This window comes from Pristiophorus japonicus, chromosome 23 (assembly GCF_044704955.1).
Source record: "Pristiophorus japonicus isolate sPriJap1 chromosome 23, sPriJap1.hap1, whole genome shotgun sequence".
In the NCBI taxonomy this organism is placed as follows: Eukaryota; Metazoa; Chordata; class Chondrichthyes; family Pristiophoridae; genus Pristiophorus; species Pristiophorus japonicus.
Window position 1 is genome coordinate 35,421,466 of NC_091999.1, and position 141,986 is coordinate 35,563,451.

Here is a 141,986-nt window from a genome sequence, read left to right on the forward strand (position 1 = left end):
ACTTCAGTTATGTGGAGAAGCTGCGGTAATTCTCTTTGGAACAGAAGAGGTTAAGAGGAGATTTGATAGAGTGTTCAAAATCATGAACGGTTTTAATAGACTAAATAAGGAGAAACACTTTCCAGTGGCAGAAGGGTCGGTAACCAGAGGACACAGAGTTCAGGTGATTGGTAAAAGAAGCAGAGGCGACATGAGGAACCATTGTATAAGCAGCGAGTTGTTGCAATCTGGAATGCACTGCCTGATAGGGCGGTGGAAGCAGATTCAATAGTGGCTTTCAAAAGTGAATTGGATAATTACTAAAGGGACAATATTTGCAGAGCTATGGGGAAAGAGCAGGGGAGTGGAACTAACTGGATAGCTCTACCATAGAGCCAGCACAGGCACGATGGGCCGAATGGCCTCCTGCGCTTTCATTCTATGAAAATGGCGGATGATCTTATCCAGAATGCTGCGACCACATATCCCCAGAAAACCAAGACCGCCTATTTCCATCTGTGTAATATCGGCCGTCTCCATCCCTGCCTCAGCTCACCCTCTGCTGAAACCCTCATCCATTCCTTGGTTACCTCTAGACTTGTCTATTCCAACACACTTCTGATTGGCCTTCCACATTCTACCCCACGTAATCTTCACCTCATCTAAAACTCGGCTTACCATGTCCTAAATCGCACCAAGTCTCGTTCACCCATCACCCCCTGTGCTCACTGACCTACATTGGCTCCCGGTTAAGCAACACTTCGATTTCAAAATTCTCATCCTTGTTTACAAATACCTCCATGGCCTCGCCCCTCCCTATCTCTGTAATCTCCTCCAGCCCCACAACCGGCAGAGATGTCTGTGCTCCTCTAATTCTGCCTCCTGAGCATCCCTGATTATAATCGCCCAACCATTGGTGGCTGTGCCTTCTGTTGCTGAGGCCCCAAGCTCTGGAACTCCCTCCCAAAAACTCTGTGTCTCATCCCTGAAGGTACTGACTCTGGCTGGGTTCAGTTCTACACTCACTGGTTCCCCTCCCCTGAAGGTACTGACTCTGGCTGGGTTCAGTTCTACACTCACTGGTTCCCCTCCCCTGAAGGTACTGACTCTGGCTGGGTTCAGTTCTACACTCACTGGTTCCCCTCCCCTGAAGGTACTGACTCTGGCTGGGTTCAGTTCTACACTCACTGGTTCCCCTCCCCTGAAGGTACTGACTCTGGCTGGGTTCAGTTCTACACTCACTGGTTCCCCTCCCCTGAAGGTACTGACTCTGGCTGGGTTCAGTACTACACTCACTGGTTCCCCTCCCCTGAAGGTACTGACTCTGGCTGGGTTCAGTTCTACACTCACTGGTTCCCCTCCCCTGAAGGTACTGACTCTGGCTGGGTTCAGTTCTACACTCACTGGTTCCCCTCCCCTGAAGGTACTGACTCTGGCTGGGTTCAGTTCTACACTCACATCATCCGGGCTCCACCAACTGTCGCCGCCGCCCGCACATGATCAGTGCAGGAGATCCGGGCTCAGCCCCGCCCCTCGCACACTCCGATTGGTTGGAGAACTCACCTCCAGCTCGGTCTTCCAGCTCCGCCAACTGTGTGACCGCAAGCCCCGCCTCTTGCATACTCTGATTGGTTGGATGACCCACCGCCCGCTCATCAATCACTCGGGCAGCGTGAATCGAGCATGCGCGGTGGGGCGGCTGTGTCTGAGGCAGCGGCTGAGAGATGGGCGGAGGGAGGGAGTGGGTTAATAAACCCCGGGGGGCCGCGGGCTTCACACACACCGAGTGCGGGCCCAGGCCCCGCCCGCCCGAGAGACAACACTCCGCATTATCCGCTTCACACACCCGCTGTGGGCCTCAGGCCCCGAACAACAACCTGCGGCTCCGGCCTTTCCCCGAGCGGAGCCCCCGGGGAGGTGGGCTCTGGGCTCGTTGCCCCCGGGGAGGTGGGCTCTGGGCCCGTGCGGGGCCCCCGGGGAGGTGGGCTCTGGGCCCGTGCGGGGCCCCCGGGGAGGTGGGCTCTGGGCCCGTGCGGGGCCCCCGGGGAGGTGGGCTCTGGGCCCGTGCTGGGCCCCCGGGGAGGTGGGTTCTGGGCTCTGGACCCGTGCGGGGCCCCCGGGGAGGTGGGCTCTGGGCCCGTGCGGGGCTCCCGGGGAGGTGGGCTCTGGGCTCGGGGCACCCGGGGAGGTGGGCTCTGGGCCCTGCAGGGCCCCCGGGGAGGTGGGCTCTGGGCCCGTGCGGGGCCCCCGGGGAGGTGGGTTCTGGGCTCTGGACCCGTGCGGGGCCCCCGGGGAGGTGGGCTCTGGGCCCGTGCGGGGCTCCCGGGGAGGTGGGCTCTGGGCTCGGGGCACCCGGGGAGGTGGGCTCTGGGCCCGTGCGGGGCCCCCGGGGAGGTGGGTTCTGGGCTCTGGGCCCGTGCGGGGCTGTCCGGTGTTGTAATTTCCTCGACCCCGAGTTGGACTCAGACTATTAAGAACATAAGAATTAGGAACAGGAGTAGGCCATCGAGCCCCTCGAGCCTGCTCCGCCATTCAATAAGATCATGGCTGATCTGGCCGTGGACTCAGCTCCACTTACCCACCCGCTCCCCATAACCCTTAATTCCCTTATTGGTTAAAAATCTATCTATCTGTGATTTGAATACATTCAATGAGCTAGCCTCAACTGCTTCCTTGGGCAGAGAATTCCACAGATTCACAACTCTGTGGGAGAAGAAATTCCTTCTCAACTCGGTTTTAAATTGGCTCCCCCGTATTTTGAGGCTGTGCCCCCTAGTTCTAGTCTCCCCGACCAGTGGAAACAACCTCTCTGCCTCTATCTTGTCTATCCCTTTCATTATTTTAAATGTTTCTATAAGATCACCCCTCATCCTTCTGAACTCCAACGGGTAAAGACCCAGTCTACTCAATCTATCATCATAAGGTAACCCCCTCATCTCCGGAATTAGCCGAGTGAATCGTCTCTGTACCCCCTCCAAAGCTAGTATATCCTTCCTTAAGTAAGGTGACCAAAACTGCACGCAGTGCTCCAGGTGACGCCTCACCAATACCCTATACATTTGCAGAAGGACCTCCCTGCTTTTGTACTCCATCCCTCTCACAATGAAAGCCAACATTCCATTCACCTTCCTCTCGCACTTTCTTCGCTTGTCGCACTTTCTTTATTTACTTGCGAAAGGGGTAGCAGCTGTTCAATCACCAGATGATCTGGTCATTCCCCCAACACAAGATATCGCACATATTTATACACACAAGTAAACAGGCTCCGTGTATTAAGTGTAATGAAATTAATGTCATCAGTTAGTTGCAGGAATAAGTCACATTGTTACAAAGTCTCACAGGATCTCAGGTTAGTTGATTAAGTTAAAAACAATAAATTCTTTACATATCGCAAGGCCATAGGTTTTAGATCTGCGCTTATCTGTGTCAGCCATAGTTGTCTGATTGCAGTTTCCCGTATTTTAGGTCATCCTGAGTCTGCCTTACAAACTGTCGTCCTTTATCTTCCCCTTTCTGACCTTTGTGTAACGATGTCACAGGATAACGATAACACAGCATGTGGTTTCAACTGCTGATGCCTTGATTTAATTCTAGTTGCTGACAAAAGTTTTGGGTTTTTTTAAATTCTAAGTTGGCCAAGTCATATCCCAATCGAACCTTGTAACTATATTTTCACAAGGTGTAACTTTCCTGTTTTCCTCTTATATCCTCACTCATTTCCTCTCATTACATTTTATACAGTGTTCACCATTTCATTCATGAGCCCGGAGGAACTTTACTGTCGAATACAATATTATCATTAAAGCAGGAATGGGGTACTGAAGTTGCATGTTCAGCCATGAACTCATTGAATGGCGGTGCAGGCTAGAAGGGCCGAAAGGCCGAATGGCCTACTCCTGCACCTATTTTCGATGTTTATGTTTCTATGTATCATACTGTCTTTAAAACATCGATCAAACATTCCCACCAAGTTTTGACCCAGTTTCTTTGTTTAATTTTATTTAACCAAACCTCTTCTTGGACCTTTTATTCTCCAAAATATGCCAGAGAGCAATTCAGACTACAAGAGGAAGGATGTTAGTTACCTTTAGCATAATAGTCGCCCCCAAAAACTTATTTCTGAATACATAGTTTGGACAGAACCACAGAGACGGGGCTTTTTCAAAAATAAAACTTAATTATCACAATTTTCAGCTAAATTTTCCTTCCCAGGTGTTTGACCAGCAACGCTTAGCATATTGAGAAAATGTTTTAATTTCACAAACTAATTATGCCCAGACTTTGTCATTTTACAAAGAAGACAAAAGTAACAATTGCGTTTGGATGCAAGTCATTTATCTTCCCCTTCGAGCAGTGTGACTTGGGACAATAGGATAACATCGGATATCCGACACAGAAACAGGCCATTCGGCCCAACCAGTCCATGCCGGTGTTTATGCTCCACTCGAGCCTCCTCCCTTCTTTCCTCATCTAACTATATCCACATAACCCTCGATTCCCTTCTCCCTCATATACTTGTCTAGCCTCCCCTTAAATGCATCGATACTATTCGCTTCAACCACTCCCTCTGGCAGCGAGTTCCACATTCTCACCACTCTCTGGGTCGAGGTTTCTTCTGAATTCCCCATTTGATTTCTTGGTGACCTGTAATTATGCTGGTCCCCACAAGTGGAAACACTGTGTCTACTCTATCAAAACCTTTCATAATTTTAAAGACATTAGCTCACCCCTCAGCCTTCTTTTTTCAAGAGAGAGAAACCCGGCCTGTCCATCCTTTCCCGATAGGTATCCGCTCGCCTATTCTGGTATCATCCTTGTAAATCTTCTCTGCACCCTCTCCAGTGCCTCCGTATCCTTTTTATAATATGGTGACCAGAATTGCACACACAAAGTCTAACCAAGGTTCGATACAAGTTTAGCATAACTTCACCACTTTTCCATTCTATAACAATTCAATTCTATAACAATGGATCCCAATAATTTAACTCAATACTTTAAATTCTTAAGTCCAACTTTGTCAGCATGCTGCGACATTCGATGTCTGCAGATAACTGGAGATAATTTTGTTTTAACTGCTGGATCTTTTGCTATGCCATCAACCTCTTATCCAACTGGAACTGGCATTGCCTAATATGGTCGTCTTTGGCTACGGCATAGTCCAGAGACACAAGTCTGCATTTTCTTCAACATACATCAACAATGTTAGAAGCACTGGTCTTCCTGTGGCAAGCACAAACCACTAGTCTCTGAACTTTTCTTATTCTAACACAATATTTCTAATCTAAACATTCTATGATGAAAATATCCACGGCCAGTTGGTTGGACACACCAACTGTTGCTCAGTGAAATTTCTCTCTAATGATAACAACCACATTTTCCCCGATATGGAACGAACTAAACATGAACACCTTTCAGAAGCTGAATTAACCGAGTTCCCTATGCCAACACCCCTCACATCTTCCATTCACTTCAACTGAAAGGAAAACTAGATTGCATCAGTTGGGATTTGAAAGATATTTACAACAGATGCTAGATATTCTTAGAGTTAGCATTGTTCTCTATTCTGTCTACTCGAGGAGTTTGATAACAGACTTTCTCCTGTGAATGTAGAGCTAGAATATTGGGCCGGGATGTATTTACTTGTTCATCTTGATGACTCGAAACCGTTGCAAATTATTTGATGTGATCTGTATTTTCTTAAATACATTTCCTGAGTGGATTCAAATTTAAATTGAACCCAGGTTTGCAGGCGTGATGCTCCATTCACACATCGAAGGTGAGAGAGATGCTGTGGGGCACACGCTAAGTCCAGTATCTGAAAGTGATTAACAGACTGGGTTTTGTGTTCAGTGATCCCAGGCATGTTATCGACATGTTCCCTCAATACCAAGGCTCGGAGAGGCACTCTGGAAGGTAAGGGGAACTGGCACTTTTCCACGAGAGTAACCAAAGGTATGAGAACTGAAATAATCCAGAGTTAGAAAGGAGGAAAGGCCCCAAAATGGTGCAGTCAATAACAGGACATCAATTAGTCTCCTCTTATCTTGGAACATTAACTATCGACACACTCTTTTATTGAAACATCAAAATATTATATTCCAGCCCAGTTATAGGGTTATTATCATCAGAAACAAACTTCAACTGTCGGAATGGACACGATTCAGTCGGGATGTGATTAACAGCAGCAATGATAGCAGAATCCAACCCCTGCAGTCACTTGTGAACTCGCTGGTGTTCCAGCAGGTTTGATGACCGAGCGAATCCCTTCCCACACTCAGAACAGGTGAACGGCCTCTCCCCAGTGTGAACTCGCTGGTGACTCAGCAGGCTGGATGACACAGTGAATCCCTTCCCGCACTCAGAACAGGTGAACGGCCTCTCCCCAGTGTGAACTCGCTGGTGTGCCAGCAGGTCGGATGACTGAGTGAATCCTTTCCCACAATCAGAGCAGGGGAACGGCCTCTCCCCAGTGTGAACTCGCTGGTGTTTCACCAGGCTGGATGACTGAGTGAATCGCTTCCCACACTCTGAGCAGGTGAATGGCCTCTCCCTCGTGTGAACTCGGTCGTGTTGCAGCAGGTGAGATGACTGAGTGAATCCCTTCCCACACTTTGAGCAGGTGAACGGCCTCTCCCCAGTGTGAACTCGCTGGTGTTTGAGCAGGTTGGATGACCCAGTGAATCGCTTCCCACACACGGGGCAGGTGAACGAGCTCTCCCCTGTGTGAACTCGCTGGTGTTTCACCAGGCTGGATGACTGAGTGAATCCTTTCCCACACTCTGAGCAGGTAAATGGCCTCTCCCCAGTGTGAACAAGCTGGTGTTTCAGCAGTTCGGATGACTGAATGAATGGCTTCCCACACACAGAGCAGGTGAACGGCCTCTCCCCAGTGTGACTGTGTTGATGAATTTTCAGCGCAGACTGGTAGCTGAATCCCTTCCCACAGTCCCCACATTTCCACGGTTTCTCCGTGGTGCGGGTGTGCTTCCGTCTCTCCAGGTTGGATGATCAGTTGAAGCCTCCTCCACACACAACACGTTTACAGTTTCTCCCCGCTGTGAATGATGCGATGGTTTTTCAGGCTGTGTAACTGGTTAAAGCTCTTTCCACAATCAGTGCACTGAAACACTCTCACTCGGGTGTGTGGGTCTCTGCTTTTTCAGTCACATTGATGTTTGTAATCTTTCCCCACAGACAGAATAAACCAACATTTCTCCTTCCACATTCAAAGGCCGATGATATTCAAGTCCTGATGAATCGAGTGACTCTATCAGATCTTGACGTGAGGTTTAGTTTGAGTTTCCCTTCTTCAAATCCTCCCCTTCTAACACCCTGCAAAAGGAGTTTACAAAAGTCGTCACTGTAAGTACAGGATCGAAATTCAGAAAAGACAATTCTAGTTTCTATGGAACATTCTTTCCTTCTGCTGTGTGGTTTTAAGTATTGACTTAATAAAAATAATAAAGAGGGAGAAGATAGATTGAGAGTAAACTGACAATAAATATAAATACAGTCACAGCTTCTACAGATATATAAAAAGGAAGAGATAGCTAAAATAAACATCTGTCCCTTAGAGGATGAGACAGGGAATTAATAATGGGAAACAGGGAAATGGCAGAGACTTTAAACAAATATTTTGTGTGGTCTTCACGGTGGAAGACACTAAAAGCATCCCAATAATAATAGATAATCAAGGGGTCACAGGGAGCGAGGAACTTAAAACAATCACTATCACTAGAGAAAAAGTACGAGACAAACTATTGGGTCTAAAGGTGGACGTCCCCTGGACCTGATGGCCTGCATCCTGGGGTCTTAAAAGAAGTGGCTGCAGAGAAAGTGGATGGATTGGTTGTAATCGACCAAAATTCCCTGGATTCTGGCAAGGTCCCAGTGGATTGGAAAACCTCAAATGTAACACCCCGATTCAACAAGGGAGGGAGGGAGAGAGAAAGCAGGAAACTATAGAGCAGTTAGCCGAACATTTATCATTTGGAAAATGCTGGAGTCCATTATTAAGGAAATAGCAGGACATTTAGAAAATCATAATCGTCAAGCAGAGACAGCATGGTTTTATGAAAAGGAAATCACGTTTGACAAATTTTCTCGAATTCTTTGAGGATGTAACGAGCAGGGTGGATGAAGAGGAACCAGTAGCAGTTGTGTATTTACATTTCCAGAAGGTATTCGATAAGGTGCCAGATAAAAGGTTACTGCACAATATAAGAGCTCACAGGGTTGGTGGTAATATATTAGCATCGATGTAGGATTGGCTAACTAACAGAAAACACAGAGTCAGGATAAATGGGTCATTTTCAGGTTGGCAAACTGTAACTAGTGGGGTGCCACAGGGATCAGTGCTGGGGCCTCAACTATTTACAATCTATATTAATGACTTGGATGAAGGGACGGAGTGCACTGCAGCCAAATATGCTGCTGATACAAAGATAGGTGGGAAAGCAAGTTGTGAGGAGGACACAAAGAATCTGCAAAGGGTTATGGACAGGCTCAGTGAGTGGGCAAAAATTTGGCAGATGGAGTATAATGTGAGAAAATGTGAGGTTATGCACTTTGGTTGGAAGAATAAAAAAGCAAATTATTATTTAAATGGAGACTATAAAATGCTGCGGTACAGAGGGATCTGGGGGTCCTTGTGCATGAAACACAAAAAGTTAGCATGCAGGTACAGCAAGTAATCAGGAAGGTAAATGGAATGTTGGCCTTTATTGAAGGGGAATGGAATATAAAAGTAGAGAAGTCTTGCTGCAACTGTACAGGGTGTTCGTGAGACCACACCTGGAGTACTGCGTACAGTTTTGGTCTCCTTATTTAAGGAGGGCTATACTTGCATTGGAGGCAGTTCAGAGAAGGCTCACGAGGTTGATTCCTGAGATGAAGGGGTTGTCTTGTGAAGTAAGCTTGAGCAGGTTAGGCCTGTACTCATTGGAGTTTCGAAGAATGAAAGGTGATCTTATTGAAACGTGTAAGATTCTGAGGGGGCTTGACAGGGTAGATGTAGAGAGGATGTTTCCCCTCGTGTGGGGAATCTAGAACTAGGGTGCATAGTTTCAGAATAAGGGATCGCCCATTTAAAACGGAGATGCGGAGGAATTTCTTCTCTGAGGGTCGTGAATCTTTGGAATTCTCCACCCCAGAGAGCTGTGGAGGCTGAGTTAGTCAATATATTTAAAGGGGAGATAGACAGATTTTTGAAATATAGGGGAGTGAAGAGTTATGGGGAGCAGGCAGGAAAGTGGAGTTGAGGTCAAGATCAGATCAGCCATGATTTTATTGAATGTCAGAGCAGGCTCGAGGGATCCAATGGCCTACTCCTGCTCCTATTTCTTATTGTTAATCTGTGAACCTTGACCTGAACGTTCCAAAATGTTACTGATTTTGAGGAATCGACAAAATATCTAAGCATTGATAAATGCATCATCTAACATCTCCAACTGAGCTAACCTGCTCTAACTATGTCAGTATTTGTGTCAGCTGTGACTCAGTAGGTAACACACTTGCCTCTGGGTCACAAGGTTGTGGGTTGATGTCGCACTCCAGAGACATGAACACAAAAATCTCGGCTGATGCTCCAGTGCAGTGCTGAGGGACTGCTGTACTGTCGGAGGTGCTGTCTTTTGGATAAGATGTTAAACCGAGGCCCCGTCTGCTCCCTCAGGTGAACGTAAAAGGTCCCATTGCACTATTTCAAGCAGTACAGGGGAGTTATCCCCGATGTCCTGGCCAATATTTTCCCTTAACATCAGTAAAGCAGATTATCTGGTCATTATCACATTGTAAATTGGTTGCTGCGTTTCCTACATTACGATAGTGACTACACTTCAAAAATAACTTAATTTGCTGTAAAGGGCTTTGGGGCATCTGGTGGTGGTGAAAGGTGCAAAATAAATGCAAGTCTTTTTATTTTCTATGTGTCTTTTATTACTCTCCCTTCTCCCATTGTGCCTCCTTTTGTCTGCTGTCACTTCCCCACCTCCTCTTCCCCACCCAACTTTACAGTTCATTTCTTGTGTACATGGTCTCTCTCTCTCTCCTTTCCCTCACTCTATCGCTCACTATAAGCTGTCCATCTGCCATATCTCCCAGTCCTGATCAAATGCTCTCCCTGACCCATCACTATTTCTCCTTCCTTTATAGACAACAACAACTTTCATTTATATAGCGCCTTTAAGAACATAAGAGTTATGAGCAGGAGTAGGCCATACGGCCCCTCGAGCCTGCTCCACCATTCAATAACATCATGACTGATCATCAACCTCAACTCCACTTTCCCGCCCGATCTCCGTATCCCTCGATTCCCCAAACACCAAAAATGTATCTATCTCAGCCTTGAAATAACTCTGTAAAATGGCCCCTGGTGCTTCACAGGAGCATTATCAGATAGAATTTGACTCCGAGGGTCAAAGAGGCACATTTCAAAGAGTGTTAAAAAGGAAAAGAGTGGCTCAAGTAAATGTTGGTCCCCTGGAGGATGAGACTGGGGAATTAATAATGGAGAACAGGGAAATGGCAGAGACGTTGAACAAATATTTTGTAATGGTCTTCACGGTAGAAGAAACTAAAAACATCCCAATAGTGAATAATCAAGGGGCTATAGGTAGGGAGGAACTTAATACAATCACTATCAGTAATGAAGTGGTACTAGGTAAAATAATGGGACTAAAGGCGGACAAGTCCCCGGACCTGATGCCTTACATCCTAGGGTCTGAAGAGAAATGGCTGCAGAGATAGTTGAAGCATTGGTTGTAATCTACCAAAATTCCCTGGATTCTGGGGCGGTCCCAGCAGATTTGAAAACCACAAATGTAACGCCCCTATTTAAAAAAGGAGGCAGACCAAAAGCAGGAAACTATAGACCAGTTACCCTAACATCTGTCGTTGGGAAAATGTTGGAGTCCATTATTAAGGAAGCAGTAATGGGACATTTGGAAAAGCATGATTCAATCAAGCAGAGTCAGCATGGTTTTATGAAAGGGAAATCAGGTTTGACAAATTTGCTGGAGTTCTTTGAGGATGTAATGAGCAGGATGGATGAGGGGGAACCAGTGGATGTGGTGTATTTGGATTTCCAGAAGGCATTCGATAAGGTGCCACATAAGAGGTTACTGCACAAGATAAAAGCTCACTGGGTTGGGGGTAATATATTAGCATGGATAGAGAATTGGCTAACTAACAGAAAACACAGAGTCAGGGTAAATGGGTCATTTTCCAGTTGACAAACAGTGACTAGTGGGGTGCCGCAGGGATCGGTGCTGGGTCCTCAACTATTTACAATCCATATTAATGCCTTGGATGAAGGGACAGTGTGTAATGTAGCCAAGTTTGCTGATGATACAAAGATGGGTGGGAAAGCAAATTGTGAGGAGGACACAAAAAATATGCAAAGGCTCAGTGAATGGGCAAATATTTGGCAGATGGAGTATAATGTGGGAAACTGTGAGATTATCCACTTTTGGCTGCAATAATAGAAAAGCAAATTATAATTTAAATGAAGAAAAATTGCAAAGTGCTGCAGTACAGATAGACCTGGGGGTCCTTGTGCATCGAACACAAAAAGTTAGTATGCAGGTACAGCAAGTAATCAGGAAGGCAAATGGAATGTTGGCCTTTATTGCAAGGGGAATGGAGTATAAAAGCAGAGAAGTCCTGCTACAACTGTACAGGGTATTGGTGAGGCCATACCTGGAGTACTGCGTACAGTTTTAGTCTCCTTATTTAAGGAGGGATATACTTGCATTGGAGGCTGTCAGAGAAGGTTCGCTCGGTTGATTCCGGATATGAGGTGGTTGTCTTATGAAGATAGGATGAATAGTTTGGGCCTATACTCATTGGAGTTCAGAAGAATGAGAGGTGATTTTATTGAAACATACAAGATAATGAGGGGGCTCGATAAGGTGGATTCAGAGAGGATATTTGCACTCATAGGGGAAACTAAAAGTAAAGGACATAGTCTTAGAATAAGGGGCCGCCCATTTAGCACTGAGATGAGGAGAAATTTCTTCTCTCAGAGGTTTGTAAATCTGTGAAATTCTCTGCCCCAGAGAGCTTTGGAGGCTGGGTCATTGAATATATTTAAGGTGGAGATAGACAGATTTTTGAACGACAAGGGAGTAAAGGGTTATGGGGAGCGGTCAGGGAAGTGGAGCTGAGTCCATGATCAGATCAGCCATAATCTTATGGAATGGCGGAGCAGGCTCGAGGGGCCAAATGTCCTACTCCTGCTCCTATTTCTTACGTTCTTAGGGTGTTCAAGGAGGAGGGAGGGAATTTTGGAGCTTAGGGCCTCGGCAGCTGAAGGCATGGCCAGCAATGGTGGTGTGATTAACACCAGGAATGTGCTGGAGGCCAGAAATCCTCGAGGGTTATAGGGCTGGAGGAGGTTTCAGAGATAGGGAGGGGCGAGGCCACAGAGGGATTTGAAAACAAGGATGAGAATTTTAAAATTGAAGCTTCATGCCCAGTCACCATTTCTCCTTCCTTTACAGACGCTCCCTGACCACTCTCCATTTCTCCTTCCTTTACAGACGCTCCCTGACCACTCTCCATTTCTCCTTCCTTTACAGACGCTCCCTGACCACTCTCCATCCTTTACAGACGCTCCCTGACCACTCTCCATTTCTGTTACATTTTTTGAAAAATTTAAAGAGTTTAATAAATGTTTGAAGGTCACAGGACAGGTTAACAAAGCTGTTAATAAAGCGTAAAGGATCCTGGGCTTTATAAATCGAGGCACAGAGTACTAAAGCCGGGAAGTTATGCTAAAGCGATATAAAACACTAGCTCGACCCCAGCTGGAGGGTTGGGTCCAATTCTGGGCACACTTCAGGAAGGACACAAAGGCTTTGGAGAGGGGACAGAAGAGATTTACTGGAATGGTGCCAGGGATGAGGAACTTCATTTATGTGGAGACTGGAGAAGCTGGGATTGTTCTCCTTGGGGCAGAGAAGGCTAAGACGAGATTTGATAGAGGTGTTAAAAATCATGAAGATGAGATAGAATAAATAGAGAAACTGTTTCTATCGGCTGATAACCAGAGGGCACAGATTTGAGGCGACTGGCAAAAACAGAGGTCACATGAGGAAAACCATTTTCCCACAAGGAGTGGTTAGGGTTTGGAATGCACTGCCTGACGGAGCGGTGGAGACAGAGTCAATAGTAGCCTTCAAAAGTGAATTGGACAAACACTTGAAGCAGAATGATATTGCAGGGATTTGGGGAAAGAGCGGGGGAAGTGGGATAACCGGATTGCTCCCCGAAAGTATCGGCGCAGACTCGATGGGCCGAATGGCCCCCTTCTGTGCTGCAATATTATGTGATTCTAGAATTCTTTACAGACGCTCCCTGCTCAGTCACCATTGAACCTTCATTTACAGACGCTCCCTGGTCCATTACTATTTCTCGTTGATTTGCAGACGCTCCCTGAGAGTTTGAGGCAGACACAGCGCATGCACTGACCGCTCCTTCGGGCTGGAGCGGACCCAGGACCCGGCAGGCAGGGGGAGAATGTTCCCCGGTTTATATCCCCCCACTCCCGGTGTGGGGAGAATGTTCCCCGGTTTATATCCCCCTCCCCCCGCCCCGGTGTGGGGAGAATGTTCCCCGGTTTATATCCCCCCCGCCCCCCGGTGTGGGGAGAATGTTCCCCAGTTGAAATCCTCCCTTCCCCCCCCCCAGTGTGGGGAGAATGTTCCCCGGTTTATATCACCCCCTCCGGTGTGGGGAGAATGTTCCCCGGTTTATATCACCCCCTCCAGTGTGCGGAGAATGTTCCCCGGTTTATATCCCTCCCCCCGGTGTGGGGAGAATGTTCCCCGGTTTATATCCCTCCCCCCGGTGTGGGGAGAATGTTACCCGGTTTATATCCCTCCCCCCGGTGTGGGGAGAATGTTACCCGGTTTATATCCCTCCCCCGGTATGGGGAGAATGTTCCCCGGTTTATATCCCCCCCCGGTGTGGGGAGAATGTTCCCCGGTTTATATCCCCCCCCCGGTGTGGGGAGAATGTTCCCCGGTTTATATCCCCCCCCGGTGTGGGGAGAATGTTCCCCGGTTTATATCCCCCCCCCCCGGTGTGGGGAGAATGTTCCCCGGTTTATATCCCCCCCCCGGTGTGGGGAGAATGTTCCCTGGTTTATATCCCCCCCCGGTGTGGGGAGAATGTTCCCCGGTTTATATCCCCCCCCGGTGTGGGGAGAATGTTTCCCGGTTTATATCCCCCCTCGGTGTGGGGAGAATGTTCCCCGGTTTATATCCCCCCCCCCCGGTGTGGGGAGAATGTTCCCCGGTTTATATCCCCCCCCCCGGTGTGGGGACAATGTTCCCCGGTTTATATCCCCCCCCCTCCCCCCGGTGTGGGGAGAATGGAGAATGTTCCCCGGTTTATATCCGGGCCCGGGCCTGCACTCGGTGTTGTTGTCCCCAGTGTTTCTTTAACCCGCTCCCTGGATCTCGCTCAACTCCTGCGTCAGCGTCTGCCACCGCCGCCTGCACATGCTCAGCTCACACTGCCCGGGTGATTGACGGCAGCTCCCCACCAATAGGAAGAGTGAGGCGGGGCTGGAGGACCAAATGGGCGGTTGGTCCTCCAACCAATTGGAGTGTGTGAGGGGCGGGGCTTCCGGCAGGCTGTAACTTGTGGGGTGCAGCAAGGATCAGTGCTGGGGCCTCAGCTATTTACAATCTATATTAATGATCTAGATAAAGGGACCGAGTGTAATATTTGCTGATGATACAAAGCTCGGTGAGACAGTAAGCTGTGAGCAGAACACAAGAGTGCAAAGATACATAGATAGACGATGTGAATGGGCAGTAAGGTGGCAGATTGAGTATAATGTCGGGAAATGTGAGGTTATTCACTTTGGTCGGAAGAATAGAAAAACAAAATATATTTTAAATGGTGAGAAACTTTAAATGTTGGTGTTGAGAGAGATTTGGGTGTCCTTGTGCAAGAAACACAGAAAGCGAGCATGCAGGTACAGCAAGCAGTAAGGGGGTGGAGTATAAGAGTAAGGATCTATTGCTACAATTGTACAGGGCCTTGGTGAGACCACACCTGGAGTACTGGGCAGTTTCGGTCTCCTTATATAATGAAAGATATACTTGCCTTGGAGATGGTGCAATGGAGGTTCACAAGATTGATTCCTGGGATGAGAGAGCTGTCTTACGATGAGAGATTGTGTAGAATGGACCGATACTCTCTGGAGTTTGGAAGAATGAGAAGTGATCTCATTGAAACATACCAGATTCTGAAGGGTATTGACAGGGGAGATGCTGAGAGCTCGATTCCCCCGGGCTGGAGTGACTAGAACTCGGGGGCTCAAGATAAGGGGGAGGTCATTTAAGACAGAGATGAGAAATTTCTTCACTCAGAGGGTTGTGAATCTTTGTAATTCTCTGCCCCAGAGGGCTGTGGATGCTCAGTCTATTCAAGGCTGAGATAGTTAGATTTTTGGACTCTCGGGGAATCGAGGGATATGGAGATCAGGTGGGAAAGTGGAGTTGAGGGCGATGATGTTATTGAATGGTGGAGCAGGCTCGAGGGGCCGTATGATCTACTCCTTCTCCTATCTCTGATATTCCAATATTGACATCTAAGGGGCTCTAGATTTATTAGTCCCACCCTTTATCTTCAGGGAACACACTTGCTCTGAACCCTCGCTATCTCCTCCTTGAATGTCTCCCACTGCTCTGACACGAATTTACCTTCAAGTAGCTGTTTCCAGTCCACTTTGATTAAATCACATCTCTGCTTAGTAACATTAGCTTTACCCCAATTGAGAACTTTTATTCCTGGTCCATCTTTGTCCTTTTCCATAACTACCCTAAATCTAACTGAATTATGATCACCAGCACCAAAATACTAACCACTGATACCCCTTCCACCTGCCCTAACTTCATTCATTAAACCTAAGTCCAAAATCACCCCCTCTCTTGTTGAGCTTGCTACGTAATGGCTAAAAAAGTTCTCCTGAATGCATTTTAAGAATTCTGCTCCTTCTATATCTTTCATACTAATTCTATCCCAGTTAATATTTGGGTCGTTGAAATCCCCGACTATTACTGCCCTATTATTTTTCCACGTAGCAGAAATGTGCCGACATATTTGCTCTTCTGTCTCCCTCTGACTGTTTGGGTGTCTATAGTACATCCCCAGCAGTGTGATCGCCCTTTTTTGTTCTTCACTTCTCCCATGTGGCCTCATTTGACGATCCTTCGAACATATCATCCCTCCTCACAGCTGGAATTGTTTCTTTAATCAACACTGCGACGCGCTCTCCTTTTTATATCCCCGTCTTTATCTCGTCTTAAAACCCTGTAACCAGGAATGTTGAGCTGCCATTCCTGCAGTTCTTTTAGCCGTGTTTCACTAATAGTTACAATATCATACCCCCACATGTCTGTCTGTGCCCTCAGCTTATCTGCCTTAATCCCCAGAGTCCTTGCATTGGCATTGAAGTATTTCTAGATTGATTCCTGTGATGAGAGGGCTGTCTTATGATGAGAGTTTGTGTAGAATGGGCCGATACTCTCTGGAGTTTAGACGAATGAGAGGTGATCTCATTGAAACACACTGGCACTGGCATTTAGTGCTGCCAAACTCCCCTATTGTCTATTTTCTAGCCTTTGTTTCCTCTGCCTTCCAAACACGATACCTGCAGTCCCCTCTCTCTGTCCACGCAGTCCCCTCTCTCTGTCCAGTGAGGATATTGTCCGGTCCTGTTGAGGTGCAACCTGTCCGGCTTGTATTGGTCCCCCCTCCCCCAGAAACGCTCCCAATGCCTCAGGAATCCAAAGCCCTCCCTCCTGCACCAAACTCCAGCCATGCATTCATCTGCTCTATCTTCTTATTTCTGTACTCACCAGCACGTGGCACCTGGAGTAATCCGGACATTACTACCTTTGAGGTCCTGTTTTTTAATCTCTTTCCTAGCTCCCTAAAATCTGCCTGCAGGATCTCATTCCTCTTTCTACCGATGTCATTGGTCCCGATATGGACCACAACCTCTGGATGTTCATCCTCCCCCCTCAACAATGTCCTGCAGCCGCTTAGTGACATCCTTGACCCTGGCACCAGGGAGGCAACATACCATCCTGGAATCATGTCTGTGCCTGCAGAAGCGCTTGTTTGTTCCCCTAACTATCAAATCCACCACCACTATTGCTCTTCCACTCTTCTTCCTCCCTGCCCTGTGCAGCTGAGCCACCCACGGTGTCGTGGACATGGCTCTGGCTGCACTCCCCAGAGAAACCATCAGTATCCAGAACTGAAAACCGGTTAGTGAGCGAGATGCACTCAGGGGACTCCTGTCGTACACTTGCCCCATAACGCTGAAAATTTTTAAAACTCATGTTTATCTCTTTCGAAAGTTACGTGAATCTGCTTCCACCACCTGAACAGGCAGTGCGTTCCAGGCCAGAACATCTCGCTGCTTCATTAGTCCCTCATGTAGCATCAGGTTCATTTGCCAATCACATTAAATCTGTGCCTCTGGTTACTGAACTTTCTGACACTGAAAATTGTTTCTCCTTATTAAGAGGATTGGCGGGCTGGAGGAGGTTCCAGAGATAGGGAGGGGCGAGGCCTTGGAGGGATTTGAACTAGAGGATGAGAATTTTAAAGCCTGAAGCCACCAGCCGTCTCCCCCAGTGCAGAATGTGACTCACTGCGAACAGAAAGGATTTTTGTTTACTTACAAAAGATGCGTAATGGAGGGAAATCAATCTCTGTATCTTTAACTAACAGCGACATGAGGGAAATGAATGATCTTTAAACACCTGGTCCACTTGGCAATGAAGTGTCTGAAACTCATAATAGGAACTCCAGGGAAATAAAATATTGACAAATGTTAAACTGTTTTGCTGACAAAAGAAATCTCGATTTAACTTTAAAAAATAAATTGTTTAACAGGGGTTCACATAGACTCACCTGATAGGCTGACTCAGGATCCACCCCTCAAGCACCGCGATTGGTTGCAGAACACGCTGCTCCCTGGGCCCTCCGGCCTCTGACCTCTCTTCCTGTTGGTTCCCAGGGCAATCACCACTCGCCAACATTGCGCTGCCAGATTAAGTTGAGGGGCTCAGAGGAAGAAATAAAATGGGTCCGTGAATCTGAGTTCAGAAATAAAATTAAAGAAGCATAATTAAATTTAGAAACAAAACTATTTAAAATAAAATCAAATGAATTGTTGCATTTAACACATCCTTCTGGGCCAAGTGGGAAACAAGTGATGTGTGGGCTGTGCAGAGTGTCTGTGCCCGATTACACAGCGTGTCCCTGGCTCCCCGCTCCAAATGCACATGTTTCAGCTCAGATCCAACTGACTGGATAAACCTCGCCCGTCTAAACCCCATCACACAAATAGCAGCATTTGATGTTTAGTTATGCTCAACCTTTATAAACACTGGTTAGGCCTCAGCTGACACATTGTGCTCAACTCTGGGCACCACACTTTCAGAAGGGTATCTGCACCTTCGAGAGGGACCAGAAGAGATTTACTAGAATAGTACGAAGGAGGAGGGACTTCAGTTATGTGGAGATAGTGGAGAAGCTGCGGTAATTCTCCTTGGAACAGAAAAGGTTAAGAGGAGATTTGATAGAGTGTTCAAAATCATGAACGGTTTTAAAAGACTAAATAAGGAGAAACACTTTCCAGTGGCAGAAGGGTCGGTAACCAGAGGACACAGAGTTCAGATGATTAGCAAAAGAAGCAGAGGCGACATGAGGAACCATTGTATAAGCAGCGAGTTGTTGCAATCTGGAATGCACTGCCTGATAGGGCGGTGGAAGCAGATTCAATAGTGGCTTTCAAAAGTGAATTGGATAAATACTAAAGGGGCAATATTTGCAGAGCTATGGGGAAAGAGCAGGGGAGTGGAACTAACTGGATAGCTCGACCATAGAGCCAGCACAGGCACGATGGGCCGAATGGCCTCCTGTGCTTTCATTCTATGAAAATGGCGGATGATCTCATCCAGAATGCTGCGACCACATATCCCCAGAAAACCAAGACCGCCTATTTCCACCTGTGTAATATCGGCCGTCTCCACCCCTGCCTCAGCTCACCCTCTGCTGAAACCCTCATCCATTCCTCGGTTACCTCTAGACTTGACTATTCCAACACACTCCTGGCTGGCCTCCCACATTCTACCCCACGTAATCTTCACCTCATCCAAAACTCGGCTGCCCGTGTCCTAACTCGCATCAAGTCTCGTTCACCCATCACCCCCTGTGCTCACTGACCTACATTGGCTCCCGGTTAAGCAATGCTTCGATTTCAAAATTATCATCCTGGTTTACAAATCCCTCCATGGTCTCGCCCCTCCCTATCTCTGTAATATCCTCCAGCTCCACAACCGCCAGAGATGTCTGCGCTCCTCCAATTCTGCCCTCCTGAGCATCCCTGATTATAATCGCCCAACCGTTGGTGGCCTTGTCTTCTGTTGCCGAGGCCCCAAGCTCTGGAACTGCCTCCCGAAACCTCTGTACCTCCTCCCTGAAAGCACTGACTCTGGCTTTGTTCAGTTCGACACTCACTGGTTCCCCTCCCCTGAAGGTACTGACTCTGGCTGGGTTCAGTTCTACACTCACTGGTTCCCCTCCCCTGAAGGTACTGACTCTGGCTGGGTTCAGTTCTACACTCACTGGTTCCCCTCCCCTGAAGGTACTGACTCTGGCTGGGTTCAGTTCTACACTCACTGGTTCCCCTCCCCTGAAGGTACTGACTCTGGTTGGGTTCAGTTCTACACTCACTGGTTCCCCTCCCCTGAAGGTACTGACTCTGGCTGGGTTCAGTTCTACACTCACTGGTTCCCCTCCCCTGAAGGTACTGACTCTGGCTGGGTTCAGTTCTACACTCACTGGTTCCCCTCCCCTGAAGGTACTGACTCTGGCTGAGTTCAGTTCTACACTCACTGGTTCCCCTCTCTCTCCTGAAAAATTGACTCTCTCTGGTTTCAGTTCTACACTCACTGGTTCCCCTCCCCTGAAAGCACTGACTCTGGCTTTGTTCAGTTCTACACTCACTGGTTCCCCTCCCCTGAAGGTACTGACTCTGGCTGGGTTCAGTTCTACACTCACTGGTTCCCCTCCCCTGAAGGTACTGACTCTGGCTGGGTTCAGTTCTACATTCACTGGTTCCCCTCTCCTGAAAGCACTGACTCTGGCTGGGTTCAGTTCTGCACTCACTGGTTCCCCTCCCCTGAAAGCACTGTCTCTGGCTTTGTTCAGTTCTATAATCACTGGTTCCCCTCTCTCTCCTGAAAAATTGACTCTGTCTGGTTTCAGTTCTACACTCACTGGTTAACATACGATATAGGAGCAGCAGTCGGCCATGCGGCCCCTCGAACCTGCTCCACCATTTAATACGATCGTGGCTGATCCAATCATGGACTCAGTCGCCATTCCCTGCCCGCTCCCCATAACCCCTTATCGTTTGAGAAAGTGTCTATTTCTGTCTTAAATTTATACAATGTCTCAGCTTCCACAGCTCTCTGAGGCAGTGAATTCCACACATCCACAACCCTCAGGAGAAATTTCTCCTCATCTCAGTTTTAAATGGGGGCTCCTTAATCTAAGATTATGCCCTCTAGTTCTAGTCTCCCCCATCAGTGAAACATCCTCTCTGCATCCACCTTGTCACGCCCCCTCATAATCTTATATATTTCGATAAGATCACTTTTCTATCTTCTGAATTCCAATGAGTAGAGGCCCAACATATTCAACCCCCTCATCTCCAGAATCAACTTTGTGAACCTTTTCTGAACTGCTTCCAAAGCAAGCATATCCTTTCGTAAATACAGAAACCAAAACTGTTCGCAGTATTCCAAGTGTGGCCTCACCAATACCCTGTACAACTGTAGCAAGAATTCCCAGCTTTTATACTCCATCCCCTTTGTAATAAAGGCCAAGATTCCATTGGCCTTCCTGATCACTTGCTGTACCTGCATACTGATCTTTTGTGTTTCATGCACAAGTCCCCCCAGGTCCCGCTTTACAGTAGCACTTGGCAATCTTTCTCCATTTTAATAATAACTTCTTCTGTGATTTTTTTCCTGCCAAATTGCATGACCTCATACTTTCCAACATTATACTCCATCTGCCAAATTTTTGCCAACTCACGTAGCCTGTCAATGTCGTTTTGCAGATTTTGTGTGTCCTCCTCACACATTGCATTTCCTCCCATCTTTGTATCATCAGCAAACTTGGCTACACTACACTCGGTCCCTTCTTCCAAGTCGTTAATATAGATTGTAAATAGTTGGGGTCCCAGCACTGAACCCTGCGGCAACCCACTAGTTACTGATTGCCAAACTGAGAATGAACCATTTATCACGACTCAATATTTCCTTAAAAGTCAACCCTCTCATTTCCGGAATCAACCTCATGAACCTTCTCTCAACTGCCTCTCCTTTCCTCCCCTGAAGATGCTTAATCTGTCTGGTTTCAGTTCTGCACTCACTGGTTCCCCTCCCTCCCCGCCCCTGAAGGTGCTGTCTCGGGCTGGAATCAGTTCTACACTCACTGGTTTCCCTCTCATCCCTTGAAGATGCCGACACTGGCTGGGTCCAGTTCTACACTCACTGGTTCCCCTCCATCTCCTCCCCTGATGGTGCTGATTCTGGCTGGGTTCAGTTCTACACTCACTGGTTCCCCTCCCCTGAAGATGCTGACTCTGGCTGGGTTCAGTTCTACACTCACTGGTTCCCCTCCATCTCCTCATCTGATGGTGCTGACTCTGCCTGGGTTCAGTTGTCTACTCAGTGGTTCCCCTCCCTCCCATCTGCCCCGTCCCTTAAGGCGCTAACTCTGGCTGTGTTCAATTCCACGCTCACGGTTTCCCCTCCCTCCCCTCTCCAGCAGGCAGTGTTCAGGGAGTGAGGAGAGAGATTAAAAAGCAGGACCTCAAAAGGTAGTAATCTCCAGATTCCTCCCAATGTCACGAGCTAGTGACTACAGAAACAGGAGGATAGAGCAGATGAATGCCTGGCTGGAGAGATGGTGCAGGCGGGAGGGAGTTAGTTTCCTGAGGCATTGGGACCACTTCTGGGGGAGGTGGGACATGGACAATCTGGATGGGTTGCACCTCAACAGAGCCGGGACCAATATCCTCGTGGCGGGGGGGTTTGCTAGTGCTATTGGGGAGAGTTTAAACTAGCTTGGCAGGGGGATGGGAACCTGAAAATAGAGTCAGTAGGGAGGGGATTAAAGCTGGAATTAGGAAGCAAAAAGAAAGAAAGTGAGTTTGAAGGAGAGAGGAAACAAGCAGGAAAAAAGTGTAAAAAAACAAGGCACTTTGTCTAAATGCACGTAGCATTTGTAACAAAATAGATGAGTTGACGGCACAAAGATACAAATGGGTATGATCTGATCGGCATTACAGAGATGTGGTTGCAAGGTGAGCAATTGGGGAATTAAATATTCAGCGGTACTGGACAATCCGGAAGGACAGTCAGAAAGGAAAAGAAGGTGAAGTAGCTCTATTGATAAAGGATGGAATCACTGCAATAGTAGTAAACGATATTGGCTCAAATGATCAGGATGTTGAAACAGTTTGGGTGGAGATAAGGAACAATAAGCGGAAAAAGTCACTGGTGGGTGTAGTCGATAGGCCCCCTAACAATAGCTACTCTGTTGGTCAGCGATTAAACCAGGAAATAGTGGGGGCTTGTAAAAAGGAAACAGCAATAATCATGGGTGATTTTAACCTCCATATTGATTGGACAAATCAAATTGGTCAGGGTAGCCTTGAGGAGGAGTTCATAGAGTGCATAAGGGATGGGTTCCTTCAGCAGTATGTAACGGAACCAACCAGGGGGCAGGCTATCTTAGATCTGGTCCTGTGTAATAAGACAGGATTAATAAACAATCTCCTAGTAAAGGATTCCCTTGGAATGAGTGATCACAGCATGATCTGAATTTGAAATTCAGATGGTGGGTGAGAAAGTTGGATCTCTAACCAGCGTACTGATCTTAAAGAAAGGAGACTATGTAGGTATGAGGGCAGAGTTGGGTAAAGTGGACTGGGAAAATAGATTAAAGTGCAGGACGGTTGATGAACAGTGGTGTACATTTAAGGAGATATTGCACAACTCTCAAGAAAAATATATTCCAGTGAGGAGGAAAGGGTGTAAAAGAAAAGATAGCCAGCCGTGGCTAACTAAAGAAATAAAGGACGGTATCCAATTAAAAACAAGGGCATACAAAGTGGCCAAAACTAGTGGGAGGACAGAAGACTGGGAAGCTTTTAAAAGCCAGCAAAGAATGACTAAAAAAAATGATTAAGGGAAGATAGACTATGAAAGTAAACTAGCACAAAATATAAAAACAGATAGCAAGAGTTTCTATAGGTATATAAAAAGGAAAAGAGTGGCTAAAGTAAATGTTGGTCCCTTAGAGGACGAGACCGGGGAATTAGTAATGGGGAACATGGAGATGGCAGATACTCTGAACAAATATATTCTATCAGTCTTTACGGTCGAGGACACCAACAATATCCCAACAGTGGATAGTCAAGGGGCTACAGGGGGGAGGAACTTAACACAATCACTAAGAAGGTGGTACTCAGTAAGATAACGGGACTAAAGGCGGATAAATCCCCTGGAGCTGATGGCTTGCATCCTAGGGTCTTACGAGAAGTCGCAGCAGGGACAGTGGATGCATTGGTTATAATTTACCAAAATTCCGTGGATTCTGGGGAGGTCCCAGCGATTGGAAAACTGCAAATGTAACGTCCTTATTTAACAAAGGAGGCAGAGAAAAAGCAGGAATTTCGACTTCCAGAAGGCATTTGACAAGGTGCCACGTAAAAGGTTACTGCACATGATAAAAGTTCACAGGGTTGGGGGTAATATATTAGCAAGGATAGAGAATTGGCGAACTAACAGAAAACAGAGAGTCGGATAAATGGTTCATTCTCTGGTTGGCAACCAGTAACTAGTGGGTTACTGCAGGGATCAGTGCTGGGACCCCAACTATTCACATTCTATATTGAAGGACTTGGAAGAAGGGACTGAGTGTAACATTGCCAAGTTTGCTGGCGATAAAAAGATGGGAGGAAAAGCAATATGTGAGGACACATAAATTCTACAAAAGGACATAGACAGGCGAAGTGAATGGGAAAAAATTTGGCAGATGAAGTATAATATTAGAAAGTGTGAGGTCATGCACTTTGACAGAAAAAAAATCAAAGAGCAAGTTATTATTTAAATGGAGAAAGATTGCAAAGTGCTGCAGTACAGCGGGACCTGGGGGTACTTGTGCATGAAACACAAAAGTAGAGTATGCAGGTACAGCAAGTGATCAGGAAGGCGAACGGAATCTTGGCCTTCCTGATCCATGTTTATGAAAGGATATACTTGCTTTGGAGGCAGTTCAGAGAAGGTTTCGTAGATGAGGGGGATGACTTATGAGGAAAGGTTGAGTAGTTTGGGCCTCTTCACATTGGAATTCAGAAGAATGAGAGGTGATCTTATCGAAACATATAAGATTATGAGGGGGCGGGACAAGGTGGATGCAGAGAGGATGTTTCCACTGATGGGGGAGACTCGAACTAGAATCTTAGAATAAGGGGTCACCCATTTAAAACTGAGATGAGGAGGAATGTCTTCTCTCAAAGGGTTGTAAATCTGTGGAATTTGCTGCCTCAGAGAGTTGTGGAATTTGGGTCATAGAAACATAGAAAATAGTTGCAGGAGTGGGCCATTCGGTGTTTTTTGTGACTGGAAGGCTGTTTCCAGTGGGGTTCTGCAGGGCTCAGTGCTGGGTCCCTTGTTTTTTGTGGTATATATCAATGACTTGGACTTCAATGTTGGGGGCATGATTAAGAAGTTTGAAGGTGACACTAAAATAGGCTGTGTGGTTGAGAATTAAGAAGAAAGCTGCGGACTGTAGGAAGATATAAATGTACTGGTCAGGTGGGCAGTAAAGTGGTAAATGGAATTTAATCCGGATAAGTGTGAGGTAATACATTTGGGGACGTCTAACAAGGCAAGGGAATATACATTAAATGCTACAACACTGAAAATTGTAGAGGAACAAAGGGACCTTGGAGTGTAGGTCCACAGATCCCTGAAGGTGGCAGGCCAGGTAGATAAGGTGGTTAAGAAGGCAAATGGAATACTTGCCTTTATTAGTCGAGGCATGGAATACAAGAGCTAGGAGGTATGCTTGAACTGGTTAGGCCGCAGTTGGAATACTGTGTGCAGTTCTGGTTGCCACATTACAGGAAAGATGTGATTGTACTGGAAAGGGTACAGAGGAGATTTACATGAATGTTGCCTGGTCAGGAGAATTTTGGCTATGAGGAAAGATTGGAGATGCAGAGTCCAGTTTCTTTGGATCAGAGGACACTGAGGGGAGACCTGATGAAAGTGTATTAAATTATGAGGGGCCTGGATAGAGTGGATAGGAAGAACTTTCACTTTCCTGCACTATTCCATATCCCTTGTTTCCCTTAATATACAAAAATCTATCGATCTCTGTCTTAAATATGCTCAAAGACAGAGCCTCCACAGCCCTCTGGGGTAGAGAATTACAAAGATTAATGAGTGAATATGTTTCTGCTCATCTCAGTCCTAAATGGCCAACCCCTTATTTTGAGACTGTGACCCCTGGTTCTAGATTCCTCAGCCAGAGGAAACATCCTCCCTGCATCTATCCTGTCACGCCTTGTAAGAATTTTGTCTGTTTCAATGAGATCATCTCTCATTCTTCTAAACTCTAGAAAATACATGCCTAGTCTACTCAATCTCTCCTCATAGGACAGTCCTCCCACCCCAGGAATTCAGTTTGGTGAACCTTCGTTGCCATCCTCAATGGCAAGTACATCCTTCCTTAGGTAAGCAGCCAAAACTGTACACAATACTCCAGCTGCAGTCTCACCAGGGCCCTATATAATTGCAGTAAGACGTCTTTACTCCTGTACTCAAATCCTCTTGTAATAAAGTCCAACATACCATTTGCTTTCTTCGTTGCTTGCTGTACCTGCATATTAACTTTCAGTGATTCGTGTACAAGGACACCAAGGTCCCTCTGAACACCAGCATTTCCCAATCTCTCACCATTTCAAATAGCTGTTTCCAGTCCACTTTGGCTAAATCACATCTCAGCTTAGTAAAATTGGCTTTTCCCCAATTGAGAATTTTATTCCTGGTCTATCTTTGTCCTTTTCCATAACTATCCTAAATCAAACTGAATTATGATCACTAGCACCAAAATGCTGTCCCATCGATACCCCTTCCACTTACCCAGCTTCAGTCCCTAATACTAAGTCCAGAACTTCTCCCTCTCTTTTTGGGCTTGCTACGGACTGGCTAAAAACGTCTGCTGGTTGCTGACCCCTCTGTGAAGGGAAATAGGTCCTTCCTCTCCACTCTATCTAGGCCGCTCATAATTTTATACACCTCATTAAGATCTCCCCTCAGCCTCCTTTGTTTCAAAGAGGGTTGGTGGGCTGGAGGAGGTTACAGAGATAGCGAAGGGTGAGACCCTGGAGAGAGTTGAACAAGAGAATGCATATTTTAAAGGCTGATGCCACCAGCCATCTCGCCCAGCACAGAATGTAACTCACTACCAACAGGAAGGATGTTACTTTAAATACTACGAATGCATAATGCGGGGAAATCAATCTCTGTCCCTTTAACTAACAGCGTCATGGAAAGAGGGAAATCAATGACATTTAAACACCTGATTAACTTGGCACTGAAGTGTCTGAAACTCATAATAGGAGCTCCAGGAAAACAAAAAACTGAGCAATGTTACTTTGTTTTGTTAACAAAAGAAATCACGATTTAACTTTTAAAAGATGAATTGTTCAACAGGGGTTCACAAAGACTCACCCGACAGGCCGACTCAGGATCCACCCCTCAAGCACCGCGATTGGTTGCAGAACTCGCTGCTCCCTGGGCACTCCGGCCTCTGACCTCTGACCTCTCTTCCTGTTGGTTCCCAAGGCAATCAATCACTAATCGCCAACATTACACTGCCAGATTAAGTTGAGGGGCTTGGAGGAAGAAAAAAAACAAGACCGTGAACCTGAGTGAAGAAATAACATTAGAGAAGCATGATGAAATAAAAAAGGATAGACAATATAAACTGAAGGGTACAATCCGAAAGGGGGTGCATGAACAGTGAGACCTGCGAGTATATGTGCACAAATCACTGAAGGTGACAGGACAGGTTGGGAAAGCAGTTAAAAAAGCTTACAGGTTGCTGGGCACCACAGAGTACAAAAGCAAGGAGGTTATGATGAACCTTTGTAAAACACTGGTTCGGCCTCAACTGGAGCATTGTGTCCAATTCTGGACATCGCACATTGGGATGTGAAGGCCTGAGAGAGGGTGCAGAAAAGATTGACAAGAATGATTCACGAGATGAGGGACTTCAGTTCCGTGGATTGACTGGAGAAGCTGGGGTTGTTCTCCTTGGAGCAGAGAAGGTTGAGAGGAGAATTGATAGAAGTGTTCAAAATCATGAGGGGTGTGGACAGAGTAGATAGAGAGATACTGTTCCCACTGGCAGAAGGGTAGAGAATCAGAGGAGATGGATTTAAGGTGAATGGCAAAAGAACCAAAGGTGACATCAGAAAATCTATTTTACGCAGCGAGGGGTTAGGATCCGGAAAGCACGGCCTGAAAGGGTGCTGGAGGCAGACTCAATCACAGCTTTCAAAAAAAAAAAGTTGGATAAGTATCTGAAAGAAAACATTTGCAGGGCTGGTGGAAGGGCGGGCAGTGGGACTAGCTGGGAGCAGGCAAGGGTTCGATGGGCCGAACGGCCTTCCGTGCTGTAACCATTCTCTGATTGTGTGAGCAGAACCACTCTGTTCCCTGACTCAATCTAAAGCCTTCCTGATTGTGAGCACCTGTTAAACCTGCCCTGCACCTTCACTGCTCCAAGGGTGTGCGCTTTCGGGTGCGGGACGCATTTCGTCGCCCGGATCCGACTTTTGTACGCCGCCGCGGAGTGTCTGATTAAGGTTAACGGGTCCTTGACGGCGCCCCTTCGCTTTAGGAGAGGGGTGCGCCAGGGATGCCCCATGTCCGGCCAGTTATACGCTGTTTGTGTGGAGCCTTTCCTGCGCCTCTTGCGGACAAGGTTGACGGGACTGGCTCTGCAAGGGCCGGGCGTGGAGGTCTTCCTCTCGGCTTACGCCGATGACGTGCTCCTCGCGGTAGAGGATCCCGCTGACCTACGGAGGATGCGTGAGTGCCAGGAGATTTACTCGGCCCGTCCTCCGCCAGGATCAACTGGGAGAAATGTTCCGGACTCCTGGTGGGTCAGTGTCGGGTGGACTCCCTGCCGGGGGAGCTCAGGCCTTTTGCCTGGAGCACGACCCATCTCCTCTATCTGGGAGTCTACCTTAGCCCCGACGAGGGTGCCTGGCCGGCGAACTGGCAGGAGTTGGAGGCCAAGGTCGCCGCTCGCCTAGGGCGCTGGACAGGACTGCTCCGAGTGCTGTCCTACAGGGGTCGAGCGCTAGTCATAAACCAGCTGGTGGCCGCAATGTTGTGGTACTGGCTGGTCACTTTGACCCCTCCCCCTGCGTTTGTCGCCAAGATACAGAAGAAGTTGGTGGACTTCTTCTGGAACAACAGGAAGCACTGGGTCTCTGCTGCGGTCTTGAGTCTCCCGCTTGAGGAGGGCGGTCAGTCGTTGGTGTGCGTCAGCGCCCAGCTCGCACCTTTCCGTCTTCAGACCCTGCAGAGATACCTTTACGTCGAGCCCCCTCCTAGGTGGTGTGCTCTGGCGAGGTATTTTTTCCGCCAGCAGCGCGACCTCAATTATGACACGCAGCTCCTGTTTGTGAACTTGGGGGGTGCCAGGACCGCCCTCCGGGAGCTGCCTGTCTTTTACAGGGAACTCATCAGGGTCTGGAACAAAGTCTCCACCAAGCGCAGCTCTCCGCCGGCTGGAGTGGCGGCCGTCCTGCAGGAGCCGCTGCTCGGGAATCCGTACCTCCATGACCGAGGTTTTATGTGGCGGTCGGAAGAGAGGGCTGTGGCTGGTGAGGTGACCAGGGTCAGGGACCTGCTCGATGGCGGAGGAGCGGGCTGCATGGCGCCAGACACGCTGGCGCGGCGCCGAAACTCTGCCAACGTCCGCCACGCGGCCGATGCCATCGAGTCACTAAAAACAGCTCTGGGCCCTGACTCCGTTAGGTGCATCGAGGAGGCTCAAGCACGTGGGGAGATCCCGTCCGAACTAACCCCCGTCCGGACGGAATTCCTCATCGGCGCCAAGCCCCGGAACCTCCCTCGGGGGCCGGCGCCTCACAACTTGAGCCGCCTCGGGGAAATCCCCTCCGTGCCTTTCAGTTCCGCGCGGAGGGGTTTCCTGTACGGGCTGCTCCTGCACACCCTCAACTTTGCCATCCTCGCCGGCCGTCTGGACACGCCATGGCATACCATCTTGCCGTCCGGAGGAGGCGGGGGTCCCCGATGGAGGGCACTCTACGCAGGGGTCCTCCCACTATTCATCGGGGACTTGGCCTGGAGGGTGGTGCACGGAGCAGTGCCGTGCAACAAATTTTTAAGCCGGTTCACGGACTCCCAGGCCGCCTGCAATTTCTGCGGTCTGGAGGAGTCCGTGTTCCATGTTTTTATTGAGTGCACGAGGTTGCAGCCCCTGTTCCATTATTTGAAGGGGCTGCTCCTGAAATTCTGGCTGCACTTCAGTCCCACACTCCTGATCTTTGGGCACCTTGGGCGGAGGGGAGCGGGTAGGTCCGAAGGCCTCCTCGTAGGACTGCTCCTGGGCACGGCCAAGGGTGCCATCAGCCGGTCCAGGCAGCGGGCGGTCGAGGGGGTCGTTCAACCTGACTGCCTGCCTCTCTTCCGCTCTTACATCCGGTCCAGGATGTCCTTGGAGATGGAGCACGCGGTGTCCACCGGTACGCTCACGGCCTTCCGCGAGAGGTGGGCACCGGAGGGACTGGAGTGCATCATCACGCCCGGCAACCAAATTTTAATTTGATTTTACGTTTTTTAAGTTTAATTTGTTTTAATTGCCGGTGCTTTTAGTGTCCCCCTTCCCTTTTATAGGGGGCACTGGGGAAAATTGTGATTTTAGTACCCAAAAAAAAAACCAAAAAAAGAAAAATACAAAAAAAAACAAATAAAAGGGGGAAAAAAAAAGGGCCTTGTAAATGTCTGGAGTGTCACCCAGGTCGGGTGGCACCGGTTAATGTTTTTTTGTTTTGCAGATGAACTCCAAAAAGAGTTTCACTGCTCCAAGGAAAACCACCCCAGATGCTGCAGCCATCATCTTATTGAATGGCGGCAGGCTCGAGGGGCAAAAGGGCCGACTCATCTCATATTTCTGATGTTCTCATGTGTTCATGTCGCTGGTCCCCATCCTGCACCTGCTCCCTGCAGTAAGATGGCCGCCGCGCATGCTCCCTGCCCTGTAGCGGGACAATGGAAAGTATTGTGATTTTGAGGAAGCCCCGCCCCCCATGGCGGGCGGCCCCGTGCTGCCCAAAGATGGCGGCCGAACTCCCGGCAACCTCCGACGGTAACCAAGGCCCGTCCCCATCCGAAGGTGCCCCACAGCCGCCACATGCCGACTCGGCGGCCAAATCTCACCGCCCGCGCGTCTCCGTGAGAAGGTGAGTCCTCAGGGAGGCTGAGCGCGCTGCCCGGGCTGCTCATCCATCCTCCGCGTGGGGCAAAACATCGTCCGTCCGCAGCTAACCTCCCACAATAGGCTGGCCCCGCGCCTGCGCACAACTCCGCCTCGCCTCACCTGGGCCCTGAGCTCAAACGCTGCGAGCGGAGCCCACCAACAAACCACCCAACCGCCCGCCCGCAACACTCAGCCCGCAGCCAATGGCGAGGCGGCGCGGGGCACCAGCTCACCCAGCGCGCTGCTCCGCGCCAATCAGTGGCGGGGGGGCGGGGCCGCGGCACCAATCAATCACTGGTCCCTGAAGGTACTGACTCTGGCTGGGTTCAGTTCTACACTCGCTGGTTCCCCTCCCCTGAAGGTACTGACTCTGGCTGGGTTCAGTTCTGCACTCACTGGTTCCCCTCCCCTGAAGGTACTGACTCTGGCTGGGTTCAGTTCTACACTCACTGGTTCCCCTCCCCTGAAGGTGCTGACTCTGGCTGGGTTCAGTTCTACACTCACTGGTTCCCCTCCCCTAAAGGTACTGACTCTGGCTGGGTTCAGTTCTACACTCACTGGTTCCCCTCCCCTGAAGGTACTGACTCTGGCTGGGTTCAGTTCTACACTCACTGGTTCCCCTCCCCTGAAGGTACTGACTCTGGCTGGGTTCAGTTCTGCACTCACTGGTTCCCCTCCCCTGAAGGTGCTGACTCTGGCTGGGTTCAGTTCTACACTCACTGGTTCTCCTCCCCTGAAGGTACTGACTCTGGCTGGGTTCAGTTCTACACTCACTGGTTCTCCTCCCCTGAAGGTACTGACTCTGGCTGGGTTCAGTTCTACACTCACTGGTTCTCCTCCCCTGAAGGTACTGACTCTGGCTGGGTTCAGTTCTACACTCACTGGTTCCCCTCCCCTGAAGGTACTGACTCTGGCTGGGTTCAGTTCTACACTCACTGGTTCCCCTCCCCTGAAGGTACTGACTCTGGCTGCGTTCAGTTCTACACTCACTGGTTCCCCTCCCCTGAAGGTACTGACTCTGGCTGGGTTCAGTTCTACACTCACTGGTTCCCCTCCCCTGAAGGTGCTGACTCTGGCTGGGTTCAGTTCTACACTCACTGGTTCCCCTCCCCTGAAGGTACTGACTCTGGCTGGGTTCAGTTCTACACTCAGTGGTTCTCCTCCCCTGAAGGTACTGACTCTGGCTGGGTTCAGTTCTACACTCACTGGTTCTCCTCCCCTGAAGGAACTGACTCTGGCTGGGTTCAGTTCTACACTCACTGGTTCCCCTCCCCTGAAGGTACTGACTCTGGCTGGGTTCAGTTCTACACTCACTGGTTCTCCTCCCCTGAAGGTACTGACTCAGGCTGGGTTCAGTTCTACACTCACTGTTTCCCCTCCCCTGAAGGTACTGACTCTGGCTGGGTTCAGTTCTACACTCACTGGTTCCCCTCCCCTGAAGGTACTGACTCTGGCTGGGTTCAGAACCAGACACTGACATCATTCACTTTGTTCCTGCAGCAAGATGGCCGCGCATGCTCGGTGCTACTCACTGAATCAAAATGGCGGAGCGCTGAACCTGTCTTCCTGCACGAAGATGGCCGCCGTCAGCCTGGGACTGTGACCGGGAGAAAGCCCCGAAGTTGCAACCGCCGATATTTCCGTTATTATTGCGGATTGCGGCGGGCACCGGTTGTTTATGAAACCTCTGCGACTCCCTGCTTGTCGATTACTCCCCTCCGCCACGCCGAAATGGACACTTCTCAGGAACCTCTGAAAAACATGTCCCTCCGCCATTAACTGCAACGCGCATGCTCCAAACACTGTCTGGGCCCGCGCCTGCGCACTGAAATCCTGTAGTCTGAGTGCGGCACATTCTCCCCCGCGGGGCATGCTGGGTACATAGGACTATGAGAAACGGAGCAGGATTGGGCCAGATTCTGCACGGTTATATACAGAGTAAAGCTCCCTCTATGCTGTCCTAAAGAATCCCAGGGCAGGTACAGCACGGGTTAGTTACAATTTAAATCTTGCTGTACGCTGATTCATCAAACACTCCCTGGGCAGGTACAGCACATATTAAATACTCAGCAAGGATCCATCTGCACTGTCCCACCAGGTATTCCCAGGGTATGCACAGCACAGGTTAGATACAGAATAAAGCTCCCTCTGCACTGTCCCAAGAAACAATCCCAGGGCAGGTACATCACAACTATTTTGTTGTTGACCTGTAAATCAAAAGAATCCTGATTAAAGGAGGGAGGGGAACTATAACCGACAAAATAAATCAATTAAATTTTGGACGATAAACTTAAATCAAATAAAAATTTTGCTTGCTGGAGGTGATGATGCACTCCAGTCCCTCCGGTGCCGACCTCTTACAGAAGGCGGCAAGCGTACTGGTGGCAGGTACAGCACGGGTTAGATACAGAGTAAAGCTCCCTCTACACTGTCCCATCAAACACTGCCAGGGTATGTACAGCACATCTTCGATACAGAGTAAAGCTCCATCTACAGTGACGAATCAAACACCCCCAGGTCAGGTATAGCACCGGTTAGATATGGAGTAAAGCTCCCTCTACACTGTCCCATCAAACACTCCCAGGGCAAGTATAGTATAATTTAGATGCGGGGTAAATCTCTCTCTAAACAGCCAATCCAAAAATGCACAGGACAGGCACAACACAGCTTAGGTACGCATCATTTACATCACAGGCAGTCCGTCAAAATCGAGGAAGACTTGCTTGCACTCTAAAGGTGAGTTCTTACGTGACTAAACCATCCAGTACGGGAATTACAGTCTCTGTCACAGGTGGGACAGCCAGTCGTTGAAGGAAAGGGTGGGTGGGACTGGTTTGCCGCATGCTCCTATGTTTTGTTTCTGCATGTTCTCGGCAATGAGACTCGAGGTGCTCAGAGCCCTCCCGGATGCACTTCCTCAACTTAGGGCGGACGTTTGTCAGGGACTCCCAGGTATCGGGGGGTTGTTGAATTTTATCAAGGAGGCTTTGAGGGTGTCGTTGAAAGGTTTCCTCTGCCCACTGTAGGATCGCTTGCCATGTAGGAGTTCCGAGTAGAGCCTTGCTTTGGGAGTCTTGTGTCAGGCAGCTGAACAATGTGTCGAGCCAGGGTATCCCTGGAGACTGAGCATGCAGTGTCCACCGGTAGACTCGTGGCCTTCCATGAGAGGTGAGCACCAGAGAGACTGGAGTGCATGATTCCAGAGGGAACCGAATTGTAATTTTAATTCATTTGATTTGATTTGACAAAACTTATCTTTATGTTGAATTGTTAATTTGTGTTTTTGATTCCCCCCAAAAAAACAAGGGGGCACTTTAATGAAAGTCTCTGGAGTGTGACCCCCCTCCACCCTTTAATCAGGTGGAACCTGATTATTGTTCTACTTAAAATAGTTGTGAACAATGTGGCCCACCGAATGCAGCTGGTCGAGTATGGTCAGTGCTTCGATGCTGGGGATGTTAGCCTGATCGAGGAAACACCAGGACTGGTTTGATGAGAATGACCAGGAGATGCAAGAGCTAATTAATCACAAGCACAGGGTATTTCTGAACCTAAAACAACAACCCAACTCGGGAGCAGCAAAGCAGCATTACAGACGGCTTAAGGCTGAGGTCCAAGAAAAAAACCTGTGACCGTAAGCATAGATGGTGGGTGGAGAAAACACAGGAGTTTCAGCAGCTGGCCGACAGCCATGATGTGCGAGGATTCTTCATCGCAGTCAAGGCCACCTATGGTCCAAGCACCCAAGGCACCGCCCCACTGCTGGCCAAGAATGGGGAAACACTCATCAAGGACACTGAGGCAGTCAGGACCCGCTGGAAGGAGCACTTCGAAGATGTCCTTATCCGAGACTCTGCCTTTGACTCGAGTGTCCTCGACTCCATCCTGCAGCATGCTACCCGCCAACATCTCAGCAAAACCTCAGCCCTGCACGAGGTAGAAAAGGCCATCCGCCAGCTCAAGAACAACAAGACAATGGGAGCGGATGCAATCCCCGCTGAGGCACTAAAGTATGGTGGAGAGGCAATATTGGCATGAATGCATGACCTCATCTCTCTCATCTGGAAGGATGAGAGCAGGCCTGGAGATCTCACAGATGCAGTAATTGTGACCATCTTTAACAAAGGGGACAAGTCCGACTGTGGCAATTACGGATGAGTCTCCCTGTTACCAGCCACTGGGAAAGACATCGCTAGAATCCTCCTCAACCGTCTTCCTCTGTGGCTGAGGAGCTCCTCCTGGAGTCACAATGTGGATTTCGTCCTCTACGGAGTACAATGGACATGGAGTAGATACAGATTAAAACTCCCTCTACACGGTCCCATCAGACATTCCCAGGGCAAGTACAACAGGGGTTATGTTATGTATGCAACCCTATGTAACCAGCAATCTACCGCCATCAGAGGGCATATCTGTTGGAGTCCCAAGGGATCCCAGCATCCCTTGGGAGCACTGTATATAAGCAGGTCTCCCATGCTGTATGTGCAAACTGGAGTTCGAAAAACGAGGACAAGATCACACTTACTCATGTCTACAGTACTCAATCACGTTACTTTATTCTGGACATAACAATTGGCGACGAGATAATGAACCATCATGTGAAAAAGCAGAGAACTGTTGGTATCCTGGAGACATTCTCAGAAGGGGACGATTGGGAGGTCTTCATGCAGCGACTCGACTAATACTTCATGGCCAACGAGCTGGCAGGGAATGTGAATGTTGCCAAACAAAGGGCGATCCTCCTCACTCTCTGCGGGGCAACAACCTATGGCCTCATGAATAATTTTCTTGCTCCGGTGAAACCAACAACCAAATCGTATGAAGAACTGTGTACACTGGTCCAGGAGCACCTACATCCGAAGGAGAGCATTCTGATGGCAAGGTATCGATTTTACACATGTCAACAGTCTGAAGGCCAGGAAGTGGCGAGCTACGTCGACGAAATAAGGCACCTTGCAGGATATTGCGAATTTGATGGATGCCTGGAGTAAATGCTGAGAGATTTTTTGTGCTTGGCATTGGCCATGAGGATATCCTTCGCAAACTATTGACTGTTGAAACACTGCCCCTGACCAAAGCCATAACGATAGCCTAGGCATTTATGTCCACCAGCGATAACATCAAACAGATTTCTCAGCGTACAGATGTTTCGGCAAGAACTGTACACAAAGTAACATCGTTTTCAGGCAGGAATGCATATGGCAGAATGTGCACGCCTGCAGCTGCATGATCTCAGATGACTCAGAGTCTGCCATCAAACATTAATGCGAGGCAGTTAACAGCTTGTTGGCACTGCGGAGCTGATCATCGAGCCCATCAATGCAGCCTCAAACACTACGGATGCAAAGGCTGTGGAACAATGGGACACCTCCAGCGAATGTGCAGATGATCTGCAAACACTGCAAAGCACCACATTGCAGTGGAAGACCGATCCATGGTGGATCAAACTGAATTAGAGACTCAAACCGAGGAGGCAGAAGTGTACGGGGTACACACCTTCATCAAGAAATGTCCACCGATCATGTTAAATGTTGAACTGATTGGAATTCCAGTATCCATGGAATTGGACGTGGGTGCGAGTCAGTCCATCATGGGAAAAGGGCCTTCGACAGGCCCAAGCTGAGCCCCATTCACACCAAACTGAAAACTTACACTAAAGAGCTGATCCCTGTAATTGTCAGCACAGTATTAAAAGTCTCTTATGATGGAACCGTGCACGAACTACCACTAAGGATAGATTCAGTAGATGGCCCCACACTATTCGGCAGAAGCTGGCTGAGAAAAATACGCTGGAACTGGGAGGTCATCTGAACGCTTTCATCCATCGATGATGCCTCATGTGCCCAACATCTGAGCAAGTTACCTTCGTTGTTTGAGCCAGAGATCGGAAGTTTCTTGAGGGCGAAGGTGCAGATCCACTTGATTCCCGGTACATGACCCATCCATCACAAGGCAAGGACAGTGACATCTATGATGCGAGAGAAAGCAGAGATCGAGTTCGACAGGCTGCAAAGAGAGGGCATCATCGCACTGGTGGAGTTCAACGAGTGGGCCAGTCAGATTGTTCTGGTTCTCAAGGGCGATGTCATGGTCAGAATTCGCGGGGACTATAAAGTAATGATGAACCATTTTTCGCTGCAGGACCAGTACCCTCAACCAAAGGCAGACGAACTATTTTTGACACTGGCAGGAGAAAAGACATTCACCAAGTTGGACCTGACCTCGGCCCACATGACGCAGGAGCTGGCGGAATCTTAAAAAGGCCACACCTGCATCAACACGCAAAGGTCTGTTCATCGACATTAGATGCACGTTTGGAATTCGATCGACCGTGGCTATTTTTAAAAGGGACATGGAGAGTCTGCTAAAGTCGGTTCTGCACATCGTGGTTTTCCAGGATGATATACTGGTCACAGGTCGGGACACCATCGAGCACGTGCAGAACGTGGAAGAGGTTCTAAGTCGGCTAGATCATGTGAGACTCAGGTTGAAACGTTCGAAGTGTGTTTTCCTGTCGCCAAAGGTCGAGTTTTTAGGGAGAAGAATCGTGGCAAATAGCATCAGACGCACTGACACCAAGATGGAGGCCATCAAGAACGCGCCGAGACCAAAGGACGTGACGGATCTGCGGTCGTTCCTGGGTCTCCTCAATTATTTTGGTAATCTCCTACCCGGTTTAAGCACCTTGCTAGAACCTCTACATATATGGCTGCGCAAGTGAGATTATTAGGCATGGGGGAGATCAAAAGAGACTGCTTTTGAGAAAGCCCAAAACCTGTTATGTTCCAACAAACTGCTTGTCCTTTATGATTCATGAAAATGTTCAGTGCTAGCTTGTGATGCATCTTTGTACGAGCTCGGGTGTGTGTTACAATATGCAAACGAATTGGGAACATTGCAACCGGTCGCCTATGCATCCAGGAGATCGTCCAAGGCCGAAAGCACCTACAGCATGATTGAAAAAGAAGCTCTGGCATGCGTTACGGGGAGAAAAAATGCACCAGTATCATTTTGGGCTTTAGTTCGAGTTAGAAACTCATCATAAGCCGCTCATATCGCTATTCACAGAGAGCAAAGGTATTAATACAAATGATTCTGCTCGCATCCAAAGATGGGCGCTCACGCTGTATGCATATAAGTATGTAATTCACCACTGGCCAGGCACAGAGAACTGCGCTGATGCCCTCAGTCGTCTACTTTTCCCACCACCGGGGTGGAAATAGCACAGCCTGCAGACTTGCTCTTGGTGATGGATGCATTTGAAAATGAAAATTCACCCGTTACGGCCGCCAGATGAGGATCTGGACCAGCCAGGATCCTTTACTGTCCCTTGTAAAAACTGTGTACTCCATGGGAGTTGGTCCAGTGTCCCAGCGGAGATGCATGAAGAGATCAAGCTGTTCCAGCAGTGTAAAGACGAAATGTCCATACAGAGGGACTGTCTTTTCTGGGGTAATCATATAGTTTTGCCCACGAAAGGCAGAGAAATGTTCAAACGCGACCTACACTGTGCCCACCCAGGCATAGTAATGATGAAAGCTATAGCCAGACACATGTGCGGTGGCCCGATATCGACTCAGATTTGAAGTCTTGTGTGCGCCAAAAACCACTTGCTTGTTACTGAGCAATGCACCCAGGGCACCCAAGTTTGTGGTCATGGCCCTCCAAACCGTGGTCTAGGATCCACGTTGACTTTGCTGGCCCATTTCTAGGCAAAATGTTCTTCGTTCTTGTGGATGCTTATGCTAACTGGATTGAGTGTGTAATAATGTCTGTAAGCACGTCCACTGCCACCCTCGAAAACCTACGAGCCACGCACGGCCTGCCTGATATCCTTGTCAGCGACAATGGGCCATGGTTCACCAGCGCTGAATTCAAGGAATTATTGACACGTAATGGGATCAAGCACCTCACATCTGCACCGTTCAAGCCCGCATCCAATGGCCAGAGAGAACGTGCAGTCCAAACCATCAAGCAAAGCTTGAAACACATGTCAAAAGGCTCCCTGCAGACCCACCTGTCCCGAGTCCTGCTCAGCCACTGCACCAGACACCATTCTCTCACCGGGGTTCCCCAGCTGAGCTGCTCCAGAAAAGGGTGCTCAAAACAAGGCTTTTTCTCGTTCACCCTGATCTCCATGATCAAGTCGAGGGCAGGCGGCATCAACAAAGCATGTACCGTGATCGCACAAATTTGTCACACAATATTGAAGTCAATGACCCTGTATTTGTACTTAACTATGGACCTGGTCCCAAATAGGTGGCTGGCACTGTCGTAGCCAAAGAAGGGAAGAGGATGTTTCAGGTCAAACTCGCAAATGGAATAACTTGCAGAAAGCATTTGGACCAAACCAAACTGCGATTCACAGACAGCCACAAGCAACCAACTTCGACCATCCGACACACACACAAGTCGCAACCAACATCATGGTTGACCACGAAGCTGAACTCATCATCCCCAGCAGCCCAGCAAGGTCAGCTGCGCAGCAGACCAGCGAAGAACCAACCAACTCACCTGCACCTGCATTTGTATCGAGACGATCGACTCGGGAGCGAAAAGCCCCAGATTGCCTCAACTTTCAAATAAGTGTACTATTGACTTTGGGAGGGAGTGATGTTATGTATACAACCCTATGTAACCAGAATTCTATCACCACCACAGGGCGTATCTGTTGGAGTCCCAAGGGATCCCAGCGTCCCCTGGGAGCACTGCATATAAGCAGACATTCCATGTTGTACGTGCATTCTGAAGTTAGAATAAAGAGACAGGTCACACTTACTCACGTCTACAGTACTCAATCACATTACGTTTTCTGGACTTAACTGGTTAAATATAGAATAAAGCTCCCTCTATACTGTTCCATCAAACGTTTCCAGTGCAAGTACAGCACAGGTTAGACACAGACTACATCTCCCTCTAACTTGTCCCAGCCATTCCAGGGCAGATACAGCATCTGTTAGATGTCGAGAAAATCTTCCTCTATACTTTTCCAGCGGATATTCGTGGGGCAGGTGCAGCACGGGTGAGATACAGAGTAAATCTCCCTCTACACGGTCCCATCAAACACTCCCAGGACAGACACAGCATGGGTTAGAGACAGAGTAAAGTTTCCTCTACACCGTCTCAGTAACCATTCCCTGGGCAGGTACTACCAAGCTCATGGTCTACAGGGCTGTAGTAATACCCGCCCTCCTGTATGGCTCAGAGGCATGGACACTGTGCAGTAGACAATTTTTCTCGCTGGAGAAATATCACCAATGATGTCTCCGCAAAATCCGACAAATCACCTGGCAGTACAGGCACACCAACATCAGCGTCCTCGTCCAGGCTAACGTCCTCAGCATTGAAGCACTGACCACACTCGATTAGCTCCGCTACGCAGACCACATAGTTCGCATGCCAGACACGAGACTCCCAAAGCAAGTGCTCTATCTGGAGCTTCTTCACGGAAAATGAGCCAAATGTGGGCAGCGGAAACGTTACAAGGACACCCTCAAAGCCTCCCTGATAAGGTGCGATATCCCCACTGACATCTGGGATTCCCTGGCCAAAGACCACCCGAAGTGGAGGAAATGCATCCGGGAGTCTCATCGCCAAGAGCATGCAGAAAACAAGTGCAGGCAGTGGAAAGAGCGTGCTGCAAAGCAGTCCCAGCCACCCCTTCCTTCAACGACTATCTGTCCCTCCTGTGACAGAGTCTGTGGCTTTCGTATTAGACTGTTCAGCCACAAAATAATTCACTTCAGGTGTGGAAGCAAGTCTTCCTCGATTCCGAGGGACTGCCTATGATGATGATGATGAAAACACAGATTAGATGTAGAGTAAAGCTCCCTCTACAATGTCTCACCAGACATTCCCAGGCAGAGACAGCTTTGGTTTTTGAAGGTTAAATCTCCCTCTATCCTGTCCCAAACACTCCCAGGGTTGGTACAGCATTGGTTAGATACAGAGTTAATCTCCCTCTACACTGTCCCATCAAACACTCGCACAATAGGCACAGCATGGGTTAGTCAGAGAGGCAGTCAGTCGAGGAGGCGGGTGCTCGGAGCAGCGCGAGTCCGGGGTCGGCGAGAGGCCTATAAAGGCCAGCGGGAGTCAGGCAGTTCGAGCAGTCAGTCGAGGAGGCGGGAGCTCGGAGCAGCGCGAGTCCGGGGTCGGCGAGAGGCCTATAAAGGCCAGCGGGAGTCGAGCAGTTCGAGCAGTCAGTCGAGGAGGTGGGTGCTCGGAGCAGCGCGAGTCCGGGGTCGGCGAGAGGCCTATAAAGACCAGCGGGAGTCGAGCAGTTCGAGCAGTCAGTCGAGGAGGCGGGTGCTCGGAGCAGCGCGAGTCCGGGGTCGGCGAGAGGCCTATAAAGACCAGCGGGAGTCGAGCAGTTCGAGCAGTCAGTCGAGGAGGCGGGTGCTCGGAGCAGCGCGAGTCCGGGGTCGGCGAGAGGCCTATAAAGGCCAGCGGGAGTCGAGCAGTTCGAGCAGTCAGTCGAGGAGGCGGGAGCTCGGAGCAGCGCGAGTCCGGGGTCGGCGAGAGGCGTACCGGTGCAGCTACAGGGAGAAGGCAAAAAAACAAAGGTGACGTCACAGCCTAGGGGTAAGTGATTGGCTGGTGATTGGTGAGTAGTTTTTCTTTTTCTTCTTGTATTGGTCAGTAACTTTTAACATTGTTATTACCAGTTTAAGTGTATCTAAGGGTTAAGACATGGCAGGAGAGCTCGGTCGGGTGTTATGCTCCTCCTGTACCATGTGGGAACTCAGGGACACTTCCGGTGTCCCTGACGACTACGTGTGCGGGAAGTGTATCCGCCTCCAGCTCCTGACGGTCCGCGTTACGGAATTGGAGCTGAGGGTGGATTTACTCTGGAGCATCCACGATGCTGAGAATGACGTGAGTATCACGTGTAGTGAGTTGGTCTTACCGCAGGGAAAGGGTCCACAGTCAGATAGGGAATGGAAGACCAGCAGGAAGAGTAGAGCAAGGAAGGTAGTGCAGGGGTCCCCTGCGGTCATCCCCCTGCAAAACAGATACACCGCTTTGGGTACTGTTGAGGGGGATGACTCATCAGGGGAGGGCAGCAGCAGCCAAGTTCATGGCACCGTGGCTGGCTCTGCTGCACAGGAGGGCAAGAAAAAGAGTGGGAGAGCGATAGTGATAGGGGATTCAATTGTGAGGGGAATAGATAGGCGTTTCTGCGGCCGCAACCGAGACTCCAGGATGGTATGTTGCCTCCCTGGTGCAAGGGTCAAGGATGTCTCGGAGCGGGTGCAGGACATTCTGAAATGGGAGGGAGAACAGCCAGTTGTCGTGGTGCACATTGGTACCAACGACATAGGCAAAAAAAGGGATGAGGTCCTACGAAACGAATTTAAGGAGCTCGGAGCTAAATTAAAAAGTAGGACCTCAAAAGTAGTAATCTCGGGATTGCTACCAGTGCCACGTGATAGTCAGAGTAGGAATCGCAGGATAGCGCAGATGAATAGGTGGCTTGAGCAGTGGTGCAGCAGGGAGGGATTCAAATTCCTGGGGCATTGGGACCGGTTCTGGGGGAGGTGGGACCAGTACAAACCGGACGGTCTGCACCTGGGCAGGACTGGAACCAATGTCCTAGGGGGAGTGTTTGCTAGTGCTTTTGGGGAGGATTTAAACTAATATGGCAGGGGGATGGGAACCAATGCAGGGAGACAGAGGGAAACAAAAAGGAGCCAAAAGCAAAAGACAGAAAGGAGATGAGGAAAAGTGGAGGGCAGAGAAACCCAAGGCAAAGAACAAAAAGGGCCACTGTACAGCAAAATTCTAAAAGGACAAAGGGTGTTAATAAAACAAGCCTGAAGGCTTTGTGTCTTAATGCAAGGAGTATCCGCAATAAGGTGGATGAATTAATTGTGCAAATAGATGTTAACAAATATGATGTGATTGGGATTACGGAGACGTGGCTCCAAGATGAGCAGGGCTGGGATCTCAACATTCAGGGGTATTCAACATTCAGGAAGGATAGAATAAAAGGAAAAGGAGGTGGGGTAGCATTGCTGGTTAAAGAGGAGATTAATGCAATAGTTAGGAAAGACATTAGCTTGGATGATGTGGAATCTATATGGGTAGAGCTGCAGAACACCAAAGGGCAAAAAACGTTAGTAGGAGTTGTGTACAGACCTCCAAACAGTAATAGGGATGTTGGGGAGGGCATCAAACAGGAAATTAGGGGTGCATGCAATAAAGGTGCAGCAGTTATAATGGGTGACTTTAATATGCACATAGATTGGGCTAGCCAAACTGGAAGCAATACGGTGGAGGAGGATTTCCTGGAGTGCATAAGGGATGGTTTTCTAGACCAATATGTTGAGGAACCAACTAGGGGGGAGGCCATCTTAGACTGGGTGTTGTGTAATGAGAGAGGATTAATTAGCAATCTCATTGTGCGAGGCCCCTTGGGGAAGAGTGACCATAATATGGTGGAATTCTGCATTAGGATGGAGAATGAAACAGTAATTTCAGAGACCATGGTCCAGAACTTAAAGAAGGGTAACTTTGAAGGTATGAGGCGTGAATTGGCTAGGATAGATTGGCGAATGATACATGGGGGTTGACTGTGGATGGGCAATGGCAGACATTTAGAGACCGCATGGATGAAGTACAACAATTGTACATTCCTGTCTGGCGTAAAAATAAAAAGGGGAAGGTGGCTCAACCGTGGCTATCTAGGGAAATCAGGGATAGTATTAAAGCCAAGGAAGTGGCATACAAATTGGCCAGAAATAGCAGCGAACCTGGGGACTGGGAGAAATTTAGAACTCAGCAGAGGAGGACAAAGGGTTTGATTAGGACAGGGAAAATGGAGTACGAGAAGAAGCTTGCAGGGAACATTAAGGCGGATTGCAAAAGTTTCTATAGGTATGTAAAGAGAAAAAGGTTGGTGAAGACAAACGTAGGTCCCCTGCAGTCAGAATCAGGGGAAGTCATAACGGGGAACAAAGAAATGGCGGATCAATTGAACAAGTACTTTGGTTCGGTATTCACTAAGGAGGATACAAACAACCTTCCGGATATAAAAGGGGTCAGAGGGTCTAGTAAGGAAGAGGAACTGAGGGAAATCTTTATTAGTCGGGAAATTGTGTTGGGGAAATTGATGGGATTGAAGGCCGATAAATCCCCAGGGCCTGATGGACTGCATCCTAGAGTACTTAAGGAGGTGGCCTTGGAAATAGCGGATGCATTGACAGTCATTTTCCAACATTCCATTGACTCTGGATCAGTTCCTATGGAGTGGAGGGTAGCCAATGTAACCCCACTTTTTAAAAAAGGAGGGAGAGAGAAAACAGGGAATTATAGACCGGTTAGCCTGACCTCAGTAGTGGGTAAAGTGATGGAATCAATTATTAAGGATGTCATAGCAGTGCATCTGGAAAATGGTGACATGTTAGGTCCAAGTCAGCATGGATTTGTGAAAGGGAAATCATGCTTGACAAATCTTCTGGAATTTTTTGAGGATGTTTCCAGTAAAGTGGACAAGGGAGAACCAGTTGATGTGGTATATTTGGACTTTCAGAAGGCTTTCGACAAGGTCCCACACAAGAGATTAATGTGCAAAGTTAAAGCACATGGGATTGGGGGTAGTGTGCTGACGTGGATTGAGAACTGGTTGTCAGACAGGAAGCAAAGAGTAGGAGTAAACGGGTACTTTTCAGAATGGCAGGCAGTGACTAGTGGAGTGCCGCAAGGTTCTGTGCTGGGGCCCCAGCTGTTTACATTGTACATTAATGATTTAGACGAGGGGATTAAATGCAGTATCTCCAAATTTGCGGATGATACTAAGTTGGGTGGCAGTGTGAGCTGCGAGGAGGATGCTATTAGGCTGCAGAGTGATTTGGATAGGTTAGGTGAGTGGGCAAATGCATGGCAGATGAAGTATAATGTGGATAAATGTGAGGTTATCCACTTTGGTGGTAAAAACAGAGAGACAGACTATTATCTGAATGGTGACAGATTAGGAAAAGGGAAGGTGCAACGAGACCTGGGTGTCATGGTACATCAGTCATTGAAGGTTGGCATGCAGGTACAGCAGGCGGTTAAGAAAGCAAATGGCATGTTGGCCTTCATAGCGAGGGGATTTGAATACAGGGGCAGGGAGGTGTTGCTACAGTTGTACAGGGCCTTGGTGAGGCCATACCTGGAGTATTGTGTACAGTTTTGGTCTCCTAACTTGAGGAAGGACATTCTTGCTATTGAGGGAGTGCAGCGAAGGTTCACCAGACTGATTCCCGGGATGGCGGGACTGACCTATCAAGAAAGATTGGATCAATTGGGATTGTATTCACTGGAGTTCAGAAGAATGAGAGGGGACCTCATAGAAACGTTTAAAATTCTGACGGGTTTAGACAGGTTAGATGCAGAAAGAATGTTCCCAATGTTGGGGAAGTCCAGAACCAGGGGTCACAGTCTGAGGATAAGGGGTAAGCCATTTAGGACCGAGATGAGGAGAAACTTCTTCACCCAGAGAGTGGTGAACCTGTGGAATTCTCTACCACAGAAAGTAGTTGAGGCCAATTCACTAAATATATTCAAAAGGGAGTTAGATGAAGTCCTTACTACTCGGGGGATCAAGGGTTATGGCGAGAAAGCAGGAAGGGGGTACTGAAGTTTCATGTTCAGCCATGAACTCATTGAATGGCGGTGCAGGCTAGAAGGGCTGAATGGCCTGCTCCTGCACCTATTTTCTATGTTTCTATGTTTCTATGTAAAGCTCTCCATAGACTTATCCATCAAACACTCCCATCGCAGTTACGGCATCGGTTAGATATAGAGTACAACTCCTGCGAAATTGTCCCATCAAACACTCCCAGCGCAGGTACAGCACAGCTTACATACACTGTAAAGCTCCCCCGACACTGTCCATCAAACACTTCCAGGACAGGTAAAGCACGGGTTAGATACAGAGTAAATCTCCCTCTACACCGTCCCATCAAACACACCCAGGGGAGGAACAACACTGGTTAGATACTGAATAAAGCTCACCCTACACTCTCCTATCAAACACTCCATGGAAAGATACAGCACGGATTAGATAAGAGAGAAAAGCTTGCTTTCCACTATCGCATCAAGAACTGCCAGAGCAGATACAGCATGGATGAGACAGAAAGGTTTAGGCTGGGTTTTCCAGACCTTGGAGCCTGGGCAACAGAAGGCACAGCCACCAATTATAATCAGGGATGCTCAGGAAGACAGATATTTCATAGGCGGTTTGGTGGGTGGGGGGGGTGGTGGCTGGTGGCGGTGTGGTGCTGGTTGGGGCTGGAGGAGTTTACACAGCCAGGGAGGGGCGAGGCCATAGAGAGTTTTGAAAATAAATATTAGAATTTTGAAATCAAAGCGTTGCTGAACCAGAAGCCAATGTAGTTCAGCGAGCACAGGGCTGATGGGTGAGCTGGACTTGGTGAGAGTTAGGGCACGGGCAACCGAATTTTGGATCAACTCCAGTTTATGCACGTGAGAATGTGTCAGGACTGCGTTGGAATAGTCAAGTCCATAAGTAACAAAGGCAGGGATGAGGGGTCAGCAGCGGATGAGCTGAGGCAAGGGCGATGTTACACAGGTGCAAATATGCATTCTTAATTATGGTGTGGATATGTGGTCAAAAACATACTTCAGGTTTAAGTATGGCACCATTGTTGCAAACAGTCCGGTTCAGGCACAGACATAAGTTGGGGAGAGGGATTGAGTCGGTGGCCAGGGAACTCAGTTTGTGGCAATGAAAATTACAAATTCAGAATATTTCACAGTCTATCACGTGCAAAATGTGTGGATGCATTTTAAAATTCAATCGGTTCCAAAACCAGGTTACAGAAAGTAACGGATTTCAAATCTTATGCAAGGCATTTCAATAAAGGGGCGGTCGAAAGGTTTTCAGCTGAGTTTAAAGTAAGACACTGCAGTTAAGTCTACTACAACTACAACTCGTGTACTCAAACGGAACAAGTTTGGGGTTTGATATAATAGAAGGTGAACGAGGTGAGAAGTGATGTAAGTGAGATTAAGAAAAAGCCCTAAAATGGAACAGTCGGTAACAGAACATCAATTGGTCTCCTCTGATCATGGAGGAATCAAATATTCGACACACTGTGTTTGAAACGAAGACAATTTGTTCAACATTTATACAAGATATTAATCTCCAGCCCATATATAGGGGTTATAAAGATAATCAGAAATAAACAAGAGCTGCCACAATGAACATGGTTCAGCGCCCAAAGCAATCCCAGTAAATCCTGTTCTAGTTACAAATGCAGCTTTTCTCCTCACACCATTTAAAACTGAGATGAGGAGGAATTTCTTCTCTCAGAGGGTTGTAATCTGTGGAATTCTCTGCCCCAGAGAGCTGTGGAGGCTTGGTCATTGAATATATTTAAAGCTGAGGTAGACAGGTTTAACAGAGGTGCTCACACTTAGGAAGGCTTTAGATTGAGTCAGGGAACAGAGTGGTTATGCTCACAAAATCAGAGGATGGTTACAGCACGGAAGGGCATTCGGCCCGTCGAGCCCTTGCCGGCTCCCAGCTAGTCCCATTGCCCCGCCCTTTCCCCCCGGTCCTGCAAATGTTTTCTTTCGGATACTTATCCAATTCCCTTTTGAAAGCTGTGATTGAGTCTGCCTCCACCAACCTTTCAGGCCGTGCATTCCAGATCCGAACGACTCACTGCATAAAATAGATTTTTCTTACACTGTCTTTGGTTCTTCTGCTCATCCACCTTAAATCCGTCTCCTCCGGTTCTCGACCCTCCACCAATGCGAACAGTATCTCTCTAGCTACTCTCTCCGGACCCCTCATGATTTTGAACACCTCTATCAATTCTCCTCTCAACCTTCTCTGCTTCAAGGAGAACAACCCCAGCTTCTCTCGTCAATGCACGTAACTGAAGTCCCTCATCTCGTGAATCATTCTTGTCAATATTTTCTGCACCCTTTCTCAGGCCATCACATCCTAATCTGCGGTGCCCAGAATTGGACACAACGCTCCAGTTGAGACCGAACCAGTGTTTTATAAAGGTTCATCATAACCTCCTTGCCTTTGTACTCTGTGATGCCCAGGATCCTGTAAGCTTTTTTAACTGCTTTCCCAACCTGTCCTGCCACTTTCAGCGATTTGTCCACATATACCCGCAGATCTCACTGTTCATGCATCCCCTTTAGGATTGTACCCTTTAGTTTATATTGTCTCTCCTCGTTCATTTAATCATGCTTTTCTAATTGTATTTTTCAACTCAGATTCACGGCCTCATTTTATTTCTTTCTCTGATCCGCTCAACTTAATCTGGCAGTGTAATGTTGGCGAGTGGTGATTGATTGCCCTGGGAACCAACAGGAAGAGAGGTCAGAGGCCGGAGGGCCAAGGGAGCAACGTGTTCTGCAACCAATCGCGGTGCTTGAGGGGTGGATCCTGAGACGGCCGGTCAGGTGAATCTGTGTGAATCGCTGTTAAACTATTCATCTTTTAAAGTTAAATCGAGATTTATTTTGTCAACAAAACAGTTTAACATCTGTCAGTATTTTATTTCCATTTATGAGTTCCTATTATGAGTTTGAGACACTTCAGTGCCAAGTGGACCAGGTATTTAAAGGTCATTCATTTCCCTCTTTCCATGTCACTGTTAGTTAAAGGGACAGAGATTGATTTCCTCTCATTATGCATGCGTAGTAGTAAACATAACATCCTTCCGCTTGGTATTGAGTTACATTCTGTGCTGGGCGAGATGGCTGCTGGCATCAGCCTTTAAAATACACATTCTCTTGTTCAAATCTCTCCAGGGTCTCACCCTTCCCTATCTCTGTAACCTCCTCCAGCTCACCAACCCTCTAAATAGTTTGTTTTCTTTGGAACAGAGGAGGCTGAGGGCAGACGTTAATGAGGTGTATAAAATTATGAGAGGCCTAGATAGAGTGGAGAGGAAGGACCTATTTCCCTTCGCAGAGGGGTCAGCAACCAGCTGAACCTTTTAGCCAGTACTTAGCAAGCCCAACAAGAGAGGGGTAAGTTCTGGACTTAGTATTAGAGACTGAAGCTGGGCAGGTGGAATGGGTATCATTGGGAGAGCATTGGTGCTAGTGATCGTAATTCAGTTAGATTTATGGTAGTTATGGAAAAGGACAAAGATAGACCAGGAATAAAAGTTCTCAATTGGGGAAAAGCCAATTTAACTAAACTGAGATGTGGTTTAGCCAAAGTGGACTAGAAACAGCTACTTGAAATGGTGAGAGATTGGGAAATGTTGGTTTTCAGAGGGACCTTTGTGTCGTTGTACACAAATCACTGAAAGTTAAAATGCAGGCACAGCAAACCATTAAGAAAACAAATGGTATGTCGGCCTTTATTACAAGAGGAGTTGAGGATAATAGTAAACATAAGAAAAGGAACATGAGAAATAGCAACTGGGGTCGGCCATACCCCTCGAGCCTGCTCCACCATTCAATCAGATCATGGCTGATCTGATCATAGACTCAGCTCCACTTACCCGCCCGCTCTCCATAAACCCTCATCCCCTCATCATTTAAGAAACTATTTCTGTCTTAAATTTATTCAATGTACCAGCTTCCACATCTCTCTGAGGCAGCGAGTTCGACAGATTTACAACCCTCTGAGAGAAGAAATTCCTCCTCAACTGTTTTAAATGGGCGGCCCCTACTTCGAAGATCATGCCCTCTAGTTCGAGTCTCCCCCCATCAGTGGAAACATCAGCTCTGCATCCACCTTGTTTTGATAAGATCACCTCTCATTCTTCTTAATTCCAATGAGTCGAGGCCCAAACTATTCAAGCTTTCCTCATAAGTCAACCTGCTCATCCCTTATATCAACCTATTGAACCTTATCTGAACTGCCTTCAAAGCAATCGTAAATATGGAAAACAAAACTGCATGCGGTATTCCAGGTGTGGCCTCACCAAAACCTTATATAGCTGTAACAAGACTTCCCTACTTTTATACTCCATCCCCTTTGCAAAAAAGGTCAAGATACCATTGGCCTTCCTGATCAATTGCTGTACCTGCATACTATCCTTTTGTGTTTCATGCACAAGTAACCCCAGGGCCTGCTCTACTGCGGCACTTTGCAATCTTTCTCAATTTAAATAATAGCTTGCTCCTAGACATCTTACTGCAATTATATAGGACCCTGGTGAGAATACACCTGGAGTATTGTGTACAGTTTTGATTGCTTACCTAAGGAAGGATGTACTTACTATTGAGGATGGCAACGAAGGTTCACCAAACTGATTCCTGGGATGGGGCATTATCCATTGAGGAGAGATTGAGTAGACGAAGCCTATATTCTGTACAGGATAGAAGAATGAGAGGTGATCTCATTTTAAAATGTACAAAATTCTTACGGGGCTTGACAGTGTAGATCAGAGGTGTCAAACATACGGCCCACGGGCCGGACACGGTCCCGCAAGTCCCTTCCTCCGGCCGCCACGTGTTTTAATTTATGTGACCCCCGCCCCCAGCCCCGACATTTTGCTTGCTGACTTATACACAACCTGAATTTGTCGGCCGTCACGGAGCAGGAGGAGGGTGGCGGAGGCACGGGGAAGGTCAGTCAGTGTCCACGGGGAGCAATTCTAGGACAACGAGGGCACTCACATGGATTGTCAATGGGAGATAAGCTTTGAGTGAGGCAGTGAGTAGATAAATACCGAGAGAGAGGGGGAGGAGTGTCGCTGGAACTCCAGGTGATGTAACAGATGATGGGGGTTAGTGCAGGGTAGGTAGTGTGGGGGTTGTGTTCCTGCAATTCTCCGCCATCCTTGGCCCCAGTGAGGCACTGATTTTGAAATTCTCAGCATCCTGTTCACACCCCTCGATGGCCCCGCCCCTCACTATCTCTGTAACCTCCTCCAGCCCCTACACCCCTTCCTCTCTCTGTAACCTTCTCCAGCCACTACACCCCTCCGTTTCTCTGTAACCTCCTCCAGTCCCTACACCCCTCCCTATCTCTGTAAACTCCTCCAGTCCCTACACCCCTCCCTATCTCCGTAACCTCCTCCAGCCCTACACTCCTCCCTATCTCTCTAACCTCTTCGAGCCCCGACAGCTCTCCCTGTCTCTCTAACCTTGTTAGGGTTAACTTAAAACCACCACTAGGATTCTGTTAGCCTTAAAGTAAATGCAGGTTTTATTAATACAAGCCGGCAGGGGAGCTATCCTTGAAGGAATGCTCGAAGTTACTGCCAGAGACATCTTACTTTATACAGTTTCAGATTATAGCATTAAGTAATTACGCAAGTTACAATTATTTCATGCTGATTGATTAATACATGATTGATTGGTACAGCGCTTCCTCCAATCTGGCATCTACATGCCTTAATTGGCAATTCCAAATACATGTTGTTATGATTATTTTATTTAACTCTTATTTTGTTATACAATTCCAATTCTACGTTATCTGTGTCCATGCCCAGCTCCCAAGGCCTTTAGTCTATGAATTGGAGCATCTGCTCCTCTGTGGAAGGCATCCCTCACATGCTTCCCACAAAAAACAGGCTGTGGGTTCCATTTTAAAAACCTGTTAACTCAATTTTAAAACATCACAATTATTATTATTCATTGTAATTACAATTTGTAATCTGCCCTTTCAGTCCCTCCTGTTGGTCCCTGATTATTTCTAAATAATCAGCTGACCACATATATGTTCTGAGCCATCTGCTGGAAATGGTGATATCAAGTCCATATCCCTGGGATCACTTGTAGTTCCATCTTTTGCGGAGTCTTTACATACTACCCCTGACCATTTCCCTGGGATATTGGCACATCACTTATATTTCTTTTTGTTCATACAGTGCATAAGCTCGGGGTCTTGGTTGTTTCCCTAACGCGTTCCAAAGTCACTCACCTCCCTATCATGCCTACATTACTTAATTAACAGGGCTGTTTGCTGTTCGGCTAGAACCACGTGGTTGTATATCTCTCTGATCTTACACATCAGATATAGTTGGATCACGATACATATCCCTTCCACTACCATTATTACCACAATTGAACGCCACATCAATTTGAGGACTGCCTAGGCTTTAGGTGATCAGCCCTTAAAAAAACCACCATGAACAACAATTTTCCATTCCCTGCCTTATCCTTACCTGATTCCTATTTCTCCCGCCTCCGTTTCGTTGGTCAGGCGACAGGATTGGGACACTCATGACTCAGATCAGGTATTCATGCCGTCTTTTTGTTTGATTAACCTTCTTTGGATCTAGCAAAGGCTTTCTGCGTTCTTGGTTACGGGTCTTGGCCAATCTCTTCTTTCTGCGCCTCTTGTATCTGCCTGTACAGTCTCCCAGGAGCGTCAACACCACTATCAGCTGCACTAGGACTAACACATGGGATATAATTCTAATCCCTATCTTGTAACTTTGCTCGGGTAAGCCTCGCCTGTCTTTGCACTTGTTACATAACATCACCAACCAACTCAAGGCTATTACTATCTGTATTGCCACTAGGGTATGTGAAAGGATCCTTATCCAGGAATGTATAATCTCAAGTACCAAGGCGGGTTTTTCAGGTTATCCTTTATTTCACTGTCCAGTTCTTCAGCTTTCTCCTTCAGCTCTTAATATCTTTTAATGTTATTTCTTGAGCTAGTTAAATCTTCAAGTAACAGGGGAATTGATTGTGCTTGCTCTTCCATGTAAACATCAATATCTTGCTTAATCTCATCGCTTACATTGTCTTCCTGGCATGTCATGCGTGCTCTTCCCCCTGCCACCAACAGTCTTGGAGTAACGTAAGTTCCCAGGCTAGTTACCACACAATATTGTCCTCGCCCTTGATACGTGTAATGTAGGTTCGGGCAGGTTTCATTCCAATGACGCACCCTTCCGTAGTATTGTCAAACCCGCATCTATCCGTGCTCCCGTCTCCCACTAGATGAGGACCTATAGTTAGGGTTCCTCCTCTCCGGAACATGGATAAAGATATTCCCCTTATATTTCCATTCTTTTTGATCTAATACTGATCCATCGCGGATGTACTCTTCCCCTCGTATTTTGTTTGTTTCCCCTCACATCCTCCTGTAACCGCATACACCCTTGTCATTCCTTTCAAAAAGGGCCACATTACAGCAAAGTCTAAAGGGACAAAGCGTGTTAAAAAGACAAGCCTGAAGGCTCTGTGCCTCAATGCGAGGAGTATTCGTAATAAGGTGGATGAATTAACTGCACAGGTAGCAATTAATGAATATGATATAATTGGCACCACGGAGACATGGCTGTCCTGAGGCTGTGTCCCCTGGTTCTGGACTTCCCCAACATCGGGAACAAGCTACCTGCATCTAACCTGTCCCGTCCCGCCAGAATCTTTATGTTTCTACGAAATCCCCTCTCATCCGTCTAAACTCCAATGTATAAAAACCAAGTTGATCCAGTCTCTCCTCATATGACAGTCCAGCCATCCCGAGAATCAATCTGGTGAACTTTCGCTTCACTTGCTCAATAGCAAGAACGTCCTTCCTCAGATTAGGAGACCAAAACTAAACACAATATTCCAGGTGAGGCCTCACCAAGGCCCTGTACAACTGCAGTAAGAATCTGTTAAATCTGCATTTTACTGCAATTCTATGACATTCTGAACCGATAAAGAAATGGAATCGTGTCTCTCAGTCTCTGCCTCACTCTCTACCTCTGTCTCTTTAGAGATCTGTGCATGTGTTTGCGTGTTTGAGTCTTTGTCTCCCTCACTCTGCCTCTCTCTGACTCACTCTATCTCTCCCTGTTTCACTGTTTGTCTCGGTCTCTCAATCTGCCCGTGTCTTTCTCACAGTGTCCAGTTCTGTTGCAATGGGATTCTCTCAGTCTCTCTGTCTGACTGTCTCTCTCTTTCCCATCATTACTGTCTGTCGATGTCTCTGCCTGCCTGTCGCTCTTTGCCTGTCTCTGTTCGATCCTGTCCCTAACCTGTTGAGTATTTCCATCATTTTTTGTTTTTATCTCTGTCTCTCTCTCTCTATCTTCTCTCTCACTATCTCTCTCTCTCTTTGTCGCTTTCTTTGTCCATGTCTTTTTCTTTGTCTCTGGTTTTCCATTACTATTTGCCTCTCTCTCATTATGGAGCACACACACACACACACACATCTCTGTGTATGTGTGTGTTTGAGTCTTTGTCTCACTCAGTCTCCCTATCCCTCTCAGTCTCACAATTGATCTCTCTCTATTTCTCTAGCTCGCTGTCTGTCTCTCCCTGTTTCTCTGTTTGTGTCTGTCTCTCAAAGTGTCTGTCTCTTTCTCATGATGTCCACTTCTTTTCACAGCTCGATTCCTGCTGTCTCAAAATCTGCACCCGTCAGTCCATCATTGGTATAGTCGTGCGTATCCCCGCCTGTCACGCGGGAGGAATCATTTTCGAAATGTAGAATTGTACCTCTGTTATTCGGTATAGATTCATATTAACAGTTCCAGAGCAACATAGAAGAGTAAAAATACAGCAAGAGGAGATTGGCTCTTCCAGAATTTTAGGAAACGGAGACTTTTTCAGGACTCTGCGGCGTTCTGATGCAGAGAGATGGATGATTGAGTTTTATGTGAGTAACATTTAAAGAGGGAGAAACCCAGTAGTCGTGCCTGGGTGATTAAGGCGATGGACCAAAAAACCCACTGGGGTTTCACCGTGCAGGTTCGATACTGTCGACTACCGATTTCAGCGTTTTGCATTCCATTTCACAATTTAACCACATCCCTGCAAAACGGATCCTGAGTTCGGTGGAATAACGTCCCACACCTTGCAACACTGACATTTTTTTCTCATGTTCATTAATTTGCAATATTCACGATACATACGGATAGAAAAACGCAAAAATCAGCCAAATTAGCGACAGTGATTCAGCCTGTCGATCCTTCTTTATACTAAGGCACTCTGTGTATGTCCATTGGTGCGTGTATATTTTTGGTTGTGTGTGTGTGTGTCTCTGTGTCTGTCTATTTGTATGCATGTCACTGTGTATGTGCAACTGTCTGTGGATATCATCACCATGCATTTGGTATGTCCTGGAACTTTTTAAAAAGACTTGGGGAAAATAATATAGTTGTGACATTTGATATCGGCTTTGGTTCAGCGGCAGCATTTTCGACTTCAAGTCCCACTCCTGAGACTTGAGCATATAATCTTGGCTGACACTCAAGTGCAGTACTTGCGGAATTTTGCATTGTTGAAGTTGTTGACTTTTGGATGAAATGTCAAATTGAAGCTCCGTCTGCTCTCTCCGGTGAATGCGAAAGTTCCCACAGCATTATTAGATAAAGAGTAGTGAGTGGTCCCCGTGTCACGTTTATATAAATATTCTGAAATGCTCACTGAAAACCTGTGTGTATGCGTGTGTCTGTGAGGGTGGAGCTCAAGCCCAGATTCTAATCGAGACAGAATGTGAAGGTTCGCAAGTCCAGAATGGCTGAGTGTATAAGTCGTTGCATTTAGGATCTAATGGGTTTATACCCGCGTGGGTTCGAACCCCACTCCTCGTAGCTCTTGAATTTTGCACCGATTTTCTCCCATCCTGCTCAGTGTTACCCGAATACCTTCTGTTGAATCTGTAACTCTGTCACACTCTCAACTGACAAAGAAATGGGATTGTGAAATGTATCTGTGCCTCTCACTCTCTGTCTTTAGAGAGCCCTGTATATCTTTATGTGTTTGAGTCTCTGTCACTCTCTGACTCACTCTGTCTGAGGACCGACAAGCTGAATTCAGGGAGCTCGGAGTTAAATTAAAAAGTAGGACCTCAAAGGTCGCAAACTCAGGATTGCTACCAGTGCCACCTGCTAGTCGGAGCAGGAATCGCAGGATAGCTCAGATGAATACGTGGCTTGAAATGTGGTGCAGATGGGAGGTATTCAAGTTCCTGGGACTTTGGAACCGGTTCTGGGGGAGGTGGGACCAGAACTAAACCGGAAGGTCTGCACCTGGGCAGGACCCGAAACAATGTCCAAGGGGGAGTGTTTGCTAGTGTTATTGGGGAGGGTTTAAAGTAATATGGCAGGGCGACGGGAGACAGAGGGAAGTCGAATGGGCACAGAACGAAAGATTAAAAGTAAAGGTGGAGGGCAGAGAATCCCACTGCAAAAATCAAATAGGGCCACTTTACAGCCAAATTCTAAAGGGTCAAAATGTGCTACAATAACAAGCCTGAAGGCTCTGTGCCTCATTGTGAGGTGTATTCGTAATAAGGCGGATGAATTAACTGCACAAGCAGCAATTACTGAATATGATATAATTGGCATGACGGAGACATAGCTCCAGGGTGACCAAGGCTGGGAATTCAACATTCAGGAAGCGTAGACAGAAATGAAAAGGTGTTGGGGTAGCGTTGCTGGTTAAAGAGGAAATTAAGGCAATAGTAAGGAACGACATTAGCTTGGAAGATGTGGAATATGTATGGGTGGTGCTGCGGAATACCAAAGGGAAGAAAACGCGAGAGTAGTTGTGTACAGATCAGCAAACAGTAGTAGTGAGGTTGGGGACAGCATCAAACAAGAAATTTAGGGATGCGTGCCATAAAGATACAGCAGTTATCAAGGACGACCTTGCTCTAAATGTAGATTGGGCTAATAAAACAGGAAGCAATACGGTGGAGGAGGATTTCCTCGAGCGTATTAGGGATGGTTTTCTCGACCAATATGTCGAGGGACCATCTAGAGGGCTGGCCATCCTAGACTGGGTGGTGTGTAATGAGAAAGGACAAATTAGCAATCTTGTTGTGCGAGGCCCCTTGGGATGAGTGGCCATAATAAGGTAGAATTCTTTATTAAGGTGGCGAGTGCCACAGTTAATTCAGAGACTTGGATCCTGAACTTAAGGAAAGGTAACTTCGATTATATGAGACGTGAATTGGCTAGAATAGACTGGCGAATGATACTGAAAGGGTTGACGGTGGATAGGAAATGGCAAACATTTAAAGATCACATAGACGAACTTCAACAATTGTATTTCCCTGTCTGGAGTAAAAATAAAACTGGGAAGGTGGCTCAACCGTAGCTAACAAGGGAAATTAAGGATAGTGCAAGGAAGAGGCATATAAATTGGCCAGAAAAAGACGCAACCTGAGGACTGGGAGACATTTAGAATTCAGCAGAGGAGGACAAAGGGTTTAATTAGGAGGGGGAAATTGGATTATGAGAGGAAGCTTGTTGGAAACATAATAAAGTTCTATAGATATGTGAAGACAAAAAGATTAGAGAAGACAAACGTAGGTCCCTTGCAGTCAGATTCAGGTGAATTTATAATGGGGAACAAAGAAATGGTAGACCAGTTGAACAATTACTTTGGTTCTGTCTTCACGAAGGAAGACACGCATAACCTTCCAAAAATACTAGGGCACCAAGGATCTAGCGAGAAGGAGGAACTGAAGGAAATCCTTATCAGTCAGGTAATTGTGTTAGGGAAATTGATGGGATTGAAGACCGATAAATTCCCGGGGCCTGATAGTCTGCATTGGAAAGTACTTGAGGAAGTGGCCCTAGAAATAGCGGATTCATTGGTGATCATTTTCCAACAGTCCATGGACTCTAAATCAGTTCGTATGGACTGGAGATTAGCTAATGTAACACCACATTTTAAAAAAGGAGGGAGATAGAAAATGGATAATTATAGACCGGTTAGCCTGACATCAGTAGTGGGGAAAATGTAGGAATCAATTATTAAAGATGAAATAGCAGTGCATTTGGAAAGCAGTGACAGGATCGGTCCAAGCTGCATGAATTTATGAAAGGGAAATCAAGCTTGACAAATCTTCTGGAATTTATTGAGGATGTAACTAGTATAGTGGACAAGGGGAACCAGTGCATGTGGTGTAATTACTTTCAAAAGGCTTTCAACAAATTCCCACTCACGTATTGGTGTGCATAGTATTGGGAGTAATGTACTGACGTGGATAGAGAACTGGTTGGCAGACAGCAAGCAGAGAGTCGGGATAAACGGGTCCTTTTCAGAAAAGCAGGCACTGACTAGTGGGGTGCCGCAGGGCTCAGTGCTCGGACCCCAGCTATTTACAATATACATTAATGATGTAGATGAAGGAATTGAGTGTAATATCTTCAAGTTTGCAGATGATACTAATCGGGTGGCGGCATGAGCTGTGAGGAGGACGCTAAGAGGCTGCAGGGTGACTTGGACAGGTTAGGTTAGTGGGCAAATGCATGGCAGATGCAGTAAAATGTGGATAAATGAGAGGTTATCCACTTTGGTGGCAAAAACACGAAGGCAGAATATTATCTGTATGGCGGCAGATTAGGAAAAGGGGAGGTGCAATGGGAGCTGCGTGTCGTGGTACACCAGTCATTGAAAGTTGACATGCAGTTGCAGCAGGCGGTGAAGAAGGCAAATGGTATGTTGACCTTTATAGCTAGGGGTTTTGGGTATAGGAGTACTGAGGTCTTACTGCTGTTGTACAGGGCCTTTGTGAGACCTCACCTGGAATATTGTGTTCAGTTTTGGTCTCGTAATCTGAGGAAGGACTTTCTTGCTATTGAGGGAGTGCAGCGAAGTTTCACCATACTGATTCCCGGGATGACAGGACTGACATATGAGGAGAGACTGGATCGACTGGGCTTGTAGTCACTGGAGTTTAGAAGTAAGAGAGGGGATCTCATAGAAACATAAAAAATTCTGACGGGACTTTACAGGTTAGATGCAGCAAGAACGTTCCCGATGTTGGGGAAGTCCAGAATTAGGGGACACAGTCTAAGGATAAGGGACAGGCCATTTAGGATCGAAGTGAGGAGAAACATCTTCACTCAGAGAGTTGTTAACCTGTGGAATTCCCAATCGCAGAGAGTTGTTGATGCCAGTTAATTGGCTATATTCAAGAGGGCGTTAGATATGGCCATGAAGGCTAAAGGCATCAAGAGGTATGGAGAGAAAGCAAGAAAGGGGTACTGAGCTGAATGATCAGCCATGATCTTATTGAATGGTGGTGCAGACTCGAAAGCCCGAATGGCCTACTCCTGCACATATTTTCTATGTTTCTCTGTTTGTCCCTATCTCTCAATCTGTCCCTTACTTTCTCACGGTGTCAAAGTTCTGCTCCAATGGGATTATCTCAGTCTCCCTGTCTATTTGGCTCTCTCTTTCCCATCATCCCTCTCTGTCTGACTGTCTCTCTCTATCTGTCTATGTCTCTGCCTGCTGTCTTTCTTTGCTCTGTCTCTAACCTGCTGAGTATTTCCATCATTTTCTCTTTTAGTCTCTATCTCTCTTTCTCGATCAGTCTCTCTCCTTGTCACTGTCTTTATCATTGTCTTTCTCTCAATCTTTCCCTCTCTCTCTGAATAGATCACACACACACATCTCTGTATATGTATGTATTTGAGTCTTTTTCACACTCAGTCTGCCACTCCTTCATTGTCTCACACTTTCTGTCTCTCGTTGTCTCTATCTCGGTGTCTGTCTCTCCCTGTTTGTCGGTTTGTCTCTGTCTCTCAATGTGTCTGTTGACTTCTCATTGTGTCCAGTTCTGTTCACAGCTCGATTCCTTCTCCAACATAACAGTTACCCGTCAGTTCCTCGTTAGTATAGTGGTGAATATCCTCGCCTGTCACGCGGGAGACTTGGGTTCAATTCACCGTGCGGGAAGGCAGTTGTTTCAAAATGTAGAATTTTACTTTTGTTTCTTGGTAGAGATACATATTAAAAATTACAGAGCGCTATCGAACTGCAAACATATAGGGAGAGGAGTTTGCCTCTTCCAGATTTTTAGCAAACGGAGACATTTTCAAGATTCTTTGGCCGTCTGCTGCACAGAGATGGATGACTGAGTTTTTTCTGAGTAAAGTTTAAAAAGGCAGCGACACAGTAGTCGTGGCCGAGTGGTTAAGGCGATGAACTAGAAATCCATTGGGATGTTCCCGCGCAGGTTCGAATCCTGCCGACTACGATTCTCAACATTTTTCATTCCATTTCACAATTTAACCAGTTCACTGCCAAACTGATCATGAGATAAATGGAATAACGTCCCACACCTTTCAACACTGACATTTGTTTCTCATTTTTATTAATCTGCAATATTCACGATACATCCGTTTAAAAAATCGCAAAAATCAGTCAAAGTTGCGACAGTGATTCAGCTTGTCTATCCCTCGAGATGTCTAAGGCATCTGTGCATGCCCGTTGGTGCGTGTAAATTTTTTGTTATGTGTGTGTGTGTCTCTGTGTCTGTCTATCGCTATTTTTATCTCTGTATATATGCAACTGTCTGTGGAAATCATCACCATGAATTTGGTATGTCCTGGAACTTATAAAAAAGACTTGGGGAAAATAATACGGTTGTGAACTTTTGTATCGGCTTTGGTTCAGTGGCAGCATTCTCGACTGAATCAGGAGTTTGCGTGTTCAAGTCTCACTCCTTGGACTTGAGCATATCATCTTGGCAAACACTCAAGTGCAGCACTTGGGGAATTTTGCAATGTTGAAGCTGTTGACTTTCGGATGAAATGTTAAATTGAAGCTCCGTCTGCACCCTCGGGTGGATATGAAAGGTCCCAGTGCATTACTCGAAACAGAGTAGGAGAGTTGCCCCCGTGTCAATATTCCTAAAAATGTTCCTAAATGCTCACTCAAAGACTATGTGCATGTGTTTGTATGTGGGGTCGGGGTTGAAGCCTAGTTTATCACAGAGACAGAATCCAAGCTCTCACAGGGCCAGGATAGCTGAGTGGTTAAGGCATTGGCCTGAAACTTCAAAGGGTTTTTCCAGCGTGGGTTCTTCCCCACTCCTTGTTTCTATTTAATTTAACACGGATTTCCTCCCATTCTGATCAGTGATGCCCGATTTTCATCGTTTCAATCAACAATTTTCTGTAACTATGTGACACTCTGAACCGATAATGAAATGAAATAGTGAAATGTATCTGCGTCGCTCGGTCTCTGCCTCTCTCTTCACAGAGCTGTGTATGTGTTTGTATGTTGAGTCTTTGTCTCTCTCAGTCTGACTCACTCTGTCTGTCCCTGTTTCTCCGTTTGTCTCAGTCTCTCAATCTGTCTCTTTCTCACGGTGCCCAAGTCTGTTCCAATGGGATTCTCTCAGATTCTTTGTCTGACTGGCTCTCTCTTTCCCATCATTTCGGTCTGTCCATGTCTTTGCCTGTCTCTGTTAGTCCCTGCCTCTAACCTGAGAAGTATTTCCATCATTTTCTGTTTTAGTCTCTATCGCTCTCTCTCTGTCTGTCTCTCTCCTTGTCACTGTCTTTATCATTGTCTTTCTCTCACTCTTTCCCTTTCTCTCTTAATAGATCAAACACACAAATCTCTGTCTCTGTATGTGTTTGAGTCTTTTTCTCTCCCAATCTGCCTCTCCTTCTCAGTCTCACACTTTCTGTCTCTCGTTGTCTCTATCTCGGTGTCTGTCTCTCCCTGTTTGTCGGTTTGTCTCTGTCTCTCAATGTGTCTGTCGAATTCTCATGGTGTCCAGTTCTGTTCACAGCTCGATTCCTGCTCCGACAGAGCATCCATCCGTCAGTTCCTCGTTAGTGTAGTGGTGAGTATCCCCGCCTGTCACGCGGGAGACCGGGGTGCAATTCCCCGACAAGGAGGCAGATGTTTCAAAATGTTGATTTTTACTTCTGTTTCTTGGTAGATACATATTAAAAATTCCAGAGCGAAATCGAACTGTGAAAATACAGGTAGAGGAGTTTGCCTCTTCCAGATTTTTCGCAAACGGAGACTTTTTCAGGATTCTTTGGCCGTCTGCTGCACAGAGATGGATGACTGAGTTTTTTCTGAGTAACGTTTAAAAAGCCAGCGACATAGTAGTCGTGGCCGAGTGGTTAAGGCGATGGACTAGAAATCCATTGGGATTTTCCCGCGCAGGTTCGAATCCTGCCGACTACGATTCTCAGCATTTTTCATTCCATTTCACAATTTAACCAGTTCTCTACCAAACTGATCATGTGATAATTGGAATAACGTCCCACACCTTTCAACACTGACATTTGTTCTCATTTTTATTAATCTGCAATATTCACGATACATCCGATTAAAAAATCGCAACAATCAGTCAAAGTTGCGACAGTGATTCAGCCTGTCTATCCCTCGAGATGTCTAAGGCATCTGTGCATGCCCGTTGGTGCATGTAAATTTTTGGTTATGTGTGTCTCTGTGTCTGTCTATCTCTATTTTTGTCTCTGTGTATGTGCAACTGTCTGTGGAAATCATCACCATGAATTTGGTATGTCCTGGAACATATAAAAAAGACTTGGGGAAAATAATACGGTTGTGAACTTTTGTATCGGCTTTGGTTCAGTGGCAGCATTCTCGACTGAATCAGGAGTTTGTGTGTTCAAGTCGCACTCCTTGGACTTGAGCATATCATCTTGGCTAACACTCAAGTGCAGCACTTGGGGAATTTTGCAATGTTGAAGCTGTTGACTTTCGGATGAAATGTTAAATTGAAGCTCCGTCTGCACCCTCGGGTGGATATGAAAGGTCCCAGAGCATTACTCGAAACAGAGTAGGAGAGTTGCCCCCGTGTAAATATTACTAAAAATGTTCGTAAATGCTCACTAAAAGACTATGTGCATGTGTTTGTATGTGGGGTTGGGGTTGAAGCCCAGTTTGTCACAGAGACAGAATCCAAGCTCTCACAGGGCCAGGATAACCGAGTGGTTATGTCGTTGGCCTTAAACTTCAAAGGGTTTTCCACCGTGGGTTCTTCCCCACTCCTGGTTTCTATTTATTTTAACACAGATTTCCTCCCATTCTGATCAGTGATGTCCGATTTTCATCGGTTGAATCAACAAGTTTCTGTAACTATGTGTCACTCTGAACCGACAATGAAATGAAATTGTGAAATGTATCTGTGTCGCTCGGTCTCTGCCTCTCTCTCTCTCTCCACAGAGCTGTGTATGTGTTTGTATGTCTGAGTCTTTGTCTCTCTCAGTCTGACTCACTCTGTCTGTCCCTGTTTCTCCGTTTGTCTCAGTCTCTCAATCTGTCTCTTTCTCACGGTGCCCACGTCTGTTCCAATGGGATTCTCTCAGATTCTTTGTCTGACTGGCTCTCTCTTTCCCATCATTTCGGTCTGTCCATTTCTTTGCCTGTCTCTGTTAGTCCCTGCCTCTAACCTGAGAATCATTTCCATCATTTTCTGTTTAGTCTCTATCTCTTTCTCTCTATCTGTCTCTCTCCTTGTCACTGTCTTTATCTTTGTCTTTCTCTCACTCTTTCCCTTTCTCTCTTAATAGATCAAACACACAAATCTCTTTCTTGTATGTGTTTGAGTCTTTTTCTCACCGAATCTGCCTCTCCTTCTCAGTCTCACACTTTCTGTCTCTCGTTGTCTCTGTCTCGGTGTCTGCCTCTCCCTGTTTGTCGGTTTGTCTCTGTCTCTCAATGTGTCTGTCGACTTCACATGGTGTCCAGCTCTGTTCACAGCTCGATTCCTGCTCCGACAGAGCAGTTATCCGTCAGTTCCTCGTTAGTATAGTGGTGAGTATCCCCGCCTGTCACGCGGGAGACCGGGGTTCAATTCCCCGACGGGGAGGCAGATGTTTCAAAATGTTGATTTTTACTTCTGTTTCTTGGTAGATACATATTAAAAATTCCAGAGCGAAATCGAACTGTGAAAATACAGGTAGAGGAGTTTGCCTCTTCCAGATTTTTAGCAAACGGAGACTTTTTCAGGATTCTTTGGCCGTCTGCTGCACAGAGATGGATGACTGAGTTTTTTCTGAGTAACGTTTAAAAAGCCAGCGACACAGTAGTCGTGGCCGAGTGGTTAAGGCGATGGACTAGAAATCCATTGGGATTTTCCCGCGCAGGTTCGAATCCTGCCGACTACGATTCTCAGCATTTTTCATTCCATTTCACAATTTAACCAGTTCTCTCCCCAACTGATCATGTGATAATTGGAATAACGTCCCACACCTTTCAACACTGACATTTGTTCTCATTTTTATTAATCTGCAATATTCACGATACATCCGATTAAAAAATCGCAACAATCAGTCAAAGTTGCAACAGTGATTCAGCCTGTCTATCCCTCGAGATGTCTAAGGCATCTGTGCATGCCCGTTGGTGCGTGTAAATTTTTGGTTATGTGTGTCTCTGTGTCTGTCTATCTCTATTTTTGTCTCTGTGTATGTGCAACTGTCTGTGGAAATCATCACCATGAATTTGGTATGTCCTGGAACTTATAAAAAAGACTTGGGGAAAATAATACGGTTGTGAGCTTTTGTATCGGCTTTGGTTCAGTGGCAGCATTCTCGACTGAATCAGGAGTTTGTGTGTTCAAGTCGCACTCCTTGGACTTGAGCATATCATCTTGGCTAACACTCAAGTGCAGAACTTGGGGAATTTTGCAATGTTGAAGCTGTTGACTTTCGGATGAAATGTTAAATTGAAGCTCCGTCTGCACCCTCGGGTGGATATGAAAGGTCCCAGAGCATTACTCGAAACAGAGTAGGAGAGTTGACCCCGTGTAAATATTACTAAAAATGTTCGTAACTGCTCACTAAAAGACTATGTGCATGTGTTTGTATGTGGGGTTGAGGTTGAAGCCCAGTTTGTCACAGAGACAGAATCCAAGCTCTCACAGGGCCAGGATAACCGAGTGGTTATGTCGTTGGCCTTAAACTTCAAAGGGTTTTCAACCGTGGGTTCTTCCCCACTCCTGGTTTCTATTTATTTTAAAACAGATTTCCTCCCATTCTGATCAGTGATGTCCGATTTTCATCGGTTGAATCAACAATTTTCTGTAACTATGTGTCACTCTGAACCGATAATGAAATGAAATTGTGAAATGTGTCTGTGTCGCTCGGTCTCTGCCTCTCTCTCTCTCTCCACAGAGTTGTGTATGTGTTTGTATGTCTGAGTCTTTGTCTCTCTCAGTCTGACTCACTCTGTCTGTCCCTGTTTCTCCATTTGTCTCAGTCTCTCAATCTGTCTCTTTCTCACGGTGCCCACGTCTGTTCCAATGGGATTCTCTCAGATTCTTTGTCTGACTGGCTCTCTCTTTCCCATCATTTCGGTCTGTCCATTTCTTTGCCTGTCTCTGTTAGTCCCTGCCTCTAACCTGAGAATCATTTCCATCATTTTCTGTTTTAGTCTCTATCTCTTTCTCTCTATCTGTCTCTCTCCTTGTCACTGTCTTTATCATTGTCTTTCTCTCACTCTTTCCCTTTCTCTCTTAATAGATCAAACACACAAATCTCTGTGTCTGTATGTGTTTGAGTCTTTTTCTCACCCAATCTGCCTCTCCTTCTCAGTCTCACACTTTCTGTCTCTCGTTGTTTCTGTCTCGGTGTCTGTCTCTCCCTGTTTGTCGGTTTGTCTCTGTCTCTCAATGTGTCTGTCGACTTCTCATGGTGTCCAGTTCTGTTCACAGCTCGATTCCTGCTCCGACAGAGCAGCTATCCGTCAGTTCCTCGTTAGTATAGTGGTGAGTGTCCCCGCCTGTCACGCGGGGGACCGGGGTTCAATTCCCCGACTGGGAGGCAGATATTTCAAAATGTTGATTTTTACTTCTGTTTCTTGGTAGATACATATTAAAAATTCCAGAGCGAAATCGAACTGTGAAAATACAGGTAGAGGAGTTTGCCTCTTCCAGATTTTTAGCAAACGGAGACTTTTTCAGGATTCATTGGCCGTCTGCTGCACAGAGATGGATGACTGAGTTTTTTTCTGAGTAACGTTGAAAAAGCCAGCGACGCAGTATTCGTGGCCGAGTGGTTAAGGCGATGGACTTGAAATCCATTGGGTATTTCCCGCGCAGGTTCGAATCCTGCCGACTACGATTCTCAGCATTTTTCATTCCATTTCACAATTTAACCAGTTCTCTTCCAAACTGAACATGTGATAATTGGAATAACGTCCCACACCTTTCAACACTGACATTTGTTCTCATTTTTATTAATCTGCAATATTCACGATACATCCGTTCAAAAAATCGCAACAATCAGTCAAAGTTGCGACAGTGATTCAGCCTGTCTATACCTCGAGATGTCTAAGGCATCTGTGCATGCCCGTTGGTGCGTGTAAATTTTTGATTATGTGTATCTCTGTGTCTGTCTATCTCTATTTTTGTCTCTGTTTATGTGCAACTGTCTGTGGAAATCATCACCATGAATTTGGTATGTCCTGGAACTTATAAAAAAGACTTGGGGAAAATAATACGGTTGTGAGCTTTTGTATCGGCTTTGGTTCAGTGGCAGCATTCTCGACTGAATCAGGAGTTTGTGTGTTCAAGTCGCACTCCTTGGACTTGAGCATATCATCTTGGCTAACACTCAAGTGCAGAACTTGGGGAATTTTGCAATGTTGATGCTGTTGACTTTTGGATGAAATTTTAAATTGAAGCTCCGTCTGCACCCTCGGGTGGATATGAAAGGTCCCAGAGCATTACTCGAAACAGAGTAGGAGAGTTGCCCCTGTGTAAATATTACTAAAAATGTTCGTAAATGCTCACTAAAAGACTATGTGCATGTGTTTGCATGTGGGGTTGGGGTTGAAGCCCAGTTTGTCACAGAGACAGAATCCAAGCTCTCACAGGGCCAGGATAACCGAGTGGTTATGTCGCTGGCCTTAAACTTCAAAGGGTTTTCCACCGTGGGTTCTTCCCCAGTCCTGGTTTCTATTTATTTTAACACAGATTTCCTCCCATTCTGATCAGTGATGTCCGATTTTCATCGGTTGAATCAACAATTTTCTGTAACTATGTGTCACTCTGAACCGACAATGAAATGAAATTGTGAAATGTATCTGTGTCGCTCGGTCTCTGCCTCTCTCTCTCTCTCCACAGAGCTGTTTATGTGTTTGTATGTCTGAGTCTTTGTCTCTCTCAGTCTGACTCACTCTGTCTGTTCCTGTTTCTCCGTTTGTCTCAGTCTCTCAATCTGTCTCTTTCTCACGGTGCCCACGTCTGTTCCAATGGGATTCTCTCAGATTCTTTGTCTGACTGGCTCTCTCTTTCCCATCATTTCGGTCTGTCCATTTCTTTGCCTGTCTCTGTTAGTCACTGCCTCTAACCTGAGAATCATTTCCATCATTTTCTGTTTTAGTCTCTATCTCTTTCTCTCTATCTGTCTCTCTCCTTGTCACTGTCTTTATCATTGTCTTTCTCTCATACTTTCCCTTTCTCTCTTAATAGATCAAACACACAAATATCTGTCTCTGTATGTGTTTGAGTCTTTTGCTCACCCAATCTGCCTCTCCTTCTCAGTCTCACACTTTCTGTCTCTCGTTGTCTCTATCTCGGTGTCTGTCTCTCCTGTTTGTCGGTTTGTCTCTGTCTCTCAATGTGTCTGTCGACTTCTCATGGTGTCCAGTTCTGTTCACAGCTCGATTCCTGCTCCGACAGAACAGCTATCCGTTAGTTCCTCGTTAGTATAGTAGTGAGTATCCCCGCCTGTCATGCGGGAGACCGGGGTTCAATTCCCCGACGGGGAGGCAGATGTTTCAAAATGTTGATTTTTACTTCTGTTTCTTGGTAGATACATATTAAAAATTCCAGAGCGAAATCGAACTGTGAAAATACAGGTCGAGGAGTTTGCCTCTTCCAGATTTTTAGCAAACGGAGACTTTTTCAGGATTCTTTGGCCGTCTGCTGCACAGAGATGGATGACTGAGTTTTTTCTGAGTAACGTTTAAAAAGCCAGCGACACAGTAGTCGTGGCCGAGTGGTTAAGGCGATGGACTAGAAATCCATTGGGATTTTCCCGCGCAGGTTCGAATCCTGCCGACTACGATTCTCAGCATTTTTCATTCCATTTCACAATTTAACCAGTTCTCTCCCCAACTGATCATGTGATAATTGGAATAACGTCCCACACCTTTCAACACTGACATTTGTTCTCATTTTTATTAATCTGCAATATTCACGATACATCCGATTAAAAAATCGCAACAATCAGTCAAAGTTGCAACAGTGATTCAGCCTGTCTATCCCTCGAGATGTCTAAGGCATCTGTGCATGCCCGTTGGTGCGTGTAAATTTTTGGTTATGTGTGTCTCTGTGTCTGTCTATCTCTATTTTTGTCTCTGTGTATGTGCAACTGTCTGTGGAAATCATCACCATGAATTTGGTATGTCCTGGAACTTATAAAAAAGACTTGGGGAAAATAATACGGTTGTGAGCTTTTGTATCGGCTTTGGTTCAGTGGCAGCATTCTCGACTGAATCAGGAGTTTGTGTGTTCAAGTCGCACTCCTTGGACTTGAGCATATCATCTTGGCTAACACTCAAGTGCAGAACTTGGGGAATTTTGCAATGTTGAAGCTGTTGACTTTCGGATGAAATGTTAAATTGAAGCTCCGTCTGCACCCTCGGGTGGATATGAAAGGTCCCAGAGCATTACTCGAAACAGAGTAGGAGAGTTGACCCCGTGTAAATATTACTAAAAATTTTCGTAACTGCTCACTAAAAGACTATGTGCATGTGTTTGTATGTGGGGTTGAGGTTGAAGCCCAGTTTGTCACAGAGACAGAATCCAAGCTCTCACAGGGCCAGGATAACCGAGTGGTTATGTCGTTGGCCTTAAACTTCAAAGGGTTTTCAACCGTGGGTTCTTCCCCACTCCTGGTTTCTATTTATTTTAAAACAGATTTCCTCCCATTCTGATCAGTGATGTCCGATTTTCATCGGTTGAATCAACAATTTTCTGTAACTATGTGTCACTCTGAACCGATAATGAAATGAAATTGTGAAATGTGTCTGTGTCGCTCGGTCTCTGCCTCTCTCTCTCTCTCCACAGAGTTGTGTATGTGTTTGTATGTCTGAGTCTTTGTCTCTCTCAGTCTGACTCACTCTGTCTGTCCCTGTTTCTCCATTTGTCTCAGTCTCTCAATCTGTCTCTTTCTCACGGTGCCCACGTCTGTTCCAATGGGATTCTCTCAGATTCTTTGTCTGACTGGCTCTCTCTTTCCCATCATTTCGGTCTGTCCATTTCTTTGCCTGTCTCTGTTAGTCCCTGCCTCTAACCTGAGAATCATTTCCATCATTTTCTGTTTTAGTCTCTATCTCTTTCTCTCTATCTGTCTCTCTCCTTGTCACTGTCTTTATCATTGTCTTTCTCTCACTCTTTCCCTTTCTCTCTTAATAGATCAAACACACAAATCTCTGTGTCTGTATGTGTTTGAGTCTTTTTCTCACCCAATCTGCCTCTCCTTCTCAGTCTCACACTTTCTGTCTCTCGTTGTTTCTGTCTCGGTGTCTGTCTCTCCCTGTTTGTCGGTTTGTCTCTGTCTCTCAATGTGTCTGTCGACTTCTCATGGTGTCCAGTTCTGTTCACAGCTCGATTCCTGCTCCGACAGAGCAGCTATCCGTCAGTTCCTCGTTAGTATAGTGGTGAGTGTCCCCGCCTGTCACGCGGGGGACCGGGGTTCAATTCCCCGACTGGGAGGCAGATGTTTCAAAATGTTGATTTTTACTTCTGTTTCTTGGTAGATACTTATTTAAATTCCAGAGCGAAATCGAACTGTGAAAATACAGGTCGAGGAGTTTGCCTCTTCCAGGTTTTTAGCAAACGGAGACTTTTTCAGGATTCTTTGGCCGTCTGCTGAACAGAGATGGATGACTGAGTTTTTTCTGAGTAACGTTTAAAAAGCCAACGACACAGTAGTCGTGGCCGAGTGGTTAAGGCGATGGACTAGAAATCCCTTGGGATTTTCCCGCGCAGGTTCGAATCCTGCCGACTACGATTCTCAGCATTTTTCATTCCATTTCACAATTTAACCAGTTCTCCACCAAACTGATCATGTGATAATTGGAATAACGTCCCACACCTTTCAACACTGACATTTGTTCTCATTTTTATTAATCTGCAATATTCATGATACATCCATTTAAAAAATCGCAACAATCAGTCAAAGTTGCGACAGTGATTCAGCCTGTCTATCCCTCGAGATGTCTAAGGCATCTGTGCATGCCCGTTGGTGCGTGTAAATTTTTGGTTATGTGTATCTCTGTGTCTGTCTATCTCTATTTTTGTCTCTGTTTATGTGCAACTGTCTGTGGAAATCATCACCATGAATTTGGTATGTCCTGGAACTTATAAAAAAGACTTGGGGAAAATAATACGGTTGTGAGCTTTTGTATCGGCTTTGGTTCAGTGGCAGCATTCTCGACTGAATCAGGAGTTTGTGTGTTCAAGTCGCACTCCTTGGACTTGAGCATATCATCTTGGCTAACACTCAAGTGCAGAACTTGGGGAATTTTGCAATGTTGAAGCTGTTGACTTTCGGATGAAATTTTAAATTGAAGCTCCTTCTGCACCCTCGGGTGGATATGAAAGGTCCCAGAGCATTACTCAAAACAGAGTAGGAGAGTTGCCCCCGTGTAAATATAACTAAAAATGTTCGTAAATGCTCACTAAAAGACTATGTGCATGTGTTTGCATGTGGGGTTGGGGTTGAAGCCCAGTTTGTCACAGAGACAGAATCCAAGCTCTCACAGGGCCAGGATAACCGAGTGGTTATGTCGTTGGCCTTAAACTTCAAAGGGTTTTCCACCGTGGGTTCTTCCCCACTCCTGGTTTCTATTTATTTTAACACAGATTTCCTCCCATTCTGATCAGTGATGTCCGATTTTCATCGGTTGAATCAACAATTTTCTGTAACTATGTGTCACTCTGAACCGACAATGAAATGAAATTGTGAAATGTATCTGTGTCGCTCGGTCTCTGCCTCTCTCTCTCTCTCCACAGAGCTGTGTATGTGTTTGTATGTCTGAGTCTTTGTCTCTCTCAGTCTGACTCACTCTGTCTGTCCCTGTTTCTCCGTTTGTCTCAGTCTCTCAATCTGTCTCTTTCTCACGGTGCCCACGTCTGTTCCAATGGGATTCTCTCAGATTCTTTGTCTGACTGGCTCTCTCTTTCCCATCATTTCGGTCTGTCCATTTCTTTGCCTGTCTCTGTTAGTCCCTGCCTCTAACCTGAGAATCATTTCCATCATTTTCTGTTTTAGTCTCTATCTCTTTCTCTCTATCTGTCTCTCTCCTTGTCACTGTCTTTATCTTTGTCTTTCTCTCACTCTTTCCCTTTCTCTCTTAATAGATCAAACACACAAATCTCTGTCTCTGTATGTGTTTGAGTCTTTTTCTCACCCAATCTGCCTCTCCTTCTCAGTCTCACACTTTCTGTCTCTCGTTGTCTCTGTCTCGGTGTCTGCCTCTCCCTGTTTGTCGGTTTGTCTCTGTCTCTCAATGTGTCTGTCGACTTCACATGGTGTCCAGTTCTGTTCACAGCTCGATTCCTGCTCCGTCAGAGCAGCTGTCCGTCAGTTCCTCGTTAGTATAGTGGTGAGTATCCCCGCCTGTCACGCCGGAGACCGGGGTTCAATTCCCCGACGGGGAGGCAGATATTTCAAAATGTTGATTTTTACTTCTGTTTCTTGGTAGATACATATTAAAAATTCCAGAGCGAAATCGAACTGTGAAAATACAGGTAGAGGAGTTTGCCTCTTCCAGATTTTTAGCAAACGGAGACTTTTTCAGGATTCATTGGCCGTCTGCTGCACAGAGATGGATGACTGAGTTTTTTTCTGAGTAACGTTGAAAAAGCCAGCGACGCAGTATTCGTGGCCGAGTGGTTAAGGCGATGGACTTGAAATCCATTGGGTATTTCCCGCGCAGGTTCGAATCCTGCCGACTACGATTCTCAGCATTTTTCATTCCATTTCACAATTTAACCAGTTCTCTTCCAAACTGAACATGTGATAATTGGAATAACGTCCCACACCTTTCAACACTGACATTTGTTCTCATTTTTATTAATCTGCAATATTCACGATACATCCGTTCAAAAAATCGCAACAATCAGTCAAAGTTGCGACAGTGATTCAGCCTGTCTATACCTCGAGATGTCTAAGGCATCTGTGCATGCCCGTTGGTGCGTGTAAATTTTTGATTATGTGTATCTCTGTGTCTGTCTATCTCTATTTTTGTCTCTGTTTATGTGCAACTGTCTGTGGAAATCATCACCATGAATTTGGTATGTCCTGGAACTTATAAAAAAGACTTGGGGAAAATAATACGGTTGTGAGCTTTTGTATCGGCTTTGGTTCAGTGGCAGCATTCTCGACTGAATCAGGAGTTTGTGTGTTCAAGTCGCACTCCTTGGACTTGAGCATATCATCTTGGCTAACACTCAAGTGCAGAACTTGGGGAATTTTGCAATGTTGATGCTGTTGACTTTTGGATGAAATTTTAAATTGAAGCTCCGTCTGCACCCTCGGGTGGATATGAAAGGTCCCAGAGCATTACTCGAAACAGAGTAGGAGAGTTGCCCCTGTGTAAATATTACTAAAAATGTTCGTAAATGCTCACTAAAAGACTATGTGCATGTGTTTGCATGTGGGGTTGGGGTTGAAGCCCAGTTTGTCACAGAGACAGAATCCAAGCTCTCACAGGGCCAGGATAACCGAGTGGTTATGTCGCTGGCCTTAAACTTCAAAGGGTTTTCCACCGTGGGTTCTTCCCCAGTCCTGGTTTCTATTTATTTTAACACAGATTTCCTCCCATTCTGATCAGTGATGTCCGATTTTCATCGGTTGAATCAACAATTTTCTGTAACTATGTGTCACTCTGAACCGACAATGAAATGAAATTGTGAAATGTATCTGTGTCGCTCGGTCTCTGCCTCTCTCTCTCTCTCCACAGAGCTGTTTATGTGTTTGTATGTCTGAGTCTTTGTCTCTCTCAGTCTGACTCACTCTGTCTGTTCCTGTTTCTCCGTTTGTCTCAGTCTCTCAATCTGTCTCTTTCTCACGGTGCCCACGTCTGTTCCAATGGGATTCTCTCAGATTCTTTGTCTGACTGGCTCTCTCTTTCCCATCATTTCGGTCTGTCCATTTCTTTGCCTGTCTCTGTTAGTCCCTGCCTCTAACCTGAGAATCATTTCCATCATTTTCTGTTTTAGTCTCTATCTCTTTCTCTCTATCTGTCTCTCTCCTTGTCACTGTCTTTATCATTGTCTTTCTCTCAGACTTTCCCTTTCTCTCTTAATAGATCAAACACACAAATATCTGTCTCTGTATGTGTTTGAGTCTTTTGCTCACCCAATCTGCCTCTCCTTCTCAGTCTCACACTTTCTGTCTCTCGTTGTCTCTATCTCGGTGTCTGTCTCTCCTGTTTGTCGGTTTGTCTCTGTCTCTCAATGTGTCTGTCGACTTCTCATGGTGTCCAGTTCTGTTCACAGCTCGATTCCTGCTCCGACAGAACAGCTATCCGTTAGTTCCTCGTTAGTATAGTAGTGAGTATCCCCGCCTGTCATGCGGGAGACCGGGGTTCAATTCCCCGACGGGGAGGCAGATGTTTCAAAATGTTGATTTTTACTTCTGTTTCTTGGTAGATACATATTAAAAATTCCAGAGCGAAATCGAACTGTGAAAATACAGGTCGAGGAGTTTGCCTCTTCCAGATTTTTAGCAAACGGAGACTTTTTCAGGATTCTTTGGCCGTCTGCTGAACAGAGATGGATGACTGAGTTTTTTCTGAGTAACGTTTAAAAAGCCAGCGACACAGTAGTCGTGGCCGAGTGGTTAAGGCGATGGACTAGAAATCCCTTGGGATTTTCCCGCGCAGGTTCGAATCCTGCCGACTACGATTCTCAGCATTTTTCATTCCATTTCACAATTTAACCAGTTCTCTTCCAAACTGAACATGTGATAATTGGAATAACGTCCCACACCTTTCAACACTGACATTTGTTCTCATTTTTATTAATCTGCAATATTCACGATACATCCGTTCAAAAAATCGCAACAATCAGTCAAAGTTGCGACAGTGATTCAGCCTGTCTATACCTCGAGATGTCTAAGGCATCTGTGCATGCCCGTTGGTGCGTGTAAATTTTTGATTATGTGTATCTCTGTGTCTGTCTATCTCTATTTTTGTCTCTGTTTATGTGCAACTGTCTGTGGAAATCATCACCATGAATTTGGTATGTCCTGGAACTTATAAAAAAGACTTGGAGAAAATAATACGGTTGTGAGCTTTTGTATCGGCTTTGGTTCAGTGGCAGCATTCTCGACTGAATCAGGAGTTTGTGTGTTCAAGTCGCACTCCTTGGACTTGAGCATATCATCTTGGCTAACACTCAAGTGCAGAACTTGGGGAATTTTGCAATGTTGATGCTGTTGACTTTTGGATGAAATTTTAAATTGAAGCTCCGTCTGCACCCTCGGGTGGATATGAAAGGTCCCAGAGCATTACTCGAAACAGAGTAGGAGAGTTGCCCCTGTGTAAATATTACTAAAAATGTTCGTAAATGCTCACTAAAAGACTATGTGCATGTGTTTGCATGTGGGGTTGGGGTTGAAGCCCAGTTTGTCACAGAGACAGAATCCAAGCTCTCACAGGGCCAGGATAACCGAGTGTTTATGTCGTTGGCCTTAAACTTCAAAGGGTTTTCCACCGTGGGTTCTTCCCCACTCCTGGTTTCTATTTATTTTAACACAGATTTCCTCCCATTCTGATCAGTGATGTCCGATTTTCATCGGTTAAATCAACAATTTTCTGTAACTATGTGTCACTCTGAACCGACAATGAAATGAAATTCTGAAATGTATCTGTGTCGCTCGGTCTATGCCTCTCTCTCTCTACACAGAGCTGTGTATGTGTTTGTATGTCTGAGTCTTTGTCTCTCTCAGTCTGACTCACTCTGTCTGTCCCTGTTTCTCCGTTTGTCTCAGTCTCTCAATCTGTCTCTTTCTCACGGTGCCCACGTCTGTTCCAATGGGATTCTCTCAGATTCTTTGTCTGACTGGCTCTCTCTTTCCCATCATTTCGGTCTGTCCATTTCTTTGCCTGTCTCTGTTAGTCCCTGCCTCTAACCTGAGAATCATTTCCATCATTTTCTGTTTTAGTCTCTATCTCTTTCTCTCTATCTGTCTCTCTCCTTGTCACTGTCTTTATCATTGTCTTTCTCTCACTCTTTCCCTTTCTCTCTTAATAGATCAAACACACAAATCTCTGTGTCTGTATGTGTTTGAGTCTTTTTCTCACCCAATCTGCCTCTCCTTCTCAGTCTCACACTTTCTGTCTCTCGTTGTTTCTGTCTCGGTGTCTGGCTCTCCCTGTTTGTCGGTTTGTCTCTGTCTCTCAATGTGTCTGTCGACTTCTCATGGTGTCCAGTTGTGTTCACAGCTCGATTCCTGCTCCGATAGAGCAACTATCCGTCAGTTCCTCGTTAGTATAGTGGTGAGTATCCCCGCCTGTCACGCGGGAGACCGGGGTTCAATTCCCTGACGGGGAGGCAGATATTTCAAAATGTTGATTTTTACTTCTGTTTCTTGGTAGATACATATTAAAAATTCCAGAGCGAATTCGAACTGTGAAAATACAGGCAGAGGAGTTTGCCTCTTCCAGATTTTTAGCAAACGGAGACTTTTTCAGGATTCTTTGGCCGTCTGCTGCACAGAGATGGATGACTGAGTTTTTTCTGAGTAACGTTTAAAAAGCCAGCGACACAGTAGTCGTGGCCGAGTGGTTAAGGCGATGGACTAGAAATCCATTGGGATTTTCCCGCACAGGTTCGAATCCTGCCGACTACGATTCTCAGCATTTTTCATTCCATTTCACAATTTAACCAGTTCTCGACCAAACTGATCATGTGATCATTGGAATAACGTCCCACACCTTTCAACACTGACATTTGTTCTCATTTGTATTAATCTGCAATATTCACGATACATCCGATTAAAAAATCGCAACAATCAGTCAAAGTTGCGACAGTGATTCAGCCTGTCTATCCCTCGAGATGTCTAAGGCAGCTGTGCATGCCCGTTGGTGCGTGTAAATTTTTGGCTATGTGTGTCTCTGTGTCTGTCTATCTCTATTTTTGTCTCTGTGTATGTGCAACTGTCTGTGGAAATCATCACCATGAATTTGGTATGTCCTGCAACTTATAAAAAAGACTTGGGCAAAATAATACGGATGTGAACTTTTGTATCGGCTTTGGTTCAGTGGCAGCATTCTCGACTGAATCAGGAGTTTGTGTGTTCAAGTCGCACTCCTTGGACTTGAGCATATCATCTTGGCTAACACTCAAGTGCAGCACTTGGGGAATTTTGCAATGTTGAAGCTGTTGCCTTTCGGATCAAATGTTAAATTGAAGCTCCGTCTGCACCCTCGGGTGGATATGAAAGGTCCCAGAGCATTACTCGAAACAGAGTAGGAGTGTTGCCCCCGTGTCAATATTCCGCAAAATGTTCGTAAATGCTCACTAAAAGACTATGTGCATGTGTTTGTATGTGGGGTTGGGGTTGAAGCCCAGTTTGTCACAGAGACAGAATCCAAGCTCTCACAGGGCCAGGATAACCGAGTGGTTATGTCTTTTGCCTTAAACTTCAAAGGGTTTTCCACCGTGGGTTCTTCCCCACTCCTGGTTTCTGTTTATTTTAACACAGATTTCCTCCCATTCTGATCAGTGATGTCCGATTTTCATCGGTTGAATCAACAATTTTCTGCAACTATGTGTCACTCTGAACCGATAATGAAATGAAATTGTGAAATGTATCTGTGTCGCTCGGTCTCTGCCTCTCTCTCTCTCTCCACAGAGCTGTGTATGTGTTTGTATGTCTGAGTCTTTGTCTCTCTCAGTCTGACTCACTCTGTCTGTCCCTGTTTCTCCGTTTGTCTCAGTCTCTCAATCTGTCTCTTTCTCACGGTGCCCACGTCTGTTCCAATGGGATTCTCTCAGATTCTTTGTCTGACTGGGTCTCTCTTTCCCATCATTTCGGTCTGTCCATTTCTTTGCCTGTCTCTGTTAGTCCCTGCCTCTAACCTGAGAAGTATTTCCATCATTTTCTGTTTTGGTCTCTATCTCTTTCTCTCTATCTGTCTCTCTCCTTGTCACTGTCTTTATCATTGTCTTTCTCTCACTCTTTCCCTTTCTCTCTTAATAGATCAAACACACAAATCTCTGTCTCTGTATGTGTTTGAGTCTTTTTCTCACCCAACCTGCCTCTCCTTCTCAGTCTCAAACTTTCTGTCTCTCGTTGTCTCTATGTCGGTGTCTGTCTCTCCCTGTTTGTCGGTTTGTCTCTGTCTCTCAATGTGTCTGTCGACTTCTCATGCTGTCCAGTTCTGTTCACAGCTCGATTCCTGCTCCGAAAGATCAGCTATCCGTCAGTTCCTCGTTAGTATAGGGGTGAGTTTCCCCGCCTGTCACGCGGGAGACCGGGGTTCAATTCCCCGACGGGGAGGCAGATGTTTCAAAATGTTGATTTTTACTTCTGTTTCTTGGTAGATACATATAAAAAATTCCAGAGCGAAATCGAACTGTGAAAATACATGTGGAGGAGTGTGCCTCTTCCAGATTTTTAGCAAACGGAGACTTTTTCAGGATCCTTTGGCCGTCTGCTGCACAAAGATGGATGACTGAGTTTTTTCTGAGTAACGTTTAACAAGCCAGCGACACAGTAGTCGTGGCCGAGTGGTTAAGGCGATGGACTAGAAATCCATTGGGATTTTTCCGCGCAGGTTCGAATCTTGCCGACTGCGATTCTCAGCATTTTTCATTCCATTTCACAATTTAACCAGTTCTCTGCCAAACTGATCATGTGATAATTGGAATAACGTCCCACACCTTTCAACACTGACATTTGTTCTCATTTTTATTAATCTGCAATATTCACGATACATCCTATAAAAAAATCGCAACAATCAGTCAAAGTTGCGACAGTGATTCAGCCTGTCTATCCCTCGAGATGTCTAAGGCAGCTGTGCATGCCCGTTGGTGCGTGTAAATTTTTGGTTATGTGTGTCTCTGTGTATGTCTATCTCTATTTTTGTCTCTGTGTATGTGCAACTGTCTGTGGAAATCATCACCATGAATTTGGTATGTCGTGTAACTTATAAAAAAGACATGGGGAAAATAATACGGTTGTGAACTTTTGTATCGGCTTTGGTTCAGTGGCAGCATTCTCGACTGAATCAGGAGTTTGTGTGTTCAAGTCGCACTCCTTGGACTTGAGCATATAATCTTGGCTAACACTCAAGTGCAGCACTTGGGGAATTTTGCAATGTTGAAGCTGTTGACTTTCGGATGAAATGTTAAATTGAAGCTCCGTCTGCACCCTCGGGTGGATCTGAAAGGTCCCAGAGCATTACTCGAAACAGAGTAGGAGAGTTGCCCCCGTGTCAATATTCCTCAAAATGTTCGTAAATGCTCACTAAAAGACTATGTGCATGTGTTTGTATGTGGGGTTGGGGTTGAAGCCCAGTTTGTCACAGAGACAGATTCCAAACTCTCACAAGGCCAGGATAACCGAGTGGTTATGTCGTTGGCCTTAAACTTCAAAGGGTTTTCCACCGTGGGTTCTTCCCCACTCTTGGTTTCTATTTATTTTAACACAGATTTCCTCCCATTCTGATCAGTGATGTCCGATTTTCATCGGTTGAATCAACAATTTTCTGTAACTATGTGTCACTCTGAACCGATAATGAAATGAAATTGTGAAATGTATCTCTGTCGCTCGGTCTCTGCCTCTCTCTCTCTCTACACAGAGCTGTGTATGTGTTTGTATGTCTGAGTCTTTGTCTCTCTCAGTCTGACTCACTCTGTCTGTCCCTGTTTCTCCGTTTGTCTCAGTCTCTCAATCTGTCTCTTTCTCACGGTGCCCACGTCTGTTCCAATGGGATTCTCTCAGATTCTTTGTCTGACTGGCTCTCTCTTTCCCATCATTTCGGTCTGTCCATTTCTTTGCCTGTCTCTGTTAGTCCCTGCCTCTAACCTGAGAAGTATTTCCATCATTTTCTGTTTTAGTCTCTATCTCTTTCTCTCTATCTGTCTCTGTCCTTGTCACTGTCTTTATCATTGTCTTTCTCTCACTCTTTCCCTTTCTCTCTTAATAGATCAAACACACAAATCTCTGTCTCTGTATGTGTTTGAGTCTTTTTCTCACCCAATCTGCCTCTTCTTCTCAGTCTCACACTTTCTGTCTCTCGTTGTCTCGATCTCGGTGTCTGTCTCTCCCTGTTTGTCGGTTTGTCTCTGTCTCTCAATGTGTCTGTCGACTTCTCATGGTGTCCAGTTCTGTTCACAGCTCGATTCCTGCTCTGACAGATCAGCTATTCGTTAGTGTAGTGGTGAGTATCCCCGCCTGTCACGCCGGAGACCGGGGTTCAATTCCCCGACGAGGAGGCAGATGTTTCAAAATGTTGATTTTTACTTCTGTTTCTTGGTAGATACTTCTTAAAAATTCCAGAGCGAAATCGTACTGTGAAAATACAGGTAGAGGAGTTTGCCTCTTCCAGATTTTTAGCAATCGGAGACTTTTTCAGGATTCTTTGGCCGTCTGCTGCACAGAGATGGATGACTGAGTTTTTTCTGAATAACGTTTAAAAAGCCAGCGACACAGTAGTCGTGGCCGAGTGGTTAAGGCGATGGACTAGAAATCCATTTGGATTTTCCCGCGCATGTTCGAATCCTGCCGACTACGATTATCAGCATTTTTCATTCCATTTCACAATTTAACCAGTTCTCGACCAAACTGATCATGTGATAATTGGAATAACGTCCCACACCTTTCAACACTGACATTTGTTCTAATTTTTATTGATCTGCAATATTCACGATACATCCGATTAAAAAATCGCAACAATCAGTCAAAGTTGCGACAGTGATTCAGCCTGTCTATCCCTCGAGATGTCTAAGGCAGCTGTGCATGCCCGTTGGTGCGTGTAAATTTTTGGTTATGTGTGTCTCTGTGTCTGTTTATCTCTATTTTTGTCTCTGTGTATTTGCAACTGTCTGTGGAAATCATCACCATGAATTTGGTATGTCCTGGAACTTATAAAAAAGACTTGGGGAAAATAATACGGTTGTGAACTTTTGTATCGGCTTTGGTTCATGGCAGCTTTCTCGACTGAATCAGGAGTTTGTGTGTTCAAGTCGCACTCCTTGGACTTGAGCATATCATCTTGGCTAACACTCAAGTGCAGCACTTGGGGAATTTTGCAATGTTGAAGCTGTTGACTTTCGGATGAAATGTTAAATTGAAGCTCCGTCTGCACCCTCGGGTGGATATGAAAGGTCCCAGAGCATTACTCGAAACAGTCGGAGAGTTGCCCCCGTGTAAATATTACTAAAAATGTTCGTAAATGCTCACTAAAAGACTATGTGCATGTGTTTGTCTGTGGGGTTGGGGTTGAAGCCCAGTTTGTCACAGAGACAGAATCCAAACTCTCACAAGGCCAGGATAACCGAGTGGTTATGTCGTTGGCCTTAAACTTCAAAGGGTTTTCCACCGTGGGTTCTTCCCCACTCCTGGTTTCTATTTATTTTAACACAGATTTCCTCCCATTCTGATCAGTGATGTCCGATTTTCATCGGTTGAATCAACAATTTTCTGCAACTATGTGTCACTCTGAACCGATAATGAAATGAAATTGTGAAATGTATCTGTGTCGCTCGATCTCTGACTCTCTCTCTCTCTACACAGAGCTGTGTATGTGTTTGTATGTCTGAGTCTTTGTCTCTCTCAGTCTGACTCACTCTGTCTGTCCCTGTTTCTCCGTTTGTCTCAGTCTCTCAATCTGTCTCTTTCTCACGGTGCCCACGTCTGTTCCAATGGGATTCTCTCCGATTCTTTGTCTGACTGGCTCTCTCTTTCCCATCATTTCGGTCTGTCCATTTCTTTGCCTGTCTCTGTTAGTCCCTGCCTCTAACCTGAGAAGTATTTCCATCATTTTCTGTTTTAGTCTCTATCTCTTTCTCTCTATCTGTCTCTCTCCTTGTCACTGTCTTTATCATTGTCTTTCTCTCACTCTTTCCGTTTCTCTCTTAATAGATCAAACACACAAATCTCTGTCTCTGTATGTGTTTGAGTCTTTTTCTCACCCAATCTGCCTCTCCTTCTCAGTCTCACACTTTCTGTCTCTCGTTGTCTCGATCTCGGTGTCTGTCTCTCCCTGTTTGTCGGTTTGTCTCTGTCTCTCAATGTGTCTGTCGACTTCTCATGGTGTCCAGTTCTGTTCACAGCTCGATTCCTGCTCCGACAGAGTAGCTATCCGTCAGTTCCTCGTTAGTATAGTGCTGAGTATCCCCGCCTGTCACGCGGGAGACCGGGGTTCAATTCCCCGACGAGGAGGCAGATGGTTCAAAATGTTGATTTTTACTTCTGTTTCTTGGTAGATACATATTAAAAATTCCAGAGCGAAATCGAACTGTGAAAATACAGGCAAAGGAGTTTGCCTCTTCCAGATTTTTAGCAAACGGAGACTTTTTCAGGATTCTTTGGCCGTCTGCTGCACAGAGATGGATGACTGAGTTTTTTCTGAGTAACGTTTAAAAAGCCAGCGACACAGTAGTCGTGGCCGAGTGGTTAAGGCGATGGACTAGAAATCCATTGCGATTTTCCCGCGCAGGTTCGAATCCTGCCGACTACGATTCTCAGCATTTTTCATTCCATTTCACAATTTAACCAGTTCTCTGCCAAACTGATCATGTGATAATTGGAATAACGTCCCACACCTTTCAACACTGACATTTGTTCTCATTTATATTAATCTGCAATATTCACGATACATCCGATTAAAAAATCGCAACAATCAGTCAAAGTTGCGACAGTGATTCAGCCTGTCTATCCCTCGAGATGTCTAAGGCAGCTGTGCATGCCCGTTGGTGCGTGTAAATTTTTGGTTATGTGTGACTCTGTGTCTGTCTATCTCTATTTTTGTCTCTGTGTATGTGCAACTGTCTGTGGAAATCATCACCATGAATTTGGTATGTCCTGGAACTTATAAAAAAGATTTGGGGAAAATAATACGGTTGTGAACTTTTGTATCGGCTTTGGTTCAGTGGCAGCATTCTCGACTGAATCAGGAGTTTGTGTGTTCAAGTCGCACTCCTGGACTTGAGCATATCATCTTGGCTAACACTCAAGTGCAGCACTTGGGGAATTTTGCAATGTTGAAGCTGTTGACTTTCGGATGAAATGTTAAATTGAAGCTCCGTCTGCACCCTCGGGTGGATATGAAAGGTCCCAGAGCAATACTCGAAACAGACTAGGTGAGTTGCCCCCGTGTCAATATTCCTCAAAATCATCGTAAATGCTCACTAAAAGACTATGTGCATGTGTTTGTATGTGGGGTTGGGGTTGAAGCCCAGTTTGTCACAGAGACAGAATCCAAGCTCTCACAGGGCCAGGATAACCGAGTGGTTATGTCGTTGGCCTTAAACTTCAAAGGGTTTCCACCGTGGGTTCTTCCCCACTCCTGGTTTCTATTTATTTTAACACAGATTTCCTCCCATTCTGATCAGTGATGTCCGATTTTCATCGGTTGAATCAACAATTTTCTGTAACTATGTGTCACTCTGAACCGATAATGAAATGAAATTGTGAAATATATCTGTGTCGCTCGGTCTCTGCCTCTCTCTCTCTCTCCACAGAGCTGTGTATGTGTTTGTATGTCTGAGTCTTTGTCTCTCTCAGTCTGACTCACTCTGTCTGTCCCTGTTTCTCCGTTTGTCTCAGTCTCTCAATCTGTCTCTTTCTCACGGTGCCCACGTCAATTCCAATGGGATTCTCTCAGATTCTTTGTCTGACTGGCTCTCTCTTTCCCATCATTTCGGTCTGTCCATTTCTTTGCCTGTCTCTGTTAGTCCCTGCCTCTAACCTGAGAAGTATTTCCATCATTTTCTGTTTTAGTCTCTATCTCTTTCTCTCTATCTGTCTTTCTCCTTGTCACTGACTTTATCATTGTCTTTCTCTCACTCTTTCCCTTTCTCTCTTAATAGATCAAACACACACATCTCTGTCTCTGTATGTTTTTGAGTCTTTTTCTCACCCAATCTGCCTCTCCTTCTCAGTCTCACACTTTCTGTCTCTCGTTGTCTCTATCTCGGTGTCTGTCTCTCCCTGTTTGTCGGTTTGTCTCTGTCTCTCAATGTGTCTGTCGACTTCTCATGGTGTCCAGTTCTGTTCACAGCTCGATTCCTGCTCCGACAGATCAGCTATTCGTCAGTTCTTCGTTAGTATAGTGGTGAGTATCCCCGCCTGTCACGCGAGAGACCGGGGTTCAATTCCCCGACGGGGAGGCAGATGTTTCAAAATGTTGATTTTTACTTCTGTTTCTTGGTAGATACATATTAAAAATTCCAGAGCGAAATCGAACTGTGAAAATACAGGTGGAGGAGTTTGCCTCTTCCAGATTTTTAGCAAACGGAGACTTTTTCAGGATTCTTTGGCCATCTGCTGCACAGAGATGGATGACTGAGTTTTTTCTGAGTAACGTTTAAAAAGCCAGCGACACAGTAGTCGTGGCCGAGTGGTTAAGGCGATGGACTAGAAATCCATTGGGATTTTCCCGCGCAGATTCGAATCCTGCCGACTACGATTCTCAGCATTTTTCATTCCATTTCACAATTTAACCAGTTCTCCACCAAACTGATCATGTGATAATTGGAATAACGTCCCACACCTTTCAACACTGACATTTGTTCTCATTTTTATTAATCTGCAATATTCACGATACATCCGAATAAAAAATCGCAACAATCAGTCAAAGTTGCGACAGTGATTCAGTCTGTCTATCCCTCGAGATGTCTAAGGCAGCTGTGCATGCCCGTTGGTGCGTGTAAATTTTTGGTTATGTGTGTCTCTGTTGCTGTCTATCTTTATTTTTGTCTCTGCGTATGTGCAACTGTCTGTGGAAATCATCACCATGAATTTGGAACTTTTAAAAAAGACTTGGGGAAAATAATACGGTTGTGAACTTTTGTATCGGCTTTGGTTCAGTGGCAGCATTCTCGACTGAATCAGGAGTTTGTGTGTTCAAGTCGCACTCCTTGGACTTGAGCATATCATCTTGGCTAACACTCAAGTGCAGCACTTGGGGAATTTTGCAATGTTGAAGCTGTTGACTTTCGGATGAAATGTTAAATTGAAGCTCCGTCTGCACCCTCGGGTGGATATGAAAGGTCCCAGAGCATTACGCGAAACAGAGAAGGAGAGTTGCCCCCGTGTAAATATTACTAAAAATGTTCGTAAATGCTCACTAAAAGACTATGTGCATGTGTTTGTATGTGGGGTTGGGGTTGAAGCCCAGTTTGTCACAGAGACAGAATCCAAGCTCTGACAGGGCCAGGATAACCGAGTGGTTATGTCGTTGGCCTTAAATTTCAAAGGGTTTTCCACCGTGGGTTCTTCCCAATTCCTGGTTTCTATTTATTTTAACACAAATTTCCTCCCATTATGATCAGTGATGTCCGATTTTCATCGGTTGAATAAACAATTTTCTGTAACTATGTGTCACTCTGAATCGATAATGAAATGAAATTGTGAAATGTATCTGTGTCGCTCGGTCTCTGCCTCTCTCTCTCTCTACACAGAGCTGTGTATGTGTTTGTATGTCTGAGTCTTTGTCACTCTCAGTCTGACTCACTCTGTCTGTCCCTGTTTCTCCGTTTGTCTCAGTCTCTCAATCTTTCTCTTTCTCACGGTGCCCACGTCTGTTCCAATGGGATTCTCTCAGATTCTTTTTCTGACTGGCTCTCTCTTTCCCATCATTTGGGTCTGTCCATTTCTTTGCCTGTCTCTGTTAGTCCCTGCCTCTAACCTGAGAAGTATTTCCATCATTTTCTGTTTTAGTCTCTATCTCTTTCTCTCTATCTGTCTCTCTCCTTGTCACTGTCTTTATCATTGTCTTTCTCTCACTCTTTCCCTTTCTCTCTTAATAGATCAAACACACAAATCTCTGTCTCTGTATGTGTTTGAGTCTTTTTCTCACCCAATCTGCCTCTCCTTCTCAGTCTCACACTTTCTGTCTCTCGTTGTCTCTATCTCGGTGTCTGTCTCTCCATGTTTGTCGGTTTGTCTCTGTCTCTCAATGTGTCTGTCGACTTCTCATGGTGTCCAGTTCTGTTCACAGCTCAATTCCTGCTCCGACAGAGCAGCTATCTGTTAGTTCCTCGTTAGTATAGTGGTGAGTATCCCCGCCGTCACGCGAGAGACTGGGGTTCAATTCCCCGACGGGGAGGCAGATGTTTCAAAATGTTGATTTTTACTTCTGTTTCTTGGTAGATACATATTAAAAATTCCAGAGCGAAATCGAACTGTGAAAATACAGGTAGAGGAGTTTGCCTCTTCCAGATTTTTAGCAAACGGTGACTTTTTCAGGATTCTTTGGCCGTCTGCTGTACAGAGATGGATGACTGAGTTTTTTCTGAGTAACGTTTAAAAAGCCAGCGACACAGTAGTCGTGGCCGAGTGGTTAAGGCGATGGACTAGAAATCCATTGGGATTTTTCCGCGCAGGTTCGAATCCTGCCGACTACGATTCTCAGCATTTTTCATTCCATTTCACAATTTAACCAGTTCTCTGCCAAACTGATCATGTGATAATTGGAATAACGTCCCACACCTTTCAACACTGACATTTGTTCTCATTTTTATTAATCTGCAATATTCACGATACATCCGATTAAAAAATCGCAACAATCAGTCAAAGTTGCGACAGTGATTTAGCCTGTCTATCCCTCGAGATGTCTAAGGCAGCTGTGCATGCCCGTTGGTGCGTGTAAATTTTTGGTTATGTGTGTCTCTGTGTCTGTCTATGTCTAGTTTTGTCTCTGTGTATGTGCAACTGTCTGTGGAAATCATCACCATGAATTTGGTATGTCCTGGAACTTAGAAAAAAGACTTGGGGAAAATAATACGGTTGTGAACTTTTGTATCGGCTTTGGTTCAGTGGCAGCATTCTCGACTGAATCAGGAGTTTGTGTGTTCAAGTCGCACTCCTTGGATTTGATCATATCATCTTGGCTAACACTCAAGTGCAGCACTTGGGGAATTTTGCAATGTTGAAGCTGTTGACTTTCGGATGAAATGTTAAATTGAAGCTCCGTCTGCACCCTCGGGTGGATATGAAAGGTCCCAGAGCATTACTCGAAACAGAGTAAGAGAGTTGCCCCCGTGTAAATATTACTAAAAATGTTCGTAACTGCTCACTAAAAGACTATGTGCATGTGTTTGTCTGTGGGGTTGGGGTTGAAGCCCAGTTTGTCACAGTGACAGAATCCAAACTCTCACAGGGCCAGGATAACCGAGTGGTTATGTCGTTGGCCTTAAACTTCAAAGGGTTTTCCACCGTGGGTTCTTCCCCACTCCTGGTTTCTATTTATTTTAACACAGATTTCCTCCCATTCTGATCAGTGATGTCCGATTTTCATCGGTTGAATCAACAATTTTCTGTAACTATGTGTCACTCTGAACCGATAATGAAATGAAATTGTGAAATGTATCTGTGTCGCTCGGTCTCTGCCTCTCTCTCTTTCTCCACAGAGCTGTGTATGTGTTTGTATGTCTGAGTCTTTGTCTCTCTCAGTCTGACTCACTCTGTCTGTCCCTGTTTCTCCGTTTGTCTCAGTCTCTCAATCTGTCTCTTTCTCACGGTGCCCACGTCTGTTCCAATGGGATTCTCTCAGATTCTTTGTCTGACTGGCTCTCTCTTTCCCATCATTTCGGTCTGTCCATTTCTTTGCCTGTCTCTGTTAGTCCCTGCCTCTAACCTGAGAAGTATTTCCATCATTTTCTGTTTGAGTCTCTATCTCTTTCTCTCTATCTGTCTCTCTCCTTGACACTGTCTTTATCATTGTCTTTCTCTCACTCTTTCCCTTTCTCTCTTAATAGATCAAACACACAAATCTCTGTCTCTGTATTTGTTTGCGTCTTTTTCTCACCCAATCTGCCTCTCCTTCTCAGTCTCACACTTTCTGTCTCTCGTTGTCTCTATCTCGGTGTCTGTCTCTCCCTGTTTGTCGGTTTGTCTCTGTCTCTCAATGTGTCTGTCGACTTCTCATGGTGTCCAGTTCTGTTCACAGCTCGATTCCTGCTCCGACAGAGCAGCTATCCGTCAGTTCCTCGTTAGTATAGTGGTGAGTATCCCCGCCTGTCACGCGGGAGACCGGTGTTCAATTCCCCGACGGGGAGGCAGATGTTTCAAAATGTTGATTTTTACTTCTGTTTCTTGGTAGATACATATTAAAAATTCCAGAGCGAAATTGAACTGTGAAAATACAGGTGGAGGAGTTTGCCTTTTCCAGATTTTTAGCAAACGGAGACTTTTTCAGGATTCTTTGGCCGTCTGCTGCACAGAGATGGATGACTGAGTTTTTTCTGAGTAACGTTTAAAAAGCCAGCGACACAGTAGTCGTGGCCGAGTGGTTAAGGCGATGGACTAGAAATCCATTGCGATTTTCCCGCTCAGGTTCGAATCCTGCCAACTACGATTCTCAGCATTTTTCATTCCATTTCACAATTTAACCAGTTCTCTGCCAAACTGATCATGTGATAAATGGAATAACGTCCCACACCTTTCAACACTGACATTTGTTCTCATTTTTATCAATCTGCAATATTCACGATACATCCGTTTAAAAAATCGCAACAATCAGTCAAAGTTGCGACAGTGATTCAGCCTGTCTATCCCTCGAGATGTCTAAGGCATCTGTGCATGCCCGTTGGTGCGTGTAAATTTTGAATGGTGCATGTAAAGACAAAGACACGGACAAAGAAAGCGACAAAGAGAGAGAGAGAGATAATGAGAGAGAGAGATAGTGAGAGAGAGAGACTGAGATAAAAACAGAAAATGATGGAAATACTCAGCAGGTTAGAGACAGGGTCGAACAGAGACAGGCAAAGAGAGACAGGCAGGCAGTTACATAGACAGACAGTAATGATGGGAAAGATAGAGACAGTCAGACAGAGAGACTGAGAGAATCCCATTGCAACAGAACTGGACACTGTGTGAAAGACACGGGCAGATTGAGAGACCGAGACAAACAGGGAAACAGCGAGAGACAGAGTGAGTCAGAGAGAGGCAGAGTGAGGGAGACAAAGACTCAAACACGCAAACACATGCGCAGATCTCTAAAGAGACAGAGGTAGTGAGTGAGGCAGAGACTGAGAGACACGGTTCCATTTCTTTATCGGTTCAGAATGTCATAGAATTGCAGTAAAAGGCAGATTCAACAGATTCTTACTGCAGTTGTACAGGGTCTTGGTGAGGCCTCACCTGGAATAGTGTGTTTAGTTTTGATCTCCTAATCTGGGGAAGGACGTTCTTGCTATTGAGGGAGTGAAGCGAAAGTTCACCAGATTGATTCTCGGGATGGCTGGACTTTCATATGAGGAGAGACTGGATCAACTGGGTTTTTTACATTGGAGTTTAGAAGGATGAGAGGGGATTTCGTAGAAACATAAAGATTCTGGCGGGACGGGACAGGTTAGATGCAGGTAGCTTGTTCCCGATGTTGGGGAAGTCCAGAACCAGGGGACACAGCCTTAGGACAGCTCTGTCTCCGTGCTGCCAATTATATCATATTCAATAATTGCTGCCTGTGCAGTTAATTCATTCACCTTATTACGAATACTCCTCGCATTGATGCACAGAGCCTTCAGTCTTATCTTTTTAACACACTTTCTCCCTTTAGACTTTTGCTTTAATGTGGCCCTTTTTGAAAGGAATGACAAGGGTGTATGCAGTTACAGGAGGATGTGAGGGGAAACAAACATAATACGAGGGGAAGAGTACATCCGCGAAGGACCAGTATGAGATCAAAAAGAATGGAAATATAAGGGGAATATCTTTATCCGTGTGCCGGAGAGGAGGAAGCCTAACTATAGGTCCTCATCCAGTGGGAGACGGGAGCAAGGATAGATGCGGATTTGACAATACTACGGAAGGATGCGTCATTGGAATAAATCCTGCCCGAACCTACATTACACGTATCAAGGGCGAGGAGAATATTGTGTGGTAACTAGCCTGGGAATTACGTTACTCCAAGACTGTCGGTGGCAGCGGGAAGAGCACGCATGACATGCCAGGAAGACAGTGACATGAAATATAAGTGATGAGATTAAGCAAGATATTGATGTTTACATGGAAGAGCAAGCAGAATCAATTCCCCTGTTACTTGAAGATTTAACTAGCTCAAGAAATAACATTAAAAGATATTAAGAGCTGAAGGAGAAAGCTGAAGAACTGGACAGTGAAATAAAGGATAACCTGAAAAACTCGCCTTGGTACTTGAGATTAGACATCCCTGGATAAGGATCCTTTCTCATACCCTAGTGGCAATACAGATAGTAATAGCCTTGAGTTGGTTGGTGATTTTATGTAACAAGTGCAAAGACAGGCGAGGCTTACCCGAGCAAAGTTACAAGATAGGGATTAGAATTATATCCCATGTGTTAGTTCTAGTGCAGCTGATAGTGGTGTTGATGCTCCTGGGAGACTGTACAGGCAGATACAAGAGACGAAGAAAGAAGAGATTGGCCAAGACCCGTAACCAAGAACGCAGAAAGCCTTTGCTAGATCCAAAGAGGGTTAATCAAACAAAAAGACGGCATGAATACCTGATCTCAGTCATGAGTGTCCCAATCCTGTCGCCTTACGAACGAAAGGGAGGCGGGAGAAATAGGAATCAGGACAGGATAAGGCAGGGAAATTAAAATTGTTGTTCATGGTGGGTTTTTTAAGGGCTGATCACCTAAAGCCTACGCAGTCCTCAAATTGATGTGGCATTCAATTGTGGTAATAATGGTAGTGGAAGGGATATGTATCGTGATCCAACTATATCTGATGTGTAAGATCAGAGAGATATACAACCTCGTGGTTCTAGCCGAACAGCGAACAGCCTTGTTAATTATGTAATGTAGGCATGATAGGGAGGCGAGTGACTTTGTAAAGCGTTAGGGAAACAACCAAGACCCCGAGCTTATGCACTGTATGTACAAAAAGAAATATAAGTGATGTGCCAATATCCCAGGGAAATGGTCAGGGGTAGAATGTAAAGACTCCGCAAAATATGGAACTACAAGTGATCCCAGGGATATGGACTTGATATCACCATTTCCAGCAGATGGCTCAGAACATATATGTGGTCAGCTGATTATTTAGAAATAATCAGGGACCAACAGGAGGGACTGAAAGGGCAGATTACAAATTGTAATTACAATTAATAATAATAATTGCGATGTTTTAAAATGGAGTTAACAGGTTTTTAACATGGAACCCACAGCCTGTTTTTTGTGGGAAGCATGTGTGGGATGCCTTCCACAGAGGAGCAGATGTTCAAATTCATAGACCAAAGGCCTTGGGAGCTGGGCATGGACACAGATAACATGGAATTGGAATTGTATAACAAAAAAAAGAGTTAAATAAAATAATCATATCAACATGTATTTGGAATTGCCAATTAAGGCATATAGATACCAAATTGGAGGAAGCGCTGTACCAATCAATAATTTATTAATCAATCAGCATGAATTAATTGTAACTTGCGTAATTACTTAATGCTATAATCTGAAACTGTAAGAAGTATGATGTCTCTGGCAGTATCTTCGAGCATTCCTTCAAGGATAGCTCCCCTGCCGGCTTGTATTAATAAAACCTGCATTTACTTTAAGGCTAACAGAATCCTAGTGGTGGTTTCAAGTTAACCCTAACAAGGTTAGAGAGATAGGGAGAGCTGTCGGGGCTCGAAGAGGTTAGAGAGATAGGGAGGGGTGTAGGGCTGGAGGAGATTACGGAGATAGGGAGGGGTGTAAGGACTGGAGGAGGTTACAGAGATAGGGAGGGGTGTAGGGACTGGAGGAGGTTGCAGAGAAACGGAGGGGTGTAGTGGCTGGAGAAGGTTACAGAGAGAGGAAGGGGTGTAGGGGCTGGAGTAGGTTACAGAGATAGGGAGGGGCGGGGCCATCGAGGGGTGTGAACAGGATGCTGAGAATTTCAAAATCAGCGCCTCACTGGGGCCGAGGAGGGGGGAGAAGTGCAGGAACACAACCCCCTCACTACCTACCCTGCATTAACCCCCATCATCTGTTAAATCACCGGGAGTTCCAGCGACACTCCTCCCCCTCTCTCTCGGTATTTATCGACTCACTGCCTCACTCAAAGCTTATCTCCCATTGACAATCCATGTGAATGCCCTCGTTGTCCCAGAATGGCTCCCCGTGGACACCGACTGACCTTCCCCGTGCCTCCGCCGCCCTCCTCCTGTTACGTGACGGCCGACAAATTTGGGTTGTGTTCCAGTCAGCAAGCAAAATATCGGGGCTGGGGCCGGGGGGGAAGGGTGTCACATAAATTAAAACACGTGGCGGCCAGAGGAAGGGACTTGCGGGACCGTGTCCGGCCCATGGGCCGTATGTTTGACACCTCTGATCTACAATGTCAAGCCCCGTAAGAATTTTGCATATTTTAAAATGAGATCACCTATCATTCTTCTATCCTCTACAGAATATAGGCTTAGTCTACTCAATCTCTCCTCAAAGGATAATGCCCCATCCCAGGAATCAGTTTGGTGAACCTTCGTTGCCATCCTCAATAGTAAGTACATCCTTCCTTAGGTAAGCAATCAAAACTGTACACAATACTCCAGGTGTAGTCTCACCAGGGTCCTATATAATTGCAGTAAGATGTCTAGGAGCAAGCTATTATTTAAATTGAGAAAGATTGCAAAGTGCCGCAGTACAGCAGGCCCTGGGGTTACTTGTGCATGAAACACAAAAGGATAGCATGCAGGTACAGCAAGTGATCAGGAAAGCCAATGTATCTTGACCTTTTTTGCAAAGGGGATGGAGTATAAAAGTGGGGAAGTCTTGCTACAGCTATATAAGGTTTTGGTGAGGCCACACATGGAATACTGCATGCAGTTTTGTTTTCCATATTTACGAAAGGATATAATTACATTGGAGGCAGTTCAGAGAAGGTTCACTAGGTTGTTATAAGGGAACAGCAGGTTGACTTATGAAGAAAGGTTGAGTAGTTTGGGCCTCGACTCATTGGAATTAAGAAGAATGAGAGGTGATCTGATCGAAACAAGGTGGATGCAGAGCTGATGTTTCCACTGATGGGGCGAGACTCGAACTAGAGGGCATGATCTTCGAAGTAGGGGCCGCCCATTTAAAACAGATGAGGAGGAATTTCTTCTCTCAGAGGGTTGTAAATCTGTCGAACTTGCTGCCTCAGAGAGCTGTGGAAGCTGGGTCATTGAATAAATTTAAGACAGAAATAGTTTCTTAAATGATAAGGGGATAAGGGGTTATGGAGAGCGGGCGGGTAAGTGGAGCTGAGTCTATGATCAGATCAGCCATGATCTGATTGAATGGCGGAGCAGGCTCGATGGTATGGCCTATCCCAGTTCCTATTTCTCATGTTCCTTTTCTTATGTTTACTATTATCCTAAACTCCTCTTGTAATAAAGGCCGACATACCATTTGTTTTCTTAATTGCTTGCTGTGCCTGCATTTTAACTTTCAGTGATTCGTGTACAACGACACAAAGGTCCCTCTGAACACCAACATTTCCCAATCTCTCACCATTTCAAGTAGTTGTTTCCAATCCACTTTGGCTAAACCACATCTCAGTTTAGTAAAATTGGCTTTTCCCCAATTGAGAACTTTTATTCCTGGTCTATCTTTGTCCTTATCCAAAGCTACCCTAAATCTAACTGAATTACGATCACTAGCACCAATTCTCTCCCAATGATACCCCTTCCACCTGCCCAGCTTCAGTCCCTAATACTAAGGCCAGAACTGCCCCCTCTCTTGTTGGGCTTGCTACGTACTGGCTAAAAGGTTCAGCTGGTTGCTGACCCCTCTGCAAAGGGAAATAGGTCCTTCCTATCCACTCTATCTAGGCCTCTCATAATTTTATACACCTCATTAACGTCTGCCCTCAGCCTCCTCTGTTCCAAAGAAAACAAATTATTAAGAGGGTTGGTGGGCTGGAGGATGTAACAGAGATAGGGAATGGTGAGACCCTGGAGAGATTTGAACAAGAGAATATGTATTTTAAAGGCTGATGCCACCAGCCATCTCGCCCAGCACAGAATGCAACTCAATACCAACCGGAAGGATGTTATGTTTACTACTACGCATGCACAATGAGAGGAAATCAATCTCTGTCCCTTCAACTAACAGCGGCATAGAAAGAGGGAAATGAATGACCTTTAAATACCTGGTCCACTTGGCACTGAAGTGTCTGAAACTCATAATAGGAACTCATAAATGGAAATAAAATACTGACAGATGTTGAACTGTTTTGTTGACAAAATAAATCTCGATTTAACTTTTAAAAGATAAATTGTGTAACAGAGGTTGACACATACTTACCCGATGGGCCGACTCAGGATCTACACCTCAGCACCGCGATTGGTTGCAGAACACGCTGCTCCTGGGCCCTCCGGCCTCTGACCTCTCTTCCTGTTGGTTCCCAGGGCAATCAATCACCACCACTCGCCAACATTAAACTGCCAGATAAAGTTGAGGGGCTCGGAGGAAGAAATAAAATGAGACCGTGAATCTGAGTTGAAAAATACAATTAGAAAAGCATGATTAAATGAACGAGGAGAGACAATATAAACTAAAGAGTACAATCCTAAAGGGGATGCATGAACAGTGAGATCTGCGGGTATATGTGGACAAATCGCTGAAGGTGACAGGACAGGTTGGGAAAGCAGTTAAAAAAGCTTACAGGATCCTGGGCATCACAGAGTACAAAAGCAAGGAGGTTATGACGAACATTTGTAAAACACTGGTTCGGTCTCAACTGGAGCGTTGTTTCCAATTCTGGGCACTGCAGATTAGGATGTGAAAGCCTGAGAAAGGGTGCAGAAAAGATTGACAAGAATGATTCACGAGATGAGGGACTTCAGTTACGTGGATTGACTGGAGAAACTGGGGTTGTTCTCCTTGAAGCAGAGAAGGTTGAGAGGAGAATTGATAGAGGTGTTCAAAATCATGAGGGGTCCGGACAGAGTAGATAGAGAGATACTGTTCCCATTGGTGGAGGGGTCGAGAACCAGAGGAGACGGATTTAAGGTGAATGAGCAGAAGAACCAAAGACAGTGTAAGAAAAATCTATTTTATGCAGTGAGTCATTCGGATCTGGAATGCACGGCCTGAAAGGTTGGTGGAGGCAGACTCAATCACAGCTTTCAAAAGGGAATTGGATAAGTATCCAAAAGAAAACATTTGCAGGACCGGGGAGAAAGGGCGGGGCAATGGGACTAGCTGGGAGCCGGCAAGGGCTCGACGGGCCGAATGGCCTCCCGTGCTGTAACCATTCTCTGATTGTGTGAGCAGAACCACTCTGTTCCCTGACTCAATCTGAAGCCTTCCTAAGTGTGAGCACCTCTGTTAAACCTGTCTACATCAGCTTTAAATATATTCAATGACCAAGCCTCCACAGCTCTCTGGGGCAGAGAATTCCACAGATTACAACCCTCTGAGAGAAGAAATTCCTCCTCATCTCAGTTTTAAATGGTCTGAGGAGAAAAGCTGCATTTGTAACTGGAACAAGATTTACTGGGATTGCTTTGGGCACTGAACCATGTTCATTGTGGCAGTTCTTGTTTGTTTCTGATTATCTTAATAACCCCTATATATGGGCTGGAGATTAATATGTTGTATAAATGTTGAACAAATTGTCTTCGTTTCAAACACAGTGTGTCGAATATTTGATTCCTGCATGATCAGAGGAGACTAATTGATGTTCTGTTACCGACTGTTCCATTTTAGGGCTTTTTCTTAATCCCACTTACATCACTTCTCACCTAGTGCACCTTCTATTATATCAAACCCCAAACTTGTTCCGTTTGAGTACACGAGTTGTAGTTGTAGTAGAAGTAACTGCAGTGTCTTACTTTAAACTCAGCTGAAATCCTTTGAACCGCCCCTTTATTGAACTGCCTTGCATAAGATTTGAAATCCGTTACATTCTGTAACCTGGTTTTGGAACCGATTGAATTTTAAAATGCATCCACACATTTTGCACGTGATAGTCTGTGAAATATTCTGAATTTGTAATTTTCATTGCCTCAAACTGAGTTCCCTGGCCACCAACTCAATCCCTCTCCCCAACTTGTGTCTGTGCCTGAACCGGACTGTTTGCAATCATGGTGCCATACTTAACCCTGAAGTATGTTTTTGACCACATATCCACACCATAATTAAGAATGCATATTTGCACCTCTGTAACATCGCCCTTGCCTCAGCTCATCCGCTGCTGACCCCTCATCCCTGCCTTTGTTATTTCTGGACTTGACTATTCCAACGCTGTCCTGACACATTCTCACCTGCATAAACTGGAGTTGATCCAAAATTAGGTTGCCCGTGTCCTAACTCTCACCAACTCCAGCTCACCCATGAGCCCTGTGCTCGCTGAACTACACTGGCCTCTGGTTCAGCAATGCCATGATTTCAAAATTCTAATACTTATTTTCAAAACTCTCGATGGCCTCGCCCCTCCCTGGCTCTGTACACTCCTCCAGCCCCAACCAGCACCACACCGCCACCAGCCACCACCCCCCCACACCCCACACAGCCTATGAAACATCTGTCTTCCTGAGCATCCCTGATTATAAATGGTAGCTGTGCCTTTTGTTGTCCAGGCCCCAAGTTCTGGAAAACCCAGCCTAAACCTTTCTGTCTCACCCATGCTGTACCTGCTCTGGCAGTTCTTGATGCGATAGTGTAAAGCAAGCTTTTCTCTCTTATCTAATCCGTGCTGCATCTTTCCATGGAGTGTTTGATAGGAGTTTGTAGGGTGAGCTTTATTCAGTATCTAACCCGTGTTGTTCCTCCCCTGGGTATGTCTGATGGGACGGTGTAGAGGGAGATTTACTCTGTATCTAACCCGTGCTTTACCTGTCCTGGAATTGTTTGATGGACAGTGTCGGGGGAGCTTTACAGTGTATGTAATCTGTGCTGTACCTGCGCTGGGAGTGTTTGATGGGACAATGTCGCAGGAGTTGTACTCTATATCTAAACCATGCCGTAACTGCGATGGGAATGTTTGATGGATAAGTCTATGGAGAGCTTTACGCTCTGGCTAACCCATGCTGTGCCTATTGTGCGAGTGCTTGATGGGACAGTGTAGAGGGAGATTAAATCTGTATCTAACCAATGCTGTACCAACCCTGGGAGTGTTTGGGACATGTTAGAGGGAGATTTAACCTTCAAAAACCAAAGCTGTCTCAGCCTGGGAATGTCTGGTGAGACATTGTAGAGGGAGCTTTACTCTACATCTAACCTGTGTTGTCGTCATCATCATCATAGGCAGTCCCTCGGAATCGAGGAAAACTTGCTTCCACACCTGAATTGAATTATTTGGTGGCTGAACAGTCGAATTCGAAAGCCACAGACTCTGTCACAGGTGGGACAGATAGTCGTTGAAGGAAGGGGTGGCTGGGACTGCTTTGCAGCGCGCTCTTTCCACTGCCTGCACTTGTTTTCTGCATGCTCTTAGTGATGAGACTCCCGGATGCATTTCCTCCACTTAGGGTGGTCTTTGGCCAGGGACTCCCAGATGTCAGTGGGGATCTCGCACTTTATCAGGGAGGCTTTGAGGGTGTCCATGTAACGTTTCCGCTGCCCACATTTGGCTCATTTTCCGTGAAGAAGCTCCGCATAGAGCACTTGCTTTGGGAGTCTCGTGTCTGGCATGCGAACTATGTGCTCTGCGTAGCGGAGCTAATCGAGTGTACTCAGTGCTTCAATGCTGGGGACGTTAGCCTGGACGAGGACGCTGATGTTGGTGTGCCTGTACTGCCAGGTGATTTGTAGGATTTTGCGGAGACTTCATTGGTGATATTTCTCCAGCGAGAAAAATTGTTGACTGCACAGTGTCCATGCCTCTGAGCCATACAGGAGGGCGGGTATTACTACAGCCCTGTCGACCATGAGCTTGGTTGTACCTGCCCAGGGAATGGTTACTGAGACAGAGTAGAGGACACTTTACTCTGTTTCTAACCCATGTGTGTCTGTCCTGGGAGTGTTTGATGGGACAGTGTAGAGGGAGATTTACTCAGTATCTCACCCGTGCTACACCTGCCCCGCGAATATCCTCTGGAACAGTGTAGAGGGAGATTTTCTCGACATCTAACAGATGCTGTATCTGCCCTGGAATGGCTGGGACAAGTTAGAGGGAGATGTAGTCTGTGTCTAACCTGTGCTGTACTTGCACTGGAAACGTTTGATGGAACAGTATAGAGAGAGCTTTATTCTATATTTAACCTGTTAAGTCCAGAAAACGTAATGTGATTGAGTACTGTAGACGTGAGTAAGTGTGACCTGTCTCTTTATTCTAACTTCAGAGTGCACGTACAACATGGAATGTCTGCTTATATACAGTGCTCCCAAGGGACACTGGGATCCCTTGGGACTCCAATAGATACGCCCTGTGGCGGTGGTAGAATTCTGGTTACATAGGGTTATATACATCACATCACTCCCTCCCAAAGTCAATAGTACACTTATTTGCAAGTTGAGGCGATCTCGGCCTTTTCGCTCCCGAGTCGATCGTCTCGGTAGAAATGCAGGTACAGGTGAGTTGGTTGGTTCTTCGTTGGTCTGCTGCGCAGCTGACCTTGCTGGGCTGCTGGGGATGATGAGTTCAGCTTCGTGGTCAACCATGATGTTGGTTGCCACTTGTGTGCGTGTCGAATGGTCGAAGGTGGTTGCTTGTGGCTGTCTGTGAATCGCAGTTTGGTTTGGTGCAAATGCTTTCTGCAAGTTATTCCATTTGCGAGTTTGACCTGAAGCATCCTCCTCCCTTATTTGGCTATGACAGTGCCAGCAAGCTATTTGGGACCAGATCCATAGTTAAGTACAAATACAGGGTCATTGACTTCAATATTGCATGACAAATTTGTGCGATCACGGTACATGCTTTGTTGATGCCGCCTGCCCTCGACTTGATCATGGAGATCAGGGTGAACGAGAGAAAGCCTTATCTTGAGAATCCTTTTCTGGAGCAGCTCAGCTGGGGAACCCCGGTGAGAGAATGGTGTCTGGTGCAGTGGCTGAGCAGGACTCGGGGCAGGTGCGTCTGCAGGGAGCCTTTTGACATGTGTCTCAAGCTTTGCTTGATGGTTTGGACTGCACGTTCTGTCTGGCCATTGGATGCGGGCTTGAATGGGGCAGATGTGATGTGCTTGATCCCATTGCGTGTCATGAATTCCATGAATTTAGCCCTGGTGAAGCATGGCCCGTTGTCGCTGATCAGGACATCAGACAGGCCGTGCGTGGCTCGTAGGTTTTCGAGGGTGGCAGTGGACGTGCTTACATACATTATTACACACTCAATCCAGTTAGAATAAACATCCACAAGAACGAAGAACATTTTGCCTAGAAATGGGCCGGCAAAGTCAACGTGGATCCTAGACCACGGTTTGGAGGGCCATGACCACAAACTTGGGTGCCCTCGGTGCACTGCTCAATTGTGAGCAAGTGGTGCATTGGCACACGCAAGACTCCAAATATCAGTCTATTTCGGGCACCACACATGTGGTCTGGCTATAGATTTCATCATTACTATGCCTGGGTGGGCACAGTGCAGGTCGCGTTTGAACATTTCCCTGCCTTTCGTGGGCAAAGCCTCGTGATTACCCCAGAAAAGACAGTCCGTCTGTATGGACATTTCGTCTTTATGCTGCTGGAACAGCTTGATCTCTTCATGCATCTCCGCTGGGGCGCAGGACAAGCTCCCATGGAGGACACAGTTCTTACAAGGGACAGTAAAGGATCCTGGCTGGTCCAGGCCCTCATCTAGCGGCCGTAATGTGTGACTTTTCATTTTCAAATGCATCCATCACCAAGAGCAAGTCTGCAGGTTGTGCCATTTCCACCCCGGTGGTGGAAAAAGTAACCGACTGAGGGCATCAGCGCAGTTCTCTGTGCCTGGCCAGTGGTGAATTACATACTTATATGCATACAGCGTGAGCGCCCATCTTTGGATGCGAGCAGAAGCATTTGTATTAATACCTTTGCTCTCTGTGAATAGCGATATGAGCGGCTTATGGTGAGTTTCTAACTCGAACTAAAGCCCAAACAGATACTGGTGCATTTTTTCACCCCGTAACGCATGCCAGAGCTTCTTTTTCAATCATGCTGTAGGTCCTTTCGGCCTTGGACGATCTCCTGGACGCATAGGCGACCGGTTGCAATGTTCCCAATTCGTTTGCATATTGTAACACACGCCCGAGCTCGTACAAAGATGCATCGCAAGCTAGCACTAACCGTTTTCATGGATCATACAGGACAAGCAGTTTGTTGGAACATAACAGATTTTGGGCTTTCTCAAAAGCAGTCTCTTTTGATCTTCCCCATGCCTAATAATCTCACTTGTGGAGCCACATGTGTAGAGGTTCTAGCAAGGTGCTTAACCCGGGTAGGAAATTACCAAAATAATTGAGGAGACCCAGGAACGACCGCAGCTCCGTCACGTTCTGTGATCTCGGCGCGTTCTTGATGGCCTCCATCTTGCTGTCAGTGCGTCTGATGCCATCTGCCACGATTCTTCTCGCTAAAAACTCGAGCTTTGTCGCCAGGAAAACACACTTCGAACGTTTCAACCTGAGTCTCACATGATCTAGCCGACTTAGAACCTCTTCCACGTTCTGCACGTGCTCGATGGTGTCCCGACCTGTGACCAGTATATCATCCTGGAAAAGCACGATGTGCAGAACCGACTTTAGCAGACTCTCCATTTCCCTTTGAAAAATAGCCACGGTCGATCGAATTCCAAACGTGCATCTAATGTCGATGAACAGACCTTTGTGCGTGTTGATGCAGGTGAGGCCTTTTTAAGATTCCGTCAGCTCCAGCGTCATGTGGGCCGAAGTCAGGTCCAACTTGGTGAATGTCTTTTCTCATGCCAGTGTCACAAATAGTTCGTCCGCCTTTGGTTGAGGGTACTGGTCCTGCAGCGAAAAATGGTTAATCATTACTTTATAGTCCCCGCAAATTCTGACCGTGACATCGCCCTTGAGAACCAGAACAACCTGATTGGCCCACTCGTTGAACTGCACCAGTGCGATGATGCCCTCTCGTCTAACTCGATCTCCACTTTCTCTCGCATCATAGATGTCACTGCCCTTGCCTTGTGATGGATGGGTCATGTTCCGGGAATCAAGTGGATCTGCACTTTCGCCCTCAAGAAACTTCCGATCTCTGGCTCAAACATCGATGGAAACTTGCTCAGATTTTGGGCACATGAGGCATCATCGATGGATGAAAGCGCTCAGATGTCCTCCCAGTTCCAGAGTATTTTTCTCAGCAAGCTTCTGCCGAATAGTGTGGGGCCATCTACTGAATCTATTCTTAGTGGTAGTTCGTGTACGGTTCCATCATAAGAGACTTTTAATACTGTGCTGACAATTACAGGGATCAGCTCTTTAGTGTAAGTTTTCAATTTGGTGTGAATGGGGCTCAGTTTGGGCCTGTCGAAGGCGCTTTTCCCATGATGGACTGACTCGCACCCATGTCCAATTCCATGGATACTGGAATTCCATTCAATTCAACATTTAAATGATCGGTGGACATTTCCTGATGAAGGTGTGTACCCCGTACACTTCTGCCTCCTCGGTTTGAGTCTCTAATTCAGTTTGATCCACCATGGATCGGTCTTCCACTGCAATGTGGTGCTTTGCAGTGTTTGCAGCTCATCTGCACATTCGCTGGAGGTATCCCCTTGTTCCACAGCCTTTGCACGCATAGTGTTTGAAGCTACATTGATGGGCTCGATGATCAGCTCCGCAGTGCCAACAAGCTGTTAACTGCCTCGCATTAATGCTTGATGGCAGACTCTGAGTCATCTGAGATCATGCAGCTGCAGGTGTGCACATTCTGCCATATGCATTCCTGCCTGAAAACGATGTTACTTTGTGTACAGTACTTGCCGAAACATCTGTACGCTGCGAAATCTGTTTGATGTTATCGCTGGTGGACATAAACGCCTAGGCTATCGTTATGGCTTTGGTTAGGTGCAGTGTTTCAACAGTCAATAGTTTGCGAAGGATCTCCTCATGGCCAATGCAAAACACAAAAAATCTCTCAGCATTTACTCCAGGCATCCATCAAATTCGCAATATCCTGCAAGGTGCCTTATTTCGTCGACGTAGCTCGCCACTTCCTGGCCTTCAGACCGTTGACATGTGTAAAATCGATACCTTGCCATCAGAATGCTCTCCTTCGGATTTAGGTGCTCGTGGACCAGTGTACACAGTTCTTCATACGATTTGATTGTTGGTTTCACCGGAGCAAGAAAATTCTTCATGAGGCCATAGGTTGTTGCCCCGCAGAGAGTGAGGAGGATCGCCCTTTGTTTGGCAACATTCACATTCCCTGCCAGCTCGTTGGCCATGAAGTATTAGTCGAGTAGCTGCATGAAGACCTCCCCATCGTCCCCTTCTGAGAATGTCTCCAGGATACCAACAGTTCTCTGCATTTTGACATGATGGTTCATTATCTCGTCGCCAATTGTTATGTCCAGAATAAAGTAACGTGATTGAGTAATGTAGACATGAGTAAGTGTGATCTTGATCTCGTTTTTCTAACTCCAGATTGCACGTACAGCATGGGAGGCCTGCTTATATACAGTGCTCCCAAGGGATGCTGGGATCCCTTGGGACTCCAACAGATATGCCCTCTGATGGCGGTAGATTGCTGGTTACATAGGGTTGCATATATAACATAACCCATGTTGTACTTGCCCTGGGAATGTCTGATGGGACAGTGTAGAGGGAGCTTTAATCTGTATCTACTCCATGTCCATTGTACTCCGTAGAGGACGAAATCCACATTGTGACTCCAGGGGGAGCTCCTCAGCCACAGAGGAAGACGGTTGAGGAGGATTCCAGCGATGTCTTTACCAGTGGCTGCTAACTGGGAGACTCATCTTTAATTGCCACAGTCGGACTTGTACCCTTTGTTAAAGATGGTCACAATTACTGCATCTCTGAGATCTCCAGGCCTGCTCTCCTCCTTCCAGATGAGAGAGATGAGGTCTTGCATCCATGCCAATATTGCCTCTCCACCATACTTTAGTGCCTCAGCAGGGATTCCATCTGCTCCCATTGCCTTGTTGTTCTTGAGCTGGCGGATGGCCTTTTCTACCTCGTGCAGGGCTGAGGTTTTGCTGAGATGTTGGCGGGTAGCATGCTGCAGGATGGAGTCGAGGAAACTCGAGTCAAAGGCAGAGTCTCGGTTAAGGACATCTTCGAAGTGCTCCTTCCAGTGGGTCCTGGCTGCCTCAGTGTCCTTGATGAGTGTTTCCCCATTCTTGGCCAGCAGTGGAGAGGTGCCTTGGGTGCTTGGACCATAGGTGGCCTTGACTGCGATGAAGAATCCTCGCACATCATGGCTGTCGGCCAGCTGCTGAAACTCCTGTGATTTCTCGACCCACCATCTATGCTTTCGGTCACAGGTTTTTTTCTTGGACCTCAGCCTTAAGCCGTCTGTAATGCTGCTTTGCTGCTCCCGAGTTGGGTTGTTGTTTTAGGTTCAGAAATACCCTGTGCTTGTGATTAATTAGCTCTTGCATCTCCTGGTCATTCTCATCAAACCAGTCCTGGTGTTTCCTTGATCAGGCTAACATCCCCAGCATCGAAGCACTGACCACACTCGACCAGCTGCATTGGGTGGGCCACATTGTTCACAACTATTTTAAGTAGAACAATAATCAAGTTCCTCCTGATTAAAGGGTGGAGGGGAGTCACACTCCAGAAACTTACAGTAAAGTGCCCCCTTGTTTTTTTGGGGGGAATCAAAAACACAAATTAACAATTCAACATAAAGGTAACTTTTGTCAAATCAAATCAAATGAATTAAAATTACAATTCTGTTCCCTCTGGAATCATGCACCCCAGTCTCTCTGGTGCTCACCTCTCATGGAACGCCACGAGTCTACCGGTGGACACTGCATGCTCAATCTCCAGGGATACCCTGGCTCGACACATTGTTCACCTGCCTGACACAAGACTCCCAAAGCAAGGCTCTACTCGGAACTCCTACATGGCAAGCGAGCCTACAGTGGGCAGAGGAAACCTTTCAACGACACCCTCAAAGCCTCCTTGATAAAATTCAACATCCCCCCGATACCTGGGAGTCCCTGACAAACGTCCGCCCTAAGTTGAGGAAGTGCATCCGGGAAGGCTCTGAGCACCTCGAGTCTCATCGCCGAGAACATGCAGAAACCACGCATAGGAGCATGCGGCAAACCAATCCCACCCACCCTTTCCTTCAACGACTGGCTGTCCCACCTGTGACAGAGACTGTAATTCCCGTACTGGATTGTTTAGTCACTTAAGAACTCACCTTTAGAGTGCAAGCAAGTCTTCCTCGATTTTGACGGACTGCCTGTGATGATGATGATGTGTACCTAACCTGTGTTGTGCTTGTCCTGTGCATTTTCGGATTGGCTGTTTAGAGAGAGGTGTACCCCGCATCTAAATTATGCTGTACTTGCCCTGGGAGTATTTGATGGGACAGTGTAGACATAACTTCACTCTGTATGTAACCCATGCTGTAACTGCACTGGGAGTGTTTAATGGGACAGTGTAGAGGGAGCTTTATTCCATATCTAACCGGTGCTGTACCTGACCTGGGGGTGTTTGATTCGTCACTGTAGATGGAGCTTTACTCTGTATCTAACATGTGCTGTACATACCCTGGCAGTGTTTGATGGGACAGTGCAGAGGGAGCTTTACTCTGTATCTAACCCGTGCTGTACCTGCCCTGGGAGTGTTAGATAGGTCACTGTAGAGGGAGCTTTACTCTGAACCTAACATGTGGTGTACCTGCCACCAGTACGCTTGCCGCCTTCTGTAAGAGGTCAGCACCGGAGGGACTGGAGTGCATCATCACCTCCAGCAAGCAAAATTTTAATTTGATTTAAGTTTACCGTCCAAAGCTTAATTGATTTAGTTCCCCTCCCTCCTTTAATCAGGATTCTTTTGATTTACAGGTCAACAACAAAATAGTTGTGATGTACCTGCCCTGGGATTGTTTCTTGGGACAGTGCAGAGTGAGCTTTATTCTGTATCTAACCTGTGCTGTGCATACCCTGGGAATACCTGGTGGGACAGTGGAGATGGATCCTTGCTGAGTATTTAATATGTGCTGCACCTGCCCAGGGAGTGTTTGATGAATCAGCGTACAGTAAGCTTTAAATTGTAACTAACCCGTGCTGTACCTGCCCTGGGATTCTTTAGGACAGCATAGAGGGAGCTTTACTCTGTATATAACCGTGCAGAATCTGGCCCACTCCTGCTCCGATTTCTCATGGTGCTATGTACCCAGCATGCCCCGCGGGGGAGAATGTGCCGCACCCAGACTACAGGATTTCAGTGCGCAGGTGCGGGCCCAGACAGTGTTTGGAACATGCGCGGTGCAATTAATGGCGGATGGAAATGTTTTTCAGAGGTTCCTGAGAAGTGTCCATTTCGGCGGGGCAGAGGGTAGTAATCGACCAGCAGGGAGTCGCGGGGGTTTCATAAACAACCGGTGCCCGCCGCAAGCTCGGAATAATAACCGAAACATCGGCGGTTGCAGCTTCGGGGCTTTCTCCCGGTCACAAGTCCAGGCTGACGGCGGCCATCTTCGTGCAGGAAGACAGGTTCAGCGCTCAGCCATATTGATTCTGTGAGTAGCACCGCGCGTGCGCGGCCATCTTGGTGCAGGAACAAAGTGAATGATGTCAGTGTCTGGAACTGAACCCAGCCAGAGTCCGCACCTTCAGGGCAGGAGAACCAGTGAGTGCAGAACTGAACCCAGCCACAGCCAGTACCTTCAGGGGAGGAGAACCAGTGAATGTAGCACTGAACCCAGCCAGAGTCAGTACCTTCAGGGGAGGGGAACCAGTGAGTGTAGAACTGAACCCAGCCAGAGTCAGTACCTTCAGGGGAGGAGAACCAGTGAGTGCAGAACTGAACCCAGCCAGAGTCAGTACCTTCAGGGGAGGGGAACCAGTGAGTGTAGAACTGAACCCAGCCAGAGTCAGTACCTTCAGGGGAGGGGAACCAGTGAGTGTAGAACTGAACCTAGCCAGAGTCAGTACCTTCAGGGGAGGGGAACCAGTGAGTGTAGAACTGAACCCAGCCAGTGTCAGTACCTTCAGGGGAGGGGAACCAGTGAGTGTAGAACTGAACCCAGCCAGAGTCAGTACCTTCAGGGACCAGTGATTGATTGGTGCCGCGGCCCCGCCCCCCGCCACTGATTGGCGCGGAGCAGCGCGCTGGGTGAGCTGGTGCCCCGCGCCGCCTCGCCATTGGCTGCGGGCTGAGTGTTGCGGTTGGGGGGTTTGTTGGGGGGGGCTCCGCTCGCAGCCGTTGAGCTCGGGGCCCAGGTGAGGCGGGGCTGAGTTGTGCGCAGGCGTGGGGCCAGTCTATTGTGGGAGATTAGCTGCGGACGGACGATGTTTTGCCCCACGCGGAAGATGGATGAGCAGCCCGGGCAGCGCGCTCAGCCTCCCTGAGGACTCACATTCTCACGGACACGCGCGGGCGGTGAGATTTGGCCGCCGAGTCGGCAGGTGGCGGCTTTGGGGCACCTTCGGGCAGGGACGGGCCTTGGTTACTGTCGGGGTTTGCCGTGAGTTCGGCCGCCATCTTTGGGCAACACGGGGCCACCCGCCACGGGGGACGGGGCTTCCTCGACGTCACAATACTTTAAATTGTCCCGCTGCAGGGCAGGGAGCATGCGCGGCGGCCATCTTACTGCAGGGAGCAGGTGCAGGATGGGAACCAGTGACATGAACACATGATAACATCAGAAATAGGAGACGAATCGGCCCTTTGGCCCCTCGAGCCTGCCGCCATTCAATAAGATGATGGCTGCAGCATCTGGGGTGGTTCTCCTTGGAGCAGTGAAGGTGCAGGGCAGGTTTAACAGAGATGCTCACAATCAGGAAGGCTTTAGATTGAGTCAGGGAACAGAGTGGTTCTGCTCACACAATCAGAGAATGGTTACAGCACGGAAGGCCGTTCGGCCCATCGAACCCTTGCCTGCTCCCAGCTAGTCCCACTGCCCGCCCTTCCCCCAGCCCTGCAAATGTTTTCTTTCAGATACTTATCAAACTTTTTTTTTTTGAAAGCTGTGATTGAGTCTTCCTCCACCATCCTTTCAGGCCGTGCTTTCCGGATCCTAACCACTCGCTTGTAAAATAGATGTTCTGATGTCACCTTTGGTTCTTTTGCCATTCACCTTAAATCCATCTCCTCTGATTCTCTACCCTTCTGCCAGTGGGAACAGTATCTCTCTATCTACTCTGTCCACACCTCTCATGATTTTGAACACTTCTATCAATTCTCCTCTCAACCTTCTCTGCTCCAAGGAGAACAACCCCAGCTTCTCCAGTCAATCCATGGAACTGGAGTCTCTCATTACGTGAATCGTTCTTGTCAATCTTTTCTGCACCCTCTCTCAGGCCTTCACATCCTAATGTGCGATGTCCAGAATTGGACACACTGCTCCAGTTGAGGCCGAACCAGTGTTTTACAAAGGTTCATCATAACCTCCTTGCTTTTGTACTCTGTGATGCCCAGGATCCTGTTAGCTTTTTTACCTGCTTTCCCAACCTGTCCTGTCACCTTCAGTGATTTGTCCACATATACCCGCAGGTCTCACTGTTCATGCACCCCCTTTCGGATTGTACCCTTCAGTTTATATTGTCTATCCTTGTTTATTTCAGCATGCTTCTCTAATTTTATTTCTTCACTCAGGTTCACAGTCTTGTTTTATTTCTTCCTCCAAGCCCCTCAACTTCATCTGGCAGTGTAATGTTGGCGAGTAGTGATTAATTGCCCTGGGAACCAACAGGAAGAGAGGTCAGAGGCCGGAGTGCCCAGGGGGCAGCGAGTTCTGCAACTAATCGCGGTGCTTGAGGGGTGGATCCTGAGTCGGCCTGTCAGGTGAGTCTGTGTGAACCACTGTTAAACAATTTATCTTTTAAAAGTTAAATCGAGATTTCTTTTCTTAACAAAACAATGTAACATTGCTCAGTTTTTTGTTTTCCTGGAGCTCCTATTATGAGTTTCAGACACATCAGTGCCAAGTTAATCAGGTGTTTAAATGTCATTGATTACCCTCTTTCCATGACGCTGTTAGTTAAAGGGACAGAGATTGATTTCCCCACATTATGCATTCGTAGTATTTAAAGTAACATCCTTCCTGTTGGTAGTGAGTTACATTCTGTGCTGGGTGAGATGGCTGGTGGCATCAGCCTTTAAAATACGCATTCTCTTGTTCAACTCTCTCCAGGGTCTCACCCTTCGCTATCTCTGTAACCTCCTCCAGCCCACCAACCCTCTTTGGAAAAAAGGAGGCTGAGGGGAGATCTTAATGAGGTGTATAAAATTATGAGCGGCCTAGATAGAGTGGAGAGGAAGGACCTATTTCCCTTCACAGAGGGGTCAGCAACCAGCAGAACGTTTTAGCCAGTACGTAGCAAGCCCAAAAAGAGAGGGGGAAGTTCTGGACTTAGTATTAGGGACTGAAGCTGGGTAAGTGGAAGGGGTATCGATGGGACAGCATTTTGGTGCTAGTGATCATAATTCAGTTTGATTTAGGGTAGTTATGGAAAAGGACAAAGACAGACCAGGAATAAAAGTTCTCAATTGGGGAAAAGCCAATTTTACTAAGCTGAGATGTGATTTAGCCAAAATGGACTGGAAACAGCTATGTGAAATGGTGAGAGATTGGGAAACGTTGGTGTTCAGAGGGACCTTGGTGTCTTTGTACGCGAATCACTGAAAGTTAATATGCAGGTTCAGCAAGCAACGAAGAAAGCAAATGGTATGTTGGCCTTTATTACAAGAGGATTTGAGTACAGGAGTAAAGACGTCTTACTGCAATTATATCGGGCCCTGGTGAGACTGCAGCTGGAGTATTGTGTACAGTTTTGGTTGCTTACCTAAGGAAGGATGTACTTGCCGTTGAGGATGGCAGCGAAGGTTCACCAAACTGAATTCCTGGGGTGGGAGGATTGTCCTATGAGGAGAGATTGAGTAGACTAGGCAGTATTTTCTAGAGTTTAGAAGAATGAGAGATGATCTCATTGAAACAGACAAAATTCTTACAAGGCGTGACAGGATAGATGCAGGGAGGATGTTTCCTCTGGCTGAGGAGTCTAGAACCAGGGGTCACAGTCTCTAAATAAGGGGTAGGCCATTTAGGACTGAGATGAGCAGAAACGTATTCACTCATTAATCTTTGTAATTCTCTACCCCAGAGGGCTGTGGAGGCTCTGCATTTGAGCATATTTAATACAGAGATCGATAGATTTTTGTAAATTAAGGGAATCAAGGGATATGGAATAGTGCAGGAAAGTGGAGCTGAGTTAGAAGATCAGCCATGATCTCATTGAATGGCAGAGCAGGCTCGAAGGGCGAATGGCATACTCCTGCTCTGAAATCTTATGTTCTTATCTTGAAGTTAAATCAGTCTCAGAGCAGTGGGAGTCATTCAAGGAGGAGATAATGAGGGTTCAGAGGAAGTATGTTACCTTAAAGAAAAAGGGTGGGAATAATAAATCTAGAGTTCCCTGGATATCAACATAAGAAATAGCAGCAGGAGAAGGCCATAAGATCCCTCGAGCCTGCTCCCCCATTCAATGAGATCATGGCTGATCATCGCCCTCAACACCACTTTCCTGCCTGATCTCCATCTCCCTTGATTCACCTCGAGTCCAAAAATCTATCGATCTCAACCTTGAATAGACTGAGCATCCACAGCCCTCTGGGGGAGAGAATGCCAAAGATTCACAACCCTCTGAGTGAAGAAATTCCTCCTCATCTCTGTCTTAAATAGACTATCCCTTATTCTGAAACTGTGCCCCTAGTTCTCGACAGTCCAGCCAGGGGAATCAACCTCTCAGCATCGAACCTGTCAGTCCCCTTCAGAACCTTGTATGTTTCAATGAGATCACCTCTCATTATTTCTAAACTTGATAGTGTATAGGCCCATTCTACACACTATCTCATCATAAGACAGCCCTCTCATCCCAGGAATCTTGTGAACCTTTGTTGCACCGTCTCCAAGGCAAGTGTTTCCGTCCTTAGATAAGAAAACAAAACTGTGCCCAGTACTCCAGGTGTGGTCTCAGCAAGGCCCTGTGCAATTGTAGCAAGACCTCCTTACTCTTATTCTCCAAACCCTTGCAATAAAGGACAAACCATGTCCCTTCCTTATTGCTTGCGTACCTGCATGCTCACTTTCTGTGTGTCTTGCAAAAGGACACCCCAAATCTCTCTAAACACCAATGTTTAAAAGTTTCTCATAATTTAAAAGATACTCTGTTCTTCTGTTGTCCCTACCAAAGTGAATAACCTCACATTTCCCTACATTATACTCCATCTGCCACCTTACTGCCCACTCACATAGTCTATCTATGTATATCTTGCAGACTCTTGTGTTCTCACAGCTTACTGTCCCACCTAGTTTTGTATCCTAAGCAAATTTGGATACATTACACTCGGTCCCTTCATCTAGGTCATTGATCATAAAATCATCGAAATTTACAGCATGGCAGGAGACCATTTCAACCCACCGTGTCCGTGCCGGCCGACAAACAGCTATCCAGACTAATCCCACTCTCCAGCTCTCGGTCCATAGCCCTGTCGGTGATGACACTTGAAGTGCACATCCAAGTATTTTTCAAATGTGCTGAGTGTTTCTGCCTCTACCACCCTTTCAGGCAGTGAGTTCCAGACCCGCACAAACCTCTAGGTGAAGAAAATTCCCTTCGTATCTCCTCTAAACCAATTACTTTAAATCTGTGCCCCCTTGTTATTGATCCCTCTGTCAAGGGAAACAGGTCCTTCCTATCCACTCTATCCAGGCCCCTCATAATTTAATACACTTTCATCAGGTCTCCCCTCAGTGTCCTCTGATCGAAAGAAAATGGACTCTGCATCTCCAATCTTTCCTCATAGCCAAAATTCTCCAGTCCAGGCAACATTCGTGTAAATCTGCTCTGTACCCTTTCCAGTACAATCACATCTTTCCTGTAATGTGATGACCAGAACTGCACACAGTATTCCAATTGCGGCCTAACCAGTTCAAGCATTACCTCCTTGCTCTTGCATTCCATGCCTCGACTAATAAAGGTAAGTATTCCATATGCCTCTTAACTAACTTATCTACCTGGCCTGCCACTTTCAGGAATCTGTGGACCTACACTCCAAGGTCCCTTTGTTCCTCTACAATTTTCAGTGTTGCAGCATTTAATGTATATTCACTTGCCTTGTTAGACCTCCCCAAATGTATTACCTCACACTTATCTGGATTAAATTCCATTTACTACTTTACTGCCCACCTGACCTGTACATTGATATCTTCCTGCAGTCCGCAGTTTTCTTCTTAATTCTCAACCACACAGCCTATTTTAGTGTCACCTTCAATCTTCTTAATCATACCCCCAACATTGACGCCCAAGTCATTGATATATATACCACAAAAAACAAGGGACCCAGCACTGAGCCCTGCAGAACCCCACTGGAAACAGCCTTCCAGTCACAAAAACACCGAATGGCCTACTCCTGCAACTATTTTCTATGTTTCTATGACCCAACTTCCACAGCTCTCTGAGGCAGCAAATTCCACAGATTTACAACGTTTTGAGAGAAGACATTCCTCCTCATCTCAGTTTTCTAAGATTATGTCCTCTAGTTCGAGTCTCCCCATCAGTGGAAACATCCTCTCTGCATCCACCTTGTCCCGCCCCCTCATAATCTTATACGTTTCGATAAGATCACCTCTCATTCTTCTGAGTTCCAATGGGTAGAGGCCCAAACTACTCAACCTTTCCTCATAAGTCATCCCCCTCATCCCCGAAACCTTTTCTGAACTGCCTCCAAAGCAAGTATATGCTTTCATAAACATGGATCAGGAAGGCCAAGATTCCGTTCGCCTTCCTGATCACTTGCTGTACCTGTATACTCTACTTTTGTGTTTCATGCACAAGTACCCCCAGGTCCCGCTGTACTGCAGCACTTTGCAATCTTTCTCCATTTAAATAATAACTTGCTCTTTGATTTTTTTTCTGTCAAAGTGCATGACCTCACACTTTCTAATATTATACTCCATCTGCCAAATTTTTTCCCATTCACTTAGCCTGTCTATGTCCTTTTGCAGATTTTATGTGTCCTCACACATTGCTTTTCCTCCCTCTTTGTATCGGCAGCAAACTTGTCAACATTACATTCAGTCCCTTCTTCCAAGTCCTTTAATATAGAATGTGAATAGTTGGGGTCCCAGCACTGATCCCTGCAGCACCCCACTAGTTACTGGTTGCCAACCTGAGAATGCACCATTTACCCAACTCTCTGTTTTCTGTTAGTTAGCCAATCCTCTATCCTTGCTGATATATTACCCCCAACCCTGTGAACTTTTATCTTGTGCAGTAACCTTTTACGTGGCACCTTGTCAAATGCCTTCTGGAAGTCAAAATACACCACACTCAGTGGTTCCCCTTTATCCACCCTGGTTGTTACATCCTCAAAGAATTCCAGCAAATTTGTCAAACATGCCTTCCCCTTCATAAATCCATGCTGACTCTGCCTGACCGAATTTTGCTTTTCCAAATATCCTGCTACTGCTTCTTTAATAATGGACTCCAACATTTTCCCAACCACAGAAGTGAGGCTAACTGGTCTATAGTTTCCTGCTTTTTTTCTGCCTCCTTTTTTAAATAAGGACGTTAAATTTTCAGTTTTCCAATCGCTGGGACCTCCCCAGAATCCAGACAATTTTGGTAAATTACAACCAATGCATCCACTGTCCCTGCTGCGACTTCTCTTAAGACCCTAGGATGCAAGCCATCAGCTCCAGGGGATTTATCCGCCTTTAGTCCCGTTATCTTACTGAGTACCACCTTCTTAGTGATTATGTTAAGTTCCTCCCCCCTGTTGCCCCTTGACTGTCCACTGTTGGGATATTGTTAGTGTCCTCGACCGTAAAGACTGATAGAATATATTCGTACAGAGTTTCTGCCATCTCCATGTTCCCCATTACTAATTCCCCGGTCTCGTCCTCTCAGGGACCAACATTTACTTTAGCCACTCTTTTCCTTTTTCTGTCGCTATAGAAAATCTTGCTGTCTGTTTTTATATTTTGTGCTAGTTTACTTTCATAGTCCATCTTCCCTTTCTTAATCATTGTTTTAGTCATTCTCTGCTGGCTTTTAAAAGCTTCCCAGTCTTCTGTCCTCCCACTAGTTTTGGCCACTTTATATGCCCTTGTTTTTAATTGGATTCCGTCCTTTATTCCTTTAGTTAGCCACGGATGGCTATATTTTCTTTTACACCCTTTCCTCTACACTGGAATATATTTTTCTTGAGAGTTGTGCAATATCTCCTTAAATGTACACCACTGTTCATCAACCGTCCTACACTTTAATCTATTTTCCCAGTCCACTATACCCAACTCTGCCCTCATACCAACATAATCTCCTTTATTTAAGATTAGTACGCTGGTTAGAGATCCAACTTTCTCTCCCACCATCTGAATTTCAAATTCAGATCATGCTATGATCACTCATTCCAAGGGATCATTTACTAGGTGATGATTTATTAATCCTGTCTCATTACACAGGACCAGACCTAAGATAGCCTGCCCCCTGGTTGGTTCCGTTACATACTGCTGAAGGAACCCGTCCCTTATGCACTCTATGAACAACTCCTCACGGCTGCCCTGACCAATTTGATTTGTCCAATCAATATGGAGGTTAAAATCACCCATGATTATTGCTGTTCCCTTTTTACAAGCCCCCACTATTTCCTGGTTTATGCGCTGACCAACATAGTACCTATTGTTACAGGGCCTATAGACTGCACCCACCAGTGACTTTTTCCCCTTATTGTTCCTTATCTCCACCCAAACTGTTTCAACATCCTTATCATTTGAGTCAATATCATTTCTTATTATTGCAGTGATTCCATCCTTTATCAATAGAGCTAATCCACCTCCTTTTCCTTTCTGTCTGTCCTTCCGGATTGTCCAGTCCCGCTGAATATTTAGTTCCCAGTCCTGGTCACCTTGCAACCGCGTCTCTGTAATGCCTATCGAATCATACCCATTTGTATCTATTTGTGCCGTCAACTCATCCATTTTGTTACAAATGCTACGTGCATTTAGACAAAGTGCCGTTAAGTTTGTTGTTTTACTGCTTGTTCCTCTCTGCTTCAAACTCACTTTCTTTCTTTTTGCTTTCTAATTCCAGCTTTACTCCCCTCCCTACTGAATCTATTTTCAGGTTCCCATCCCTCTGCCATGCTAGTTTAAACTCTCCCCAACAGCACTAGCAACTCCCGCCCCCGCGAGAATATTGGTCCCGGTCCTGTTGAGGTGCAACCCGTCCGGCTTGTACCGGTCCCACCTCCCCCAGAAGCGGTCCCAGTGCCTCAGGAAACTAATGCCCTCCCGCCTGCACAATCTCTCCAGCCACGCATACATCTGCTCTATCCTCCTATTTCTGTACTCATTAGCTCGTGACATCGGGAGGAATCCGGAGATTACTACCTTTTGAGGTCCTGCTTTTTAATCTCTCTCCTCACTCCCTGAACTCTGCGTGCTGGAGAGGGGAGGGAGGGGAAACAGTGAGCGTGGAATTGAACACAGCCAGAGTTAGCGCCTTAAGGGATGGGGCAGATGGGAGGGAGGGGAACCACTGAGTATACAACTGGACCCAGGCAGAATCAGCACCATCAGGTGAGGAGAGGGAGGGGAACCAGTGAGTGCAGAACTGAACCCAGCCAGAGTCAGTAACTTCAGAGGAGGGGAACCAGTGAGTGTAGAACTGAGCCCAGCCAGAGACAGCACCTTCAGTTGAGGAGAGGGAGGGGAACCAGTGAGTGGAGAACTGAACCCAGCCAGAGTCAGTACCTTCAGGGGAGGGGAACCAGTGAGTGTAGAACTGGACCCAGCCAGAGTCAGTCCCTTCAGGGGAAGAGATGGAGGGAAACCCGTGAGTGTCGAACTGAACCCGGCCAGTGTCAGCATCTTCAAGGGATGAGAGGGGAACCAGTGTGTGTAGAACGGATTCCAGCCCGAGACAGCACCTTAAGGGGCGGGGACAGAGGGGAGGGAGGGGAACCAGTGAGTGCAGAACTGAAAACAAACTGTTTCAGCATCTTCAGGGGAGGAAAGGAGAGGCAGTTGAGAGAAGGTTCATGAGGTTGATTCCGGTGATGAGAGGGTTGACTTATAAGGAAATATTCAGTCGGGATAAATGATTCATTCTCAGTTTGGCAATCAGTAACTAGCGGGTTGCCGCAGGGATCAGTGCTGGGACCACAACTGTTTACAATCTATATTAGCGACTTGGAAGAAGGGACCAAGTGTAGTGTAGCCAAGTTTGTTGACTATACAAAGATGGGAGGAAAAGCAATGTGTGAGGAGGACACACAAAATCTGCAAAATGACATTGACAGGCTCCGTGAGTTGGCAAAAATTTGGCAGATGGAGTATAATGTTGGAAAGTGTGAGGTCATGCACTTTGGCAGAAAAAAAAATCAAAGAGCAAGTTATTATTTAAAATTGAGAAAGATTACCAAGTGCTACTGTACAGCAGGACCTGGGGGTACTTGTGCATGAAATACAAAAGATCAGTATGCAGGTACAGCAAGTGTTCAGGAAGGCCAATGGAATCTTGGCTTTATTACAAAGAGGATGGAGTATAAAAGCTGGGAAGTTTTGCTACAGTTGTGCAGGGTATTGGTGAGGCCACACTTGAAATACTGCGTGCAGTTTTGGTTTCCATATTTACGAAAGGATATACTTGCTTTGGAGGCAATTCAGAGAAGGTTCAGAAAGTTGATTCCGGAGATGAGGGGGTTGACTTATGAGGAAAGGTTGAATAGGCTGGGCCTCTACTCATTGGAATTCAGAAGATAGCAAAGTGATCTTATCGAAACATATAAGATTATGAGGGGGCTTGACAAGGTGGATGCAGAGAGGATGTTTCACTGATGGGGGAGAGTAGAACTAGAGGGCATAATCTTAGAATAACGGGCTCCAATTTAAAACTGAGATGAGGAGAAATTTATTTTCTGAGGGATGTGGATGTGTGGAATTCACTGCCGAAGAGAACTGTGGAAGCTGGGACATTGTATAAATTAAATCAGAAATAAACACTTTCTTAAACGATAAGGGGTTATGGGGAGCGGGCAGGGAAGGTACCTGAATTCATGATCGGATCAGCCATGATCGTATTAAATGGCGGAGCAGGTTCGAGGGGCCGCATGGCCTACTGCTGCTCCTATATCTTATGTTAACCAGTGAGTGCAGAACTGAAAACAGAACGAGTCAGTATCTTCAGGGGAGGAGATGGGAGCCAGTGAGTGTGGAAATGATCCCAGCCAGAATCAGCACCTTCAAGGGAGGGGAACCAGTGAGTGTAGAACTGAAACCAGCCAGAGTCAGTAGCTTCAGGGGAGGGGAACCAGTGAGTGTGGAACTGAAACCAGCCAGAGTCAGTACCTTCAAGGGAGGGGAACCAGTGAGTGTAGAACTGAACCCAGCCAGAGTCCACTCCTATAGGAGAAGGAAGTGTACCAGTGAGTGTATTTCTGAACCCAGTCAGAATTGGTGTTCAAAACTTGGAGTGGAGGAGAAACAGTTTAGAATTGTGTGTTGATTTGAATATCAGCACAGCAGGAGGGACAATGTGTGGGACAGGGATTTACAGCTTTGGAAGAACAAGAGAGGAAAGAATGTTCCATGGAAACTAGGGGGCCAAGTTTCGACTGACCCATAGAACGGTGCACCTCCGAGAGGTCCGCCGACTTTCTAAACGGAAAAGTGGGCCATATACTTACCTCGGGATTCTCCACGGTGATCTGGCCTGCTTTGGGCTGAGCACAAGAGAAGCAGCGGGGGGCGGAGCTGCAGCCATGCTCCAAAAAGAGTGTCGGCAGCTGCCTGTGTGTGCAGTGGGGTCTGCGTGTGTACACAGTAGCTCCTGACCCTCCCAGCGTGTCGTGGCTCCGGGCGACCCTATCCCTGGCCGAAGGAACGACGCGATGTTCACTGCCCCTAGCCCGGGCCGAGTGGCCTGCCTGCCTCGCCTCGCCACTGCCTAAACTCGAGCCTCGCCTCGCCACTACCTAAACTCGGGCCTCGCCTCGCCACCCCTCGCCTTGCCTCACCGTCCCTCACCTCGCTGCTGCCTAAACTCGAGCCTCGCCTCGCCTCACCGTCCCTCGCCTCGCTGCTGCCTAAACTTGGCCCTCGATTCGCCAACCCCTGCCTCGCCTCGCTGCTGCCTAAACTTGGCCTTCGATTCGCCACCCCCTGCCTCGCCTCGCCTCACTGCCCCTTGCCTCACTGCTGCCAGACTCGGCACTTGCCTCGCAGTCCCTCGCCTGACCTCGCAGTCCCTCGCCTCGCTGTCCCTCACCTCGCTGCTGCCCAAACTCGGGCCTCGCCTCCCCTCACCGTCACTCACCTCGCCGCTGCCTGACCTCGGGCCTCGCCTCGCTGCCACTGCTCTGACCTCGAGGCCTCTCTGCCGGCCCGCCCAAACACTAGCTCCGCGATGGGGCCGCCCGACCATCCCTTCGGCGGCTCCCGCCCGAACTCTTCCCCGGCGGCGGGTCCCGCCCGAACTCTTCCCCGGCGGTGCGCCTCGCCCGAAATCTTCCCCGGTTGCGGGCCCCGCCCAAACTCTTCAACCCTGAAAATGTCATCAGGCAGGCAGGGCTATGTGCTGCTGGAGGGCTCGCAGTGCTCCGGAACGGATAGGTGCTGCAGCAGGTGAGGTAGCAACTTTTAATTCTTTATTTATTGATTGATTTTTAATTTCTTTTTAAATTTTATTTGTTGATTGAGTTGTTGATCATTTATTATTGATAGCATAAGAATTAGGAACAGGAGTAGGCCATCTAGCCCCTTGAGCCTGCTCCACCATTCAATAAGATCATGGCTGATCTGGCCGTGGAATCAGCTCCACTTACCCGCCCGCTCCCCATAACCCTTAATTCCCTTATTGGTTAAAAATCTGTCTATCTGTGATTTGAATACATTCAATGAGCTAGCCTCAACTGCTTCCTTGCGCAGAGAATTCCACAGATTCACAACCCTCTAGGAGAAGAAATTACTTCTCAACTCGGTTTTAAATTGGCTCCCCCATATTTTGAGGCTGTGCCCCTCGTTCTAGTCTCCCCGACCAGTGGAAACAACCTCTCTGCCTCCATCTTGTCTATCCCTTTCATTATTTTAAATGTTTCTATAAGATCACCCCTCATCCTTCTGAACTCCAACGAATAAAGAGCCAGTCTACTCAATCTATCATCATAATTAAACCCCTCATCTCCGGAATCAGCCTCGTGAACCGTCTCTTTACCCCCTCCAAGGCTCGTATATCCTTCCTTAAGTAAGGTGACCAATCTGCACGCAGTACTCCAGGTGCGGCCTCACCAATACCCTGTACAGTTGCAGCAGGACCTCCCTGCTTTTGTACTCCATCCCTCTCACAATGAAGGCCAACATTCCATTCGCCTTCCTGATTACCTGCTGCACCTGCAAACTATCCTTCTGTCATTCATGCACAAGGACCAATCGTGAAGCAGTAGAGGCGTGTCCTGCTCAGTTGGAGCTGTGAGCAGTGAGGGAAGCAGCTAGCAACTTGAGCTCCTGACTGGAGAGCCCTGAGACCAGCCCGGAAGAGAAGGAAGGAAGGGGCTTCAACACCAACTTTATCCAGAGGGAGAGGAGGAGAAAAGAAAACTTTTTCATCAACTTTACCATTTCTGCAAGGAGTTGGAGAGAGGGGGAAAAACCACAACAACCATCCAGTGTGGAAGGAGGGAGACTCAACATTTCTGCAGGTGGGTGTGGGTGCATTTCCCCAAACAGACTTTGTTGTATCGGTGGGGGGAGGAAAGAAGACCACTGAGGGCCGGAACATCGCGGGGGGTGTGTGTGTGTGTGGTAGTGTGCGTGTGGTAGTGTGCGTGGGGGCCGTGCTTACAACTGGGCCCCCCCCACAATTGGAACCCCCCCCACCCCCCACATTTGCCTAGCCTGGGATAGCTGGAGCTACCAGGCTGAAGATTGTCATCAATCACCCAATTAAAGATCGTTAGGAGTGCCTGGTGGCTCCAGCTACCCCAGGTGAAGACATCTTCTCCCCCCACCTGAAGACCACCCCAAAGACTTTTGTGTTTTGCCATCTGGGGAGTGCACCCACCCACAGCTGCGAGGGGAGACCTGCCCTCGCAGTCCCCCCCTTCCCACCCCCCCTCTCTCTTTCTCTGTTACTCTGTTTCTCCCCTCTCTCTCTGAGAGCCTCTTTCTTCCAAATTTAATTTTAAAAAAAACCCAATTAAGACAACTGAGCAGAGGGAGCAAGGCCTCTCCCCAATTGTCAACGAGGGGAGAGGTGCCTCGTTAAGGGCTCCTCTGCTCAGTTAACATAAGAGGCCATTAAAGACCATTAAGGCCTGTGACTTTGGGGTGGGTGTAGCCCTTAAAGGGACCCCGTGATGGCGACCCCATCCACGCCGGTGGCAGGGCCAGCAAGGACGTATGCGCAGGCGGTGTCCACATCCACGGCACCTCCTGCGCCACCCGCTGCCCTGCCACCATTCAGACTTATAACCAGGAAACACGGGGTCAAGAGCTACACTCACCCCACAATGAGCATTGAGGAGTGCGTGCGGGCGATGGCTGGGGTAGTCGGCCCCTCGGCCATTGTCGCAGCCTCCAAGATGTCTGGGAAGGCCGTGTTCTTCCTGGGGTCGGAGCGGGCGGTGTCCCTGGCCCTTGAAAAGGGGCTCACGGTGGGCGGGACGTTCCTGCCGGTGGACCCTCTCGAGGCCACCGCGCAGAGGGTCATCGTTTCAAACGTCCCGCCCTTTGTTTCCGCTGAGCTCCTCCTCCCTCACCTACAACAACTGGGGGAGGTAAGGTCAGGGATCAACCCCATACCGCTCGGCCTCAGGGAGAGCAGCCTGCGCCACGTGTTCTCCTTCCGCCGCCAGCTCTTTGTCCGGCTGGCGCGGGAGGAGACGACGGAAGGTCATTTTAATGTGGTGCACGAGGGGACTGCCTACCGCGTCTTCTGGACGTCGGACGGCGTGCGGTGCCATGCCTGCAGGGAGGTGGGGCACGTTCGCAAGAACTGCCCCGCCTCCAAGGCCGCCAAACCACCGAAGGCGGCCAAGGCTGGCGCCGCCGCCACCCCTCCCCCTAGTTGCGTCCGCGTGCCGGGAGCCATGGGTGCGCGGGCATCGTCGGAGGCCTTTGTTTTCAGGGCCTCCGGCGGGGGGGAGGGAGAGCGTCCGACCGGAAAGAAGGCGCGGAAGAAGACAAAACATCAAGAGGCGGGTCCCCTCAGTGCGCCGGATAATTTGACCACCGCGCTCAGCCCAACCCCGTCACCGGCGAGCGCGGGGTGCCCCGAGCCCGTGCCCGAGCCCTTGAATACCACCACAGAGGGGCCCAGGCGCGGGCAAGAAAAGGAAAAGGGGGGGGCGGAGCGGGAGGCCTCGGCAGACATGGAGGTCTCCCTGACTCCGCGCGCCCCCAGGAACAAAAAGAGGCACCGCCCCAATGAGGCGGAGGGGGAACAACATCCCTCCGCGGAGGAGGCGGTGCCCGCCGCGTGTCCCGCGTCCCCCACCAGCGCCCCCAAATTGCGCTGCAGGCGCGAGGAGTCTTTCCCCGGGGAGGGTGAGACAGTTGAGGCTGCCCAGCCTCTGCCTCCCGGGGATGGAGTGGAAGATCTGCCTGTCGTGGGGGGCGTGGGGACCGCGGAGGAATGCGTAGCCGCCGGGCCGGGCGTCCCGGGGACTGAGGCGGGCGAGGCCGAAAAGGCCGAACCTGAGCCCGCCCAGCTATTACCCAACTTCCCCCGGGAGTCGCTCGACCCGGCAGAGAATGAAACAAATAATTATGACACTGTAGATGCTGGGCCGGGGGGTGGCAGCGGGGAGGGGGAGGAACACCCACCCTCGCCCCTTACTTTGGAGCTGGAGCACTTGGAGGGCCTGGGGATTTCCTATGGCCGGGTCTCTCCTTGTTCTCCGGTTCCTGGGGCGGAGGGGGAACCCCTTCCGCTGTCATTTCCCGACCCAGCACCATTTTTAAAAGAGCCCAGTGGGGACTCCTCTGCCGACGATCCTGGGGGTGGGATCGGGGCAGTGCCAGGGCCGGTTGGAGCGGCCGGTTCATTTGCCGTACCTTGTGCGGTCGATGGGCCGGCTGCTGGCGGCCACCTCCCGGAGGAGGACGGGGACTCGGTGGGGGACGCGGGTGAAGACCTAGAGACCACCGCCAGGGAGGCGGTGGATCTGCTCGCGGCCGCCGCTGAGGCCCTCCTCGTTCCTGCAAAGGAACTCCGGGACTTTTTGGCCCAGAGCCGGGGTCGCCGCGACCAAGCCCGACTGGCCCTGGAAAAATGGTCCGAGCCGGAGCTGATCAAGGGGTCCGTCCGCGCCGCCGTTAAAACCTTGGCCGCGGGCGGGCCCTTGACAAAGGAGCAGCACCTTGAGCTGCGCGAGCTCGAGGGACTCCTCGCTGGGCTGCGGAGGGAGCGGAGTTCAACAAAAGACTCCGCTCCCTCCCCCACAATAGGTTAAGGTAGAGGTTGCACTATGCTTTTGTCATGAAGATAACCATAGCCAGCCTCAACATCAACGGCGGCAGAGGGGCACGCCGTAGATTTGACAATTTTTCGCTCCTGCGGGAGGGGAAATATGCGGTGTGCTTCCTGCAAGAAACCCACACCGTTCCGGGAGACGAAGCCACGTGGCTCCTGGAATGGCAAGGAGAGGTCCGCATGAGCCACCTCACCGCCATTTCTAGTGGGGTGGCCATCTTGCTGGGCCCGCATTTTCAGCCGGAGATCTTGGGGGTCGAGGAGCCCGTGCCAGGCCGCTTGCTGCACGTAACGGTTCGCCTGGGGGACGTGCCGCTCCATCTCGTGAACGTGTACGCCCCTCATCCCGGCCCGCAGCAAACGCGCTTCTTTGAAGAGGTGTCCGCTCTTCTTGGCTCCGTCGACGTCGGCGACTGCATTGTCCTCGGGGGGGATTTTAACTGCACCCTCGAGGCGAGGGACCGCTCCGGTGCCCCGCAGTGCATGACGGCGATGGAGAAGTTGAGGGACCTGGTCGGGTCCTTCGACTTGGTGGACGTCTGGCGAAATCTCCACCCCGACTCCAGCGCCTTTACTTGGGTGAGGCCTGGAGTTGGATGGTCTAGAGTCGACCGCCTTTACGTGTCTCGGGCGTACGTTTCCTGCGTCCCGGCGGCCTCCATGCGGCCGGTGCCGTGTTCGGACCACCACCTGGTGTGGGCGGAGCTCGCTTCGCTCCGCGCGAGGACGGGGTCCGCGTACTGGCACTTTAACAACCGGCTGCTGGAGGACGTGCGGTTCCAGGACTCGTTCCGTCGATTCTGGTCCGACTGGAGAAGGAAGCAGGGGGGCTTCCCCTCCTTGAGGCTATGGTGGGACGTGGGCAAGGCTCACGTCCGCGTCTTCTGTCAAGAGTACGCGAGGGGGTCGACCAAGAGGCGGGCGGCCAGAGTCGGGCGCCTAGAAAAAGAGGTGCTCGACCTGGAAGCCCGTCTCGGTCAAGTCGTCCAGGACCCGGCCCTGCGGACGGTGTACGAAGCGAAGAAGGCCGCGCTGAAGGACCTGCAGCTCGTCGGGTCCCGAGGCGCGTTCGTGAGGTCGCGGATCCGGTTCCTGCGGGATCTGGACCGCGGCTCCCCCTTCTTCTACTCGCTGGAAAAAAGGCAGAGTGTCCGTAAGCAGCTCTTGACGCTGCTGGCCGACGACGGCTCTCTCGTCTCGGATCCGGAGGGCGTCAACAACAGGGTCCGTGAATATTACGGGGCTCTGTTCTCTCCGGATCCGTCCAGCGAGGAAGCGCGTAGAGTTTTGTGGGAGGACCTGCCGAAGGTCGGCCCGGAGGGCGCCGAAAATCTGGAAGCTCCGCTAAGCCTGGCGGAGCTGACCGGTGCCCTCGCCCGGCTCTCGAGGGGAAAATCCCCGGGGCTGGACGGGCTGACCGTGGAGTTCCACAGGGCGTTCTGGGACGTCCTGGGGGGCGACTACGCGCGGGTCCTGGGGGAAAGTCTGGCGACCGGGGAGATGCCCCTCTCTTGGCGCAGGGCAGTCATCGTCCTGCTGCCTAAGAAGGGCGATCTCCGCCTCCTTAAGAACTGGCGCCCGGTCTCCCTCCTCAGCACGGACTACAAAATCTTCGCCAGGGCGATGTCTGCTCGCCTTGGTGCCGTGCTGGACCACATGATCCACCCCGACCAGTCATACACGGTCCCGGGCCGGACAATCCACGATAACATCCATCTGGTCCGGGACCTCATCCATTGTTCCCAGGAGGCTGGTCTGTCGGTCGCCTTCCTATCCCTCGACCAAGAGAAGGCGTTCGACAGGGTGGATCACGACTATCTGCTCGGAACTCTGCGCGCTTTCGGGTTCGGGACGCATTTTGTCGCCCGGATCCGACTTTTGTACGCCGCCGCGGAGTGTCTGATTAAGGTTAACGGGTCCTTGACGGCGCCCCTTCGCTTTAGGAGAGGGGTGCGCCAGGGATGCCCTATGTCCGGCCAGTTATACGCCGTTTGCGTGGAGCCTTTCCTGCGCCTCTTGCGGACGAGGTTGACGGGACTGGCTCTGCAAGGGCCGGGCGTGGAGGTCGTCCTCTCGGCTTACGCCGATGACGTGCTCCTCGCGGTAGAGGATCCCGCTGACCTGCGGAGGATGCGTGAGTGCCAGGAGATTTACTCGGCCGCGTCCTCCGCCAGGATCAACTGGGAGAAATGTTCCGGACTCCTGGTGGGTCAGTGGCGGGTGGACTCCCTGCCGGAGGAGCTCAGGCCTTTTGCCTGGAGCACGACCCATCTCCTCTATCTGGGAGTCTACCTTAGCCCCGACGAGGAAGCCTGGCCGGCGAACTGGCAGGAGCTGGAGGCCAAGGTCGCCGCTCGCCTAGGGCGCTGGACAGGACTGCTCCGAGTGCTGTCCTACAGGGGTCGAGCGCTAGTCATAAACCAGCTGGTGGCCGCAATGCTGTGGTACCGGCTGGTCACTTTGACCCCTCCCCCTGCGTTTGTCGCCAAGATACAGAAGAAGCTGGTGGACTTCTTCTGGAACAACAGGAAGCACTGGGTCTCTGTCGCGGTCTTGAGTCTCCCGCTTGAGGAGGGCGGTCAGTCGTTGGTGTGCGTCAGCGCCCAGCTCGCGACTTTCCGTCTTCAGACCCTGCAGAGATACCTTTACGTCGAGCCCCCTCCTAGGTGGTGTGCTCTGGCGAGGTATTTCTTCCGCCAGCAGCTCGACCTCAATTATGACACGCAGCTCCTGTTTGTGAACTTGGGGGGTGCCAGGACCGCCCTCCGGGAGCTGCCTGTCTTTTACAGGGAACTCATCAGGGTCTGGAACAAAGTCTCCACCAAGCGCAGCTCTCCGCCGGCTGGAGTGGCGGCCGTCCTGCAGGAGCCGCTGCTCGGGAATCCGTACCTCCACGGCCGAGGCTTCATGTGGCGGTCGGAAGAGAGGGCTGTGGCTGGTGAGGTGACCAGGGTCAGGGACCTGCTCGATGGCGGAGGAGCGGGCTGGATGGCGCCAGTCACGCTGGCGCGGCGCCTAAATTCTGCCAACGTCCGCCGCGCGGCCGATGCCATCGAGTCGCTAAAAACAGCTCTGGGCCCTGACTCCGTTAGGTGTATCGAGGAGGCTCAAGCACGTGGGGAGATCCCGTCCGAACTGACCCCCGTCCGGACGGAATTCCTCATCGGCGCCAAACCCCGGAACCTCCCTCGGGGGCCGGCGCCTCACAACTTGAGCCGCCTCGGGGAAATCCCCTCCGTGCCTTTCAGTTCCGCGCGGAGGGGTTTCCTGTACGGGCTGCTCCTGCACACCCTCAACTTTGCCATCCTCGCCGGCCGTCCGGACACGCCATGGCGCACCATCTTGCCGTCCGGAGGAGGCGGGGGTCCCCGATGGAGGGCACTCTACGCAGGGGTCCTCCCACTATTCATCGGGGACTTGGCCTGGAGGGTGGTGCACGGAGCAGTGCCGTGCAACAAATTTTTAAGCCGGTTCACGGACTCCCAGGCCGCCTGCAATTTCTGCGGTCTGGAGGAGTCCGTGTTCCATGTTTTTATTGAATGCACGAGGTTGCAGCCCCTGTTCCACTATTTGAAGGGGCTGCTCCTGAAATTCTGGCTGCACTTCAGTCCCACTCTCCTGATCTTTGGGCACCCTGTGCGGAGGGGAGCGGGTAGGTCCGAAGGCCTCCTCGTAGGACTGCTCCTGGGCACGGCCAAGGGTGCCATCAGCCGGTCCAGGCAGCGGGCGGTCGAGGGGGTCGTTCAACCTGACTGCCTGCCTCTCTTCCGCTCTTACATCCGATCCAGGGTGTCCTTGGAGATGGAGCACGCGGTGTCCACCGGTACGCTCGCAGCCTTCCGCGAGAGGTGGGCACCGGAGGGACTGGAGTGCATCATCACGCCCGGCAACCAAATTTTAATTTGATTTTACGTTTTAAAGTTTAATTTGTTTTAATTGCCGGTGCTTTTAGTGTCCCCCTCTCCTTTTATAGGGAGCACTGGAAAAAGGAAAAATTTGATTTTAGTGCCCCAAAAAAAAAAAACCACAAAAAAAAATAAATAAAAAAGGGGCCTTGTAAATGTCTTGTGTGTGTCATCCAGGTCGGGTGGCACGGATACATGTTTTATGTTTTTGCAGTTTAACTCAAAAGAGTTTCATGCACAAGGACCAATCGTGAAGCAGTAGAGGCGTGTCCTGCTCAGTTGGAGCTGTGAGCAGTGAGGGAAGCAGCTAGCAACTTGAGCTCCTGACTGGAGAGCCCTGAGACCAGCCCGGAAGAGAAGGAAGGAAGGGGCTTCAACACCAACTTTATCCAGAGGGAGAGGAGGAGAAAAGAAAACTTTTTCATCAACTTTACCATTTCTGCAAGGAGTTGGAGAGAGGGGGAAAAACCACAACAACCATCCAGTGTGGAAGGAGGGAGACTCAACATTTCTGCAGGTGGGTGTGGGTGCATTTCCCCAAACAGACTTTGTTGTATCGGTGGGGGGAGGAAAGAAGACCACTGAGGGCCGGAACATCGCGGGGGGTGTGTGTGTGTGTGGTAGTGTGTGTGGGGGCCGTGCTTACAACTAGGCCCCCCCCCACAATTGGAACCCCCCCCACCCCCCCCACATTTGCCTAGCCTGGGATAGCTGCAGCTACCAGGCTGAAGATTGTTGTTTTTCTCAATCACCCAATTAAAGATCGTTGGGAGTGCCTGGTGGCTCCAGCTACCCCAGGTGAAGACATCTTCTCCCCCCACCTGAAGACCACCCCAAAGACTTTTGTGTTTTGCCATCTGGGGAGTGCACCCACCCACAGCTGCGAGGGGAGACCTGCCCTCGCAGTCCCCCCCTTCCCACCCCCCCTCTCTCTTTCTCTGTTACTCTGTTTCTCCCCTCTCTCTCTGAGAGCCTCTTTCTTCCAAATTTAATTTAAAAAAAAAAACATTTAAGACAACTGAGCAGAGGGAGCAAGGCCCCTCCCCAATTGTCAACTAGGGGAGAGGTACCTCATTAAGGGCTCCTCTGCTCAGTCAATCTACAAGAGGCCTAATAAAGACCATTAAGGCCTGTGACTTTGGGGTGGGTGTAGCCCTTAAAGGGACCCCGTGATGGCGACCCCATCCACGCCGGTGGCAGGGCCAGCAAGGACGTATGCGCAGGCGGTGTCCACATCCACGGCACCTCCTGCGCCACCCGCTGCCCTGCCACCATTCAGACTTATAACCAGGAAACACGGGGTCAAGAGCTACACTCACCCCACAATGAGCATTGAGGAGTGCGTGCGGGCGATGGCTGGGGTAGTCGGCCCCTCGGCCATTGTCGCAGCCTCCAAGATGTCTGGGAAGGCCGTGTTCTTCCTGGGGTCGGAGCGGGCGGTGTCCCTGGCCCTTGAAAAGGGGCTCACGGTGGGCGGGACGTTCCTGCCGGTGGACCCTCTCGAGGCCACCGCGCAGAGGGTCATCGTTTCAAACGTCCCGCCCTTTGTTTCCGCTGAGCTCCTCCTCCCTCACCTACAACAACTGGGGGAGGTAAGGTCAGGGATCAACCCCATACCGCTCGGCCTCAGGGAGAACAGCCTGCGCCACGTGTTCTCCTTCCGCCGCCAGCTCTTTGTCCGGCTGGCGCGGGAGGAGACGACGGAAGGTCATTTTAATGTGGTGCACGAGGGGACTGCCTACCGCGTCTTCTGGACGTCGGACGGCGTGCGGTGCCATGCCTGCAGGGAGGTGGGGCACGTTCGCAAGAACTGCCCCGCCTCCAAGGCCGCCAAACCACCGAAGGCGGCCAAGGCTGGCGCCGCCGCCACCCCTCCCCCTAGTTGCGTCCGCGTGCCGGGAGCCATGGGTGCGCGGGCATCGTCGGAGGCCTTTGTTTTCAGGGCCTCCGGCGGGGGGGAGGGAGAGCGTCCGACCGGAAAGAAGGCGCGGAAGAAGACAAAACATCAAGAGGCGCGTCCCCTCCGTGCGCCGGATAATTTGACCACCGCGCTCAGCCCAACCCCGTCACCGGCGAGCGCGTGGTGCCCCGAGCCCGTGCCCGAGCCCTTGAATACCACCACAGAGGGGCCCAGGCGCGGGCAAGAAAAGGAAAAGGGGGGGGCGGAGCGGGAGGCCTCGGCAGACATGGAGGTCTCCCTGACTCCGCGCGCCCCCAGGAACAAAAAGAGGCACCGCCCCAATGAGGCGGAGGGGGAACAACATCCCTCCGCGGAGGAGGCGGTGCCCGCCGCGTGTCCCGCGTCCCCCACCAGCGCCCCCAAATTGCGCTGCAGGCGCGAGGAGTCTTTCCCCGGGGAGGGTGAGACAGTTGAGGCTGCCCAGCCTCTGCCTCCCGGGGATGGAGTGGAAGATCTGCCTGTCGTGGGGGGCGTGGGGACCGCGGAGGAATGCGTAGCCGCCGGGCCGGGCGTCCCGGGGACTGAGGCGGGCGAGGCCGAAAAGGCCGAACCTGAGCCCGCCCAGCTATTACCCAACTTCCCCCGGGATTTGCTCGACCCGGCAGAGAATGAAACAAATAATTATGACACTGTAGATGCTGGGCCGGGGGGTGGCAGCGGGGAGGGGGAGGAACACCCACCCTCGCCCCTTACTTTGGAGCTGGAGCACTTGGAGGGCCTGGGGATTTCCTATGGCCGGGTCTCTCCTTGTTCTCCGGTTCCTGGGGCGGAGGGGGAACCCCTTCCGCTGTCATTTCCCGACCCGGCACCATTTTTAAAAGAGCCCAGTGGGGACTCCTCTGCCGACGATCCTGGGGGTGGGATCGGGGCAGTGCCAGGGCCGGTTGGAGCGGCCGGTTCATTTGCCGTACCTTGTGCGGTCGATGGGCCGGCTGCTGGCGGCCACCTCCCGGAGGAGGACGGGGACTCGGTGGGGGACGCGGGTGAAGACCTAGAGACCACCGCCAGGGAGGCGGTGGATCTGCTCGCGGCCGCCGCTGAGGCCCTCCTCGTTCCTGCAAAGGAACTCCGGGACTTTTTGGCCCAGAGCCGGGGTCGCCGCGACCAAGCCCGACTGGCCCTGGAAAAATGGTCCGAGCCGGAGCTGATCAAGGGGTCCGTCCGCGCCGCCGTTAAAACCTTGGCCGCGGGCGGGCCCTTGACAAAGGAGCAGCACCTTGAGCTGCGCGAGCTCGAGGGACTCCTCGCTGGGCTGCGGAGGGAGCGGAGTTCAACAAAAGACTCCGCTCCCTCCCCCACAATAGGTTAAGGTAGAGGTTGCACTATGCTTTTGTCATGAAGATAACCATAGCCAGCCTCAACATCAACGGCGGCAGAGGGGCACGCCGTAGATTTGACAATTTTTCGCTCCTGCGGGAGGGGAAATATGCGGTGTGCTTCCTGCAAGAAACCCACACCGTTCCGGGAGACGAAGCCACGTGGCTCCTGGAATGGCAAGGAGAGGTCCGCATGAGCCACCTCACCGCCATTTCTAGTGGGGTGGCCATCTTGCTGGGCCCGCATTTTCAGCCGGAGATCTTGGGGGTCGAGGAGCCCGTGCCAGGCCGCTTGCTGCACGTAACGGTTCGCCTGGGGGACGTGCCGCTCCATCTCGTGAACGTGTACGCCCCTCATCCCGGCCCGCAGCAAACGCGCTTCTTTGAAGAGGTGTCCGCTCTTCTTGGCTCCGTCGACGTCGGCGACTGCATTGTCCTCGGGGGGGATTTTAACTGCACCCTCGAGGCGAGGGACCGCTCCGGTGCCCCGCAGTGCATGACGGCGATGGAGAAGTTGAGGGACCTGGTCGGGTCCTTCGACTTGGTGGACGTCTGGCGAAATCTCCACCCCGACTCCAGCGCCTTTACTTGGGTGAGGCCTGGAGTTGGATGGTCTAGAGTCGACCGCCTTTACGTGTCTCGGGCGTACGTTTCCTGCGTCCCGGCGGCCTCCATGCGGCCGGTGCCGTGTTCGGACCACCACCTGGTGTGGGCGGAGCTCGCTTCGCTCCGCGCGAGGACGGGGTCCGCGTACTGGCACTTTAACAACCGGCTGCTGGAGGACGTGCGGTTCCAGGACTCGTTCCGTCGATTCTGGTCCGACTGGAGAAGGAAGCAGGGGGGCTTCCCCTCCTTGAGGCTATGGTGGGACGTGGGCAAGGCTCACGTCCGCGTCTTCTGTCAAGAGTACGCGAGGGGGTCGACCAAGAGGCGGGCGGCCAGAGTCGGGCGCCTAGAAAAAGAGGTGCTCGACCTGGAAGCCCGTCTCGGTCAAGTCGTCCAGGACCCGGCCCTGCGGACGGTGTACGAAGCGAAGAATGCCGCGCTGAAGGACCTGCAGCTCGTCGGGTCCCGAGGCGCGTTCGTGAGGTCGCGGATCCGGTTCCTGCGGGATCTGGACCGCGGCTCCCCCTTCTTCTACTCGCTGGAAAAAAGGCAGAGTGTCCGTAAGCAGCTCTTGACGCTGCTGGCCGACGACGGCTCTCTCGTCTCGGATCCGGAGGGCGTCAACAACAGGGTCCGTGAATATTACGGGGCTCTGTTCTCTCCGGATCCGTCCAGCGAGGAAGCGCGTAGAGTTTTGTGGGAGGACCTGCCGAAGGTCGGCCCGGAGGGCGCCGAAAATCTGGAAGCTCCGCTAAGCCTGGCGGAGCTGACCGGTGCCCTCGCCCGGCTCTCGAGGGGAAAATCCCCGGGGCTGGACGGGCTGACCGTGGAGTTCCACAGGGCGTTCTGGGACGTCCTGGGGAGCGACTACGCGCGGGTCCTGGGGGAAAGTCTGGCGACCGGGGAGATGCCCCTCTCTTGGCGCAGGGCAGTCATCGTCCTGCTGCCTAAGAAGGGCGATCTCCGCCTCCTTAAGAACTGGCGCCCGGTCTCCCTCCTCAGCACGGACTACAAAATCTTCGCCAGGGCGATGTCTGCTCGCCTTGGTGCCGTGCTGGACCACATGATCCACCCCGACCAGTCATACACGGTCCCGGGCCGGACAATCCACGACAACATCCATCTGGTCCGGGACCTCATCCATTGTTCCCAGGAGGCTGGTCTGTCGGTCGCCTTCCTATCCCTCGACCAAGAGAAGGCGTTCGACAGGGTGGATCACGACTATCTGCTCGGAACTCTGCGCGCTTTCGGGTTCGGGACGCATTTCGTCGCCCGGATCCGACTTTTGTACGCCGCCGCGGAGTGTCTTATTAAGGTTAACGGGTCCTTGACGGCGCCCCTTCGCTTTAGGAGAGGGGTGCGCCAGGGATGCCCCATGTCCGGCCAGTTATACGCCGTTTGCGTGGAGCCTTTCCTGCGCCTCTTGCGGACGAGGTTGACGGGACTGGCTCTGCAAGGGCCGGGCGTGGAGGTCGTCCTCTCGGCTTACGCCGATGACGTGCTCCTCGCGGTAGAGGATCCCGCTGACCTGCGGAGGATGCGTGAGTGCCAGGAGATTTACTCGGCCGCGTCCTCCGCCAGGATCAACTGGGAGAAATGTTCCGGACTCCTGGTGGGTCAGTGGCGGGTGGACTCCCTGCCGGAGGAGCTCAGGCCTTTTGCCTGGAGCACGACCCATCTCCTCTATCTGGGAGTCTACCTTAGCCCCGACGAGGAAGCCTGGCCGGCGAACTGGCAGGAGCTGGAGGCCAAGGTCGCCGCTCGCCTAGGGCGCTGGACAGGACTGCTCCGAGTGCTGTCCTACAGGGGTCGAGCGCTAGTCATAAACCAGCTGGTGGCCGCAATGCTGTGGTACCGGCTGGTCACTTTGACCCCTCCCCCTGCGTTTGTCGCCAAGATACAGAAGAAGCTGGTGGACTTCTTCTGGAACAACAGGAAGCACTGGGTCTCTGTCGCGGTCTTGAGTCTCCCGCTTGAGGAGGGCGGTCAGTCGTTGGTGTGCGTCAGCGCCCAGCTCGCGACTTTCCGTCTTCAGACCCTGCAGAGATACCTTTACGTCGAGCCCCCTCCTAGGTGGTGTGCTCTGGCGAGGTATTTCTTCCGCCAGCAGCTCGACCTCAATTATGACACGCAGCTCCTGTTTGTGAACTTGGGGGGTGCCAGGACCGCCCTCCGGGAGCTGCCTGTCTTTTACAGGGAACTCATCAGGGTCTGGAACAAAGTCTCCACCAAGCGCAGCTCTCCGCCGGCTGGAGTGGCGGCCGTCCTGCAGGAGCCGCTGCTCGGGAATCCGTACCTCCACGGCCGAGGCTTCATGTGGCGGTCGGAAGAGAGGGCTGTGGCTGGTGAGGTGACCAGGGTCAGGGACCTGCTCGATGGCGGAGGAGCGGGCTGGATGGCGCCAGTCACGCTGGCGCGGCGCCTAAATTCTGCCAACGTCCGCCGCGCGGCCGATGCCATCGAGTCGCTAAAAACAGCTCTGGGCCCTGACTCCGTTAGGTGTATCGAGGAGGCTCAAGCACGTGGGGAGATCCCGTCCGAACTGACCCCCGTCCGGACGGAATTCCTCATCGGCGCCAAACCCCGGAACCTCCCTCGGGGGCCGGCGCCTCACAACTTGAGCCGCCTCGGGGAAATCCCCTCCGTGCCTTTCAGTTCCGCGCGGAGGGGTTTCCTGTACGGGCTGCTCCTGCACACCCTCAACTTTGCCATCCTCGCCGGCCGTCCGGACACGCCATGGCGCACCATCTTGCCGTCCGGAGGAGGCGGGGGTCCCCGATGGAGGGCACTCTACGCAGGGGTCCTCCCACTATTCATCGGGGACTTGGCCTGGAGGGTGGTGCACGGAGCAGTGCCGTGCAACAAATTTTTAAGCCGGTTCACGGACTCCCAGGCCGCCTGCAATTTCTGCGGTCTGGAGGAGTCCGTGTTCCATGTTTTTATTGAGTGCACAAGGTTGCAGCCCCTGTTCCATTATTTGAAGGGGCTGCTCCTGAAATTCTGGCTGCACTTCAGTCCCACTCTCCTGATCTTTGGGCACCCTGTGCGGAGGGGAGCGGGTAGGTCCGAAGGCCTCCTCGTAGGACTGCTCCTGGGCACGGCCAAGGGTGCCATCAGCCGGTCCAGGCAGCGGGCGGTCGAGGGGGTCGTTCAACCTGACTGCCTGCCTCTCTTCCGCTCTTACATCCGGTCCAGGGTGTCCTTGGAGATGGAGCACGCGGTGTCCACCGGTACGCTCGCGGCCTTCCGCGAGAGGTGGGCACCGGAGGGACTGGAGTGCATCATCACGCCCGGCAACCAAATTTTAATTTGATTTTACGTTTTAAAGTTAATTTGTTTTAATTGCCGGTGCTTTTAGTGTCCCCTTCCCTTTTATAGGGGGCACTGGGGAAAAATTGTGATTTTAGTGCCCAAAAAAAAAAAAACAAAAAAAAAAGAAAAAACAAAAAAAAAACACAAAAAAGGGGGAAAAAAAAAAATGGGCCTTGTACATGTCTGGAGTGTCACCCAGGTCGGGTGGCACCGTTTAATGTTTTATGTTTTCACAGATAAACTCAAAAGAGTTTCATGCACAAGGACCAATCGTGAAGCAGTAGAGGCGTGTCCTGCTCAGTTGGAGCTGTGAGCAGTGAGGGAAGCAGCTAGCAACTTGAGCTCCTGACTGGAGAGCCCTGAGACCAGCCCGGAAGAGAAGGAAGGAAGGGGCTTCAACACCAACTTTATCCAGAGGGAGAGGAGGAGAAAAGAAAACTTTTTCATCAACTTTACCATTTCTGCAAGGAGTTGGAGAGAGGGGGAAAAACCACAACAACCATCCAGTGTGGAAGGAGGGAGACTCAACATTTCTGCAGGTGGGTGTGGGTGCATTTCCCCAAACAGACTTTGTTGTATCGGTGGGGGGAGGAAAGAAGACCACTGAGGGCCGGAACATCGCGGGGGGTGTGTGTGTGTGTGGTAGTGTGTGTGGGGGCCGTGCTTACAACTAGGCCCCCCCCCACAATTGGAACCCCCCCACCCCCCCCACATTTGCCTAGCCTGGGATAGCTGCAGCTACCAGGCTGAAGATTGTTGTTTTTCTCAATCACCCAATTAAAGATCGTTGGGAGTGCCTGGTGGCTCCAGCTACCCCAGGTGAAGACATCTTCTCCCCCCACCTGAAGACCACCCCAAAGACTTTTGTGTTTTGCCATCTGGGGAGTGCACCCACCCACAGCTGCGAGGGGAGACCTGCCCTCGCAGTCCCCCCCTTCCCACCCCCCCTCTCTCTTTCTCTGTTACTCTGTTTCTCCCCTCTCTCTCTGAGAGCCTCTTTCTTCCAAATTTAATTTAAAAAAAAAAACATTTAAGACAACTGAGCAGAGGGAGCAAGGCCCCTCCCCAATTGTCAACTAGGGGAGAGGTACCTCATTAAGGGCTCCTCTGCTCAGTCAATCTACAAGAGGCCTAATAAAGACCATTAAGGCCTGTGACTTTGGGGTGGGTGTAGCCCTTAAAGGGACCCCGTGATGGCGACCCCATCCACGCCGGTGGCAGGGCCAGCAAGGACGTATGCGCAGGCGGTGTCCACATCCACGGCACCTCCTGCGCCACCCGCTGCCCTGCCACCATTCAGACTTATAACCAGGAAACACGGGGTCAAGAGCTACACTCACCCCACAATGAGCATTGAGGAGTGCGTGCGGGCGATGGCTGGGGTAGTCGGCCCCTCGGCCATTGTCGCAGCCTCCAAGATGTCTGGGAAGGCCGTGTTCTTCCTGGGGTCGGAGCGGGCGGTGTCCCTGGCCCTTGAAAAGGGGCTCACGGTGGGCGGGACGTTCCTGCCGGTGGACCCTCTCGAGGCCACCGCGCAGAGGGTCATCGTTTCAAACGTCCCGCCCTTTGTTTCCGCTGAGCTCCTCCTCCCTCACCTACAACAACTGGGGGAGGTAAGGTCAGGGATCAACCCCATACCGCTCGGCCTCAGGGAGAACAGCCTGCGCCACGTGTTCTCCTTCCGCCGCCAGCTCTTTGTCCGGCTGGCGCGGGAGGAGACGACGGAAGGTCATTTTAATGTGGTGCACGAGGGGACTGCCTACCGCGTCTTCTGGACGTCGGACGGCGTGCGGTGCCATGCCTGCAGGGAGGTGGGGCACGTTCGCAAGAACTGCCCCGCCTCCAAGGCCGCCAAACCACCGAAGGCGGCCAAGGCTGGCGCCGCCGCCACCCCTCCCCCTAGTTGCGTCCGCGTGCCGGGAGCCATGGGTGCGCGGGCATCGTCGGAGGCCTTTGTTTTCAGGGCCTCCGGCGGGGGGGAGGGAGAGCGTCCGACCGGAAAGAAGGCGCGGAAGAAGACAAAACATCAAGAGGCGGGTCCCCTCCGTGCGCCGGATAATTTGACCACCGCGCTCAGCCCAACCCCGTCACCGGCGAGCGCGTGGTGCCCCGAGCCCGTGCCCGAGCCCTTGAATACCACCACAGAGGGGCCCAGGCGCGGGCAAGAAAAGGAAAAGGGGGGGGCGGAGCGGGAGGCCTCGGCAGACATGGAGGTCTCCCTGACTCCGCGCGCCCCCAGGAACAAAAAGAGGCACCGCCCCAATGAGGCGGAGGGGGAACAACATCCCTCCGCGGAGGAGGCGGTGCCCGCCGCGTGTCCCGCGTCCCCCACCAGCGCCCCCAAATTGCGCTGCAGGCGCGAGGAGTCTTTCCCCGGGGAGGGTGAGACAGTTGAGGCTGCCCAGCCTCTGCCTCCCGGGGATGGAGTGGAAGATCTGCCTGTCGTGGGGGGCGTGGGGACCGCGGAGGAATGCGTAGCCGCCGGGCCGGGCGTCCCGGGGACTGAGGCGGGCGAGGCCGAAAAGGCCGAACCTGAGCCCGCCCAGCTATTACCCAACTTCCCCCGGGATTTGCTCGACCCGGCAGAGAATGAAACAAATAATTATGACACTGTAGATGCTGGGCCGGGGGGTGGCAGCGGGGAGGGGGAGGAACACCCACCCTCGCCCCTTACTTTGGAGCTGGAGCACTTGGAGGGCCTGGGGATTTCCTATGGCCGGGTCTCTCCTTGTTCTCCGGTTCCTGGGGCGGAGGGGGAACCCCTTCCGCTGTCATTTCCCGACCCGGCACCATTTTTAAAAGAGCCCAGTGGGGACTCCTCTGCCGACGATCCTGGGGGTGGGATCGGGGCAGTGCCAGGGCCGGTTGGAGCGGCCGGTTCATTTGCCGTACCTTGTGCGGTCGATGGGCCGGCTGCTGGCGGCCACCTCCCGGAGGAGGACGGGGACTCGGTGGGGGACGCGGGTGAAGACCTAGAGACCACCGCCAGGGAGGCGGTGGATCTGCTCGCGGCCGCCGCTGAGGCCCTCCTCGTTCCTGCAAAGGAACTCCGGGACTTTTTGGCCCAGAGCCGGGGTCGCCGCGACCAAGCCCGACTGGCCCTGGAAAAATGGTCCGAGCCGGAGCTGATCAAGGGGTCCGTCCGCGCCGCCGTTAAAACCTTGGCCGCGGGCGGGCCCTTGACAAAGGAGCAGCACCTTGAGCTGCGCGAGCTCGAGGGACTCCTCGCTGGGCTGCGGAGGGAGCGGAGTTCAACAAAAGACTCCGCTCCCTCCCCCACAATAGGTTAAGGTAGAGGTTGCACTATGCTTTTGTCATGAAGATAACCATAGCCAGCCTCAACATCAACGGCGGCAGAGGGGCACGCCGTAGATTTGACAATTTTTCGCTCCTGCGGGAGGGGAAATATGCGGTGTGCTTCCTGCAAGAAACCCACACCGTTCCGGGAGACGAAGCCACGTGGCTCCTGGAATGGCAAGGAGAGGTCCGCATGGATTTGTGAAAGGGAAATCATGCTTGACAAATCTTCTGGAATTTTTTGAGGATGTTTCCAGTAAAGTGGACAAAGGAGAACCAGTTGATGTGGTATATTTGGACTTTCAGAAGGCTTTCGACAAGGTCCCACACAAGAGATTAATGTGCAAAGTTAAAGCACATGGGATTGGGGGTAGTGTGCTGACGTGGATTGAGAACTGGTTGTCAGACAGGAAGCAAAGAGTAGGAGTAAACGGGTACTTTTCAGAATGGCAGGCAGTGACTAGTGGAGTGCCGCAAGGTTCTGTGCTGGGGCCCCAGCTGTTTACATTGTACATTAATGATTTAGACGAGGGGATTAAATGCAGTATCTCCAAATTTGCGGATGATACTAAGTTGGGTGGCAGTGTGAGCTGCGAGGAGGATGCTATTAGGCTGCAGAGTGACTTGGATAGGTTAGGTGAGTGGGCAAATGCATGGCAGATGAAGTATAATGTGGATAAATGTGAGGTTATCCACTTTGGTGGTAAAAACAGAGAGACAGACTATTATCTGAATGGTGACAGATTAGGAAAAGGGAAGGTGCAACGAGACCTGGGTGTCATGGTACATCAGTCATTGAAGGTTGGCATGCAGGTACAGCAGGCGGTTAAGAAAGCAAATGGCATGTTGGCCTTCATAGCGAGGGGATTTGAATACAGGGGCAGGGAGGTGTTGCTACAGTTGTACAGGGCCTTGGTGAGGCCACACCTGGAGTATTGTGTACAGTTTTGGTCTCCTAACTTGAGGAAGGACATTCTTGCTATTGAGGGAGTGCAGCGAAGGTTCACCAGACTGATTCCCGGGATGGCGGGACTGACCTATCAAGAAAGATTGGATCAATTGGGCTTGTATTCACTGGAGTTCAGAAGAATGAGAGGGGACCTCATAGAAACGTTTAAAATTCTGACGGGTTTAGACAGGTTAGATGCAGAAAGAATGTTCCCAATGTTGGGGAAGTCCAGAACCAGGGGTCACAGTCTGAGGATAAGGGGTAAGCCATTTAGGACCGAGATGAGGAGAAACTTCTTCACCCAGAGAGTGGTGAACCTGTGGAATTCTCTACCACAGAAAGTAGTTGAGGCCAATTCACTAAATATATTCAAAAGGGAGTTAGATGAAGTCCTTACTACTCGGGGGATCAAGGGTTATGGCGAGAAAGCAGGAAGGGGGTACTGAAGTTTCATGTTCAGCCATGAACTCATTGAATGGCGGTGCAGGCTAGAAGGGCTGAATGGCCTGCTCCTGCACCTATTTTCTATGTTTCTATGTTTCTATGAGCCACCTCACCGCCATTTCTAGTGGGGTGGCCATCTTGCTGGGCCCGCATTTTCAGCCGGAGATCTTGGGGGTCGAGGAGCCCGTGCCAGGCCGCTTGCTGCACGTAACGGTTCGCCTGGGGGACGTGCCGCTCCATCTCGTGAACGTGTACGCCCCTCATCCCGGCCCGCAGCAAACGCGCTTCTTTGAAGAGGTGTCCGCTCTTCTTGGCTCCGTCGACGTCGGCGACTGCATTGTCCTCGGGGGGGATTTTAACTGCACCCTCGAGGCGAGGGACCGCTCCGGTGCCCCGCAGTGCATGACGGCGATGGAGAAGTTGAGGGACCTGGTCGGGTCCTTCGACTTGGTGGACGTCTGGCGAAATCTCCACCCCGACTCCAGCGCCTTTACTTGGGTGAGGCCTGGAGTTGGATGGTCTAGAGTCGACCGCCTTTACGTGTCTCGGGCGTACGTTTCCTGCGTCCCGGCGGCCTCCATGCGGCCGGTGCCGTGTTCGGACCACCACCTGGTGTGGGCGGAGCTCGCTTCGCTCCGCGCGAGGACGGGGTCCGCGTACTGGCACTTTAACAACCGGCTGCTGGAGGACGTGCGGTTCCAGGACTCGTTCCGTCGATTCTGGTCCGACTGGAGAAGGAAGCAGGGGGGCTTCCCCTCCTTGAGGCTATGGTGGGACGTGGGCAAGGCTCACGTCCGCGTCTTCTGTCAAGAGTACGCGAGGGGGTCGACCAAGAGGCGGGCGGCCAGAGTCGGGCGCCTAGAAAAAGAGGTGCTCGACCTGGAAGCCCGTCTCGGTCAAGTCGTCCAGGACCCGGCCCTGCGGACGGTGTACGAAGCGAAGAAGGCCGCGCTGAAGGACCTGCAGCTCGTCGGGTCCCGAGGCGCGTTCGTGAGGTCGCGGATCCGGTTCCTGCGGGATCTGGACCGCGGCTCCCCCTTCTTCTACTCGCTGGAAAAAAGGCAGAGTGTCCGTAAGCAGCTCTTGACGCTGCTGGCCGACGACGGCTCTCTCGTCTCGGATCCGGAGGGCGTCAACAACAGGGTCCGTGAATATTACGGGGCTCTGTTCTCTCCGGATCCGTCCAGCGAGGAAGCGCGTAGAGTTTTGTGGGAGGACCTGCCGAAGGTCGGCCCGGAGGGCGCCGAAAATCTGGAAGCTCCGCTAAGCCTGGCGGAGCTGACCGGTGCCCTCGCCCGGCTCTCGAGGGGAAAATCCCCGGGGCTGGACGGGCTGACCGTGGAGTTCCACAGGGCGTTCTGGGACGTCCTGGGGAGCGACTACGCGCGGGTCCTGGGGGAAAGTCTGGCGACCGGGGAGATGCCCCTCTCTTGGCGCAGGGCAGTCATCGTCCTGCTGCCTAAGAAGGGTGATCTCCGCCTCCTTAAGAACTGGCGCCCGGTCTCCCTCCTCAGCACGGACTACAAAATCTTCGCCAGGGCGATGTCTGCTCGCCTTGGTGCCGTGCTGGACCACATGATTCACCCCGACCAGTCATACACGGTCCCGGGCCGGACGATCCACGACAACATCCATCTGGTCCGGGACCTCATCCATTGCTCCCAGGAGGCTGGTCTGTCGGTCGCCTTCCTATCCCTCGACCAAGAGAAGGCGTTCGACAGGGTGGATCACGACTATCTGCTCGGAACTCTGCGCGCTTTCGGGTTCGGGACGCATTTCGTCGCCCGGATCCGACTTCTGTACGCCGCCGCGGAGTGTCTGATTAAGGTTAACGGGTCCTTGACGGCGCCCCTTCGCTTTAGGAGAGGGGTGCGCCAGGGATGCCCCATGTCCGGCCAGTTATACGCCGTTTGCGTGGAGCCTTTCCTGCGCCTCTTGCGGACGAGGTTGACGGGACTGGCTCTGCAAGGGCCGGGCGTGGAGGTCGTCCTCTCGGCTTACGCCGATGACGTGCTCCTCGCGGTAGAGGATCCCGCTGACCTGCGGAGGATGCGTGAGTGCCAGGAGATTTACTCGGCCGCGTCCTCCGCCAGGATCAACTGGGAGAAATGTTCCGGACTCCTGGTGGGTCAGTGGCGGGTGGACTCCCTGCCGGAGGAGCTCAGGCCTTTTGCCTGGAGCACGACCCATCTCCTCTATCTGGGAGTCTACCTTAGCCCCGACGAGGAAGCCTGGCCGGCGAACTGGCAGGAGCTGGAGGCCAAGGTCGCCGCTCGCCTAGGGCGCTGGACAGGACTGCTCCGAGTGCTGTCCTACAGGGGTCGAGCGCTAGTCATAAACCAGCTGGTGGCCGCAATGCTGTGGTACCGGCTGGTCACTTTGACCCCTCCCCCTGCGTTTGTCGCCAAGATACAGAAGAAGCTGGTGGACTTCTTCTGGAACAACAGGAAGCACTGGGTCTCTGTCGCGGTCTTGAGTCTCCCGCTTGAGGAGGGCGGTCAGTCGTTGGTGTGCGTCAGCGCCCAGCTCGCGACTTTCCGTCTTCAGACCCTGCAGAGATACCTTTACGTCGAGCCCCCTCCCAGGTGGTGTGCTCTGGCGAGGTATTTCTTCCGCCAGCAGCTCGACCTCAATTATGACACGCAGCTCCTGTTTGTGAACTTGGGGGGTGCCAGGACCGCCCTCCGGGAGCTGCCTGTCTTTTACAGGGAACTCATCAGGGTCTGGAACAAAGTCTCCACCAAGCGCAGCTCTCCGCCGGCTGGAGTGGCGGCCGTCCTGCAGGAGCCGCTGCTCGGGAATCCGTACCTCCACGGCCGAGGCTTCATGTGGCGGTCGGAAGAGAGGGCTGTGGCTGGTGAGGTGACCAGGGTCAGGGACCTGCTCGATGGCGGAGGAGCGGGCTGGATGGCGCCAGTCACGCTGGCGCGGCGCCTAAATTCTGCCAACGTCCGCCGCGCGGCCGATGCCATCGAGTCGCTAAAAACAGCTCTGGGCCCTGACTCCGTTAGGTGTATCGAGGAGGCTCAGGCACGTGGGGAGATCCCGTCCGAACTGACCCCCGTCCGGACGGAATTCCTCATCGGCGCCAAACCCCGGAACCTCCCTCGGGGGCCGGCGCCTCACAACTTGAGCCGCCTCGGGGAAATCCCCTCCGTGCCTTTCAGTTCCGCGCGGAGGGGTTTCCTGTACGGGCTGCTCCTGCACACCCTCAACTTTGCCATCCTCGCCGGCCGTCCGGACACGCCATGGCGCACCATCTTGCCGTCCGGAGGAGGCGGGGGTCCCCGATGGAGGGCACTCTACGCAGGGGTCCTCCCACTATTCATCGGGGACTTGGCCTGGAGGGTGGTGCACGGAGCAGTGCCGTGCAACAAATTTTTAAGCCGGTTCACGGACTCCCAGGCCGCCTGCAATTTCTGCGGTCTGGAGGAGTCCGTGTTCCATGTTTTTATAGAGTGCACAAGGTTGCAGCCCCTGTTCCATTATTTGAAGGGGCTGCTCCTGAAATTCTGGCTGCACTTCAGTCCCACTCTCCTGATCTTTGGGCACCCTGTGCGGAGGGGAGCGGGTAGGTCCGAAGGCCTCCTCGTAGGACTGCTCCTGGGCACGGCCAAGGGTGCCATCAGCCGGTCCAGGCAGCGGGCGGTCGAGGGGGTCGTTCAACCTGACTGCCTGCCTCTCTTCCGCTCTTACATCCGGTCCAGGGTGTCCTTGGAGATGGAGCACGCGGTGTCCACCGGTACGCTCGCGGCCTTCCGCGAGAGGTGGGCACCGGAGGGACTGGAGTGCATCATCACGCCCGGCAACCAAATTTTAATTTGATTTTACGTTTTAAAGTTTAATTTGTTTTAATTGCCGGTGCTTTTAGTGTCCCCCTCTCCTTTTATAGGGGGCACTGGAAAAAGGAAAAATTTGAATTTAGTGCCCCAAAAAAAAAACACAAAAAAATAAATAAAAAAGGGGCCTTGTAAATGTCTTGTGTGTGTCATCCAGGTCGGGTGGCACGGATACATGTTTTATGTTTTTGCAGGTGAACTCCAAAAAGAGTTTCATGCACAAGGACCAATCGTGAAGCAGTAGAGGCGTGTCCTGCTCAGTTGGAGCTGTGAGCAGTGAGGGAAGCAGCTAGCAACTTGAGCTCCTGACTGGAGAGCCCTGAGACCAGCCCGGAAGAGAAGGAAGGAAGGGGCTTCAACACCAACTTTATCCAGAGGGAGAGGAGGAGAAAAGAAAACTTTTTCATCAACTTTACCATTTCTGCAAGGAGTTGGAGAGAGGGGGAAAAACCACAACAACCATCCAGTGTGGAAGGAGGGAGACTCAACATTTCTGCAGGTGGGTGTGGGTGCATTTCCCCAAACAGACTTTGTTGTATCGGTGGGGGGAGGAAAGAAGACCACTGAGGGCCGGAACATCGCGGGGGGTGTGTGTGTGTGTGGTAGTGTGTGTGGGGGCCGTGCTTACAACTAGGCCCCCCCCCACAATTGGAACCCCCCCCACCCCCCCCACATTTGCCTAGCCTGGGATAGCTGCAGCTACCAGGCTGAAGATTGTTGTTTTTCTCAATCACCCAATTAAAGATCGTTGGGAGTGCCTGGTGGCTCCAGCTACCCCAGGTGAAGACATCTTCTCCCCCCACCTGAAGACCACCCCAAAGACTTTTGTGTTTTGCCATCTGGGGAGTGCACCCACCCACAGCTGCGAGGGGAGACCTGCCCTCGCAGTCCCCCCCTTCCCACCCCCCCTCTCTCTTTCTCTGTTACTCTGTTTCTCCCCTCTCTCTCTGAGAGCCTCTTTCTTCCAAATTTAATTTAAAAAAAAAAACATTTAAGACAACTGAGCAGAGGGAGCAAGGCCCCTCCCCAATTGTCAACTAGGGGAGAGGTACCTCATTAAGGGCTCCTCTGCTCAGTCAATCTACAAGAGGCCTAATAAAGACCATTAAGGCCTGTGACTTTGGGGTGGGTGTAGCCCTTAAAGGGACCCCGTGATGGCGACCCCATCCACGCCGGTGGCAGGGCCAGCAAGGACGTATGCGCAGGCGGTGTCCACATCCACGGCACCTCCTGCGCCACCCGCTGCCCTGCCACCATTCAGACTTATAACCAGGAAACACGGGGTCAAGAGCTACACTCACCCCACAATGAGCATTGAGGAGTGCGTGCGGGCGATGGCTGGGGTAGTCGGCCCCTCGGCCATTGTCGCAGCCTCCAAGATGTCTGGGAAGGCCGTGTTCTTCCTGGGGTCGGAGCGGGCGGTGTCCCTGGCCCTTGAAAAGGGGCTCACGGTGGGCGGGACGTTCCTGCCGGTGGACCCTCTCGAGGCCACCGCGCAGAGGGTCATCGTTTCAAACGTCCCGCCCTTTGTTTCCGCTGAGCTCCTCCTCCCTCACCTACAACAACTGGGGGAGGTAAGGTCAGGGATCAACCCCATACCGCTCGGCCTCAGGGAGAACAGCCTGCGCCACGTGTTCTCCTTCCGCCGCCAGCTCTTTGTCCGGCTGGCGCGGGAGGAGACGACGGAAGGTCATTTTAATGTGGTGCACGAGGGGACTGCCTACCGCGTCTTCTGGACGTCGGACGGCGTGCGGTGCCATGCCTGCAGGGAGGTGGGGCACGTTCGCAAGAACTGCCCCGCCTCCAAGGCCGCCAAACCACCGAAGGCGGCCAAGGCTGGCGCCGCCGCCACCCCTCCCCCTAGTTGCGTCCGCGTGCCGGGAGCCATGGGTGCGCGGGCATCGTCGGAGGCCTTTGTTTTCAGGGCCTCCGGCGGGGGGGAGGGAGAGCGTCCGACCGGAAAGAAGGCGCGGAAGAAGACAAAACATCAAGAGGCGGGTCCCCTCCGTGCGCCGGATAATTTGACCACCGCGCTCAGCCCAACCCCGTCACCGGCGAGCGCGTGGTGCCCCGAGCCCGTGCCCGAGCCCTTGAATACCACCACAGAGGGGCCCAGGCGCGGGCAAGAAAAGGAAAAGGGGGGGGCGGAGCGGGAGGCCTCGGCAGACATGGAGGTCTCCCTGACTCCGCGCGCCCCCAGGAACAAAAAGAGGCACCGCCCCAATGAGGCGGAGGGGGAACAACATCCCTCCGCGGAGGAGGCGGTGCCCGCCGCGTGTCCCGCGTCCCCCACCAGCGCCCCCAAATTGCGCTGCAGGCGCGAGGAGTCTTTCCCCGGGGAGGGTGAGACAGTTGAGGCTGCCCAGCCTCTGCCTCCCGGGGATGGAGTGGAAGATCTGCCTGTCGTGGGGGGCGTGGG

General features: G+C 49.0%; 20 non-coding genes across 20 annotated transcripts; all 20 read left to right on the top strand.

Annotated features, from left to right (window-relative positions):
- Window positions 1-59,418: 59,418 nt before the first annotated feature.
- Window positions 59,419-59,500, top strand: trnas-aga (transfer RNA serine (anticodon AGA)). The gene has a single exon. It is a non-coding gene; the product is annotated as a tRNA-Ser (tRNA).
- Window positions 59,501-61,370: 1,870 nt separating this feature from the next.
- trnas-aga (transfer RNA serine (anticodon AGA)) lies at window positions 61,371-61,452 on the top strand. The gene has a single exon. It is a non-coding gene; the product is annotated as a tRNA-Ser (tRNA).
- Window positions 61,453-63,031: 1,579 nt separating this feature from the next.
- trnad-guc (transfer RNA aspartic acid (anticodon GUC)) lies at window positions 63,032-63,103 on the top strand. The gene has a single exon. It is a non-coding gene; the product is annotated as a tRNA-Asp (tRNA).
- Window positions 63,104-63,319: 216 nt separating this feature from the next.
- On the top strand, window positions 63,320-63,401 carry trnas-aga (transfer RNA serine (anticodon AGA)). Its single transcript has one exon. It is a non-coding gene; the product is annotated as a tRNA-Ser (tRNA).
- Window positions 63,402-65,271: 1,870 nt separating this feature from the next.
- Window positions 65,272-65,353, top strand: trnas-uga (transfer RNA serine (anticodon UGA)). Its single transcript has one exon. It is a non-coding gene; the product is annotated as a tRNA-Ser (tRNA).
- Window positions 65,354-66,933: 1,580 nt separating this feature from the next.
- Window positions 66,934-67,005, top strand: trnad-guc (transfer RNA aspartic acid (anticodon GUC)). The gene has a single exon. It is a non-coding gene; the product is annotated as a tRNA-Asp (tRNA).
- Window positions 67,006-67,221: 216 nt separating this feature from the next.
- On the top strand, window positions 67,222-67,303 carry trnas-aga (transfer RNA serine (anticodon AGA)). Its single transcript has one exon. It is a non-coding gene; the product is annotated as a tRNA-Ser (tRNA).
- A 1,868-nt stretch (window positions 67,304-69,171) lies between these two features.
- On the top strand, window positions 69,172-69,253 carry trnas-aga (transfer RNA serine (anticodon AGA)). The gene has a single exon. It is a non-coding gene; the product is annotated as a tRNA-Ser (tRNA).
- Window positions 69,254-70,834: 1,581 nt separating this feature from the next.
- On the top strand, window positions 70,835-70,906 carry trnad-guc (transfer RNA aspartic acid (anticodon GUC)). The gene has a single exon. It is a non-coding gene; the product is annotated as a tRNA-Asp (tRNA).
- Window positions 70,907-71,123: 217 nt separating this feature from the next.
- trnas-uga (transfer RNA serine (anticodon UGA)) lies at window positions 71,124-71,205 on the top strand. The gene has a single exon. It is a non-coding gene; the product is annotated as a tRNA-Ser (tRNA).
- A 1,580-nt stretch (window positions 71,206-72,785) lies between these two features.
- trnad-guc (transfer RNA aspartic acid (anticodon GUC)) lies at window positions 72,786-72,857 on the top strand. Its single transcript has one exon. It is a non-coding gene; the product is annotated as a tRNA-Asp (tRNA).
- A 216-nt stretch (window positions 72,858-73,073) lies between these two features.
- trnas-aga (transfer RNA serine (anticodon AGA)) lies at window positions 73,074-73,155 on the top strand. The gene has a single exon. It is a non-coding gene; the product is annotated as a tRNA-Ser (tRNA).
- Window positions 73,156-74,734: 1,579 nt separating this feature from the next.
- trnad-guc (transfer RNA aspartic acid (anticodon GUC)) lies at window positions 74,735-74,806 on the top strand. Its single transcript has one exon. It is a non-coding gene; the product is annotated as a tRNA-Asp (tRNA).
- A 216-nt stretch (window positions 74,807-75,022) lies between these two features.
- Window positions 75,023-75,104, top strand: trnas-aga (transfer RNA serine (anticodon AGA)). The gene has a single exon. It is a non-coding gene; the product is annotated as a tRNA-Ser (tRNA).
- Window positions 75,105-76,973: 1,869 nt separating this feature from the next.
- On the top strand, window positions 76,974-77,055 carry trnas-aga (transfer RNA serine (anticodon AGA)). The gene has a single exon. It is a non-coding gene; the product is annotated as a tRNA-Ser (tRNA).
- A 3,518-nt stretch (window positions 77,056-80,573) lies between these two features.
- trnad-guc (transfer RNA aspartic acid (anticodon GUC)) lies at window positions 80,574-80,645 on the top strand. Its single transcript has one exon. It is a non-coding gene; the product is annotated as a tRNA-Asp (tRNA).
- A 216-nt stretch (window positions 80,646-80,861) lies between these two features.
- Window positions 80,862-80,943, top strand: trnas-aga (transfer RNA serine (anticodon AGA)). The gene has a single exon. It is a non-coding gene; the product is annotated as a tRNA-Ser (tRNA).
- Window positions 80,944-82,810: 1,867 nt separating this feature from the next.
- Window positions 82,811-82,892, top strand: trnas-aga (transfer RNA serine (anticodon AGA)). Its single transcript has one exon. It is a non-coding gene; the product is annotated as a tRNA-Ser (tRNA).
- A 1,858-nt stretch (window positions 82,893-84,750) lies between these two features.
- Window positions 84,751-84,832, top strand: trnas-aga (transfer RNA serine (anticodon AGA)). The gene has a single exon. It is a non-coding gene; the product is annotated as a tRNA-Ser (tRNA).
- A 1,581-nt stretch (window positions 84,833-86,413) lies between these two features.
- On the top strand, window positions 86,414-86,485 carry trnad-guc (transfer RNA aspartic acid (anticodon GUC)). The gene has a single exon. It is a non-coding gene; the product is annotated as a tRNA-Asp (tRNA).
- Window positions 86,486-141,986: the final 55,501 nt, after the last annotated feature.